We start from the raw sequence: 143,877 nt of genomic DNA on the forward strand, positions 1-143,877 counted from the left end.
ACCTCCGGAGGTGGATGGTGAGTTGAACTGAATGAATATTTGTGCCTGGGGTCCACAGGGGAAGGCACCAGGACGAGTGTCGAGGTTTTATACTGAGTTGCTGCTAATCGAAGCTAGAGCTTTTCCTGAGCTGTCTAGAGCCTGGGTGATCCAATTTGCCGGTGAGTCCAACAATGGAGGAGAAAGAGATGCGAAGGCGCAGGGCAGGTGTAAACCATAGAGGCATGTGGGGGATGAGACCAGTGGATACCATCTGGGACAGGAGGAAAGTGGACAAGACATTGCAAGGAGACCCTGCACTCACCGAGCGGGGGCTTTGGTGGCATGGGCACATGGAGCTGGGGGGTGGGGGAAGTGACCGGAGGGCAGGGAGTGACTCCCACAAACATATGGGCTGGTAGCTGTGAACTAAGGCTCCCTCCCTACCAAAGGTCCCTGGGGTTCCACCTCCTGAGAGTTGTGTGGGGTGGGGGTGGGGGGGTTGGAATTCCTCCCTAGAGCTTGAGGCTGTCTTGACTTGCCTGCCCTCCCCTGCACTGTGGAGCCCCTCCCTCCTTTTGGGGGGGCAGATCTGGGGGAAGCTGTGGTAAGGAGCGCCCCTGGAAGCATGACTGTGCTGACCTGGCCTCGGGGGGCGTCGTCGTCAGTGGATCCAGGTGGCAGAAAAGAGGCAAAGGGCATCTGAGCACATCCTCCGCTCTGTCCTGAAATCTGGGTGGATCAGCAGATAAAGGGGGCGCAGCCCCCAGCTTCTTGGGCAGGGAGATCAAATCCTGGCCCCCCCATGGACGAACTGGAAGGAAACTCCATGCGCTCTGCTCCCCTACCCAGGCTTCTCCTGCAGAGGGGCCTGTGAGTGTGACTCGCAGGAGAGGCAGAGAGGGTGAATCTGACTAGGAACCCGCAGTGTGACTCTGTCGGTAAGAAGCCAGGGCTGCTCTCTGGGAGAAATCACCTGGAACAAACTCGAGGCAGGTAATAGCCCTAGTGCAGCCACACCTGGCATTTCCCACAGCCAGACCGGCTCCCCGTCACCTCGGGCCTATCGGGACCATGCAAAGAAAGGCAGCAGAAGCGATTTGTGGAGGGGAGGGAGAGCTGTGGAGCCATGAAGGCAGCTAAAAATATAGTCGTGTCTCTGCAGGGGAGGTCATGAGAGTCTATAAATACCAAGAAGATAATAATATCAATAACGAGAGGAGGGAATAAGACACAGTCTCAGAGGATGAAAAGCAAAGGAGAGGAAAGCTTAGCCAAGACACCAGAAGGCAGGTCCCTGTAGGAGGAAGTGTTCTCCAAGGGTTAGTGCAGATGACTAACCACAGGAATAGCTCAGTGGTTTGAGCAGTGGCCTGCTAAACCTAGGGTTGTGAGTTCAATCCTTGAGAGGGCCATTTGGGGAACTGGGGTAAAAATCTGGGGATTGGTCCTGCTTTGAGCAGGGGGTTGGACTAGATGACCTCCTGGGGTCCCTTCTAACCCTATGATCTATATTATGGGGGGAGGGACAGCTCAGTGGTTTGAGCATTGGCCTGCTAAACCCAGGGTTGTGAGTTCAATCCTTGAGAAGGCCACTTAGGGATCTGGGGCAAAAATTGGTCCTGCTAGTGAAGGCAGGGGGCTGGACTCAATGACCTTTCAAGGTCCCTTCCAGCTCTAGGAGATTGGTATATCTCCAATTATAATAAAAATTATAATAAAAAAACTGTGCCCCAGGACTCCTGGGTTCTATTCCTGGCTGTGCTACTGACTCACTGGTGACTTGGGCCAAGTTACTTCACTTCCCTGTGCCTAAATTGTTCCATCTGTAATTTTCACTGCACCTGGGGTGGGGAGGGAGGATAGAAGGGGTCAATTCATATTTGTAAAGCAGCCTAGCCAAATCTTCATGAACATCCTTACAGTACTGAGGATGATCATGAAAAAAAAAAAAGCATCATATTCTGCTTGCTTGTTGAGTAAACACAATCATCTGACCACCCTCGGGTTAATGGGACTTTATAGGGCTGCTGTAGAGCCTTTTCCAAGCAGCACTAGTAATGTTTTATTGTTATCACTATTTTCGTATATACAGAAATCTATATTAAGGTTGCATAGTTAGATACACAAAAGTTAGGAAATGCCAATTAAGGTGCCCCACATAACCTTAACTCTGCCCCCTTGTATGTCTCCATTACACTACAGTCTGCAATTATGTGATCACAAACTGGACCAGATCTTCATTCCACCTACTTTGTCCTTCTCCTGTGGCACAAAGCTACCAGAAAACCAGTGGAGTTGGCCAGTTCAGGATTCCCTCCTGCCTCCAGATAGCATAGAGCCAATAGCCAGCTCTATATCCCCACCTCCCTGCCTCCGGCACAGGAGATGTGGCTAGGTGGATGGGGATTGGCCAGCATGAGGGTTTTCTCTGATATAATTGCATCAATGCAGTACAACTGGTGAGAATTTTCCCATTGTAGACAGGAACCATAACTGCTTCCTCCTAGTGCAAAAGCAGATGAGTGGGTAAATGCTGAGGGGACCAGAGAATGAGAAAAATGGCAAAGATAATGGAAAAAAGGAAGGTATGGGGAGAAGCAAAATTAAGCAGAGAGCAAAAGGTAAGGTCCTTGTGGTTAAGGAATTAGACAATGGGGGTTCTATTCTGGGTTCTGCCACAGACTCACTGTGTGACTTTCTGCAAGTTATTTGGAGTGCAGATCCACTCTGAAAAGTGACTCTCTCAAAAGGATGTTGGGGCTCCTGTGTTTATTGTGTCTCCAGAACAAACGCACTGTTCTGGGTAGTTTATTGTTCTTAGCTGCCAGCTCAGCAACCCCCACATGGGATCTGAGACTCAAGCTGGGTTTTAGCTCCTGCGTGCATTATCATTGCAGTTGCTTAGATACTACAGGAAGGCACAACCTGAAGGACCGTGGCAAGATGTGCTAGATGCTGTGACCCCGTCTCATGCCCACACCGGTGCAGAAGCTGGTGCAGAGATGGAGGTGGATGGCCAGGGTCCAGTTTGGCAGACTTACGTGATGCACAGGCCTTCTGCTGGACCTCTGCATGGGGTGGATTCCCGCAGTGACTGGTGTGTGAGTGTCTGGAGGATGGGAGGCCTGAATGTTACCAGCAGCTGGCCCTGAGTGCTAGGAGCAGTTACAAAAATGTTGGGTGGGATTTTCCAAGGTGCTTAGTCTTGACCTAATTCTGCTCCCAAGGGCAAAACTACTTGAGTATGTCTACACCGCAGCTAGGAGCAAGCCGCCCAGCCCTAGTTAACAGACTTGTGCTTGTGTGAATATTGCAGCCCTGGTGGAGGCTGGGGCTAGCCACCCAAACTTACCCCAAAGGGTGGGGTGGGCTTGAGCTCAGATGGCTAGCCCAAGCCTCTGGCTGGTGCTACAATGTCCACACAGGCTTACACAAGCCCTGCTAGCACAAGTCTGTCTATCCAGGCACACTCTAGCTGCAGTGTAGACTTACCCATTAAGACGTCAATGGGAATATCAGCATCTGGAGATGCTGGATGCTGTAGACTTCTCCCAGCTGCTGAAGAGTGTACGGGAATCTTCCCGAGACGACTTGGATTTGACACATACCAAGCCAAGGAAGCTTGGCAAAGCAAACACTGCACAGCAAAGCCAAGCTCTGTGGAGTAGGCAGTAAATGTTTCATGGTGACCACTTTACGGCCGCAACATCACAAGGTATTTTAACAAATCTGTGGTCAAATCTGTGCGCTCCAAGCGCGTGCCTGGGGCAGCAAGCCGTGCGGGGCACCCTGCCGGTCCCTGCGAGGGTGGCAGTCAGGCAGCCTTCGGCGGCTTGCCTGCAGGAGGTCCGTCAGTCCCGTGGATTCAGCAGCAATTCAGCGGTGGGTACGCTGAAGCCATAGGACTGGCGGACCTCCTGCAGGCAAGCCGCCGAATCTGCGGGACTAGGGACCTCCCACAGGCATGCGGCTGAAAGCTGTCTGCCTGCTGTGCTTGGGGTGGCAAAAAAGCTAGAGCTGCCCCTGCATGTGCTGCACACCAGGCCCTCTCAGAGGTCCAGAGAGGCCTGGGCCACTTCCAGCTTTCGAGGTCCCTAGCCATAATAAAAATAAAAAATGACGACACATGAAAACAAAATAAGGCACCAAACAGAGTGAGACATAATTTGATTTTTTTTTATTTAACAAATGCTTTTCTAGCCTTTTTCTGTGCAAATGCACTAATTATTGAGGAAAAATCTAGCTTTTGTGCAGTGTCACAGTTGATATTAAGCATGGCGTTCAAATGCTCTTGTCCACCTGCTTCAGCATGTTGAAGGTGCGTTCACCTGAAGCCACTGATGAGGCAAAGTGACAAAAATACGCAATGCAATTGTGATATTAGGAAACACTCCAGAGAGTCCAAGTTTGAGTATTTCTTGAAGCAGTGCCTTTGGCTTGCAATCCAATTTAAAGATCGTTGAATATATTCGTTTGAGGAAGATGACCTCGTCACTGAGATCTTTTGAGATTTCTTTGTTGTCATGTTGCTGAAATTGTTCAGCTGCAGAAAGTAGATCTTCATTACTCAGTCTGTTGAACTGCCAAAGAAACCCAAAAAGTGTACAATTTAGTCGCAGTGACTCAAATCGACGTGTAAGATCTGATTGAATAGCGTCAACGATGACAAGGAAGACATTGACCCTGTAATGCTGCTCAGCATCATAAGAACATAAGAATGGCCGTACCGGGTCAGACCAAAGGTCCATCTAGCCCAGTATCTGTCTACTGACAGTGGCCAATGCCAGGTGCCCCAGAGGGAGTGAACCTAACAGGCAATGATCAAGTGATCTCTCTCCTGCCATCCATCACCATCCTCTGACGAACAGAGGCTAGGGACACCATTCTTACCCATCCTAGCTAATAGCCATTTATGGACTTAGCCACCATGAATTTATCCAGTCCCCTTTTAAACATTGTTATAGTCCTAGCCTTCACAACCTCCTCAGGTAAGGAGTTCCACAAGTTGACTGTGCGCTGCGTGAAGAAGAACTTCCTTTTATTTGTTTTAAACCTGCTGCCTATTAATTTCATTTGGTGACCCCTAGTTCTTGTATTATGGGAATAAGTAAATAACTTTTCCTTATCCACTTTCTTGACATCACTCATGATTTTATATACCTCTATCATATTCCCCCTTAGTCTTCTCTTTTCCAAGCTGAAGAGTCCTAGCCTCTTTAATCTTTCCTCATATGGGACCCTCTCCAAACCCTTAATCATTTTAGTTGCCCTTTTCTGAACCTTTTCTAGTGCTAGAATATCTTTTTTGAGGTGAGGAGACCACATCTGTACACAGTATTCGAGATGTGGGCGTACCATGGATTTATATAAGGGCAATAATATATTCTCAGTCTTATTTTCTATCCCCTTTTTAATTATTCCTAACATCCTGTTTGCTTTTTTGACCGCCTCTGCACACTGCGTGGACATCTTCAGAGAACTATCCACGATGACTCCAAGATCTTTTTCCTGACTCGTTGTAGCTAAATTAGCCCCCATCATGTTGTATGTATAGTTGGGGTTATTTTTTCCAATGTGCATTACTTTACATTTATCCACATTAAATTTCATTTGCTATTTTGTTGCCCAATCACTTAGTTTTGTGAGATCTTTTTGAAGTTCTTCACAATCTGCTTTGGTCTTAACTATCTTGAGCAGTTTAGTATCATCTGCAAACTTTGCCACCTCACTGTTTACCCCTTTCTCCAGATCATTTATGAATAAATTGAATAGGATTGGTCCTAGGACTGACCCCTGGGGAACACCACTAGTTACCCCTCTCCATTCTGAGAATTTACCATTAATTCCTACCCTTTGTTCCCTGTCCTTTAACCAGTTCTCAATCCATGAAAGGACCTTCCCTTTTATCCCATGACAGCTTAATTTACGTAAGAGCCTTTGGTGAGGAACCTTGTTAAAGGCTTTCTGGAAATCTAAGTACACTATGTCCACCGGATCCCCCTTGTCCACATGTTTGTTGACCCCTTCAAAGAACTCTAATAGATCAGTAAGACACGATTTCCCTTTACAGAAACCATGTTGACTATTGCTCAACAGTTTATGTTTTTCTACGTGTCTGACAATTTTATTCTTAACTATTGTTTCAACTAATTTGCCCAGTACCGATGTTAGACTTACCGGTCTGTAATTGCCGGGATCACCCCTAGAGCCCTTTTTAAATATTGGCGTTACATTAGCTAACTTCCAGTCATTGGGTACCGAAGCCGATTTAAAGGACAGGTTACAAACCTTAGTTAATAGTTCCGCAACTTCACATCGGATTCAGTAGGTAAGTTGCAATTGGTGGAGAACTCAGATGAAATGCCAATATTCTGTGCTACTAATTTGGACTCAGTCAGGATCGCATCCCATTGTTCATGAATCTGTTGAATGTCATTGATAAGACTTTCAGTGTTATCCCTCTCAACATCAAGTGTAGCATTGCGTGCTTCAATTACCGGATTAGTTTGGTGGATCATTGTAAGTAGCTTCATCCACAAAGATGACATTGGAATGCATTCAAATTTGGGCATGTGCTTCTGAATAGACTGACGTTCAGTTCAAGCCTGTGCAGTGAGATTGAGAGATTCAAGCTCATTTAAAGCCTTTCTGACTGAATTCAAATACTGTGCAACTGGTTGAACACCATCAATCCGTGCAGACTATCTAGTTTTGGACATCCCAGGCACTGAAATGGGAAGCTATTGCTTCAGAATTTCCCACCTTTGTGAAATGCTACTGAAGAGATTGTACATTTGCTGAACAATTCCAAAGTAAGTAATTGCCTCCTTGCATGATTCAGCACAGTCAACACCTACAAGCTTTAGTGTGTGGTTTCCACAGCTGGAGAAAATGCAGTTTGAATGATGCTCAAGCAGAACTGCTTGTACACCTTTGTACTTCCCATCCATATTAGATCCATTGTCATAGGCTTGACCAACGCAGACTTGAAAATCTAACTTAAAACCTTCTAGAATTGCTAGTACTCGAGCAGCAATTTCTTTTCCAGTTTTTCTCGTGAAATTATCAAACAAAATAAACCTGTCTTCAGTTGAAAATATCAAATAACTAGAGTAGTCTGTTCCTTGTGAGAACAATCTGGAGTGGCATCAACAATGATTGAAGAATACTTGGCATTTCGAATCTCATCAAGAATTGTGTGTACGAATGACCCACACAGCTCAATAAACTCGTTTTGCATGCGTGTGGAGAGATAATGGACTTGCATGCACTTTTGACTCTCTCACGTTTAACATGCTCTGGTAAAAGTGGGTCATATTTGCTGAGGAGCTCAACTATGCCTAGAAAGTTTCCATTTGCACAATCACCAATACGTTGACTGGAACCGAAGAAAGCTCAGAAAGAAAAAGGATGACATTCAGGATGTGCTCAAGAAGTTTTTTCCAGTTATTAGTTTCTGTAGAGAGTTCAGTCGAGAGTAAATTCTCAACTGAACTTTCAGCTGATGCTGCCCTACTGGCTGATTTCGATGCAACATAGTTTTCTTTGTGTGACGTTGAACTCTCATGGGATGGTATTCGGTCTTTCAACTTCCTCCAACCTCTGTCGATGCTCCATCCTGATTGATCAGAGAGAACTGATGCATTTGCAGCACTTTTGTTTAAAATGAAGCAGGGTGCACAGTACAGAAATTGTTTTTCCGTACTCCAGCATAACCAGTCTCTTGTGCAGGTCTCACCATTTGGAAGAGTTTTTGTCAGCAGATGAGTAGGAAAGGCATGATTATCAGCATCTTGTGGACTGTTACTCGGAATTTCAAAACAACTAATTTGAAGAAAAGATTGCATTTAGGCAGCATTGCTCTTATCAATAATTCCAGTGTCAGTCACAGTCAAACCTTTAGTGCTCATGAATTGCTCTTGCTGAGTAAGATCTACATCTTCCTGTTGCTGTTGAGTTTCTTGATCGTACACAGGATCTTCTGCTGCATCTGTTACTGTTGGCACATCTCCTTCTTGACTACTGTCCTCATGTTCAGGTACTGGCATTGAAATATCACCTGTCGCAGTTGCAGAGTTTTCATTATCTGTAGCATTGTTTGTTGGGTAAGGTGTGTTTTCCAGTGGTTTGAGAAATGAAGTTATTGGCTTTGAGCTCTTAGCTGCTGCTTCACTCAATTGTTTTCGCCGTCTCTTGCTTGCACCACTTTAAAATCTCCTCTTCGTAGTGATCTATCCGGTCATTATGTAGCCTATCCACACTTGAAATATTCTGATGTAAATAAGTAGCTTATCTACACTTGAAATCTTCAACTGTAAACATGCACACAAATGCTGAATGGTTCAGAACTGCTGAAAAGCCTTAAAACGAAGGAATACTAATTAAGAACACAAAATGAAACAGTCAGGTTATTATCCTTATCACTGAATCAAAGCTCAAGAACTCAAGGTATAATATAACAGGCTGAGCTAAAGACAAAGGGATGACATATATATAGTAAACACAGACACGGATACAGACAGAGGGATAATGTCAAAAAATTTCAAACGTATATCCTCACAAAACTCACTGTACAAGATTGTCCTCACCTTGAATGTGGGCCTATAGACTACGAAAGCCTATGATGATGGCCAAGCTACCAAACTGGGGCTCAACCAACCAATCAGTCACCTCTTTTAGCTACCACATGAAGATAGTAATGAGGAATTCTCACACATAAATAATTCCTTAGTCAACCAGACGTAAAACTATAAAGACACTAAAATATAACAATTTTCTGACTTTCAACATGCACTTGATCCAGCACCAGCCACTAGTAGTGGTTTGTTTATATAATCAACTGATCTGAGAGGACACGTTCATCACGATCTAATCTTGTGCCATCAGAACCGATATATTTTTATTAATATTTAGGGACATTTTTAACTCTTTAATATGACAAAATCTATATCAGTTAATAAAAAAATTATGTCTTTTACCAAATCACATCTCTTATTTGCTTAAATTTGCTGCTCTAAGCTGAGAGAGTGTGTCACATTTTGGTCTGATAAGGATGTGCATAAAAACAAGTTACGAAACTTATCAAATGCCAAAAAATTAACAAGTGCCTAAATTTGAGGCTCCCTTTGAGCTTGAGGCCCAGGCCAAATGGCCCTCCTGGCCCCCCCTCTGATTGGCCCTGCTGCACACTACAGACACTCATGCTGTGTCCACACTTAAAAAGCAACAGCTTCAGTTCCGTAGCATGTCAGTGTAATCACTTACTACAGCGATGGAGGGGTTCTCCTGTTGCTGTAGTTAATCCAGGTGGTACCTGGGTTGATGGAAGGTTAGGCCAGGGGGTTTGGTCCTCTTAACTATGTCTCTCGAGGGTGTGGGTTTTTCACATCCCTGAGAGACGCAGTTATGCCCATGTAAAATCAGTGTCGACCAGCCCTCAAAGCTTCACGGCGATGGCTGGAACAGAGCTCTGATCCACCTGCTCTGAAAGTACCAACCCCCGTCACTTGAGTTTGAGGAGAATCTCACTTAGCGATCTAGGACCTCTGAATGCACAGTACCGATTCCATCCAGTAGAAGGTGCATACACACGCTCTGCAGTCTTCATATAGTGTTTACATTTCCATAGTAACTTTTATCCAACGATCTCAACATGTTTTACAAACTTTCATTAACTTAGTCACATAATCCCCTACTCCAGGAGGCAGGTAAGTATTATTAGCTGTATTTTCCAGATGGGTAAACTGAGGCACGGTTAAATTATCAGCCCAAAGTCCATCGCAGAGGTGGGAGTAGAACCTAGGCATTCCAGCCCCCATGTCTTAACTACACAGCCTTTCTTTCCACTTTGGCATATTAGCCAGAATGTTATTAATTTTGCAGTAGAGTCAATTGGAGAAGTTCATTCATTGGTAACATTCGACTCTGCTCTGTGTCCCTGTTCCTGCTCTGCTAACAGCCTGTATATAAAGGGTTGGACAGGCCCAAGAATACATTTCCCAGATCGCAACACTCTAAGGTCACACAAGGTCAAACAGCTGTTTGCTCCCATACGCTGCTCAGTTGTACCTGATTATGAGAGATATCACTCATTCCAGCTGCCCGCTCGGATCGGTGTCCCTTGCACATGGACCCTGCATTACTTCTCTGTAAATTATTGACAGCCGGAAAAGCAGAAACCAGAAACTGAGCTGGTGGAAAATGTGATAAACCTCCTGGAACAACTGCTGAAACCCTGCTATTGGGGCTGCGAGACTCTTCCCCATGTCAGGATGTATATGGAGTCAATAGTGAACTTCTTGTGTGCTGTGAATACAGTGTATATTGACAGTCCAGTCATACCCAGCTTGCAACAAGATACTGCTATATTTATTATGCCTCACAAAACCTGTTTGAGGAAGGTGTGGGTAAAAGTTGATTTTTACAGAAGACTTAGAGACACATTAAATGTTCACAAACCAGGGGTTCAAAAAAAATGGACACCATCAGGCTGAGGGACATAAACAAATATGGGAGTAAAGAGAGTTTGGAAAATTGAAGTTTACAAAAATGGGATCTCCCTGCAGTATCCTCATATTGCAGCTGGGGTATAGAGTGGCGAAGTGACTTGCTCAACAGCAGTCAGCGATGGCACTGGGCGTAGAAGCTGGGAATCTAACTGCCGCACTATCCCACCCTCAGCAGGGAATCCAGGGGCCCATGACTTGTCTCTCACCAAACCCCAGTGCTATCAGCTAAGCAGAACACAAACAAGGGTGGAAACCATGACTGCGTGCAGATGAAATCTAGGCCAGCAGCCGGCTGTCATTGCGCAGACACAAGGTAACATCTTTTATGGGACCAACTTGTCAGTGGGTGAAAGAGACAAAGTTCCAAGCTCCTCTGCAGGTGTCGGAATGTACATGCACCTGGCTACCAAGGAGCTTGCTGGGAAAACCTGGGTCTCACCCGACAATTTTAGGCGGGGGGGACAGGGGCGTTAACACCTGCAAGAGCAGGTGCTGCAGGGAAAGTACTCAGCTCTGTTACAGGGGACAGGAAGGGACAGACCTCGAGCCGGCAGCCTGAAGAAGCCTAAACTGCTTCTAAGTCGCTGCTCCCCAAGGCTGGGCCACACACTTCTTACGCCTACAGCGCCTTATCCCAGCGCTCAAACGCATCCCCCTCCCGGGGGGAAGAGACTACAACTCCCAGCAGTCCGCGGGGGGCGGCGCGCTCTCCGCGCTCGCGTCACGCGCCGGCCCGCCAATCGGAGCGGGCCTGGGCGGTGAGGTCACTGTGGGTGACGTCAGAGCTCCAGAGAGAGGCTCTCCGGCAGAGGCGAGCGGAGCAGGGATCGGGTCTGAGGGGAGAGCGAGTCGGAGCTGGGGGAGGCAGGAGCGGCCAGGCCCCGCCAGCCCCAGGGCGCAGCAGCAGCAGCAGGAGGAGGAGGGGGCTCGCCAGCGGGTCGGTGCCCGGCGCCCCCCCCCCCCGGGGGCCCCCCCGGCCGGGTCCCCCCCCCCGCCCGGAGGAGCCGGGGCTCTGACAGCCCGAGAGGAGGAGCCGGGCAGCCGGGGGCACCATGTCCTCCCCCAGCCCGGGCAAGAGGCGGATGGACACCGACGTGGTCAAGCTGTATCCTTCCCGCGCGGGGGAGAGCCCCCTACAGCCCCTGTGGAGGGGAGGGGAGAGACCCCCCCGTTGCCCTGTGGGGGGGGGGACTTCCCCCATGTTGCCCTGTGGGGGGGACCCTCCCCCATCCTCCTGGGGGGGGGACAGAGACACCCTCTCCCATCTCATGAGTGTGGAGGGGGATGGGCAGAGAGAGACCCTCCCCCGTTTCATGGGGGGGGGAAGAGAAAGAAAGAAAGATCCTCTCCCATCTCATGTGGGGGGGAGAGACGTCCCCCACCCCCCTGTGTGTGTGTGGGGACCCCACAGGGAGGATGGGGGAGAAAGGCTTCCCCCATTCGACAGTGGGGGGGAGGAGCGAGTCCCCATCCCCCTGGGTGGGGGGGGAGAGAGACCCCCGTGAGGAAAATACCCTGGGGGAGAGACCCTCAGCCCACTGTAGGGTGACCCCCCCCCCAAGTGCTGTGCGATTGCCAGGGTCAGTCCCTCTGATTTCCCATGGTGCAGGGGGGAGAGAGTGCGCCTGTGAAACCAGCTCTGTCCGTGGAGGGAGAGGGTGAAACTCCCCTAGACCAGCCCCACCTCTGGGGGACCCCCTTGCAAACACCTCCCCAACACCAGCCCTTCCCACTCTGCTGAGGAGAGGCCTCCTAGAAAAGCAGACCCCTCTCCCCCAGTCCTGGGGACTCCAGTTCTCTCGCCCAGCCTGAGCTCCCCCCACAAACACCAGATCCCCCAGCCTAAGGACTGAAGGCCCTTTTAAACCACAGAGCCTCAGCCTGGGGGATATAGGCTACCCCAAGCACCTATCCTGGGGGGAGATTAGTACTTTTAAGGAGTGGGGCAATGGGACAGGATCCTTCAGTCCAGCCTAGGGCAACTCCTTTTCCTCCCCCTGGGATTGTGACTCCCCCCAGGGTAAGGGAGAGACTCCCCCTCTCCCCATCAGATATTATGACAGCTGGTGGTCAGCCTCGGAAGGGGTATTCAAAGGACTATACCCCCACTTCCAGATGACACCCCCACCCCTGGCTCCCCTCTTTCCCCCAGACCCCTTCCCTGGAATGTAGTTCTACAGCTTAGGGTGGTGAGGAGTGGGGCTGAGAGAATGCGGAGGTCTTGTCTAATAGCTTCAGCCCAGAGAGAACCTTTTGTGATGTTTATTATCATTTACTCCATGGTTTCAGCCTGCAGTTCCCAAAGCTTCTGGTGCCAGCCTAGGGATTTGTGGTGTTTTTTTTTTTAAATTTTTGGGGTGGGGTGGGGGGAAGAGCCTAGTTTGCAACAAACCAAAAATAAGGTGCCATGGAGTGGGAAGAAGGGGTTTCAGTGCAATTGAAAAGTCTCTCTCCCCCCCTCCCCTTTCTCGCTAGAGGTTTTGTTTATGTAACACTCCAGTTTAGGGTAGGTTTTTTTCTTTCCTAATGGATCTATTTTTATTTTTCTCAGTATTTTTATTCTCATCCCTCATAGGATGGTATATCCCTCTCTTTTGCTGTCTGGAGTGTGGGTGGCTTTTGAAATATCGTTGGGAATTCGATTATAGAATTGTTTTATTAATAGTTTTGTTTACGTGGTGGTGGTGTGGTGGTGGGGAGAATCGACATAACCAACTGAAATGCTTTCAAAGATATTTTCTCCCCCAGGAGAATTTAGGGGTAAGGGATCTGTTTTTTGATTGTGGTAGGAAGGTTGGGGGTGGGTTGATCTGATTTAGTTGCTAGAGGCAGAGATAAACAAAGTTATTTGGTTTTGTTTTTTAAAAGAAGGGATGAAATCAACAACACTGATGTTTATGGCATGAGGACAATTTACCCAAAGAAAACTTGCTAATGTTTTGTGTGTATGTTTTTATACAAAGCTGCTTTATTTATTTTTAATGTTGTTTATAACAAATAGGAAATGACTACCAATCCTGGTAGAATCTGAGCTATTTTTATTCTGGAGTTTAGAGTTACAACATGTCATACCCTCCCAAATGCAAATTTCAATTGATGGTTAATTTCACTAGGAGTAGGGTTGAAAACTCCAGCTGTTTAGTGGAAATAATCTTCATTGTGTATAATTTTTGAAGAGGACTGTGCTGGAGTGTGGATGAGGCCCATTATGGCCTGATGCATTTTCTCCCCCTTTTTTTCCCCCTGCTTGGTAGCCAACGTCTAGAATGACTACAGCATTTTAGGTGGCAAAGAGCAGTTTTTGGTATATTATGGCTTGGTGGTAGATGAAGAGCAGTAAATAGGTTGACAATTCCTCCCAATCTCAGTTAGTTTCCAATCTCCTGCTCTTTTCCCCTGACAAGAATCCAGAGGCTTTTTAAAACTGTAGCTTTTATTACTGTTACCCCAATGTTCTTGGTATTTGAGGCAGAGGGGTAGAGCGGTTTGTTTCTTGTGGACAGCAAAGTTAGGAAGTTGTGTATGTCAGATGACTCGCCTCTCTACCTTCCTCCTTCCCCAGTCTTTTTGTTTGTCTGGCCTTCCTTCATATCTCTGGGCCTACACTCTGATTCATCCTAAACTACTGAGCCACTTCATTTTTCTGGGTAATCCTATCTGTAAACCGATCTGCACGTTATCTGAAATAAGTGTGTGTTTGAGGGGTGCGGGTGGGGTGGGGATTGAAGCTGGTTATGGTGGCGAGTAAATGAGAGAGAACTGTACTGAAGGAATGTACTTGAATGTGGCTTGAATTTTTTTTGTTTGCTGCCATTTTCATTACAATCTCCCGTTTCAGCCTCTCTTTATTGTCTCTAGTATATAATCATGGCTCAGATTTACAGCCTGCCAAGAGCTACCTTGTCTAGGAAGGAACTAGAGAGCAAGTTACAAGTCTGCTGCCTTTTACTGCTCTGACAGGTTTAGGAGAGGAGTGGAGTCCTTCTTTATTATTCCTATTTTCAATCCCAACACGTCCATGTCCTTTTGTAGATGTTTCTTTGTGACCAGAGAACAGGAGCGGTTGGTTGCTTGTGCATGCTCTCTCTCTCTCTCTAAATTGCAAGGGGGAGTGTTTTTTTAACTGATGTTTAATAATCAGCTGGATGATTATGTTCTGACACTGAGTCATTCATTGTTTCTCTTCTGATCCCTTCTCTAAACGCTGGAAAGAGCCTAGAAGCAGGGATTTGCGTTGCATTTTGACCCTGTTGGATTGATTGTCTCCTTCCCCACACCGCTCTCTTGAGTGTCCTCACTGCCTAAATATCAGACCCAGTAGAGTTGTTCTATTACATGCAGTGCTGTGCACAAAAGATCAGAAACTTCCTGTGCCCCCCCACAGGAGAATGACTTTCAAGGAAGTTTTATACCCAGAATATAGGGAATTACTCAGATTACCTGAGATCTGATACTGGTGACCGTAAAAAAAAAAAAAAAAAAAAAAAAAAAAATTTGATCAGCCTAGAGATGTGCATAAGTTTCCTCCTCCCTTCCACCCCCATACTTCTCCAGGTGGGGGGGGGGGGGGGGGGTTGTGCAGCTCACTATGTCCTCGAGGCTTGTGGGACTTGCTCCCTCCCCTGTTGCATGGCAGTTGCAATCCCCTCTCGCCCTGGATGAGCCAGTGCCCCCTGTGAAATGACGAGCTGCTTGTTTTGGAAAAGTGTTTGCAGGCAAAAGGCCTCAGGCAGAGCTTGCAACTCAGCCGATTGGTTGCTCTGTTACTACCCGGAAACTGAGGCCTGGGCGGAGCAACACGAACAGCTGATAGAGTGTGTGACAAGAGTGTGTTTATATACTGGCGAGTGGGGGCTGGGGAAAGAGAAGGAGGCCCAGTGGAAGCCTTTGAAAACAAGCACAGGGCAATCTTTGGAGGAATGGGGTTTTTTTGGTGTGTGTGGGAAATTTCTTATATAGGCAAATACGTACAACGGGTATTGGGTATCCCTGAAATGTTAATCTGTGTGATTTTTGGAGTCTTGCAATTACATTTCTTGGAGGTGATTCTGGTAGGATTACAATAGTATTGAGGTTGGGAGTTTATTCTGCACCAGAATAGCAGTGTACATATGAATGCAGTTTATTTGCAGACTCTATTTGAACTCAGTTTTTCAGAATTTTACTTTATTTTCCTTTTATATAGAGAGTCTTATGACTTGATCACACTGTCTAAACTTTTAAGTGTCAGAGCTGAAGTTAGAAAATAATGTCACACACTGTCCATGAAAGGAATTATAAATACAGCCACATTTAGCTTGGTGAATCTTGTCTTTTTGGCTATTGGGACACAAATAGCTGCTGCAGCAGCAAAAATTTTAAACTGCTGAAACTTTGTGAAGAACAGATATACTACACTAGTTGACAGAGTGATGACTTTGTTAGAATGAGATCATTTTAAAGTTATTCCAAAATTATCTGAGGCTAAAAATGAAAAATAAATGCTAAGATACGTTTACCTGTGTATTGATGAATGATTTGTAATTGCAAAAGACAGTACTGTTGGGTTAAATCAGTTGTTAGATTAGCTGAATCAGAGGACAGAAAATACCTTATGTTCAGGATAAATTTAATTTTAAGCTAAAACTTTCACAAGGTAGAATGTAAATCCTGAAAACATCATGGGGAAGTTTTTAAATCTTTTGGTCTCCATTTTAATTGACTCTGAAGGAATGGGAGAAGTCATGATACTTTTTCAAACTGATGAAGACTTGGAAACAAAATGCTTAGAGTTAGGGCTTGGGAATATGTGGGATTTTTTTTGTTTTTGTTTTTTTGGCATTAGTAGCTTGGGCTGTGGTAGCAAACAAGATATTGTTACTTATCTCAGTTGAACAGTGACCAGTATGCCTCATATTCACGGTCTGAGTGCATGTTCTCCTACCTGCCATTTTAAGAACTTAACCCCATGTATCATTTTGCTAAAACAAAAAAATTCTCTCAGCCTCAGTGGCAATCTTCAAAAGTATCATCTTGTTCGGTTCAGAGCGGAATTTACCTCTACTAGCTAATGAACCTCCCCCATCACCCATAAGTTCCATTGTTGCTTTGTCAGTCTGATTGCAGAGGTCACTGAAGCTTAGACTTGCAACACAAACCTGAAAGGGTGCTGCACCTGCATCATAATATAGTCCATAGTTTTATGTCAATAACCATTGTACAATATGAATTTGGTTAAAACTTTAGATTGTAAAGATAGAGCAGACATTTTAATCTGACCCTATTTAAAACAAAGACTTTGTGGATTTTTCAGCATTTGAGTCATGTTAACTACTTGTGCCTACCTTACTACTTGGTTTCAGAACAATGATTTTAGTGGACTGTATGTCATTGCAGTCTTTTTGGGGATTACGTTTATGGTTCTCAGAAGCAATTATTGGTAAAACTAAACTGGAATTAGATTGCCGAGAATTCAGTAAAGTATACTTTACTAAACACTTACTGATTAAACAAATCTTGGAAGCAGTTACTTGATAGTAACAGTAAAATACGCATGTGTGCTTTTTAGAAAAGCTAAGTGGCTTGCTTTGTAAAATCGTGTCTTTATTCTTATTCCTTATATTGCCATGTTTAGAAAGGCCTACTTTTAACACCGGTTAAAATGCTTTTATGTAATGTGAGGGCATTCTTCTGTAAATTGGTAAAGATTCAAAGTCAGTTGTGGATGATTTTGTAGTATAGTCACTAACTCTTAAAAGGGAAGCTCTTGCTATGATGAGAACCCCAAAATGTGTTAAAAATCATTTCTTGGCAGAAAGCAAATAACCTCCTACATCTGTCATGGCAGTGAATCACTCTCACACTGGTAAATTTCAACATGTAGGAGTAGCCATAAGATGCCCCCTGTTGAATCGTTGCCGTCTCCTCTCTGGGTTCTTTGAGTTATGTTTCCATTTGCCTCTGAGACCTTTGATGTAATGTCCTAAGTAAAAGAATGGACTGCAAAACACTGTTTTCTGTTATCAGTGCTACAGTAGACTCAAAAATAGCTGTGCTCTCTAAAAATCTTCTGAAAGGCATATGCATAAAATTGAAGCCTTGAATCTTCTGTGTTCCTGCACTGTTGCTATTGAGGTGCCCAGCAGAATGGTGTTGGAGTAGTGTTAATGCTCTTGCTACAGAGTGCTGTTGGTATATTACCTTGCCAAACATAGTCTAAATCAGTTCAAAGTAACCTGGGTTTCTGCTCAACAACACAATGTGAGGCCTTGTGATTTATTTCCATCCTATAGAGGGGAAAAAGTCCATCCGTTCTAGTAGACGTAGATCAGCATACAAGTTGAGCTTTGTAGGATAACATCCTCAAGCATTACAATTTGGGTTTTTTAAAGCAATTTAAAGCAGCAGGAGTGGGCAACAGCAGACAATTAAGAGGTGAGCAGCACAGCAGGAAGGGAACACATGAGCACTGCAGTGGTACAGAATGATCACTCACAATTGCTACATAACTTGTCATTCTTAGCACCTGTTGCTATTTTGTGCACTTTTAAAACCATGTAATTGACCACCATAACCAGGCTATATAAACAGATTACTATTAAAAGTAGAAAAGTGCCCACGGTTAAAGGGCCATGGGACAGTATGGAACTTTCTACTGGCAAAACAGCTATCCTGAATATAGCCATTGTTAAGGTGTAAATTTGAAGATGGTAAGAGACATTTCTGAGTACTCAGTAGTTTTTTCCCCTTTCCTGGAGTCCTGCCCATGCTCCTGGCAAGAAAGATGAAAGGTAACTGCTGAATAGCACATTTTTGAATGTTAGATGAGGCTATATATGTGGGTACATGTGTAAGTATTTAGCAGTTCATTATTTTCCTTCTCTTATTGTGTGTGCTCAATCAACTCCCCTGCTTTCATCACATTTTTCAGTGGCCTCTGTCCATATGTTTCTGGAATAGCCCATGTACACAGGGTATTGCTGTTTGCTTCTCCCCACCAAATAGTGCAGGGATGACTAAAGAATCATGCGATCTTACTGTCTCTAGTTCTAATAGGTCATCCAGTGTGTCTGTGTGCCAGCACCCTGTTGATCCCTACAGAACACTTGAAATTGAACTGCAGAAAACACTAGAAAATATCCCAAGTGATGGCTCTTCCTTAACATCACTTGGGTGACTATTCTATAGTCTAATAGATCTTGCTGTTAGGAAGTGTCTCTATTTTTGTCTGAAATTTTCACTTCTTTAATTTAATCCAGTTTCTCCTTGTTCTACCCTCTTACAGCACCCAAAATTCCTCTGTCCTTGATTTTGACACACTTCAAATACTACTAGGCTATAATTTTCTCTACCCCCAGGTTATTCATCACTAAGCCAAACTGTCCATAGAGATTCCTCACAAATCAGTCTCTGTAGCATTCTGATCAATTTTATTTATATACCTAGGTGTTATATTTAGCAATATTTTTCTGGTAATGAGGTGCCTGGAACTGAAGAGGGGATTGCATGCAGTGTCTGGAAGGAGATATATATGATTGCGTGGCCTTTAGGCCCTGTGTTCCCATTCGTGTTTGCAGCTGCGACTGATGCCAGCTTCAAAACTAGTGTGGTTTTAACTGATGCTGCTTTCCAGGCACTATTTCTCATGGTGGTCTTGACGTTCTAATGACCCTAAATCACTTGCCTTGTTCTCCGTAGCAATATGAACGCCTGGAATAACAAGTTGACTTAGTCTCCAGAAAGACGCCAGGTTAATCATGCTCTTCACACACTGCTGTTTTTGGTTTGGGATACCATAGCTCACCCATTGCTGAATGGAAGCATCTTTGTCAGCAGTATCATTATAATTGCCATGTTGACTGACAGATCTACTATAACTATAGATTACAGGGCACGTTTTGCACACAACATGAAAGGAATGAACTCTAATTAAAGTGCAGTGGGATCCTTTAGAATAAGGGGAAGAGTATGGGTGTAAAAATAACTTCCATTACAGTATTAATACAAATCATTAGTTACTATATTGGTCATTCTAAAACATTCTATAATACCTATGAAAATTTGAGTCTGCAAATTTGGGTTCTTTCTGTGACATCAGCATTTTTATATTTTTATATCAAATTTTTGCTAACACCTTGTTGTTAAAATTAAGTAAAATTCATTGATAGTAACTGCTTTTTAGAGGCTTTCCATCCTCTGTGAAAGTCTGAGGTGTGAGGCTCTAGTTTAGTTTAGTCTAGAAGCTACCAAGTCAGCCTCTGCAAGTGTGTCAAGGCCCTGTCTACATTGGTGCTAGATATGTGAGCTCTTTTGTTTGAGCACTTTCCTTGCTAATGACAACTCATTGCAAAATTTACTTAACATTATTCCTAAATTCCAGTGTGTTTTATATGTGGCCTTGAACATTCATAATACATGTTGAGGGTGAGACCTGGAATCAAAGTTACAAATTTGCAAATCATTGCTGCCTTCTTAAATGCAAGATAACCTTGGTATAACAGCTGGTTGTTTCTAGTCAATTATTTGTGGAGCTCTGATAGACTGGTTATATTAGAGAGACGGTATCCATAATAATGAGTGGTGTTGGGGAGCAGATTGGTCACTGCTATTCATCCTGTCTCATAATATAACAAGGGAACCGTCAAATGGAAATACGTTACATTTAAAACTGATTAAAAAATACTTTTTCACACAACACATCATGTATAGAACTTGCTGCCACAAGATGCCATTGAGGCTAAGAATTTAGCAGGGTTTAAAATAGGATTGGGCATTTATGAGTAACAAGAGTATCCAGAGTTGTTATTGAAAAGGTGGAAAAAACCCAAAGGGATGTCTACACAGCCCGTGTCAGCGAGCCTCACAGACCGGGGTTGGTAGATTTGGGCTAGCAGGGCACTTGCTGTGTAGACAGCCTTTGAAGTTGCTGCTCAGACTCTGAAGCCCACCCCCTGCTCCCTAGGCTTCAGAGACTGAGCTCCGGCCTGAACTGCAAGTTCGAAGTGCTGTCTACACAGCTGTTTTTAGAGTCCTAGTGTATGCCCTGTTAGCTCTCCCCAAGCCCTGAACCTGCCACGGCGCACTCCCCAGTCCAACCCTGGCCGGGGGGGGGAGAAGGGAGAAGGACAGGTGCCCCTCCCCCCGGACCTGCTGCGGCTGGGGGAGAGGCGCCTCTCCCCCCCCAGCCCAGGTGCTGCTGCAGGGACAGAGAGTGGGGGGGGGGATTCCTCTCTTCCCACTGTAGCCCGAGTGAGCCCCATTGCACCCAAACCCCTCATCCACAGCCCCACCCCTGAGCCAAGCCCCACCCCGCACCTCAACCCTCTGCTGCCCCAGGCCAGAGCCCCCTCCCACACTCCAAACCCCTTAGTCCCACCCCACCACATGAATTTTATGTGCACCAATATGGAGGTCTTGTGTCACATATCACCTCTATATTGGTGCACATAACAAAATTCAATCCCCACATGGGTGGGAAAAATTAGAGGGAACACTGGCTGTGGGATATACCTTAAGCATTCTGGAAGGGGGAACCATCCCTTTTCAGGGCATGAGCTGACTTCTAACTAATGGGGGGTAGGAGGGAAGCTTTCCAGGGGCATATACTGCTAGGTTTCTTGCACTATTTTGTAAAACAGCTGGTACTCCCCAGTGTTGGAGGACAGGATATTGCATCCGCTGGACCCGATCTGATCCAGTACAGCAGCTCTTATGATGGTTCTTGGCTGCTCCAGTCCAGAATAGAATAGAAGAGAATTCTAGACTTTTCTGTATAAAGGAGCAACTAAAAGTTGCAAAGTATCTGAAATATTAATTCTGGATGTCCTTGATTTACCTTCTGTGCACTGGATTAATAGAGGCAAAATTGAAATTATTTATAAAATATTAACATAACCTCTTTGGCATCTTAGGAGACTAAGTGTTGCTTCATCTGTCCTCACAGTGGCAAAGTCATGTGCCCTAAAACTGTTAAGGGAAAAACCTGGAAACATGGGAGAATGTCATCAACAAATCCACTGATTTGCAGCGGAATAACTATGGATAATGAACCTAGATCATCTGCAATGTATTGTCTGCAAAGACTTGACTGAGCTTTAGAGCATTTCTAATCTTAAACAAGGCTGTCTGCAGAGCTGAGAAGTTCTATTTTTAAACTGTGCAGTGAATAAAGACTGAAACTTTGAGGCTCTAGTTTAGTTATTAGTCTAAAAGCTACAAGGCCCTGTCTACACGCTGCTGAATCTGTTATCTCACTTCTGTTCAAGTATGTTCCTTGCTAATGGGGTTTCCTTGCGATGTTGAGCTGCAAAAGGCTTGAGTAACTTTGACTTCTACTGTGTGAACAACTTAAATTGAAAGATCTCTTTAAAAAAAAATAGGGTTGGGGTTTTTTGGTTTAAAATGTGCTGTTTTGTTGTCTAGGTTAAAAAATGAAGACCAGCCTTTAGGATCTGCAATAGTGGGACCCTAGGTGTTGGCTACTCTTTTAAATAGTCTCTAGTCCTCTTTGCTGTAGAGAGCGTAACATAAGCAGATTGCTGGTATCTTCTATACATTTCATTCATTATTTACAGCCACCTAGAGCTAGCCAGCCTTGGAGCTCATAGCTGTTGGGTCCTGGTTTGGTGGGGAGCTTGCCAGTTCTTGGCTGCTTGGGTTTCTTGTGACAGCACTAAGACTACTGTATGCTCCCTCCTAGCAGGCTGCTGTAACTGCGGCGGCTCCTTTGAGCTCCCACTCTGGCCTCCCTCAATGGTGTAGGGGCAGTTCCTCCATGTAAGATGCTATCAGCTGAACCAGCTCCTACATGGAAGTGTGGACCTCTCTCCATCCTTCAAAGCCACAGTGCTTGGATACCGTTGTGACGGGCACAGTGTAAGACCCTAGATGGCTAATAATAGCACCCCTTAGGGAGCAGGGAAGGGGAAAGGAGGCAAGATAGGGAGGGTCTCAAGACGGGGCATTGCAAAGACCACTGATAATGAGGGGGGGTGGGGAAAAGGTGGGAAGAGCAAGAAGAATGGGACAGAAGGGGAGAGCAAAGGGGAAGAGAAACACGAGCGAGCAAGGAAGCGAATGATGGAGAACGGGGACAACCACAAGGAAATGGGATTCTAGGTTTTCAAAGAGAAGAAGACAGAAATAGGAATGGTAGGGAGGGGGTGCGGTGGGGTGCCCACCCCACACAAGGCCTGGAGGAGTTTCAGTGGCTGGGCAGGCCAACTAACTGTCCAAGCTGCACCTGCAGGAGACAAGGAGCAGGCCACTAATTGGAAATGTGCCCGGCTGGGCATGAACAGGAGGGGCCTGTGTAAAGCCCGGGAGCTATGGGCAGCAAAAGGCTGCAAGGAAGTAATCTACAGTCACTCCCTGGAGGAGGGAGCTTGGGCTGGCAAACCCAGAAAGAGGGAAGCTGGGGGGAGGGATAGCTCAGTGGTTTGAGCATTGGCCTGCTAAACCCAGGGTTGTGAGTTCAGTCCTTGAGGAGGCCACTTAGGGATCTGGGGCAAAAATTAGTCCGGCTAGTGAAGGCAGGGGGCTGGACTCAATGACTTTTCAGGGTCCCTTCCAGTTCTAGGAGATTGGTATATCTCCAGTTATTACCTAAATGGATAAGTAGGAGGAAATGCAGGGAATCAGCAGCAAGGGGTAGGGCTGGACAGGCCTTGGCTGCTTGTGGTCCCTGGGCTGTTGGGAGGAGGGCTGAGATTTGTAATTTTAAGCACTTTGAGACATCTACTGAATCCTGAGTAACCAGCATTAATTAACTGTTGCAAGACTAATTTAAAACTCCCCACAATGTCCTAGTTGCTTCCAGCTTGGGAAATGCTTCTGGGGTGTTTGTATGGAATCTCAAGTATTGGCAACTGTGCCTGGGACAGCTTGTGCTTCTGTATCAGAGGAGGCTGGCGGAGGCCCAAATGTTACCCTCCCCCTTTTTAAATTAAGCGTGTGGGGGTGGGGGACTAAGGTCAAATGAAACAGGTTAAGTTTGAGACACGAGGGCAGAGAAGAGAAATAATCTTGCTGACATTCCCAAAACCTTTAAAGCTGGCCCTACGAAAAACCACCATGTGCTGTTGGGTATTGGTTACATGTAGCAGTAATGCAAGTATTAAACCTTACAATAACTTGGCAGCTTCCATGCTGTGCTACTGCCCTGGGAGAGTGATACATCCGTATCAGTGGTACCTAGGAATAGTTTTGCTTGTGTTTTTCTACTATACTTAGTCAATTTGCATAAAGTTATTTTGTGTTTGGTTTACAGTAGTTGCAAATTTGAAAAGGAAGGACAATGTACTACAGGTGAGTGCTTACTAAGGTCTGAGTGGCGTATTCATCCTTCATAATCTCTTAAATCAAATGCCAGTATTGTAAATTAAATAAAGGAAGAGTAAAAACTCCAAAAAAAAAATTAATCTCTTTGCGTCTTGGAAAATGTCATATCCACACTGATGTGACTCAGCGTAGAGTTGTATTGACTTAGTCCTGAACTCCGTTTAAAACATATCACACGTTTGTCATTTAGGCTATAGTTTTCAACATGCCAGTGTGTTACCTTTGAAATAAGGGATGCTGTGAAAACAAAAGGAAACTAGAAATGATGTGGCATTAATAAATTTAACATGCCTGACATCATAGAAAACTTAGGTTAGTCCTTCTGATTTGAATAACTACCACAGTTAGTTACAGAAAGCCCATGTGTGACAGCGGTGAGATGAACGTGGATCCAAAATGAAGAACGTGGCATTTAGATTTGGTGGTCTCTTCAGTTGAAAAGTTAGTGGAGATCAGATCGTTGTAATTTAGCACCAGTGTCCAAGTACTTTCCCTGGGCTCCTTGAAAGGAAAGGTATTTGAGGAGAGAGGAGTACTAGCTCAGTCTCTATTGTAGTAGCAACTATATCAAACAAGTAAAGTTGGTCTTTCATCACTGCTCAAGATAGAAGTTTCAAAGCAGTGGTGAGGGTTGTGGCCTGGCACCCACCTTCTATCTGCCCCCCCCCCCCGGACTCCTTCCCCATCCAACCCCCCCATTCCCTGATGGCACCCCGGGACCCTTGCCCCATCCACCCCCAGCTCCCTGCCCCAGACCCTCGCTGCCCCCATCAAACCCCTCCTCTCATTCCTGACAGCCCCGGGAGCCCTGTCCAGCCACCCCTTCTCCCCATCCCCTGACTACCCCCGGAACCGCTGACCCTGACTGCCCCCGTCTGCCCCATCCCACCCCCTCCTTCCTGACTCCCTCCCGCGGGACCCCTGTCCCCATTCAACCTCCTGTTCCCCCCCAACCATCCTGACTCCTATCCACATCCCCGCCCCCTGACCACCACCCCGAATTCCCCTGCCCTCTATCCAGCCCCCCCCTGCTCCCTGCCCCCTTACCGCGCTGCCTGGAGCACTAGTGGCTGGCAGTGCTACAGCCGCACCGCCCGGCTAGAGCCAGGCCACGCAGCTCAGTGCACCGGGTCAGGCTGGGATCTGCAGCTGCGCTGCCCCAGAGCATTGCGCTGGTGGTGGAGCAAGCTGAGGCTGCAGGGGAGTGGGGACAGCAGGGGAGGGGCCAGGGGAGAGCCTCCTGGGCCAGGAGCTTGGGGGCCAGGCAGGATGGGCCCGCGGGCTATAGTTTCCCACCTCTGGTCTGGTAAGTGTTTCTCTGTAGAAGTGCTGGTTTTTTACGAAGAATAATTCATTTGAAGCTAAACTTTTGACAGTGGTACCATTCTTGGATTGCTTCATTCACAAAGCAGGCACATGGCTCAAAATAAGAATCAGATGCTTACATTTTATTACTAATTTTTTGTTGAACAGAATTGAGTTCAATTTTTTAATCACTAAAAGGATGTCAGATTTCTGATTAAATCTGACTTTCTATAGAATGTTAAATTCATGTTTATGGCTTAGTTTTGCCAGCCATTATGATTTTTATTGTGGTTGCCACAATATTTAGTGGTTTATTTTTTTTTCTTAAAGCTGCAGCTCTTGGAGTCATGGGAGTATGTGAGAATCTCAGCTTTTATTTAAAAATAAATTTTGGGGGCCCGACCTGTGATTCTCTAGTGCTTGGAATTGGCAATATTGATATCTTCATACCTAAATCGACTGATTATGAGTTTCAACATTTGCTGTGTTTGGTGGGGTAAGCAGCGAGAGACTTAACGGTAAATATTTAAGCCCTACTATACATAGAGTAAGTGCAGTGCTCTGAGCATAAATTGAGAGCAGCAGCACCAGTAATGGCTGGAAAAATGCCCACAAACGAGGGTTGTGGTTAAATGTGAGACTGAAACGTGAGGGTGTATTTCTTAAAGCAATCACTTAAACTAGAAGCCCTATTTATATTACTAATTTATTGATATATAATTTTTCTCAACAGGGACATTGAGAATTTTTACGCTTTTATTGACAAGATGTAAAATTGCAATGATTAGTTATAGGAGAGGATATCAATGTTAGTGATCCTCACATTCAAAAAAGAGGAACCATATTTCCCCATTTAAAAACCTTCAACAAATAAATAAATGCACACATCTCCTTTCGAGGAAATAAGATACTTTAACTAAATTTAAGCATTTCATGTTCAGTCTCCTAGATTTCAAGGCCAGAAGGAACAATTAAGTAATCTAGTTTGACCATCTTTCTCATTTAGCTCATGCTACTTTTTAGAGTGTAAAAGTGAGTTTTTTAGGAGACAAATATTGATGGCCTAACTCATGTCAAGATTAAAAACAGACCATTATAGATTATAACAATAACCCAGTGTTACATAAATGAGTCAATTTGTATTTAACATCTGTGCTGCTTTCTCAGCTTTGTCCAGATCAGGTTTCGTAGAAAACAGATGAAGACTTGGGGCCAGATCCTCAGCTGTTGAAAATCAGCATAGTTCTTTTGACTTCATTGGAGCTACACTGGTTTATATTGCCTGAAAATCTGCCCCTTAAACTGCATTGTGTCAGTTCTTCAAATGTCAGTTGATCTGCACAGGAGGGAAAAAGTATTTTTGTCAGTTTACCCGGGCACTTTGGAGGAAATCAAAGAGGAAAAATCGCAGTTAAGCAAGACACATTGGATCATATTAATATTCACTCATGGCACAATTTGAGACTGGGCTCTTTAGGTGACTTCACAAGTAACATAATTAAATACAAAATTTATCAGTGTTCCTCTCGAGAACATCTTGAATATTTGTGGGGGGGAGGAGGCAGAATGAGGGAGTCTTTCTAGAAACTCACTTGAGGCCTTGGTCCTGTCACCTTTTCCTGTCATTTGGGGTTACTCACTTGAGTAACAGTCATGTCTGAGGACAGTCTGGTTGGGTTAGACCTTTAAACAGCCCTTATTGGCATCTCTACATTGTTACTCCCCAAAAATTAAAGATACAGGTGGTAACTTTCCATAAACTGCTTAAACAAGACCTACGCCTTCACTGGAAGGTTGAAGTTTCCTTTAACAAATCTAAATGTCCTATATGTGCAAGGATCTTCCCAGTATATTTAGGGACTAGTCAGGGTTCTCAGGCTTTTGTACTTGTATTCAAAAACATTTTGTCAAAATATAAATATTCTAAGTGTCTTATCAGTGGTTTCAAATTCTCCCATGTAACTCTACAGGCTTCCCAAGACATCGACTTCTCAGCTGTTACTACCAGAGGTACTAATAGTCCTGCAAAGTGTCCATTTTCTAAGTGTCCTATCTTGCATCCTCTTTATGCAGAGTTCTGCATAAAGTTTGTGATCTGTAGAAGCCTCAGCATAATCACCAGTAGATAATATGTTCTCTTTCAAACTGCTGTGGTACTAATCACCTGCCGCCATGGTAGTAATCATTGGGAATCTGTTGTGTCCAGGCAGTTGCACATAAAATGATCACCAGTCCAGGGCTTTGATGCCAGCATATTAAAGGTTTGTTGTCTTGCTGCTTGTAACTTCTTGTAGAGATGATCTCCTCCAAGGAGGAAGGCAACAAGGTGGTGTGGTGCCAGAGCCCAGTCTGATCCAGGCAGTACAGTAATAGGGCTGCGTATTTTGGCTGTTATGGCTTTGTACTTTTAGCCAACTTCCCACCAATACACACTCTTTATTCTCCATGGCACCTTACATGAACACCAAATTAAGTCTTCTTTATCCACAGGCTAGGTATTGGATGGAAATGATGATAGACAAGTTTGCATTGCTGACTCAGAGAGGTGCTATCTAGGCATACGCCGGTCATCAGTGTCCATGCCCTCTTCAGTTCTTGCTACCGTCTGAGACTACTGACAGGTTCACCAACTGGTATGGTAAATATGGAATATAGACACTCTGAATGAGATCCACCAATTTCTTCCACGTTACTAACTGATAGTTCTGTGGATTAAGAGCTCACTTTTGATCTGGGCTAAAGTCAAATAGACAAGCTAGAGGTGTGAGGCTTCATATTCCAGTCCCTCAGCTCTCCAGTCCCCCATTTCTAATTTTTTTTTTGGCCAGGGCTGGTCTAATATTTGCATGCGTAAGACAACAGCTTGCGTATGCATTGAACTCACTGAGATGTGAGAGTTTGCAAGTACTTCTTGATTTCCATATAGTGCAAGTATGTTGCATATTAACACACCCTGTAAAAGCACTAAAATAACACTTTATACAAGATGGGTGGGGGGGCAGAATGGTTCAGTGAATTAGTAATAATGACCTTTTCCACCTCTTTAATTACTGGCTTGAATCCAGCGCAGGTTAGTAGTGACTGAGAAGGGCCTGGTGTCTTATGAAATGAATTGATCTGTCCAGTTTCTAAATCACAGGATATTTGTTGGCAATCTCTGCAGAGGCCAGAAAGAGAACCCCTTGCACCCTAGAGGTGACCCTTTTTGAAACCTGCTGGTTATTTGTGGAAACATTTCTTTCTCACTTCGGGGAAATTGGGGAGAACCATTATTTTCTTATTATGTGAAATCATTTTAAGGAGAAAAGGATTTCTGCCTCCTTGCTTTCTAATTCTTTTTCCCTCACCTAGCTGCCATCCTGATGGCTTTAATGGAGAGGTATATAGGTAGGGAAGCTGAATGAAAGATTTCAGTAAATGCAAATGTGCTTGTGGATCATGCGGCTTGGATTGTTTGATCAACTCTATTCCTTAACTATTTTATGATTAGGAGATTGAAACAACTTCAAATTGGGGGTGTGTGAGCACTGGCTTAATAGCTACTTCCTGTTTAAACTTAGTTGACTGTTGGAGGGATCTTGTTTATTTGCATCAGCACAATGGTTAAGTTTCTGTACTTGATTAGTAGATATTCTGTAATCAAAGATTGTTAAAGGTGTCAGGTTTGTTTATAATTTTGATTGATTACTGAAGGCTGTGACAAATGCTTGTCTTTGAAATTGTTACCGATCTATGTGAGTCACCTGTAATTCATAGGATCTGCTCTAAGTTCAGCAGTAGGTCTCTTACTTTGATGCTGTCGTGTAAATTTCTGCTTTCGGTTTACCTCTGAAAGTAGAGAAATTCAAACTCATTGATAGGAAGCCACTTACAATGAAAGCAACTGTGCTGTAGAGAACAGCGGTTCTCAAACTTCCTTGTACCGTGATCCCCCTTCTGACAACAAAAATTACTACACACCTCAAGGAGCGGGGACCGAAGCCTGAACCCCTCTCCGCCCCAGGCGGCGGTGGGGGGCAAGGTCGAAACCCAAGGGCTTATGCCCTGGGCAGGGGGCGTGAAACCTTAGCTCTCCTTCCCCTTGGGCTTCAGTCCCGGGTGGTGGTGCTTGGGCTTTGGCTTCAGCCTAGGCCCCAGCAAGTCTAACACCAGCCTTGGTGTCGTGACCCATTTTGGGGTCCCGACCCACAGTTTGAGTTCCCCTGCTGTTGAGGATTTAAATTCACTCTAATTAGATTTCAGAGCAACTACAATAGTGTCATTTGTCCCTGGTCTAGCATTGACCCAAAGATAAAATGTCAAGGAATACTCTTCCTATCATTTTTCATCAACTAATTGTAATTAAGCAGTATTTCTTTTCCTCATCCCCTGAAAGAGTTAGAGTACAAAGCTCAAACAGAGTACCTGGGGGTCCAAGTAATGAAATTCCTTTATGTTAGCATTACTGTTGATAGCGGAGATTAGATTACCTTGATGTATGCAAAATTTAGTTACAAAGATAAGTTATTAAACTGAGGCTGTTCTTTTGATGATGTGTAGAACAGAAATGTAGCGTATTGTTGCATTTCGGGAAACCTTAGGGTGAACTCTTTCCCTCTGGCTATTGGAAATGGGTGGACATACATTTAAATTGTTAATTTATAAAAATCCCTAGAACTCTTATCTTCAAGCAAATTATATGATTCTCACTAGGATTGGGAGGGAGGAGAAGGAGAAAAAGTAAAGCCTGATCTGATATACCAGGAGCAAGGTCTGGTAGCTGAAGCACAGGATTGGGAGTCAAGAGGGCAGCCTGGCTTCTGTCCTTTGGGCAAGTCACTTAAATCCTTTCTCCCTGTTTCCCCACCTTTGAAATGTGCACAGTGATACTTCCTGCCTAATAGAGTTGAAGCTTAATTCATCAGTATTTGTAAAGCACGTTATTTCCTCAGTTGGAAGGTATCGTTGTTATTATTCCAATAACTTGTCCAGCTACAGTGAACTCCTGAAACTTTCTCCATGGCAGTCTCGAGACTGTCATCAATTTATCCCCCCTCAGTTCATTCACAAGGCCCAGTGTGTGATGTCTTTCAGATGGAACAGCAGCAAACAACCAAATGAGGTTATGGGATTCCCTTTCAGAACGCTCAGTACTACTTCACTAATGGTTGAAGATCATATTGAATGATGTGATATACTACATTTCTATAGCTTTCCTCATCCACTGCCCACGTGGCGGCGTGCTGCCTCCGTCATGCCAAGTTTAGTTTTTAAAGGGAGTCTCTGCCTTGCTGTGAGATGTGGTCAGATCTCAAACTTAGTATCATTTGTGGAGGCTGTGTCAAGGCTAAAGGGAAAGCCGCAGTGTTTGTGCCATACACAAAACATCTTGCTCACTTTGTTCTGGATGCAGCTGTTTAATTATTGGCTTGTGGTGATCTGCTAGGCAAGTAAAATGCCATTGTGTGAATTAGAGGTTGAATACTCACAGTACTGCTTTCATTCTGGTGCTAGGACACACTACATACGGGAAAGCATTCGACAATGCTGTGAATGATGTTTAGATTTGACTAGGCATTGTTAATGATTTGTGAAATTTCTGCACTGGCATATTAACTTGTAAAAACAAAGTCCAAAATACTTTTTAGCTTTCTTCTTTGGCAACATTATTTTAATCTCTGAAGCTTGTATTTCTGTTGCAGTATGGGACCATTGTTACTGAAGGAATCACACTTTGAGACTGAGTCAGCATTTGTTTAAAATCCCTACCTCTTGAACACAGCAGTAGACCTTTTGTCATAATGAAACTTCTTTAAGAAAAGCCTTGTAGTGTTCAACCCCTCTGGATTTGTTTTAATTTTATTTTTCCAAGAGGCTGGTTAGGTATTTTTTTAAACACTTGCCTTTAGCAGGTATCCTGATATTTAACTTTTTGCTACTAAATCTGTCAGCATGGGTTGGTTAAAAGATGAATAGCTAATGGAAAAAATAGTCAAAGCACCAGACTGAGTTACTAAAACCTCATGGGAGAATAAACAAGTGAACTCTTTTCTTGCAGGTGGTTTGACTATTAGCTGAAAATATGGCATAGCTTTCTTGGGTACATATTTAGCTCCGTGGATAGGAAATGATATGTAACTACCGTGTATGACCCTGAAAACTTGCATCTATTAGTGTTTGCTCAGGAGTGATATTGTAAACGGAAGCCAGTCTGACTTTTGACCTAAGGTTTCAAACCAGATGTTGGTGTAACAAACCAATCTGAATGAGAGAAGCGTCCTTATAAATGAAACCCTTAAATGCTGATGGTTGAGTTGATTGAGAAAATGAGGCAAGGGCAAAAATTCTTATCTTGTGAATCTTGTCTGTCTACAGCTAGCAGCAGCTGAGCCTTCCCATCTCGAAAGTTATTTAAGAATGTCTATTGGAAAGGTATTGAATATGTTTCAGTGGTGAGTATAGTTACTGTATAGAATGATAGCAGACAAGAGCAGTTTGTTTGTAATAAGTGTCTGCATTTGCTTGGTTTTAAAAACTGAGATGTCTATCTGCAAAGGGTACCAAGCAAACGTATGTATAATTTTTAAAGCAAAATCAAAATACAGTCACTTGTTGGATTATAAAATCATATAACTCTTCAGAACTCTTATCAGGTTTCGGGTTAAAGGTGACCAAACAGAAGAAAAATTGGGCTTGTGCCCTCTTGCATCTGTGATGTGTAAAGAAGGCCTGATATCTTTTTACCCCCAAATCTGTTTTTCTCGTTCTGTTTCTGTATTAGAAATTCGTGTTGTCTACTGAGGAAGTCTCTGGTGACTGGAGAGAGCTTACAATATTGTGACGTAAGAGGCTGTTAAGATGAGCAATTAAATGTGTTGGGGATGTTATTTGAAGTTTTGTGAAACACCTGTTTAGCTTTGATGCCAAATGACTGCTTTGAAGAAAGGACATCTTTGTTAAAGATTGGAAAACTCTAGTTCAGATTTGTGAGTTTCCAATAAATATTTAACACATCCCAAGATGTTCTTCAACAGTATCAAGGGAAAGACCATACTTTTAAGATAAAGAGCAAGCAGGAAAATCTCTTCAGCCTTTTAGGACTTCTTTATACATCATAAAGAAGCAAAAAAGAGTCTAAATTAATATCTAAAAATCTTTTTGCAAGACACAGTAAATATCAGGGGAGGGATGTAGTCCCCTCTTAAATCCTGAACATAAAGTTCATAAAGGCTCTTAGTTACTGTGTAGTTGCTACATCAAATAGGCACTTTGCCAATTAACAAATGACTTTGTTAGTCAGCTGTATAAGCCACAGGTGTTGGCAGTGGGGAGAAGAGAGACAGACATCCCTAAACCAGCATTTGTTATAATTTTCCTCTTTATTACCAGTCAGTGAACCAGTTAAAATGGGGTGCAGTTTTGCTCAACTTTAAACAAAAAATTAACTGAGTATCATCTTAGAAATTCAAGGAGAAGCAGAAATGTATTTGCTTTGAAAGAATGTAGTTCAACCAAAGTGGCTTGAAAGGAACTGAAATTAGCAGGTGCCTGGAATATGACCCACCCTGAAACTAACATCCGTATTAGTGCGTCATGCGTTACTTCAAATTTGGCATTAATGGCCACAATGGGAAAAGCTAATTTCAACCAGGCACTGACTTTTCAACAGGTTACTTAAGGTCAAGGGAACTTTTTTTAATCACTGACTTAATTCTTTGTAATGCAACTTGTTGCCTTCCGTCTCCTACAATCATGCTATAGAAAAAAATCTAATGGGTTCTTAAAGATTTTTGTTAAAGTTGCTTCCGAGTGAGGCTGATAAACCAAGGTCTGGGCTTTGGCTAGCACATCCAGGAATTCTGAATCAAGCAGTGAAGCATTTTGTTGCAGCACAAACACATGCAGACCATATCCTATCCTCACACCGAGACGGACCAGGGACTCCAAAAAGTCTGCTTGACAATAGCAAGGTCCCTGTCTGTTTTATATGGAAAGTGCACAGATATGGTTTTGTATTACTGCTCATCATCGAGGTAAATTACATCTTACATAGAGCAGTAAGGCATTTCTGAAGCAGAGCTTCCTTATCTCTCCCATGATGCACCACAAGAAGTCATGAAGAGGGCAGGTTGTGATGCGTCTTGGGAGATCATGTAACCAGAGAGCCTGGCTCATAGGGAAGAATGGGAGCATGAGGCACCTGGACTGAAACTCCCATGAGGCAACATAGGTGGATGCTATTTAATGCCACGCTGCCCTGAAATGCAAGGTTTTGATTTGGTTCAACAAACTGAACTATTTTATTCAGATTATCTCTACTTGAAACAAAGTATTTTTTCGACTTTCCTGACAAACTTTCAGTTTTCAGCCAAAATTTTTTACTTTGTCGAAATCCCAACACTTTCTATGGAGAAATATTAGTCAAAATGACTTTTTTGGGTTTTCCACTGGGGGAAATTCCCATTGTTCCCTGATTTCTGGTCATAGTTCAACCGTTAGTTGTTTAGGGTAGTGCTGTGGATTACTTGTGGACACAGATTATCCTTGCCCCAAAGAGTTCACAATCCAAGAATTAATCTCAGCTCTTGTTCAGCTGTCGTCATAGTTGAGGTTGTTAGGCTCGATCACAATTCCTGAATGGTTGTGTAGGTTACTTAGGACAGAACACATTAATGGACTCTCATAGAATTTGAAAAACCTCTTGGCAGAAAGAGGCCACATTTTAAAAATATATGCGTCTTAGGCAGTCTAAAAATTGTTTCCAGTCTCTTCCTTAGAGAGAGGCTTTTTTTCTAAAACAAAAAAACACACACACACACACATACACCCCTGTCTGATCAAAAAACTAAACTGGTGACCCTTTTTTGCAAACTTTGACTAGATTTCAAATCGGCAATGACCCATAACAATTTAAAAAATAGTCTCAGGTACCACATCTTCTCTTGGGTTGTCTGGCTACATTTTGCAGTTTTACAATCACATGTTCATTTCTCCTCTAATGTCTGTCTTCTGGGTTGGTGTGGGAAGGGCCTCATGAGCAGAGACAATGGCAAAAATAAAATTGAAAGACCATTTTTTTCTGTAGTCTTTCAGTTAGCTTCAGTTCAGTTATCTAAAAAGTTTGACCTACTGTTTTACAAGTGTGAATTTTAAAGACCATCAATCACTTTATTGGAAAGATTGAAATGTGTAAAATCACTTTGGTAAAGATGTTGTGTTTAACTTGCTAAATGCTTTAACACCACAAATTGAGTTTAACCATCCAGTTTGGAGACAGCTTATATGGCCCTTTAAACTCAGTTTACTGTTGGGGGTAGTCTATAATAATTTCAGATCCACCTTCGGTTTCTTCTAGGTGTAAATTCTGTTTCCTTCAAATTAACTTTCAACATTATAAGTAACAAACTCAAGTACAGTGTGTGGTGTGACTTCATGGTTCTTGTGGCTGTCATGAGTTGGTCTGGCAATGCAATCTGACCGAGGTGGAAGGACTAAGATGGCCTGTATGAACAGCATAGCAAAACTGTAGCTCTGGTATGTCCCATAATAGTTCAAATGTTTTTGCCTACTCCCAGAGCCATACCCAGTCCTGACCCCCCCTCCCAGAGCCAGCATGCCATACCCTCTCCTGCATGCCAACACTCTGCCCCAGCCCCCTCCTGCACCCAAACTCCCTCCCAGAGCCCGCACCCCCTCCTGCACCCCAACACTGTGCCCCAGCTCGAAGCCCCCTCCTGCACCCAAACTCCCTCTCAGAGCTTGTCCCCCAACCTCCTGCCCCAGGCTCAGCCCAGAGCCCCCTCCCACACTGTAAACCCCTTGGCCCCAGCCCAGAGCCTGCACCTGAATCCCTACCCTAGCCAGTGAAAGTGAGTGAGGGTGCGGGAGAGGGAGCAACAGAGAGAGGGGGGAATGGAGTGAGTGAGGCACGGCCTTGGGGAAGAGGCGGGGTAGATCCTGGATTGCCCTTAAATTCAAAAAGTGATCTTGGGCGTAAAAAGGTTGGAGACCACTGCTGTAACACAAATGGGTCAAATGAAAATCAGTTACGACTCCCAAACCAGCTCCTCAAAGAATGCCAGATAGGGGAGAGTTTGAGTAGAGAAGAGATCCCTTCCTTTAGAAGACCCTGGCCACACCAACAGGGTCATGATTGATACCTGTTCACTTCCATAGTGTAATCATACTTATCTGTTTGGCTGTTAACCCTATGACAGGGGTTCTGGTTGCTCTGTGCTTCACTCTCTTGGGATGATATTTCCCATTTTAAGGTTGTCATTCAAAAGGTGCATATGGAAGGATTATTCTGTAGTTCAGAATGAGCTGTAGTCTCAATAAAACAGTCCTTGCCTGATTTCCAAACTAATTAGGCTGAAGTCTGGCGTAGAAGTGGTCAACGCAGGGACCTTGTCCAATGGAAAGAGGAACAATTTATGATTAAACTTCACCCTTCACTCCTGATCTCGGTGATCCTCCTTTCCTGGCTTGGCAATAGAGTATAGGAATGTTTGCTAGATCTGTTGCTTTGCTCATATAGTATTTAATGGACTTGCCCAGTTCTGTTCAGTTGTCTCCAAACCTTGCCCCCCCCCCTTAACCTTCCATGAAACAGATACTGTATGGAAGGAAATGTACATATGGAAATGATTCTCCCTTGAAACTGAAACACAATTCTTTATATAAATGTCACCACTTCTCCTTTCATAGCTGATGCCTTGGAGGGAGGGATAGCTCAGTGGTTTGAGCATTGGCCTGCTAAACCCAGGGTGGTGAGTTCAATCCTTGAGGGGCCACTTAGGGATCTGGGGAGAAATCAGTACTTGGTCCTGCTAGTAAAGGCAGGGGGCTGGACTCAGTGACCTTTCAGGGTCCCTTCCAGTTCTGTGAGATAGGTATATCTCTGGTTAAAGTAGATATGAGTTGGGTCATCAATTGTTATGCTTTTTAAAAATCTGTCCTTGTTCAAACAGGAATTTTGGGGAAGTTGAATGGCCTGTGTTATACAGGAGGTCAGACTTCACTAGAAGATCACAGTGGTCCCTTGTGGCCTTGGAATCTATGAATATAAGCGGTGTGTGAATCTTTTTAGAGTGAACTATTGATTAAGGTTTCTAACAGGAGAATGTGTAGATGCTTAAACAAAAAACTACTTTAGATTACTATGTATTAGAGCTGCAGTATCCACTGACTGGCATTTGACTTTCCCTGCTCCAGGAGATCATGATACAGTCCACAGAGTTGAAGAAAATAAATAACTAGATAGTGATAAACCCTGCTATAATAGTTATCTTGCTTTTAGGATGAAGCCATCCCTAAATATGGAGTCAGAAGGAACTTTCATTGTGTCATGTTGGCAGGAGCTATGTGTGGTAGGAATTGGGGTCTTTTCCTTTTAGCATTGAGCAGGGATCAAATGGGCATATTGTACACACTTCTGTCATTGCAGTGGGAGGTGGTCACTGATGGACTGCAGTCCTTACTGTCTTTTATTTGTTTCTACCTTAAGTTACTATGAGTTCCTGATTTAAGTTTTTAAATCCTATTTACTAGTACAGCTGCCAAAATAAAGTTGGAAGTCTGCTAGTAAACCAACCCCCCTCCCCCCAAACAAAACAAAACTCGTTGTTGTTGGTACATCAAGTCACCTTAGCAATGTTCTGGTAGATCCTTCCACCACTTCTGTGGATTGGTACAGAACAGATGACTAAGTGGGTAGGTCAGGAGTTGTGCTAGTTAGGGCTCAGAGTACTTGGCAAATGTTTGGCATATTTGTAGTGTCAGAAAGTTCTTCGATTTAGTTTCAAGAAACAAAATGCTGAAAACTGGAGACCGTGAGTCATTAGATGCAGGGAAAAACCTGTCAATCTTAATTTTTAGCCTAGATTTTGGGGAATTTGTCTAGAATGGAAATTTAAAGATGACTTGCAAAAGAAACGTGTTGTCCGTTGCTGCTATGTGAAATGGTAAAAAGCATAAGGGAAAAAAAACTTTACAGTCAGAAGCTCACATTCTGATCTGGTTTGTTTTTTGTTTTGGGGTTTTTTCTGGAGCACTAATAAGATTTTAACTTCACAACCATAAAGGAAATGAAACATGATTGATTAAAGGGAAAATATTTTAGTAAGAAAGGGTAAGACTTAATATTCTTGATATTTAGGGTTTAAAAACAAACTTTTTTAGACAAAACCTTTCGGCATGTATCCCTCGGAGCAAAACTCAATTGGTTTTTCTTTGTAGGTCACTTCAAAAAAAGTGAGAACAGTAATCATGTTGCAAAATTTTGTGTGCATACTCCTAATGGCATCAAGAGAGGTGTGAATTCCTGTTTTACTGAGATGAGTACTGGTTCCTGCAGCAGAAACAGTGAGTGTGACTGGCTTTTCATGAGGTACCTGGCCTTTCACAGTGCTTATCACTTGCAATGCTCTTTGCAAATGCAAAGTACCATATAAACACTAATCATACCTGAAAATATCCTCCATTGTTAAATATGCAGATAGTGAGATGCAATGTTGACTTATCCCTTAAATAGCTGAGGTGTCCTACTGATCTCTTTAAAAAGTAAGCGGAGTCGTATGTTCATTGCTGTCCTCCAAAATGTAAATAGCTGTCATCCATCCAGCTGTCTTCCACTGGAACAACAGCAGTTGCACAAAGGTTCTTGAAAATATATACAGTAACTCTTCACTTAACATAAGAACATAGAAATGGCCATACTGGGTCAGACCAAAGGTCCATCTAGCCCAGTATCCTGTCTACCGACAGTGGCCAATGCCAGGTGCCCCAGAGGGAGTGAACCTAACAAGTAATGATCAAGTGATCTCTCTCCTATCCTCCATCTCCACCTCTCTGACAGACAGAGGCTAGGGAAACCATTCCTTACCCATCCTGGCTAATAGCCATTAATGGACTTAACCTCCATGAATTTATCCAGTTCTCTTTTAAATGCTGTTATAGTCCTAGCCTTCACAACCACTTCAGGCAAGGAGTTCCACAAGTTGATTGTGCGCTGTGTGAAGAAGAACTTCCTTTTATTTGTTTTAAACCTGCTGCCCATTAATTTCATTTGGTGGCCCCTAGTTCTTGTATTATGGGAATAAGTAAATAACTTTTCCTTATCTACTTTCTCCACACCACTCATGATTTTATATACCTCTATCATATCCCCCCTTAGTCTCCTCTTTTCCAAGCTGAAGAGTCCTAGCCTCTTTAATCTCTCCTCATACGGGACCCGTTCCAAACCCCTAATCATTTTAGTTGCCCTTCTCTGAAACTTTTCTAGTGCCAGTATATCTTTTTTGAGATGAGGAGACCACATCTGTATGCAGTATTCAAGCTGTGGGCGTACCACCGATTTATATAAGGGCAAGAATATATTCTCCATCTTATTCTCTATCCCCTTTTTAATGATTCCTAACATCCTGTTCGCTTTTTTGACTGCCTCTGCACACTGCGTGGACGTCTTCAGAGAATTATCCACGATGACTCCAAGATCTTTTTCCTGATTCGTTGTAGCTAAATTAGCCCCCATCATATTGTATTTTTTCCAATGTGCATTACTTTACATTTATCCACATTAAATTTCATTTGCCATTTTGTTGCCCAATCACTTAGTTTTGTGAGATCTTTTTGAAGTTCTTCACAGTCTGCTTTGGTGTTAACTATCTTGAGTAGTTTAGTATCATCTGCAAACTTTGCCATCTCACTGTTTACCCCTTTCTCCAGATCACTTATGAATAAGTTGAATAGGATTGGTCCTAGGACTGACCCCTGGGGAACACCACTAGTTACCGGTACCCCTCTCCATTCTGAGAATTTACCATTAATTCCTACCCTTTGTTCCCTGTCTTTTAACCAGTTCTCAATCCATGAAAGGACCTTCCCTTTTATCCCATGACAACTTAATTTAAGTAAGAGCCTTTGGTGAGGGACCTTGTCAAAGGCTTTCTGGAAATCTAAGTATACTATGTCCACTGGATCCCCCTTGTCCACATGTTTGTTGAAATGTCCTCCTGCTTAACATTGTTTCGAAGATACGTCACTGCTCCATTAGGGAACATACTTGTTTAAAGTTGTGCAATGCTCCCTTATACCGTTGTTTGGCTGACTTTACAAGGGAGCATTGCACAAGTTCCTCTTCTCCACCTCCTCCCCCTCGCTCCCCAGCGCTTCCGCCGCTGCCAAACAGCTGTTTGGCAGCACTTAGGACTTTCTGGGAGGGAGGGAGCGAGCAGGGAAGTTGCCCCCTTCCCCCCCACCCCCCCGGCAGGCAGGGCCACCCGGAACTTAGGGGCTGCAGGGCCCTGGTCTGCAGCTCTAAAGCCCCTTTTGGAATGCAGCCCTGCGAGCACGGGCCAGAGGACTCAGGAGGAGCAGGGGCAGTGCACAGCCAGCGGCCGGAGAGAAACGGCGCTTTCCCCTTCAAAGCCGGCCGGAGAGAAGCAGCGCTTTGAAGGAGAAAGCGCTGCTTCTCTCTGGCCGCATGGCTGCCCCTGCTCCTCCTGAGTCCTCTGGCCTGTGCTCGCAGGGCTGCATTTTGAAAGGGGCTTTAGAGCTGCAGGCCAGGGCCCCGGGGCCCCCTTAGCCCAGGGCCCCCGGGCCCCTCAAGTCCCTGTGTTCCGGGTGGCCTTGCCTGGCGGGAGGAGGGGGGGCGCAGCTCCCAGAATTGCGGCTCCCAGAATCACAGCCATGGGGATGGTGCCGCGCTGCACAGAGCTACCTGCACACCCCCTGCACCAAACAGGAGCTGCCCCAGGTAAGTGCTCTGCACCTCCTGCCTGCCCCAGCCCTGAGCCTCCTCCCACACCCCTACCCTGAGCACCCTCCTGCATCCTAACTCCCTCCCAGACCTTAGACACCACCCTGAGTGCCCTCCCACACCCTAACTCCTTCCCAGACCCTGCACCCCAGCCCTGAGCCCCAGGGGTAAGCTAGGGGCACTTCCCCACCACAGTACAGTACTGTATATAATGCCTTTTGTCTGCCCCCCAAAAATTTCCTTTGAACCTAACCCCCCGCATTTACAATAAATCTTACGGGAAAATTGGATTAATTTAACATCGTTTCACTTAAAGTTGCATTTTTCAGGAACATAACTACAATGTTAAGTGAGGAATTACTGTATAAAAAATGGGGGAGGGGGAGTGATCATTAAAGTTCCAATAGTAATGAGGTGGACTGCCAGGAAGAGACTGGAACCCCAAAACTGAATTCAGACTTTTGCCAATTTTGAGATGTTTCAGCATTCTGAATGTATTGCCTCTTCAGGGCAGGAGCTGTCTTTGGCTGTTTGTACAGCACACATGTGTCTCTGTGTGTGTGTGTGTGTGTGTGTGTGTGTGTGTGTGTTTGTCTCTCTCTCTCTCTAATTAAAAAAACAAAAAACAAAGTCAGTTGGCCCTGGCACTTATGGCATGCTCTGACTCACTGTACAGGAGTTTGTAACCAGTTGCAACAAAAATCCGCTCCCTGTTTCCCTCTTTAGCAATCTCTTCATAGCTGATATTTCTAAATGAGGTTTGTTTTCCAGATTGTCAATTAAAATTTTTCAACGCTTCAAATTGTTAAAATTCTCAAGGGTCTCAGATAAGGCTAATTATCTTCGGAACTTAGTCTCCTCTCCCCTTTTTTTGGTCTTGAACTAAAACTTTTGAGCCTCTTATCCATTACAAACAGAAACCTGAACTGCATCTAGGCTTTTGGTACTTTCTGCTGACTTTTTACTAACTGAATGTGACATAAAGTCAAATTCTCATCTTTAGATAAGACACCGAAACCAGCAAGGGCAAAAAGATCTCTGAGGCTAATGGAAACAAAATGAAAACTGTTCAAGAGACCTGGGTTTATTTTTAAGCCTTGTAGGATGTCTAATGTGTTACAAGTTAGGTACTTAGTGAAATAGGAGACTCATGACACTTTCTTTGCAGATCCCCATTGTAGGAGTTGTGTGCCCTGCTATACAAGCCAAAAAAGCATTTCAAAGTAGTATAACCCTTAGTCAGTATTCTGGAACAAAGACTGTAAAAGGCCTCTGTCCTCTAATGATTTATTTCTCTTTCTGGTGCTCTGAGTCCTCCCCCTGGGTCTGACTGTTGTTAGGATTTGGCAAGCTTTAGCTATATAGTGACTAAATCAGTGTTGATTCTTTGTAGTTCTAGGAGAACTTGTCTGTTCAGATGGATATGGAGCCAGAAATTAGGTCTAAGTCAGTGGTTTTGCCCCATAAAGTGTCCACTTTCAGACACGAGTCCTCCGTGGTCAATGGTGTGGAGAATATGAATAAGAAAGTGTTGTTTATCCTTCACATAACACAACCACCAGGGGTCACCCAATGAAATTAATAGGCAGCAGGTTTAAAACAAACAAAAGGAAGTACTTCTTCACACTATGCACAGTCAACCTGTGGAACTCATTGCCAGGGGATTTTGTATAAGTCAAAACTATGAGGCTCAGAAAAGAATGAGACTCGTTCATGGAGGATAGGTCTGTCAATGGCTATTAGCCAAGATGATCAGGGACACAACCCCATGCTGTGGGTCTCCATAGACTGACTGTCAGAAGCTGGGAGTGGACGACGGGTTGGATCACTCAGTAATTGCCTGTTCTGTTTGTTCCCTCTGAACCACCTGGGATTGGCCACTGTGAGAGAAGGCAGGATACTGGGCTTTAGAGACCAGTGGTCTGACACAGCATGACTATTTTTATGTTCTTATGTGCTTGAAAAATTTGGGTGAGAGGCACTCAACAAGACTGCTTTCTGTGCAGATTTTATACCCAGTGTCTGATGAAAATGTAGTTGAACTCAAGGTCTGTTTACAGAGTAAGCCTTGAGTATTCCTGGACACATGCAGCTCTCCAGAAAGAGTTTTCACAGGTTTGATTCAAAGTATATGGCATCACAAGACTCTTAGAAATCCTTGAATTAATATCTTAGATCCTTCACTGACAGATATGAGGACAGATTTGCCTCGAGATGGATCCAAAGTCATAGGATCCTATTTCTGTAGGTTGAGCTGGTCAGTCTTCGAGAGGCTCAAAACATTCCTTCAGTGCCTCTGAAAATGAGGCAGCATAGGCAGGCATGCTGAGTGTCCAGCAGCAGGAACTACTCTCCATCAGGCTAGCTCTTGGACCAGCGGGTTGGTTCTGATTGTGCCTCGGCACAGGTAGACTCCTTGGGATCCTACAGGCCCCAAAAGTGGCAGGATGTTCTTGAATCTGAGGCAGCCATTCACTTGTTGGAGCCTTTGGAACTGTCTTCTCATTTAAAATTTGGTTTTAAGGCCATGGAAAGATGTCTGAAAGCAAATACACCTCTACCTCGATATAACGCTATCCTTGGGAGCCAAAAAATCTTACCATGTTCTAGGTGAAATTGTGTTATATTGAACTTGCTTTGATCCACCGGAGTGTGCAGCCCTGCCCCCCCGGAGCACTGCTTTACCCTTTATATCCAAATTCATGTTATATCAGGTGGCGTTCTATCAAGATAGCGGTGTAATTAGGTAGAGTCTGAATTCTTCACTCCTCAGATCTGGTACGTTAGCGATGGATGAATTTTCTCTGGAACGATCACCCCTTAGGGACAAAGTCCTGTCTGGTACAGTACTGTCTGGTCCTCAACATGATTTATGTTTTGTTCTTTATCTGAATAGATTTCTCCCTAGTGATTCTACACCTGAGGCGATTTTGGCTTATGGCTTCACCTTGACAGCGTAGTAAGATCTTTTTTGAAGCAAGAGGCCCTAGTGAGGTCTATCCAGATTGGTAGGGACCACTTCCTGTCTCTTGTAGTCATCTCCAGGACCATGTGTACAAAGGGATGACTTTTGAGACTCTTTAAGGATGGGAAGAAACAAGCGGGACAGTTATTGGAGGTCCTCAGTCTTCCATTGGTGATTGTTCTTGACCTCTCTTTCCCTGGGTGATGACAAGGCTTGTCAAGATCTGATAGGCAAAATGGTTGAAATCTTTGGCATCTATGTAGCTTATGTTTAAAATGAAATCGAAAACCCATACAATTAGAGTTGAGGGAAAGGCAGAAGGTTATATACTTCAAGTGAGTGACAGACTCCTGGAGCCATGCTGAAATGTGGAGTCACTTTGTGTCTGTCCCATGTGTGTCCTGAAAGCCCGATTACTACAAAATTTCTTGTCTTATGTGTGATAATACTTCCAATGAGAATGTCTTAATGCTAAAAATTCATCTTATTACTTTCCACTAGATTTCAAATGTTCATTTAGTCACATTTGTTGCAGTTTTGTATACCAAGATAAACGGTATAAAATTATGCATAAAAACAAAGAGCATAACAGGTCTGTTGCCTGAATTCTGTTCAGCTGTCTTTGTTTTTTGGAGATGGGAGTTTTATCTATAATGACACTTGGCAAGCAGGTACAGTAATTAGGCATTGCACCATGCAACTCATTTTGCTTACTAATAGCTTGTGAGCATCACAACTATTGCATACCTGTGCTCAAACAACAGGCTTGCATTTATGGTCAGTGTGGACTTGCAAAGTGTACAAGTTTGTGTACAACAGATGCTTCAAAAGTTTTGTTCCTTAAGTCAGACTCATGGGACATTTAAGTGATGTTTGATTAGTCTTAACTAGATCCACTTGTATGTAAATGGACTCGCAAAGTTGAATAAATGTTAATAAGCTCTTTTAATATGAACATTTTACTCTTTTATGCTTCACTCTGACAGATTCATGGAAAGGCCCAAACTTCCACACCTGTAGTTCATGTTTATGCTGTGGGAGCCCTTCTTGCCCTGTGAAACTTAACCTCAGTGTGTCAGTGCTGAGCAGCAGCAGCCATTTTTCTGGAAGGTGGTGGAGGAATCTCTCTCCCTGTACACACACAGACCCAAAATAAAAATAAGCTGACAGTTGTCCCTTAATATGAATTCCCGTTAGCTTGCTGTCAGAACTTTGCATGCCAACCTTTCTGAGCTGGCGAGACAGCAATATTAGCTACCCAAAGTGAGAGTCTTCCTGCTACTTTATCACAGGACCTATTACAGGATTTGCCCTGTGTTGGTTACCACTCTGACTTTTCAGGTGCCATCTGAAAACAATGTTTCTCTCCTCCCTAACAATCCTTTTAAGATTTTGACTTAACACTTCCGGTTACAAGATCAGCTCGTAATGGAATATTTTTGATGCTGAGGGTGACTGTTCTGAAGTAAATAGACCAGGGGTCTCAAACTCAATTTACCTTAGGGTCAGTGCCAGTCCTCAGATCTTCCCAGTGGGCCAATAATGTCACTCATGATGCCCAGAACCTGCCTCCCAAAACTCCACCCACCCAAATTCCACCCACCACCTGCCTACGGTTCTGGGAGGGAGTTTGGGTGGGGGAGGAGGTCTGGGGTGTAGGCTCTGGGCTGGGGGTGCAGGAGGAGGGGTTGGGGTTGCAGACTGGGAGGGAAGAGGGGGAGGGATGCAGGCTCTGGGATGGAGTTTGGGTGCTAGGTGCAGGCTGGAACGGGGTGGGGGTGCAGGAGGAGGGGTTGGGGTTGCAGGCTCTGGGAGGGAGTTTGGGGTTGGAGGGGGTGTGTGGGAAGGGGAGGGGGCAGGCTCTGGGAGTGTGTAGGAAGGAGGAGGGGGTGCAGGCTATGGGAGGGGTCGGGGTGTGTGGCACTTACCCGGGGCTCCAAAGCGGGGTGGGCTGGGGGGCCTTCGTGCACTGCTGCCCCCAGGTACCGCCCCTGCAGCTTCCATTGGCTGCGGGGGCACTCAGGGTGGGGACAGTGTGCAGAGGCACAGCCCCGCCCCAGGGCCACAGGGAGGGGCTGGCAGCCATGTGGAGCAAGCGTGCAGGAAGCAGCTCAGCTCTGCTGCACTGCCAGTGGTGGGCGGAGCCCTGGGCCATTTTAAATTGTCCAGGGGACATGTGGGGGGGGGGAGCCCCCGGGGATGGCAGGCGAGGCCAAGGGAGAGACTCGGCCCCAAAATTGCTGGAGCGCCACGGGCCACATTGGGGAGGTTCTTAGGCCGGGACTTTGAGACCCCTGAAATAGACTTCACAGCATGTGGTCTGGTGGATAGAGCAGTGAGCTGGGAGCTTGGGAAGTCCCTAATTCTAGTTCTAATTCACTCTCTCTCTCTCTCTCTCAGTACCTGTTAGTAGGTTTTCTAACTTGATTTAAACCAATCAATCAAATGGGTTTACTTATGTCACCGGGATGAATGGAGGATTGTTTGCACAGTGCCTTGAGATGAAAAGTTGCCAGCATAAATATTTATATTTTAACATACTGTTGAGTAGAAAAGCTTCCTGAGTATTGTGGGTGCTGGGAGCTCTTGGAGGACAGCCTGAAGCATCTCGCTTATAAAAATGGAAATTCGCTGCATGTCGTGCATTCCTTTTAGTCTGAAGAAATGTTTTTACCCTTATAGTGCTCAGCTCCTCTCATCAGAAGCTTTCAAAGTGATTTGCAATGAAGGTTCCCCATTTGTAAAATAGGGGCGATACTTAAGGTACATAAGTAACTAACTGAAGTTCATATGGGAGTAGAAGCTGGATTCCCTGACTGTTAATTCTCCTGATGCCTCCCTCAGAACTCACATATTAAAATTATTGATTAAAAGCAATTGCTGTTGGGTCATATTCACAATCGATTAACACTGCTTTATATTGGAATATTTCAGCAGACTAGGAGACTGAAACATCACTGTTAATTGTTTTAACTTGTTACTGAATCCAAACCTTTTTGCCTTTCAGTGCTGTATTCCCTTCTTCACAAAGCACTGGCTGCTTTGATTTTTTTGTAAGTTACTATAACTTAATGTTTAAAAATAGTTCTCTTCTAGTGTTCTACCAGCACATCATCATCGGCCCCTCTGCCTTCTCTCTAGAGACCTCTTGTGTTTTTTGGCATTGCAAATCAAATTAACTTTAGATTGCCATAATTTGCATTCTTTCAGTGGGAGGCCATCTGACAGCACTAGGCAGCCAAGTAGAAGTGAATGCACCAGGGCTTGCCATTGTCATAGAAGAGACATGCGGAAAAACTCTGCTTAAAAGTATAAACAGTTAATACCAACTTAGAAACTAAAATGTGATTGGCAAGAAAAGTTGCACTCTTCCTGTTTAGTGGATGTTGCCCCAATGCATTTGAGTAGGGAAGAGGGTTGTCTTTAAACCATGGCCTTGCCCCATTGAAGATGGTGCTCCTATGGTTCAGACTTCAGTGTGGGCAAGTGCAATCAAGGTTTCATCCTTTCATATCTGAGCTACCATTGTTTCTAAATTTAATTCCCCTGCTCAGCTGCATACCAGTCACTAAGGTGGTGCTGACAAAGAGTTCAGTTTTTAATGAAAGCGTAGATTCTGCAGAAACAGATAGCAACGGTCCCTCTCCTCCCCACCTCATCAGAGAGCGCTTCCTGGAATTTTCAAGTTCTGAACACTGTTACTCCCCCAGTGTTAAAGAGAAAAGTATGAGAAGGTTACTTTGTTCTACTTAACATGGGGGTGGAGGTAGGGAACTCCCTCTAACACTTGTGGAACTAATGTCCATTAATAATTGGAATATTCAAATATATTTCAAGGCTTTTAAATTTCATGTCTGTAAGGATCAGTGGTTCTCAACCTAGTTATCATTGTGGGCCGAATCCCATACTACCTGTGTGGCCCTGAGGATGTTACATGGGCCGCAGCTGTTTGCTGATTGGGCTGCGAGTTGAGAACCAATGGTAAAGATATTCTGAATATTAAGTTTTAGACTGTTCAGTGTGCCATGTTTCCAGTAAGGGTCATGACTGTTTGAGTTAATATGTTGTCATCTAGACTTAACGTTTTCCTTTACTTAATACATCAGTATTGAGAGCAAACATGAAGTCACAATCCTAGGAGGACTCAATGAATTTGTAGTGAAGTTTTATGGACCACAAGGAAGTAAGTATATGTCCTGTGCTATTATGATGCCTGGAAACTGGAAGTTGGAGCAAGAGGTCAAGGGATGTCATTGCACTTAGGTTGCATCTTGACCACAACCTGTCCGATTTCTCCCAGCTGACAATAGGGGAAGATGGGGATGAGAGCTGAATTTCAAACCTTAATATTGGGTGAAAATCATCCTCTCTCATAGCTGAATGGCAGGTTAGTAGTTTTGACTGCTGTGCAAAGCCACAGCATTACCTTAAAATAGAGCTTAAATTTCAAAGGACTTGAGCGGCACCACTCCTGGGGCTCGGCACTTTGGAAAATCTGGCCTGTCAGTCGAATTTTGTAAAGTGCTTGTTTACAAGATTGAAGGCAAAGAGATTTTTCCGAAAGAATTAGCTCTCTTGCTGGATCTCTGTGTTTTAAATTAGTAATGTCTCTCTGGGTAAGTAGATTATTCTAACTTTTTTTGTGGTCTGAATAAGACTCTTGGGCCTTTGTGCTGAAAACTAATGTAGTATCAGTTAAAATCAGAGCCTTAATAGAGACCAATGCCCTTCACATCTTGGGAGAATGGCCAATACTATGGTCTTTCTATCTGTGCTCTCTGCCAAAGGAAGGAGGTTTGACATGAGGGCTTATTCTAAGTGGTGGTTATTTTTCCAGGTCTTTTTTTACTTAATGCCATTGTGCTTTTATTCTAGGCAGCGTTCTGCAGTATGTCTAATACCTGCATTTTTCTCTGATTGCAGCACCATATGAAGGTGGAGTGTGGAAAGTTAGAGTGGACCTTCCTGATAAATACCCTTTCAAATCCCCATCTATAGGTAACCAATCATCACTTCCAATCTAAATCTATCTTGTTGCTCATGTAGTAGAGACGCTAACTACTATTTTATAGCATTTTCACAAATTAAGATATACCAACAATTACTGTAATTACTTTTTCACTGATTTTTTATGTAGCGACTTTACTGAAGTCAGAGGCCTTCTGCAGGTTTCTGATAACCTTAACATTAAAGCATAATATTAACATTAAGGTATAGAAGGATGGTCTTGTACTTAAATTACTGGACTGGGATTTAGGAAGTCTGGATTCAGTCCCTGACTGAGCTACAGACTTTCCTGTGACATTGGGCATGTTACCGTCTCAGTTCCCCACCTGTAAAAATGGGGATACTTTCCTATCTCAAAGGATTGTAAAGATAAATTCATTAATGTTTGAGAAGCGCGGATGCTTACAGTGACTGCAGTGGGGTGCACTCACAGGTATCTGGATAGCATTATTCATTAACGTGCCGTGCGGTCTGTGTGCTCTTTATGCTGTAATGTGCCTTCTTGGATTGACCTCGGATTCAGAAGTAGGCTGTCAGTGACCACCTTTCCAGCAGCATGATTTGGAGGCCTGAAATGCAGAAGCTGAAACCCGGTTTTACTAATCACCTTGGTTTTACTAATAACAATGTTCTTGTCGTCTGTGAAACAATGTAGGGCTCTGTTGCTATGGTCAGAATTAGCAGCAACGCTATAAAATTGGGTCGTGCCCATTTGGCTGAAGTAGTAATTATCCTTGTTCACATTGAACAAATCAATATCTTGGCAAGCCAAAGTTCTTATTTTAGGGCATGTCCATTGTGTCTTTCAGTCTTGAATAGCGGTGATCTAATTTCAGTATTTTTAAACTTCTCCAGTTTGAAAATGAATAAAAAATAGCTAGTATGGTTTTGAAAAACTGAATCAAATACAGCTACATGATTAGGTTTCAACATCGCTTTCTTGGATTATGAAATAGGTGCTGCTAACTCATGGAGTGACATGATAGTTGCCCGTTGAAAGGGCAAACTTGTAGTTCAATCCACTGAAGTATTTTGAGGAGTCTTCCATCTAAAGAACTGAGAACAGCTTGAGGAAAATTGATATGGAAATTTGACAAAGTGGGTTGGAGTAGATGCTTCCCTTCCAATCCCAACATCCTGATGTGAAGACCGTGGGTATTTGCTGATGGCTTAATACTCTTACGTGGAGACTGTTTTGTTTAAAATCTTCGCCTCTTGCGTGCGAACTAATCTTTCTGGTCCTTCATATTAGCTATGCCCATTGTGTTGTTATTCCCCATCTTGTATCTTTATCTTACTTTTATATAAAAATTCTTGTATGCACGTCTAATCTGAATAACCACATGATCTTCTGCTACCACCATTTGGCCTTCCTCTCACTATCGGTCTGTCACACGGACAGACCCCGGTTGTCAGCAGGTGGGATGGAACCTGGGATCTCTGAAGCTTAGTGTATGAATCTCTACTGCATGAGCTAAAGTCACATGGCTCCTAGCCAAGGCTGTGACAGATTTATCAATCGCTCAGTGGTTCTCAACCTATTTACCATTGTGGGCCACATATGTAGCTCTGTGTTAGATGGGCTGCATCCACACAGTATTTATACTACCTGTACATCTTCAAAAAAAAATGTTTACTATTTGTTCTATGACAGCAATATGATTCAAATTGATACAATACCTTTCATTTCAACACTGGCAAATGTCTATAAAGAGCTTTTTAAATTAGCAAAATAAGTCAAAACATTAACTGTTCAAATTAATTTATGTAAGGACGACATGGCCTGGTGTGTTTGCCATCCTCGCTGCTTCTGGGCTGAGTGCTCAGAGTGCAGCTGCGGAGCCTGCGGGGAGCCCTGGCCAGGGCTGGGTGCCCCCCGGCTAGGGAATGCCCCTCATCACCCAACTCCCTTGGGACTGTCCTCCCCGCCCCTTTCAAACACAGGCAGGGTGCCCTGTCCAGGAAAGACTGGCTCTCCCAGGGACAGCCCTCTCCAGCTTTTAGTTCCCCACCCAGGGACTGCTCCCCATCATCTCCCAGCCCCCCCCGTCCTGGACTGCCCCCCATCCAGGGATTGTGCCCCAGTATCTAGCCCTCCAACCAGGGACTGCCTCCAGTCCCCCCACCTAGTCTGTCCCCCATGCACCACCCTCCCCACGCCCACTGGTCTCTTACTCAGTTGCAGGTAGCTCAGTCACCCTGCCTGCCACTGCAGTTCTAGTGCTGGGGAGCCTGCTCAAGCCAGGGTCCCTCGACCTGCGGGATCGGGGGGAATGCTGAGCATCCTAACTTCCGGATGATGATGCTGGGCCCAATCCTGCCAGGAGGGGGCTGAGGCTGAGCCTGATCCTGTGCTCCCCCATTTTTGCAACCAGCTCTGTGCCTAGCTTTGTGCCCAGGGCAGGTACCCCTCCCACCCTGTCCTAGTTATGGCCCTGAGGATGTCACATGGGCCGCAGGTGTGTGCTGATTGGGCTGCAGGTTGAGAACCACTGCTCTACATGGTGTAGGTGCCACTGGGGGCAGGATGGTGCCACACCAAGCAGACATAGGTTATATGTCCACCCTGGAGTCGTCATGTCTCTTCAATTGTAAACTCTTCAGGTTGGGGCCTGTCTCTCTGAGAAGTGTAAAACACTCCAAAGGGTGCTATAAAATGATTCTCCCATCAAATCAGACTCCCACCCCCAAAACTCCCCATAAATGTCTGTATCAGTTTGCAGACTATAGGTATAGTGCATTGCCATGCCAGCAATCTTAGATGGGAGTGAGAGGCTGCCCTTGACAAATTGCACTAAGCGCACAGCCTCTGCCTATCTTATTTAATTTAACACATTGATAAAAAGTAATTCTACTCTGAAAACTCTCTCTCAATGGATCTTCTCCTTGTGTGTATTGGAGTCATGCTGCTGACTTAGCTGCAAAAATAAATTTTGCTCCCATAAGCCCTGCAGAGCCTACACAGCTAAAAGTAAGCCAGATTCTATTCCTTGTACATCAGTTGTTTGCTAGGTTCTAGTCAATTACATGGAAGATAGTGACATTGCACTGGTGGTGTTGAGGAGAACCTTTAGTACTGGTTGTGCTCTGCAAGGTAGAAAACAACCTGGGATCAGAGACTGAAGTAAACTGAATTAGCAGAGCTGACAATTAAAGAGAACATCTTTTTTTTTTGCTTGCAAATTGAGCATGTTTGATTGTAAGTTAATTGTCTTGCTGAGTCTCAGTACCCCATTCTTACCTCACCAGATACCCTCTTGCACTCGTACTCTGCCTCACAAATACCCACTTGTGGCTGTCAAAGGACTTCATCCCACATTGACATGTCTGCTGCTCTGGGGTCCATCCTCTCCTCTTCTTGAGAGAAGGCTGCTAGCAGCCCAGGTTACCAGCTGGGTGGAATGGCATTGAGCGGAGTCTCCAGGCTGAATACATCAGAGAATTTTAGGGCTGAAAGGGACCTTGATAAGTCAACTAGTCAAGTTCCCTACACTTAGGCAGGACTAAGTATTGTCCAGACCGTCCCTGAGAGGTGTCTAACCTGCTCTTAAAAAACCTCCTATGTTGGAGATTCAACAGCCTCCCTACATAATTGATGAATGCTAATAGCTCTGTTTGGTTTAGTCTCAGACCTGGCACAGTGAGCTGAATTCCTATCAGCTGCTCAGCACAGGAACTTCTGGGAGGAGGGAGCTTCAGCTGGGAGTGGAATTGGGCAATCACTGCCAGGGGGATAGGACAGAAGACACTAGTATCCAGAGGAGGCAATGAAGCAGCTGCAACAGGGAAGAGGTTTGTATTTTCTTTGGGTTACATTTCTGCCACCTTTTACTCCTGCACCTCAGTCTGGCATATAGGCTAGAGCCAAAGCTGAGTGAACGTTGGGCCTTCTCTCCAGGGACAGCAAGATTTCACTCTAATGTTCTTGTGGAGAGGGGGAGAAAGTACCTCATGCCATTCTCTAGTAACCAATCTAACTGATGCCAGAGTGATGGAAGTTTTGGAGGAGCTCTGTCCAGTCATCCTCAACTAGAAGCTGTGCCAGGTTTGAAGGAGGCTTGTGAGTAAGTCAGAGGAAACACAGCAGTAATCTGCGACTGGGTTGTGTGCTGTTCGGCCAATGGGACTCTCTTCAGTTCCCATGAGGCAAGAGGTTGAAGACACTGTTTGCCCTACCCCAAGCCTGGGATCACTAGAATTCGGGGAAATTAATGAATATGGTTTAACTGGCAAGATTCTTCTCTGATTTGGTCTAACTAGTTTACTGATCTGTAACAAAAGGAGAAAAGGCAAGATCATTTCAGTGTGATGGAGTTTCCTATAAACAGATGACATGACTGCCTCTGGCAGGCACAAGAAGTTTAGTCCCTGCACTCACTAGAGCACTAAGGATATGGATTACGCTATGCCAGTTGCATGCAGAAGGCAGTGTAAATTGTCTGTGTACATCAGTGGATCATATAAAATAGAACCAGTTCCCTTTTCTCCTTAATTATATCTTGTATGTTGAAACTTTTAAAACGAGTGCTCTTTTCGCAGCTTTCCATGTTTCTCTCTAGCGCTCTGGAAGAAGTTGGGTATATTCCATTCAAGTTTTAGAAACCGTTAATGTGAACTGGAATGTAACACTTTTTCCCAACAAAGTAGCATAGTGGCTTGGGGAAGTGTATTGCATATTCAAGGTGCTCTTGAAGTGTTTAGTCCTTCCTGTGCTTAAAGTGGACTCCAGTAGACAGTTTCCAACCTTTTAGAAACCAACTTTTATTCCAACATGGCACAGAGTAAGGTGCACAAGAATTTGACTCACCACACTATTGGGAGCTTCAGTGTATTCTCCTTAGAGAAGTGTAACTAAAATAACTTTGTTCAGTTTGTTAAACAGGGGTTGGGCCGGGTTAGTACCCAGAAGGTGAACCTCAATGGAAAATCCAGATGCTTCAAGAAGTGGCGTAGATAATTCATATGTTGCTCTTCTTGATTTTAATATTAAACCAGTGCTCCAGGCAAGTATTAGTGACTCTGTGCTGCTGGAGAATCTCTTTCAGAATAGATTTAAAACTGAAATCCTGCCTGCTTGTCTTTGAAGATCATATGGCACTTCTTTCAGGAGAAGTATTAGCCCTGGTGTGGTGGCTGCTTTCCAGTTTTGGTCATTGTTTGCCTTATATAACTGAATGTGTGTAAGGAATTACTTCCTTTCCTACTCAGCTTTGTAATATTGTTGTGCTGTATTAAATAATTCCTCACCACAGAGGTGGCACTCTCCCAAGTGCTTCCCATTTATAGCTTATAAAGCATCCTGGGCTCTTCCTGCATGAAAGGAGCAATAGAAATGGAAGTTGTCATCACTAATGCATTTGCAGCTTTCATTACCTTGGCCTGTGGGTACCTGCCACTTACTTCTGACTATGCATATTCATGTTATCTTTGTGCCTGTCATATAACTCACTGAAGCTACCAGGCTCAAAATAGTCTTGATGCAAGATCTGATTTTTCTTTCAAAGCAAGTGCATTTTTATCAGAAACTGGCATTTCCTTTTAGAATGCATGCATATAAGCCCAACATCCTTGTGTCCGGCTCTGACTCTGATCTTGAGGCTTCAAGTGTGGAAAAACTGAGCAAATTTATACGCTGCCACTAAAATCCTGGCCCTTGAGAGTTGAATTGAATCCACCCTATTCAGACAACTCTAAAACTTGTAATATTTAAGTATTTGTAGAGTTGGCTTTTGACATTGGTTTAAGCTGCTTTTCATGGTGCCCTCAGCAGTTGGTTTCATTATTCCACCCCTGCACATTTTATTTAAAAAAAAAAAAAAAAAAAAAGCTCTGTTAGACTTAGAAGTTCCTTCTCTTTCTCCGCTGGGTGATCTGGTTTGAGCTGTTTACTATTTCAAATACCCTGTTGGCCTTTCATTTTTCCTTTAGGTTTTGATATCTTCAGGAGAACATGCTTTTTAGCTTCTTCCTGTTTTTTAAAAGGAAAATTGAGATGTTTTTAAATGTACTGTTTCAAGATCCCAAATCATGAGAATACTTGGTGTAAATGTAAAAATATAATTATCTCTTCATAAACTTCCAAAGGCTGAGATTAGGATTTAATGCAGGCCTGCACAACATGCGGCCCGCGGAGGCTCACTGTGCGGCCCGTGGGGGGATTCTAAATCCCGCGCACACGGCGCTCAGCGGGCAGCCCAGAGCCCTTTGAATCCTGGCGGCGGCTGAGATTTAAAGGCTCAGGGCTCCCCGCCGCTGCGGGCAGCCCAGAGCCCTTTGAATCCCAGCCACTGCTCCAGCAGCTGGGCTGGGGCTGGGATTTAAAGGGGTCGGGCTCCCCTCAGTGGCAGGAGTGGGCCCTTTAAATCCCTGCCCCAGCCCCGCAAAGCTCCGGGTTCCCCCAGCCGCCGGAGCCCCGGGCCCTTTAATTTGCCCCTGAGGGCTCCCAGCCACCTCTTCAGCTGGGAGCCCCTGGTTGATTTAAAATCAAGTATCACCTCCCCACCCCCAACCTTCCTTTTTGGCCCACAGCTGTTTTGGTGGGGTGGCGCTGGGGAAGGAGGGTTTGTTTCTGCAGGGCTGGGCGCCGCTGGGGCGGGCTGTTTCCACAGGGCCGGGGGGTTTCGGCCCTCAGCTGTTTTCTTTGGAGTAATGTGGCCCTTGCTGCTTTGAGTTGTGCAGGCCTGATTTAATGGGTCTCTGTCCTGGATGCCACAAACACACAAACCCAAGACAAGTATTTCCTGCCCTACTCAGATGTTAGGTGATGTTGCCAATGGCTTGTAAGAAGAAATGGAAACCTAGGAGCCTGAATTCCTGTTTTGGCATCTAAAAGCTGCTGTGTATTGCTGGAATCACTTTGGTTCCTTATTGCTATCTTTTCTCTGCAGCGTTTTGGCTATAAGTGCTTATAATATTCCAAAAGACCACAATTATATCTCAAAATAACTTCCATATATTCATATATCAAGTCCTTGTTTCTCCTCCAATTCTGTGGCTTGTCTAATTTAGCCACAGTATCTTGCATTTATATAGCACCTTTCATCCCAAAGTAAACTACCTGCTATATATAGGGATCAGTGCAGCCACTTCTGGTGTGAAACATGGTAGCTACTTAATAGTACTTGGCAATGCTATACAAGATCACCAGATATCTCCTCGGCTGTACTCAATTTTTATTTTTTATTGCAAGTTCTATTTTTACTTCCAGCTCCTAGCTGGATTGCCTTACAATTTGCTACTTAAAATTTCATGAGTCACTTATCACCCCTGATCATTATGAATTGCTCTTGCACGTATATACCAGTTCTTACTCTAACCTATAAGAAACTTGAAAATGCCCATTCCTCCAAATATAGAGGGAAGGCTGAAACACCAGAAGGCAGTATGTATCCACTCCTCCATTCTGTTCTGTTGACACATACTGAATACTCAATACAGCTTCCCTGCCACAGTCAGGGAATGGTGGAAACTGGCTGACAAAATGTAGAAGCTGCTTTCAGCATGACTTGGCACAGTTTCACAGTGTCTCTTGTGCCAGTCACCGAAGCCTGTGTGTCATGTGACAGTTTACCTAAACAATAAGGTGAATTGACTCTTGGAACAATTCCCACTGTGGCAGTTCTGCAGGTTTTGCTAGATTTTCTAGAATCTGCTCTTTAACCTTGATTTTAGTTAAATTGGTGAATAGTGTCTTCCTAGTTAGGAAAGGGATTATCTAATGATTAACCCAAGACTAGGAGGCCTGAGATCTCAGGTCTGCCACTGTTTTGCTGTGACTAAAGACAAGTCATTTAACCTCTCTGGCTGAGTTTCCCCATCTATTTATACATCAGAGCTTGGAGGTATAATGTTGCAGAAGTATCTAAGATACTGTATTAAAAATGCTACAGACGTGAAAAGTACTGTAATAAAAATAGCTGTGGGACAGTTTACATTACTTGTGATGTTTGCAATGTAAACTGTCCCAAGCTGTGTTGTTAGTGATTTGGTGTTATAAAGCACATTTCACACTTAGCTTAAAATGCTTAGAGGTAAACAAACAGCCAAATCCTGTACTAAAATAGGCTCTGTGGTCCAGAGCTGGAGTACCAGATTCCAGGACCTCTACCGTTGTGTAATGAATGTCTCTGTGCTAAGGTGGTGCAGTGCAAATAGCACTATTTGTCTGATATTACCAGTTAATATGCTGAATAATCTCTTAACCTGAGACTCCTTAAAAAACCTTTATCCGTAACTTTTACTGGCAAGGAGAAGAGGTTACCTAATGCAGAGCTGTGCACAAGGTAGTAATCCGCCATCCCCTGTGAGGTGGGTAGTTATGCCCGCTTTACAGCCAGGGAAACTGACACATTAAATGACTTGCCGCAGTCCACAGAGAGAGTCTGTGCTGAGCAGGGATTAGAATTGAGGTCTTGGCTTCTAGCCCTGTGCTTGGTCCCCTCTAGATCACACTACACAGTTTTTGAGAGCTCTTCTGGAAGGTGGCACCTATAAACACTGGTATTCCTCCCTCCCGTTCTTTGTGTCTGCATTACATATGACCCTAACTCCATTAGTATTTGTATTCTGATAGCATCCACCACCCTGTTGTGCTAGGTGCTGTACAAACACAGCACAGAAAGATGGTCCCTATCCCCAGGCGCTTGCACTCCTGAGTATCAGACAAGACGACAGAAAGATACAGACAACAGATGGGGGAATACAAGGAAACAATGATACAGTGTTGGTCAGCATGATAGGCAGCAGTCCCAGCACACCAGAAGCTTAACCACTGTATGGTTTGAAGCAAGTACATCTCGGTTCAGAGGCAAGAGCACAACCGCAGAGTTGTGCTATAGTCTGACTGAACCTTTACATCACTCTAACAGGATGCTAAAATCACAGCTTCCTTGTGGCGGTTTGCATGTTAACTACTGCGCTGAGACAATGGGTCAGGAATGGCCAGCTTATACTGAAGCTGGTTACGGTATTTGGCTGTCCATGTGGCAGTAACTGAGGCACATTACATAAGAGAGATGAGACTCTGCTGCCATGATGGGTCAGGCAGGAACGAGGTTAAAAAGTCCAACTGGCCTTGACTTACGAGATGAATACCCTCATGAGGACTTCGGGGGGAGGTATAAGGTTGAAACCAAAAACAAGTGGATATAAACTGTTTACACTTCTGCTAGGTTCCACTGAAATGGTCTGAACTCCTTTTAAAGGTGACGTTGCTTTATTCCTGGTGCAGTTCAGTCCCATAAGGTTGTTTCCTTGTCAAGAGGGAAGAGACAACTCTGAAAGTTGAAACTTGCTATGTTCGTGCCCTTTTCTTGTCTTGTTTGTGTCAGCAAGGCTACCCCTCCCTGCTCTTGTTAGAGGGCTGTACTATGCATCAGAAAAAAAATCTTCATGGGACCTCTCACAACCCACCGGCTAACTGGCCGTACTTTGAGCACAGATAAGTAATGGGCTGCCCTTTGAGGCAATGCCTGACATGGAGAGGAAGTAGCAACTGGTGTAAGAATGTCCCAGCTGCTACAGGCCAGCACTGCAGGTAGTTTGTGCAGTGGCAGTGGTGGAAGGGATAGTGAGACAGCTTCCAGTCGATGTTCCCATAGATTCTTCCTCCTGCACTATCATATTTCCAGTACCAAAGCAGTCATTCTGCCTGAAGAGGTGGACAGGAGGCCCTGATGCAGGCAGGACAGTCTGTCTCAAACAATCCGTGGTGTTAAACTCCAAAGGCATGTCTACACTGGAACGAAGAACCCAGGATACAGAGTCTCAGAGCCTGGGGTCAATTGACTCTGGCTTGTGAGGCTTACACTGTGGGGCTAAAAATAGCAGTGTAGAGGTTCCCGCTCGGACTGGAGCCTGGGCTCTGAGACCTGAAGAGGGGGGTGGTTCTTGGAGTCCTGCTCCAGCCTGAGTAGGAATATCTAAACTGCTATTTTTAGCCGCACAGCCCAAGCCTAGGTCAGTTGACATCGGTTCTGAGGCTTGGCACCACAGTGTTTCTTTCCAGTGTAGATATACCCTAAAGTTTGAATGACCTAAAGAGCAATTAAAATATGAAATATGCCTTCAATGGAAAGAGCTTTTGGCTCCAGTTCATCAGGTAGGACCAGGTCAGTTGCCTTTCGAGATAGCAACTAGTCATTTTGGTAATCTTGCTCTGCCTCTAAGGAAAAGTATATCCGAGAGAAGGTAGTTTGTGATGGTGGGCAAGCACTGCCGGTACTTTAAACCCTATCTTTGGGCTATTCATAGCCCCATCTTACTTGGCTGACCACTGTCTCCAGAAACCATCCTGGATGTCTGCTTAAAGAAGTCTTAAAGAAGAGACCATGGACAGGGTAGGCCTGTTACTCAGTGAGGGCGGAAAAACAATAACAGAAAATGTGGAAATGGCAGAGGTGCTTAATGACTTTGTTTCAGTTTTCATCAAGAAAGTTGGTGGTGATTGGACGTCTAACATAGTGAATACCAATGAAAATGAGGTAGGATCAGAAGATCCTAAAATAGGGAAAGAACAAGTTAAAAATTACTTAGACAAATTAGATATCTTCAAGTCACCAGAGCCTGATGAAATGCATCCTAGAATACTCAAGGAGCTGACCGAGGAGCTATCTGAGCCATTAGCGATTATCTTTGAAAAGTCATGGAAGACGGGAGAGATTCCAGGAGACTGGAAAGAGGCAAATATAGTGCCAATCTACAAAAGGGGGAAATAAGGACAACCCAGTGAATTACAGACAAGTCAGCTTAACTTCAGTACCCGGAAAGATAATAGAGCAAATAATTAAGCAATCAATTTGCAAACATCTAGAAGATAATGTGATAAGTAACAGTCAGCATGGATTTGTCAAGAACAAATCATGTCAAACAAACCTGATAGCTTTCTTTGACAGGGTAACCAGCCTTATGGATAGGCGGGAAGCGGTAGAAGTGGTATATCTTGACTTCAGTAAAGCTTTTGATGCTGTCTCACATGACTGTCTCATAAACAAACTAGGGAAATGCAACCTAGATGGAGCTACTATAAGGCGGATGCAAAACTGATTAGAAAACCATTCCTAGAGAAGAGTTATCAGTGGTTCACAGTCATGCTGGAAGGATGTAATGAGTGGGGTCCCGCAGGGATCAGTTTTCAGTCCAGTTCTGTTCAATATCTTTATCAATGATTTAGATAATGGCATAGAGAGAGTACACTTATAAAGTTGGCGGATGATACCAAGCCGGGAGCGGTTCCAAATGCTTTGGGGAGGATAGGATTAAAATTCAAAATGATCTGGACAAACTGAAGAAATGGTCTAAAGTAAATAGGATGAAATTCGGTAAGGACAAATGCAAAAGTACTCCACTTAAGAAGGAACAATCAGTTGCGCACACATAAAATGGGAAATGACTACCTAGGAAGGAGTATTGTGGAAAGGGATCTAGGTGTCATAGCAGACCACAAGCTAAATATGAATCAATAGTGTAATGCTGTTGCAAAAAAAGCAAACATTATTCTGGGATGTATTAGCAGGAGTGTTGTAAGCAAGACATGAGAAGTAATTCTTCCATTCTACTCTGCACTGATTAGGCCTCAACTGGAATATTGTGTCCAGTTCTGGGCACCACATTTCAGGAAGGATGTGGACAAGAGAATCCAGAGAAGAGCAACAAAAATGATTAAAGGTCTAGAAAACATGACCTATGAGGGAAGATTGAAAGAATTGGGTTTGTTTAGTCTGGAAAAGAAAAGACAGAGGGGACATAACCGTTTTCAAGTACATGAAAGGTTGTTACAAGGAGGAGGGAGAGAAATTGTTTTTCTTAACCTCTGAGTATAGGACAAGAAGCAATGGGCTTAAATTGCAGCAAGGGAGGTTTAGGTTGGACATTAGGAAAAACTTCCTAACTGTCAGGGTGGTTAAGCACTGGAATAAATTGCCTAGGGAGGTTGTGGAATCTCCATCATTGGAGTTTTTTTAAGAGCAGGTTAGACAAACACCTCTCAGGTATGGTCTATATAATACTTAGTCCTGCCATGAGTGCAGGGGACTGGACTAGATGACCTCTCAAGGTCTCTTCCAGTCCTGTGATTCGTTGTGGCACATTGCTGTGAATACTCCATTCAGAGGGCCATCTTTGCAAGGTGTCTGAGATCTATGGTATGCTACCATTGTGCATGTTTTTAGTGAAGGTTTTGACAAAATGAGAAGCCAGTACCCTGAATGCACAGATCTGTCCATAGAAGCCATCTGAAGTAGATGACAGAATTTGGGAGTCTGTCCTCAGATACAGAAGTCTGTAGCTTCTCATACCAGAGAGGTTAACTGGTTTCTGTAGAAGTCATCCCTTGTGAACTTCAATTTATTTTGACTATCAAGATAGCTTCTTACTATAGCCGCTTAGTCTGTAAGACACGAGTTCACTTATGTCTCTTTCAGTGAAGGACAAACTTTTGTAGGTTCAAAAGTATAAGATGACTCTGAGAATAGTTCACAGGTTTAGACTCTTATTTCTAAATTTCAGACATCAGAATGCCACTTCACTGTCATTCTGCCCAGAGAGCCAAAATCTCAGAGGAAATTTCATTAAGGTGCCAGGAGCCCACTGAAATCTGTCCAGTTCTTGAAATTTTACAGACCTGTTAACTTATTTTGTTTAGCGAAGCCAAGAAAAGACTGGCAGCCTCAAAGCTGTGTATATAAAGGTCTGTGCAAGAATAAATGTATGTATGGTTGGGCTCTGTCAGCCAAAGAAATGGCTGCTTCAGTGCTTTCAGGGAAGTATCAAGAAGACTTTTTTGCAAGGAGCATGTTGGGCACTCAGTACATACATGTGCCTTTTATCAAGGGAGGGCACCTTACTCTCCTCTTCTAATTCTCACCTGGCTTCCTCCCATCACGATACAAGCCTATTCTGGTCTCGTCCAGCCTAAAAAAGCAAAAGTCCTTGACCCCATCTGCCTCTCTGACTTACACCTCATCTTCCTTTCACCTTGAGACTCAAATACAGTCTACAACTATTGCCTTCCAGTTCCTCCATCTCCACCCTTGATCCTGTCCTGTGAAACTGTTCTCTCACCCAGATATCTAATGGCATCTTCCTGGCCAAATCTCTACTCCAGGGGTCGGCAGCCTTTCAGAAGTGGTGTGCCGAGTCTTCATTTATTCACTCTAATTTAAGGTTTCGCGTGCCAGTCATACATTTTAGCATTTTTAGAAGGTCTCTTTCTATAAGTCTATGATATATAACTAAACTATTGTTGTATGTAAAGGAAATAAGGTTTTAAAAATGTTTAAGAAGCTTCATTTAAAGTTAAATTAAAATGCAGAGCCCCCCAGACTAGTGGCCTGGACTCAGGCAGTGTGAGTGCCACTGAAAATCAGCTCGTGTGTCGCCTTTTGGCACGCGTGCCATAGGTTGCCTACCCCTGCTGTATTATATTTAAAAATATGGTTATGGAGAACATGCCAAAGATCTTAGCCAACTGGAAAACAGCTTTATATTTAAGACGGATAGCTTCCAGTTCACTGAAATCTTATGCTCCAATACGTCTGTTAGTCTTTAAGGTGCCACAGGACTCTTTGTTGCTTTTTATATATGTATGTCATTTCAACCATGCCTAGTCTTTATTTGGAAATATAGACGACATTCATTATGCTAACTCATACGGTAACACATCTCTACCTGTAATATTGCAGGACTAAGTGACTGCACAATTTCAAGTAATGTGTGGGACTTGAAGGGCCATTCATAATCAAGGACAAAATGAGGAGGGCATGGGATGGAAGTATCCTAGAATGCAGATCCTCTTGGCCTAGAGGAAAAGATGTCTGAGATGGAGGACAAGTCCTGTGGAGAATCTTGAAGATTTGGAATGAGATGTCAAAGTGGATTAGGAAGCTGATTAGGAATGTGGGCAAGGGGAATGAGCGTTTTGTATTCCTTCTTGCAGATGAGACACTCAAAATTTGGAGAACTTGAGCCTTAGGACATCATATAAGGGAGGGAGTAGCAATTTTCCAGTCAAGAAGCAATGAAGAAATGAATAAGTTCTGGGAGAAGAGTGATCAAGATGTCAAGTGTGGGTGGTGCTTAGATAGAAAAACGTGCCTCTTCACCTCTACAATTTTGGAGTTAGTCTGGCCATCTAGGCATATAATGAGCAGAGTGAGTTTGGTAGAGATTTCAGATACTCTTGGATGTGGGATCTCTCCTGTTAAGGAGTGAGTATATAGATTTGCAGGCTGCTATAGTAGTGCTAGGAACTGACTAGTCAGAAGAGGAGTAAAGGGCTAAAGTGTGAAGGAAATATAGATATAGGCGGGGAGGGATAGCTCAGTGGTTTGAGCATTGGCCTGCTAAACCCAGGGTTGTGAGCTCAATCCTTGAGGAAGCCACTTAGGGAACTGGGGTAAAAATCTGTCTGGGGATTGGTCCTGCTTTGAGCAGGGGGTTGGACTAGATGACCTCCTGAGGTCCCTTCCAAGCCTAATCTTCTATGATTCGATATGGGTGCCTTTTGGGATGGATGGAATACTACAGCCTAACCCGAATTAGAGGGGAGCCAAATTCTGAATCTAGGAGAGTTACAGGCCGCAGAATGGATAAATGTCATTCTAGCAGCACAGCTAGTCTGTGCTTCAGTATCCTGTTTTTGTTACCTTATACTTTCCACCTACCCTTGTGTGTTCCTTCCACCTGATAAAAGTCTAGTCTTTTTTTAGATTTTAAGATCCTTAAGGCAAGGACTGTCACTATATATGTCTAGTACCTAGCACAAGGAGACCCACAACCTGGTTCAGTCCTCTAGATGCCACTGCTATATGAATATTTGATGATGGAAGAACATCCATTCCAGGCTTGCTTCAGTTTCTCAAAGTGAAATATGGAAAGGCTTTTAATAGAGGTTTGTGTATCTGACACTAGTTACTTAAAGTGGAGGCATTAAAATATAAAGAATCAAAGAATATTTTAGATGAACAGGGATATCTGTTTGCAGAGAAGTTTCATGTGGTTAGGTAATATTTGTGTCTCTGGAACAGTCTGGGATGATTTCAGCATAATTTTAGGCTTGCATTGTATGTGTGCGAGTTTTGAGCAGGTCAAGTAAATATTACATTATACTTGTGTTATAAGAAGAAACAACAGTTAATTCCGTATGTCAACTCCAGCTGGGATCCATTCTGTCTCTCACAAATTGAGATCACTTCCTCCTTTGTCTGGAGATGGTATCAAAATATTTCTTCAGTTTTCTGCGTAGAATAGCCAAATATAACATTGTAGCGGCACAAGTTTGAACTCAAACACCTTGTTTACTACAGAGCAATATTAGGAATGTAAAACTGATAAAGTCTTGATTGAAACAGCAAAAATATTATTGGATACCTACTGTATCATTACAGGATATGTAATCTCCTTAAAGGGTCAAAATAAAACTTGTGCCCAAGATTTAACCATCAAAGTTATTTGGTAAAGCTTCTTCCTATTTTTTATACATGTCACTAGGAAATTAACTAGACGAGACAAATCAATGCTTATTGCAGAAAGTTCAGATTACTTACCTATCAAGCAGTGTTCCCTCAGGTATTCTGGCCTCCAGGGTTATGTTGTTGCACAAAGTGAAGAAGGCTGTATTTTAAACTCTGGAAAACAGCAGTGTTAAGATCTTGAAAAGCTTTTGATGGAAATTATATGAAGGTGACAGCAGCCCTGATGGGGATTTATAAGGAGCTAAACTTATTCAGTGGCAAGTTAGTAGATGCATGTATAAATATCAATTTAGCTAGAAGGGAAATAATCTTTAAGAGCATCACCTTGTATCCCCTCAACAGTCTTTGTTATGCATCTGTTAAAGTCCCTTCACCAAAGAATCTAGGCGTTTATCGCAGAAACTACAAAATCTAGTCTGTAAACGGAAGCCTAACTCTGCGTCTGTTACCAGCGGGAAGAGTATATGAAACACTTAGACTAATGAGCTTTTGGGGGCAGAGATTGTGTTCCTCTGTGTGTACAATATACATCACCTAATGCAGCACATATTATTATAACAAAAATAAGAATACTATGCTGAGTATAGGCTTATAAGAAAAAGTAGTCTCTTCTATTGCAGGGCGTGGGGAATCTGAGGTGCCATCTACACTTTACTCTCAGATGAGGTCCAGCCTCTCATCTCACAGCTGGATTACTGCAACATTCCCTCTGACCTTGACAAATGCAGTCTTGTCCTGCTTGTATCCATCCAGAATGCTGCTGCAAAGATCATTTTCTTAGCCTGTCACTTTGACCATGTCATCCCTCTTTTCACATCCCTCCACTGGCTGCTCCTCTCACATCAAACAAAAGCTACGCCTTCACTTTCAAGGCCCTTCATGTTAGGGTTGCCAACTTTCTATTTGCAGAAAACCAAACACCCTTGCCCCCACTCACTTCATTCCCTCTCCCTCTGTCGCTTGCTCTCCCCCACCTTTGCTCACTCACTCATTTTCACCAGGCTGGGGCAGGGGTTTGGGGTGCGAGAAGGGGCGAGGGCTCCGGCTGGGGCCAGAGATGAGGGGTTTGGGTGCAGGAGGGTGCTCTGGGCTGGGCCGGGGGAGAGGGCTCTTGTTGGGCTGCAGGCTCTGGTGTGGGTCTGGGGATGAGAGGTTTGGAGTGAAGGAGGGGGCTCAGGGCTGGGGCAGGGGGTTGGGGTGCGAGCTCCAGGAAGGAGTGTGGGTGCAGAAGGAGGTGGGGGATGTGGGCTCTGGATGGTGCTCACCTCAGGCAGCTCCCGGAAGCTGACGACATCTCCCTCTGGTTCCTAGGTGGAGGGAAGCATGGCCAGGCAGCTCCGCGTGCCGCCCCTGCCTGCGGGTGCCACCCCCACAGCTCCCATTGGCCGCAGTTCCTGGTCAATGGGAACTGCGGTGCTGGAACTTGGGTCAAGGGCAGCGCATGGAGCCACTGGGGCTGCCCCTATACCTAGAAGCCAGAGGGAGATGCTGCCAGCTTCCTGGGAGCTGGGCGGAGCCAGGCAGGCACCATGCCTGCCCCGTTGCAGGAGGCCAACCGGACTCTTTAACGGCCCGGTCAGCAGTGCTGACTGGAGCCACCAGGGTGCCTTTTCTACTGGGCATTCTGGTTGTAAACCGGACACCTGGCAACCCTATCATGTCATAACCCCACCCTATATCTCATTCACTATTGAGGTGTTGATTCCTGACTAAGATCAACACATGTCACTTCCATTGCCCACTTGTTTAGTTTTCAGTCAGTCACTTCTGTGTTTTCTCCCATGCTGCCCTCTGTGCTCGGGAAGAGCTCCCTGTGAACATCCACAAAAGTAGCTCATTATTCACCATCAAAACTCTACTTACCGCACTTCTTTTCCATGATACCTACAAAAACTTGACAACAGCTAGGTTGCTGGTGTGCGGAGACCAGTGCCTAACATGCTGACCAATATTCTCATTTTCTTTCCCTGCCTGTATCCATCTCTTCTCTTTTACTTATATTGGAAGCTCTTTGGGGGAGGGGCAGGCTTTTTGGCCTGGATTTGTACAGCACCTAGCATAATGGGGCCCAGTCCATGACTAGAGATCATAGGTGCTACAGTAATACAAACAATGAGGTTAATTTAACATTAGTTAGCTAACTGCTGAAAAATGTGCCCCTGGGTGCTGTTTAGCAGATGTAATCTTAAAGTGCAAAGCAAGTTAGTTTATTGTGACATTCTTGTCGCTGTCAAACCATAGAATTTTTCATTTCTGTAAACTAGAAGTCAGAACAAAAAGCATTATCAAAATAGTAACTAATTTTAGTTCAGACCACACTTCTTAGTCTTGAAATTGAAACATTTCTGTTGCTGTGTTTTCTAAAGATCCTGAGGTATCAATTGTTCTCTTGCTATATTGCTACAGAATGTTGACAAGTGTTAACTGTATGTTTCTGCAGTACCAGATGCCTCTAAATGCCTTACAAAAGCTGCTTAATATTGAGATTGAAAGTTTCTTTTGTTGAAAAGACCATTTTAGAAAGAGAGTTTAATCCTAGAGCAAATGTTAAGCTTAGATCTTTTTGTTTGTTCCAAAAACCCTACAGTTTTGTAAAGCATTTTATCTAAAAAAAAATCACGTGCTTAATGGTTCTGATGGGCAATATTTTTCAAGATAATACTGGATGCAAAACCTTGAAATACAGCTGTCAATATACAGGGGCTTTGGTAAGCTTGAAGTGAACAGCAGAGACCCTAGGGTCAAATATGACTTGTATATTTGAAAGGTCACATAGCTATATATAGCTAAGCCAAGGTTTCCATTGAAATTATTCAAATGAGGGCTCACTTCTTTTCTGTAAACTGCTTACCAAGCGTGCTGATTTTTTGTGGCTACTTTCTGCTGTTAACCACTGTCTCTCTTTACAGGATTCATGAATAAAATTTTCCATCCCAATATTGACGAAGCGTAAGTAAATCCTTAGTATATGGTATTTCTGATTAGTGGTACTATTTAATTCTAGCTGTTGTTTTGCTTTCATAAGAAAGCCAAAGCAGCTTTTTCATAGTGTGCTAATAGGGCTGGATAAAGCTGTCGTCTAATCTAACACTAACAGTCCAGGGTAAGAATTTGATCTGAGAGGATCGTGTTTCATAAAACTACCCCACAGGTAACTTTTCCCGTAGAGTTCAGGCTGTATGAAGTACTGGGCAGGAAACATACTGCAGGAGTTTTCCTCGTGTGATCTATGCATAGGCAACATTGGGTGCTTTCATAAATAAATGAGGCACATGTTGTGGCATAGAAGGGTTGCTAGTTCCTCTTTTCAAAGATACCTTCTCAAGACAGTAACTCTAGCTGGACTCACCAGCCCCTGGTGAGCATTAGTTCATAAAGTATGTAAAATACACACTAGAAAACCCTTCTTAAAGGAAACCATAAAAATCTGGTCACTTTATAGTCAGTTTGTTGAGAGAGCTGTTGATTCAGGGGTTCTCAGCCTTTTTCTTTGAGACCCTCCCCACAACACGCAATAAAAACTTCAGGGCCCAGCTGGGGGAGGGGCAGGGGGACTCTGGGCTGGGAGGGGGCTTGGGCATAGGTGTAGTTTGACTTCTGTTTGTGGGGGGCAGGGGCCAGGAGGGCTCGAGCCAGCTCTGCACAGCGGGGTCCAGGGGGGCAGCGCCACCTCCACCCCCAACTCACCTCAGCAGGCCACCCAGCCTGTTTGGGTTGGGGGGGGGCAACTAAAAATTATAACTCAAAGGTGCGGGGCTCAGCTCAAAAAGTTTGAAAAGAGCTCAGAGTGCAGGGAGGGGGGGTGGCTAGGGGCTGTGTGTGGGCAGGGGGGTAGCTCAGGGTGCAGGGAGAGAGGTAGCTAGGAGCGGTGGGGGCCGGGGGGTAGCTCAGGGTGAAGGGAGAGGGGTAGCTAGGGGCTGTGTGCAGACAGGCAGGGGGGTAGCTCAGGGTGCAGGAAGAGGGGTAGCTAGGGGCTGTGTGCAGACAGGGAGGGGGTAGCTCGGTGCACGGAGAGGGATAGCTAGGGGCTGTGTGGGCAGGGGAGTAGCTCAGGGTGCAGGGAGAGGGATAGCTAGGGGCTGTGTGCAGACAGGCAGGGGGGTAGCTCAGGGTGCACGGAGAGGGATAGCTAGGGGCTGTGTGCAGGCAGGGGGGTAGCTCAGGGTGCAGGAAGAGGGGTAGCTAGGGGCTGTGTGCAGACAGGCAGGGGGGTAGCTCAGGGTGCACGGAGAGGGATAGCTAGGGGCTGTGTGCAGGCAGGGGGGTAGCTCAGGGTGAAGGGAGAGGGGCTGTGCAGGGGGGTAGCTCAGGGTGCACGGAGAGGGATAGCTAGGAGCTGTGTGCAGGCAGAGGGATAACTCTGGGAGAGGGATAGCTAGGGGCTGTGTGGGCAGGGGAGTAGCTCAGGGTGCAGGGAGAGGGGTAGCTAGGGGCTGTGTGCAGACAGGCAGGGGGGTAGCTCAGGGTGCACGGAGAGGGATAGCTAGGGGCTGTGTGCAGGCAGGGGGGTAGCTCAGGGTGCAGGGAAGGGGGTAGCTCGGGGCTGTGTGCTGGGAGGGCTCCCCTACCGGCCCTGTCCCCTGAGGGCTCTGCTAGCCATGGAGCCGGGTCCACCCCACCCCGGTGGCTCTTACCAGTTGCGTGAACAAAGCAGTTCTGAGAGCTGAGGAGCAGCTTTGACCCCCAGCAGCATTAGGAGACGAGGAACGCCGTGGCGGCCTGCTCCATGGCACCAGCCAGAGCAGCAGCTGTACTGCACTGCCTGGCTGTGGCTTCCCGCCTCCGACCTGGCTGGGGGTTGGGGAGAGGAGGAGGTGGAGAGGGGGCTGGAGCTGCCTCAAGACTGCCCTTCTCCCCGCAACTCTGCCCATGGGCTCAGGGCTTCTGCCCCGTGGGGAGCACCGGGGCTCGGGGCTCCAGAATTCAGCCCTGCGGCTCCCAGCTTCAGTCCCGTGGGAAGTGCCTGGGCTCAGGCTCTAGGTTTTAGCCGTGGGGCTCCGCAGCCCCCCCCCAAAGGGTTCGCAGACCCCCTGTTGAGAACTGCTGTGTTAAATGAAGCCCCTCCTTCCTTTCCAGTCTCTTAGTCTCACAAGTGAGATCCCCCCATGTAAATACTGGCTCCAAGTTACTGTGCCCTTTCTCTTCATCCCTTGCTTGGAAAAATCTCGTTTCTGTACCTAGTATGGAAGCTCTCCTAGTCACTATGGCTGCCCTATATTTTGCTCTAACCAACGTGTACATAATTGGTCCCCGCTTGGTGTGGTGAGGAGTGTGGGGGGGGGGTTAAAACTGTTAAATCCTACAAGTATTTGCTAACTTGTACATGTTTTAATTCCATTCTCTCCATCTGTTTCAGGTCAGGAACTGTATGTCTAGATGTAATTAATCAAACTTGGACAGCTCTCTATGGTGAGTTTGGCAATCCACTGAGTGGTGACACATTTCATCATTTATTTGGTTTTAATACCCTAATATAGCTTGTTGGAGGTAAGTGCTCTAAGGTCTATTTTGGAAAGTGTGAGCCAAATTGTAGGGTTTTTTTCACTGAACCAAGTTCAGTTTAGTAACAAAAGCTTAATATGAAAGTATTGCTTACGCAGCTTCTTTCATCCCAAAGATGCTGAAGGATTCTGTAAACATTGTACTGGAATCACTCAACCCACCACTAAAGTGCAGCCGTCTCTGAGGTGGAATGTGGCAACTGCTTAACAGTAACGCAGCAACATTTCAGGATAGGAAGTGAGAATGCTACAGTATCCAGATGAAAATAGGGGGGAAATTTTTAAGTAACCATACTGCAGTAATCCAAATTGAAATTTAGATAGGAAGGGTGAAAGCATTCTTTGACTCTGGTTGGGTCCTTGATCGATTTTTCTTTAGAAGGTAGCATCAGAAACACTTACTCCCCTTCACCATCAAATTGAGGCATTGTTTCAAAACAACTTAGGAGAAGTGATACCATCCACTAATTTGTCTACACCACTTCCTGCAGAACTTGTTTTCCTGGGAGGTCTCCGATCCAATTACTGGCCAGACATGATTCTGTTTTGCTTTAGAGGTCTAACGAGATCAATTTATAGTGACAAGGACTCAGGAAAAGAATAATTCTTATGTAAGTCTGAAACTGTTAAACAGAACAGATATTTAATAGCTCATTCTCTTGCATGGCGGGCTGCATCGAACTTCTCAGGGTGTAGTAAATGGACACTATTCACTCTTCGATGTATAGTGTTAAGCAGTATGCACACAATATAAACGCTTTACCTTTGACTTTTCACCTTGAAAAGTTGTCTCATCTATTTCTAGTTTCCCTGGTTTCTTGACTCAATGTTCTGAACCTATTGCCAAAGTAACAAATTGCTACTTTAAAGCAGTTTGGTCTTTAGTTTTCTTACAAATATGCAATGGAAACAGTGGATCCAAGTACTGGACCTGCTACATACCTGTAGTAAAAATGCCAAAGTACTTATGTTGGGACTGCACAATGAAAAACTCACGCTGTTATGTTGCAACTGCAGCTAGGGGTCAGGTTTTCTATTATATGTATTTTTTTGCTGAGGAATGCAGGAAAGACGAGTGGTAGTTTATAAGGTGAGGAGAGTTTTCTTTTACTTCTACACTGATCGTACCAGGAATGTTCATTCTCAACAGTGGACTTTACCCTGAGAAAACCGAACAGTGGGATAAGTAGCCAGAGTACTAAATGAGCAATGTGCAGTTTTGTTCAACAGTCTTAAAGCAGCTGCAGATGACGTGTCTGACTGAGAAATTAGAGTTGCTTCCCTGTGTTTGCTATTCTGATGTTGTACACTAGCAATCTGGGTACTGGTTTGTAAGCTGTGCAAAAATCGCTTCCTGTTTTGAGAGATGCTACTGTGGACTGTTGCAGCAGGGTTTCTACAGTATTTACGAACAAAATGTCATATGAACACTTTCTGTAATTGATTTCCTAAGAATGCTTCTGTATTCTTGGCATTTTTGTGGACTGTAAAGGGAGGGAAAACAACTGCAGTACTTACTGCTCTTCTATGATGTGTAAAGGTGATCTCAGAGCTTTCAAAAATCTATAACTAGTATACGTTATAGACAAAATCAGGATGGACTGTTGGTATGTTCCATCACAGGGGTGCTACGTAAGTGGTGTTCTACACCAACCAACAACTTGTCAAATAATGCACTTGTTTAATGCCTTTCATCTTATTCCAAACGTCGTTATTTATTCTGGAGGGTGCTTTGGAACACTGAAGAGGTAACTCCTTTTTGTTCATTGATTGTGTTGCTGGTGTCGTAGTCTGCATTAGACCTACCTTTTTTTGCCCCTCCAGTATAAGTCATCAGTCACCTTGACTTTTAGAGAGACAGCCGTATACTCCATGAACACAAGAAATTTCTCTCTGCAGCAGAAACAGAAGGATCTAATTTTGGAGGGTGAAAGCAATCTTGGGAAAAAATCTTCCTATATAAAATAATACAACTATTTTGTTATGCATTTGACCTTTAAAACAACCAATCCTGTATCCATAGAGACGGTACGGACTAGCTGACCCAATAGAAATTAGATGGAAACTTATGATTGCTACCAATAAATCCACTAGATTTAAGACCATAGTTTAGTAGATTCCTTTTATTTAACTAGTAAAGCACCAAACCCTTCTTAGCACAACAGTGCCTTCATTTTAGACATACTGTGCACGTCCAAGCAATACTAAAAATGAAGCATTGGTTTAGTTGGTCCTTGGAAAAAAGAGACCTGGAGAAGGCAGGCATTTAAAGGGAACAGGGGCTATTTTGAGCTGTCTTTCATTTGGGCTTTGTTGCTCTGTCGCTAACTAAACTCCTCTTTCCATTTAATCGTAAACTGGGAAGCATTAAGTATTTCTAGTTTTCCCAATGGAAGGAGTTGAAACTGGCAGCTGGGTTATAAAATAAGTCCACATAAACTGAAGCCATGTCTACACTTACCAGGAATCCACACTGCTGCAATCAATGCAGCGGGGGTTGATTTAGTGGATCTAGTGAAGACCCGCTAAATCGACCGCAGAGCACCCTCTGGTTGACTCTGGTACTCTACTGGAATGAGAAGAGTAAGGTAAGTCGATGGGAGAGCATCTCCCGTCAATGCAGCGCGGTGTAGACACCGCAGTAAATCCACGTAAGCAGTGTCGACTCCAGCTACGTTATTCACATAGCCGGAGTAGTGTAACTTAAGTCGACTTGCCTCAGTAGTGTAGACAAGGCCTAAAAACAAACCTGTTGCTAATAATGGCTTAAGTGCTAGAGTAGACAGAAGGAACTAGTTACAATACCATCAGAAAACAGTCTCGTCTTCGCTTGTGCCGCGCTGTTTTTCTGATCCCTTTTGAGAGTAGGACTACACTTTGAGAACCTGTTGCACTTCAGCCCACAAGTAGCTGACGGTGACAGCTGGCATCTCAATGCACCAGCCTTGGCAAACTTGGCCCAGAGACACTTGTGTACTTCTTAAGAGTGTTTCTTGTAGCCTTCCTTTCTCTATGTGCCTGCCCTTGAAAAGGGCAGTGGCTTTTCTGTTCAATAGGAAAATTTTATGTTTTAAAAAAACTGGCATTTTAGAGACTCTCTTGTATAGCTTAGCTGCAAATAACTAAGGGCTTGTCTATGCACAAAGTTGCATTGGTTTAACTCAGGGGTAGGCAACCTATGGCACGTGTGCCGAAGGGGGCACGCGAGCTGATTTTTCAGTACCACTCACACTGCCGGGGTCCTGGCCACTGGTCCAGGGGGCTCTGCATTTTAATTTAATTTTAAATGAAGCTTCTTAAACATTTTAAAAACCGTATTTACTTTACATACAACAATAGTTTAGTTACATTTTAATGTTTTTAGAAAGTCTCTTTCTATAAGTCTATAATATGTATTACTGGCACACAAACCCTTAAATTAGTGAATAAATGAAGACTCCGCACACCACTTCTGAAAGGTTGCTGACCCCTTGTTTAACTAAAGGTGTGGTGTTGCACTTACTTAAAACTGTGCAACTCCTGTGTGTAGGCAAACCCTAATTTCCGTCCCTGCTATGCCACGTTCACACTGAAGTGACTCAGCTAGTCAATACCCTGGAGTTTCTACATATGCAGGATGTGTTAATGCAGGAAGGAAGATTTGACAATAATTGAGTAGTCTCTTCCTCAGGGCCATGTCCAGGCCAGAGGTTCCCACCGTGCGTTCTGTAGGAGCACTTGCAGGTGGTCTGCAGAGAGCTAGCAGTTCACATGGTGCTAGTTCTCCTAGGTTATGTCTACACTGCAGCTAGACACACGCAGCTGGCCTGTGCCAGATAACTCAGCCTGAACCCCACGAGCCTAACGGGCTGGTTTAATTGGGGTGTAGCTGTTCAGGCTCCAGCTGCCCAAGCTCTGGGACCCTGCCACCTCACTGGGTCCTAGAGCCTGGGCTCCAGCCTGAGCTTGAATGTCTCCACAACAACTAAACAGCCCCTTAGCCTGAGCCCCACGAGCCCAAGTCAGCTGGCACAGGCCAGCTGTGAGTCCTTAATTGCAGTGTAGACCTACAATGTAAACCAATAGGGGTAAGATCCAGGTGCAGGATAAGTTTAATCTTGACCTATTTAATAAAGGCCTGAGAGGTACAGATCAGATCCTAGTGCTGTCTCCATCAGGATCTGATGTGCTGAGAAACTGTGGGTGGGGTCTCTTCCTGCCCTCTCCCCCCCCCCAAAAAAAAACCAACCCTCTTTTTTGATTAGCAGCAGTAAGAGACATTTTTGTTGTTATTTGTGCTGTAGCTACTCCATCAGGTTTTCTTTGCCACCAGAAAGGAGGTGAAGGACGAAGCGAGCCTACGTACTACCCAGATGAAAAGAAGATGCTAATAAAATAAAAAGATTGAGTATTTGAAAGGGTGAACCTGCTTTTTATTTAAAAAAAATATATATCTACATGCACCTGCTAGTCTTTAACCGCTGAAGTTAAACATTGTAAAATCACCCTCCTAACCACACACTGAGGGCTTACTCTTCCATCTGTGTGGGCGAATACAGCCCTTCTGGCACCTGCCTGAAACATCCAAGAAGGGATAGCACAGTCCATTGCTTCACACCGGCATCTTTGAAATATGGTGCATATGTCTCTTTTGGAGGTGGGGTGTGGAGGATGATTTTGTGTGTTCACAATTACTCACCAGCACCAGAAACATGTTTCCTGTCATGGATTATTAGTGGTAAATGCCAACTCGCAGTAAGGCATTAATGTGGATCTCTTCGCATGCTGTTAATTGTTTTGAAATGGGAGAATGAACTTGTTGGGTTGCTCTTTTTATTATCACAAGTGTCAAAGCTCTGTAGAAATTGTATTATGCTGAGATGTGTCACTTTTAAGTCTAGGAACCAACTTATTTAAAGACAGTAATGTGAGAGGAAGCATGGGGAATTTGGTGTGGGGCAATTGGGAGGGAAAAGTGTCCAAAGTTTAAAGCATAAAAGAATGGTCTGGGTCTAATTCCTGCTATACTTGCTGCATGACCTTGGGTATATCATTTAACCTCTGCCTCCATTTCCTTAAGGAACAGTGTTTCACAAATCTCCATAGGGATGCTGAAGAAGTTATTTGTGTTTGTAAAGTGCGTTGAGATCTTCAGATCAAAGATGCTGTAGAAGTGTAAAATACTTTGGGCATAAAGTATTGGAAGCTCCATTATCACCCAAATTCTCAACTATATGAGCAGTCTAGGATAGGAAAATGTGTATGAATTTAAGCTTCCATGAGCTTTACACCATCTTAATATCTGACTATGGCAATACGCAGTCTCACTGACATTTAACTAGGTTGTCTGTGGGTCTGAGATGTGGATGTGCAATGTGATTTTGTGTTAATTTGTCTTGCAGATCTTACCAATATATTTGAGTCGTTCCTGCCCCAGTTGCTGGCCTATCCTAACCCCATAGATCCTCTAAATGGTGACGCTGCAGCCATGTATCTCCACCGACCGGAAGAATACAAACAGAAAATTAAAGGTAAGGGAGTCAATGGAATGTTGAAAAATTAATGGTATTGCTTTGATCTATTGCTGTTTGGGAGAAACATGTCCTCTTCACTTTACATCTTAAATACCTTTTCTCTGATGACCACTGTTGCTCTAAAATAAATCTATTTAATTTTAGAGCAGGATAGTCTTCTGGGAAGAGTGGATGAACCATTTTAAATTTAAAGCTGGTCTGTAGAATACAGTGTTGGGAATGGTTCTGCTTAGCTTGGATGTGGGGAATGTCTTGGCAAACTATTAGAAGTTAGAGACAGAAAGGAACTAAGTTAAGGGCTGTTTCCCAAGGTCCCCAACTTTAAAAGCAAACTTCAGAAGTTTGGAGGAGTTAGGAATATTTTTGTAGCTAAAGTAGAACAGAAATTTTTCTGGCTGTTTTTTCCCTGGGGTATTTTATTTAAAAGTAATCAAAAAATAAGGATATTCAAAGCTGTGCACCAGTCATGCCATTAGCTCACCCCATTTTGTGTGTGTTGGAGCATGCATGTGCCTGTCTGGCTGCCTTTAAAATAATGTAGGAATTGTCATGCTGGATCAGTGCCAGATACCTCAGAGGAGGTATAGGAACCCTTCAATAGAAAGATGTTGGATAATCTAATCCCATATAGGTCTCATCTGGGCCCTGGTCTACACACAGCCCTGGGTCTAAAACTAGTTCAGCAGCCAGCTAGCGTGAATACTGAAACTTCAAATCCCAACTAATTATCATCCATGCCGGCGGGCATGCGGCTGCCGGCTCCAAGGGTGCGACCTCCTCCTCCTCCTCTCCCGGTGGAGCGAGTAGTGGAGTACGGGAGTTCGAACTACGGTCGGCGTCGATTCGCGTCTCAGCGAGGCGATAGTTCGGCGAACTCCGGAGAAGCTCGGGAGTCGAGTGGCGGGTAATAAGGCGGTAAAAGTCTCTAATAGTAAGAGATTGGCATAAACCATGAAGCACACAGACAGGGAAGACCTATTACTCAACAAGGAGGAAACGAGAGAAAATGCAGCAAAGGCTGAAATAAATGACTTTTTTGTTTCAGTTTTCACCAAAAAAGTTAGCAATGATTGGACTGCTAACATAGTGAACATCAGTGTAAATGAGGTAGGATCTGAGGTTCAAATAGGAAAAGAACAAGTTAAGAATTACTTAGACAAGACAGATGTCCTCAAATTGGCAGGGCCCGATGAAATACATCCTAGAATACTTAAGGAACTGTCTGAAGAGGTGGCAGAGGACTGGAAAAGGGCAAATAGAGCACTTGTCTATAAAAAGTGGAATAAGGGCAACCCAGGCAATTATAAACCAGTCAACTTAACTTCAATACCTGGAAAGATAATGGAGTAAATAATCAATCAATTTGTAAGCACCTAGAAAAAAATAAGGTGACAAACGTCAAGAACAAATCCTGCCAAACCAGTCAAACCTAATCTCCTTCTTTGAGATGATAAGTCTTGTGGACAGGGTGAAAATAATAGATGTGATATAGCTCAACTTTAGCAAGGCTTTTGATACTGTCCCACATGACCTTCTCAGGAGGAAACTAGAGAAATACAGCCTAGATGAACCAAGATGGTTCTACAACTGGTTGGAAAACCATACTCAAAGAGGAGTTATCAGTGGCTCACATCAAGCTGGAAGGGCGTACCATGGGGCACCCCGCAGCGGCCGGAGCCCAGAGCATTTTAAATCACCGCTGCAGCCCTGCCACCGCTACCCCGATAAAATGGCGTTTCACCTATAACGCAGTAGGGATTTTTGGCTCCCCACGACTGCGTTATATCGGGGTAGAGGTGTATCTTCATAAATGATTTGGATAATGACAGCTTTTGAGGACAGGATTAGAATTCAAAATGATCTTGACAAACTGGAGATACGGTCTGAAATAAATAGGATGAATTCAGTAAGGACAAATGCAAAGTACTCCACTTAAGAAGTAATCAGTTTCACAAATACAAAATGGGAAATGGCTGCCTAGGAAGGATCTCGGGGTTATAGTGGATAACAAACTAAATATGAGTCAAGAAGATAATACTGTCACAAAAAGGGAAACATCATTCTGGGGTGTTTTAGCAGGAGAGCTGTAAGCAAAACACGAGAAGTAATTCCTCTACTCTATTCAGCTCTGATAAGGCCTCAATGGGACTATTTTGTCCTGTTCTGGGCACCTCACTTTGAGAAAGATGTGCACAAATTGGAGAAAGTCCAGAGAAGAGTATTTTGCTGATACAGACTAACACGGCTCCCACTCTGAAAAATGATTAAAGGTCTACAAGGAAAGATTGGGGGGAAAAAGGGGTTTGTTTCGTCTGGAGAGGAGAAGACTGAAGGGGAACATAACAGTCTTCAAGTATGTAAAAGGTTATTAAAAAAAAGAGGGTGATAAATTGTTTAAGTTTAACCACTGAGGACAGGACAAGAAGAAATAGACTTAAATTGCAGCAAGGGAGATTTAGGTTAGACGTTAGGAAAAACTTCCTCACTGTAAGGGTAGTTGAGCACTGGGACAAATTACTTAAGAAGGTTGTGGAATCTCCATCAATGGAGGTTTTTAAGAACAGGTTAGACAAATACCTTTCAGGGGTGATGTAGATAATACTTAGTCCTGCCTCAGTGCAGCGGACTGGACTAGATGACTTATCGAGGTCCCTTCCAGTCCTACATTCTGTGATTTACTGTGCCTTCCAAACATTGTAATCAATTCATCTTACAGACCGTATGCGTAAGAGTCATGCGTCCACTTTGAATACTCTGGCTTCTTACCGGTTTTGCATGACTACCATAAGATAGAACTGAACGCTGCCATTCTGTGAAATCCCTCTTTGTAACGGTAGTATTTTAAAAAAGTCTTGGACATGCTGGAGTTGATGCAATGGATTCTAGCAACTTCTTTGCTCTGGAAAATTAAGCATTGTGAATACATAATTTATCTCCTCTTCCCTTTACCTTCTCATTTTTTTTTAGTTATGAAAGTATAAAATATCTGCTTGTTGTGTGTGTTGGGGATTGCTCCTAGGACTGACACCTGGTACAAAGTTCTCAGCCTGCCATAATCCTTATGAAGTGCAAAACCCTTAAATAAAGATTCATAATGGAACCTATAGGAACCAACTACACTGCTACCTCGATATAACATGAATTTGGATATAATGCGGTAAAGCAGTGCTCCGGGGGGGCAGGGCTGCACACTCCGGTGGATCAAAGCAAGTTCAATATAATACGGTTTCACCTATAATGCGGTAAGATTTTTTGGCTCCCAGGACAGTGTTCTATCGAGGTAGAGGTGCATTGTGTATACAGCTGGAAAGATTTTTGTTTAACACTAGTACAGCTTTTCACTCTTCAGCTATAAAACTTGTTAATGGGCACAGAGGTAAGAGAACCTTTTTAGTCTTTCCATCCTAGAAGAGAAGAAATTGGGGGGATATTTTTTTCCCAAAGGCACAAAGAGCCAGTTAAGCAATCAACTTCTATTGAAGGTCAGTGGGATTTGAGTGCTTAACTCCCATTTGTGCCTTTAAAAAGAAAAAAAAAAATCAGGGCTTGCACTTGATATAGGTGCGTAATTTTAGTAAATGGTTAAATACTAATAGAGCTGTGAATGGGGTATAGATATCGCAGTTTTGCATTCCTTTGGGGCTAAAATATGTGAAGCAATGTTGGTTCTTTCTTGGTGTGAAATCTTCATTTCAAACCTTTGTGCTAGACACTTGAAAATATACTTCCCGTGGTATCTACAAGGCCAGCAGAATGTACACTGCAGTGTCATCTTGCCTTAATGGATTGAAAAATGACTAGATCCTCCAGTGTAACATGAGTTTAACCCAAAAAGAGGGTTAATTGTTTAGACATGAAAGTTCCCTGGAAGTTGGGAATTTCCAGAGGTTAAAATGAATGGCCATCCTGCTAATGGCTAGGCAGCCTCTACCCAGTTTTCTAGTAGTGCCTAGGGAACAAGTGTCAAGGGTTGAAATGTGTTGATGGGTGGTAAGTATCTATTTGAGCTAAAGGTGCCTCTGTGCTTTATAAGCTGTGGGCCTTGGGTCTTTTGGGCGGTTTCTGAGAGTCAGTGAAGTGCCGGGTGGTCACATGGCTCCCGTCCTTGTTTTTACCTGCTAAATGTCAGGATGACAGCTAGCTGCTGTATCTAATTGCTTTCCTAGTAGTATTCTCCCACATAAGCAGGAGTGGTAGTGAACTTGGGGATATTGTGTGGTTGCGAATGGGAAGAGGTGTTCACAAGACCATCTGAGGTGGTGTGTGTGATCTGAAATTTCTGGAGAAGAGGAAGGGTGGGACCCTGTTGCTGGGGTGTGCTGAAATGTTTATCTGGGCCAATACCACAATTTTTTTACTAGAATTTCAATTGATAAGCAAGACACACACCAAAACTGGCACCCAAGAAGTGAAATGCTGCCTTTGAGCAGATCATTCTTGTTAGTATACAAGATCCAGTTGCACGGGACCAGGGCACTTTCCTTTATCACATTATTGTATTCATGGTATGGTTTCCAAAAGGGTAGGGAGCCTGACCATCTGAATGTCTTCACGCTGCATGCAGCATCACTGCAAATGTTCTACACTTCCTGGTGTTTACAGAATGATCGTTATTGAGCCATTCGGGCAAATTCTCACGACACAAACTTCAGCAACCTCTCACAGGTGAACAATGCAAATTAAACCATTAGAGAGAAGCTGCTTGTCATTAGAAATCAGCATGTGCCTCCATATGAGTTTGAAAGCCCCTTTTAGCCATTTGGCTCAAGTACTTTAAATGCAGAGGGTCCCTGCAGTTCAGCAGCACTTCAGAGTCTATTCTTGTAGCAGATATTAAAGCATCTAGTGGCCTAATTCCGTAGCCTCAATTCCAGAAACCTTGGCTTCTTGCAACTTAGCCAGCTGGTGCCTGTATAGACAATTAACTGTTTGAAGATTCTGATGTACTGTGGGTAGCTGTACGTCATGCTAGAAATAAGCACCGCAGAAATTTGGAGGCAGTGGGAAGAAAGATGTTGCCAAAGATTTAACATCCAGCTCAACATCCTCTTCTACTGAACTGAAAGATGCAAGTAGATTATTGATGTTACTTAAACAAAACTAGCTTTTCAAATGCAAGTTTCTATGGTCATGTGTGTCTGGCATCTCTTATTACAAGTGACATCCCACAGTTTCATAAGCACATCTGTCTCTTGGCATGACATGAAACAAAGGATTGCCAATTAGCAATGTTTTAGGCCGGTGGAAGGGAAAATACATTGTGCAAGACTGATCCTCCCTCCTTTCTGCCCCATGAAACTGAATTAAGGAAAAGAGCAACACTTTCAAGTCCTTTAGGCTGGGATTTCTTGATATTGAATTCCAGTTCATAACATCTCCCATTGTGGGAGCTAGACATCATTAAGCATAAAGGAATGGCTGCTGCTTTAAAAAAATCTGTTTTGGGGCGTAGAAGCAAGCCATCTGGCCTTCTGCTCATGTCCATCCTGTGAAAACTGCCAGATTAGCAACTGAAATCTAACCACGGAGCAGGTACCGCATAAGAAATGCTCACCTCACCTTGCTCATGTACCTCAGTCCCAAACTAGAGGGATGTACCAGACTTGGTTAGCTCGGTTTACATAATCTGTTCACCTAGATGGTGTGGCTTGTTTTCCCAGTGCCTAGTTGGGAGTAGGATTTGAGAGCAAGCTGGCTGAAGTTCAATCCAGACAAGACATAGTCTGTTAATACTGCAAAGAAAAACCCACCACACCAGGTCTCAGAGCGTGGGTCAATTGACTCGGGTTTGTGAGGTCAGGCTGCAGGGCTAAAAATAGCAGTGTGGGCAGTCATGCTCAGGTGGGAGGCTGGGTTCCAGGACCTTACCCCCTTGCCAGGCTTCAGAGCCCCGGCTCCAGCCCAAGCGGGAACATCTCCGCTGCTATTTTTAGCCCTGCTGCCTGAGACTCGGTGCCACAGGTTTTTCTTTGCAGTGAAGATCTACCCAAAGATAGTGGGTTGGAGGAATGATCTGGTTTTACTTTCATCCCCGCATGTACACCCTTCTTCAAGAGGTTTGCAAATTCAGGACATGGCTGCTCTTAGAATGTCATGTAGTGTCGGCCAAGAGCCTCCTCTGTAGGCACATGTAGTAAGGTGATTGTGACCCTCAGATTTGGACATAGTCTCAATAATCCTGCTCCCAAACTGGATTACTACTGTGCATTCTGCATGGAGCTATACTAGAAAATCTCTCATGCCACAGCTTGCACAAAATGCATTTGCCTTCCAGAATCCTATTAAACGAGTTTTGTGACCTGTGCTGGCTCCTTAATTGCTTTTGGTTGTAATTCAAGGTGTTGATCTAGATAACTACAGCCCTGCATGGTTTGGGTCTTGGCTTTGAAACCTCATCTCTTTCTAGGAACCACGGCAGTAGCTGAGATTGGCTGGGGTGCTTGTGTTTAGAGCTCCTAGGATTAAATGTCTGGAAATTGATGTCTGGGAGTTCCTGGGGAGAACCCTCTAGAATTTTTTCTCTGCTACTCAGACTGCCCTTGTCTGATACTAAAGCATAGTGCAAGGCCTGTCTCTTGGGGAATAGAGAGGTGGGTTGTTGTGGTTTTATCTAGGGAACACAGGTTTGCACTAGGTTAAAAGCAGTAAATCTGTATTCCAGCTTTTTCTCCAACCTTCTTCATCTCCTCTCATCTCTTTCCTTTTCTGGAAGTTATGGCAGTATCATCAGTCTCTAATTCTATAAAGCAGTGTTCTTTAACTTTTCCATCATGTGGATTGTGCCTTGAGAGGGTCTCCAATTCTCCTTTCCCCTTGATACTGCGCGCACTGCATTGCCTCCCGTACACAATGGCATAGCCATACCATGGTACTAATAGCAATTGCTGATACATAATATGAAAACACAGTATTCAAGATACTGTATTATAGGTCAGCAGGACAGACCAGTACAGTAGCTCTCAGCCTTCCTGCCCGATGACCAAGTATGGCCTTTGTAGAATGTCCCAGATTTTTCTTCTTTTCCAGGAGACCTGGATTCACTATGACCGTGAATTTTCACAGCCTAACCCGTTGTGCCCCTAACGGCATTGTGGGCCAGCTCTTATCTCAAGTTTCATGACAATGTTTTTTTGGGTTTTTTTTGGCTGACCTCTAGGTTGGATTTTCTCATTTGATCACCTTAATATGGGATGAGTTTCCATTTTTATAGCAAATGGGTTCTCAGCATGAGGCTTTTAAACTGGTGCATGTGCAGAAGTAGAAAGGGCACTGGCTGTTTCTAACTCCAGGTCTAGTGTTCAGTATCCTAACAATGTGTGCGTTATCAACATGTATGCCTCAGGACTTCATGCATTATCCAAGGGTCTCGTACCTCCCTTTGATTTCTCTAATATGGCTGTTGTCAGATGAGATTGACCTTTGGTCTAAACCAATATGGCAATCCCTATGTTAATTTATATAATCATGTTTTATTATCCACATATGGCACTATCCCACCCGCTGTTATATTAATTTCTTATTCAGCCATGCTCAGTACCAACCCATTTTTATAAATGGCTGTGGGAGTTGAACATATGCTGATTATACCCTTTTCTTTCCTCACATACAGAATACATTCAGAAATATGCAACAGAAGAAGCACTAAAAGAACAGGAAGAAGGTACCGGGGACAGCTCATCAGAGAGCTCCATGTCTGACTTCTCGGAAGATGAGGCCCAGGATATGGAATTGTAGTAGAAGAAGCAACCTGCTTTTCAGAGAGACTATTATTTCCTAACCATGAGAAGCAGACTATAATATTCATATTTAAACAAAGCAATTTTTTTTATTACTAAACAAGGTTTTTATGAATAATAGCATTGATATATATATATCACCCTTTAGATCTTGATTTCTTGGTCATTTCTCAAACCCAAGGTATATAGCATATTCCCACATTCCATTTTGGTAGCAATATGCAGCCCAAATGCATGCATTCATAATTCCATTTGGTCAAGTCAACTTGTGTGCTACTGAACTGTCAGCTCAAACAGCTGCTCTGATAGGTAGGGACTTAGAGATTTCCTTTTTATCAGTGGTTCCGCAGCTACCACCTTGGATGATAAGATGGAACAGAGCTTTCGCAAAGTAAAAAGTCTAGGGGATAATGTAAGAACACTTTTAGATCAGACATTGAAATAAAAAGTGCTCCTTCAGGTCAAACTCGCTATCATAGTTTATGTGGAGTTGCATTTAAAAAGTGCACAGAGTTATTCAGAGCATCGAAGCTTAAAAAAAAAATGACTTGGATTTTAAGTACACTTTTATATTGGACTTCTGCCCACCCTCTGAACTATAGGGACCTACAACCACTCATCTATTTGCTTTTGGGACTTTGGAAAGCCTTCATCTGGACTTTACTCATTTTCTTGGTCTGGATTATGAGCTGTTCCCTTTTTTCAGGGGGAAAAAACACAATGCTACATGAACAGTGCTTTAATTTACCTGGAGCACATACAAAGGCAAACTCTTTGTCATAGTGAAACTGCTACCCTGTAATAGCTTCAAGCTTTCCTTCTTGCTTGAAGTATGATCAAACACCTTGCAAACTCTCTCTCCATCTCCTAAAAGAGGGTTCTCTGACCAGATGGACTAGCCTTGCTGAGAGCTTCAGACCCATGAAGATTGACCCATTGGCCATAGTTCATGAATCCGTTGGCACATTCTCTCTCCCATTTGTTTTCCTGTTTTCCCTTCTGCAGCAGCTTGGTAGCCATCTGCTTGTGTGTACAACAGACCAAACTAAAGTTTAACAAAGAAATGCTCTAGGAATATTTGATTGATAAAAATAAAAACCATAAATTGGGGAAACAATTGAATAATATTTTCAAGAATTCTTCTGAATGAAAAATTTGATTTCGTCTGGTGTATTTCAACATACTAAGTTTTTTTTATTATTTTTATTTAATGGTAAGAGAACCTAATACAGTAAATGCCTACCTGGGTTGCCAGTGATACTTGAATTTGGATAATTGTGCATTTGAAATCCTAACTAAAATGGATTTTAAATCTGAATGTTACTTGCTGTATTCTTAGGGTTTTCTGAGGGGTTTGGATAGACAGACAGATACTTTAATTTTTTTGGTGAAACCTTCAGGACAGTATGTGGAATTCAACCCACGCTGAGTGACTCTTGAACAGAGAATTTTGAATGACAGACTGGATTGAGTAAACACTTTTTTCATTGTCCCACAAATGTTTTTCTTTTAGGAATGCCACCAAGTTTTGAGTTGATGGGGTTGAAAGATACAATCCTTTTTTAATCCATAAAGCACAATCAGTTTCTCTCCCCCCCCCTTTTTTTTTTTTGGAAAAAGCTATATGAAGTACAATTTTGCTTTAGCATGATTATTTTCCTTAATAAAAATAACATACAAAGGGTTTACTTATTTTATGTTAATTACGGGCATGAAGCAAAAGGTTTCTCTCTTTTTTTTTTTTTAATAAAACAGTAATGTAGGACTGTGGTTAGTTACTGTGCTGAAGCTCTTTATCTAGCATTTGTGGCTTGTTGGAAGGGTAGTAGTAACTATTTAACATGTAATGGTGTAGTTTAACTCTTACCTAGCACGCTGGTTTCTCATTACTTTGGGCAGGGGGGCAGAACTGTGTTGGCACTGTTTAACTTGCTTACCCGCTGAACTAGCAGTTTGCTTGTGCTATAACCTTTAACTGTAGGTGCTATTTAGGGGTAGTCTTAAGTGCTGGGTGGTGATATCAGTTTAAAAACAACAAAACAATAAAAATTTGTATTTTTTCAATATTGTATAAAAAATAGTGTTCTAATTACCTCTAATTTTTTTTCCAGGTAACTGTATTACTCTTCCCCCAGTCTATTCAATGACCAGGTTTAACACAGTGAACACTTTCATGCATCTCTCATTTGAAGAAGCCAGTTTTCTAATAAAAAGGTGTCCTGTCCTAAGCTTCCAAAAGAATTACAATTAGAGCTGAAAATCTAAGGTAGACTCCTGGAAAAGTAAGCACATGTTTTACTGCATTGATTTTCTAGGTTGTGAAGATGCAGTTTGGCTTCTATTAGTTGTCCAAGTTGCTCTGATTCCTCTGCACGTTACTTTGTGCATACAGGCAGCCGAAGCAAGGTATTTGTGGGTATAGATCTGGAACTTCTCCAGCAAGATGTTTCCTTGGATATTAATGGAGCTTTACACATGAAACCTATAGCATTGCCTGCAGCATGACGAAAAGATCATCTTCTTGGTAAATTTCATGTTTGATCATTCTCCCCTGTAGTGATTGCAGCAGGAAAGGAAGCCTACAGTAAATTGTCAAAACACCTGCAGTTCAAAGGAATATGGCCTAGTGTAAAACTCTTGTAGGGAATAAATTCAAATGGATTTCCCTTCTTTCTAGACTGGAACAGCTGCTTATTGCCTCATTCTGCCCTTTCCCATCTTTCACCTCCCTCCCCATCTCAAACAAGAACCGTCTGTAAATAAACTACACACCCCTAGTCTGGAAGAGAAAAGTGGAATCGTTTTGAAGCAGGATGACCAGTTTTTTTCAGTTCAGGTTTCTTTTGAAATGCTAATGTCTTTTTCTGAAAGAACCACTGCCATTCTCTTCCCTGTTCAGATGACTGAATCTCAAAGCATCAGCCCAGGTGGAACTTAACAAGCCTACTCCAACATGACTACGTTTGATCCACTGTATGTAGATTCGTGCTTTCAGTGAATCCCTGAATATGAAAGCTTGTTAGTAACCTATTCTAGTTGTTATGGAAGTAGGCTCTTGGCTTCACGTCTGATAGCTTGTCACCCTGTTCTTGAGCTTTGTGTGACTTATACAAATTGAGAAATATCAAAGCTGCCCCAGATCCGCAGAAGCGTCTCAAGAAGCTACCTACATTGCCAACTAGGTTAAACTTGAATTTCATCAGGCGTGTTTTCAACTCTCCTTGAGGTTTCCAAGTGTATTTTCTTGGTTCATTTGACTTTCCATAATAATTTTAGACTTTAAAAATAAAAATTAAGGAAGGGAGTCTTGGCGAAAGCAAATCTTAAGGGAGTGGCATCTTGATATGAACTGAGTGGAATAATAATGCTTTGTAAATTAACTGGGAATGTGTAAACCCTCAGTCAGAGGGGGGAAAATGGAAGTTAAATGCTATTTCCGTTACCCCTAACGTTCAGACTGACCACTTAGGTTTATGGGAATATTACGTACATAGTCACTTCTGTAATCTCCCATATCCGTGTTTGATCGCCACCCCGTGTTTGATCTGCCTGCAGTGCACACAAACCAGGGAGATGGAGTCCCTTTTCCCCATAAGGGATGAGAAATGCTGTAACCTGTGCTGCAGTTGGATTGCCCTGGCTTTTTTCCCCCCTCCCAGCAAGACTAATCACAGGGCATTCTGATGTAAGTGGTAGCTCTCAGGTATGCAAGGACACCCCCCACCCCACACCTTTGATGTCAGTTCTATACCACAACATGCAGGGGGCATTGAGGAGAGGGCAGGGCTGTTGGTTGGTTTTTCTTTTGCTTCTTTTTGCTCATCTGAATTCCGCTGGCACTTTAGCAGGAGCGTGTGCAGCATGAGAAATGGCCATTATTTTACTGACTGTATTTGATACCTGTTGTGTGATACTTGAAGAGATAAAGGGTGTTTTCCCTTCATTTGAGTCTAAGCTTTTTTCTTTTCTTTTTTTCCCTTTTTTCTTGCATTGTGATGATGTAGTGGGCATGCCTGTCACCATGACAAATGCCTCTTCTCTAAGAATATAACCTCTCAAATAGTTGTGTATAATTAAAGAACTGTAAACTTTTTTAAATAAAAGATGTATATACCTTGACACTTGACTGGTACTTGATCAGTAAGGTCTCGCTCTCATAGGCAGCATCCCCAGTGCCTCCCGTCTTTTAAACCTCCAGCCCCCGAGATTCAACAGCAGCTGTTAACCAGACTGCCCAAGATTCTGCCTTCAAAACCAGTCCAGGTTTTTTCGATAGGAGATGCTCTGGTGGAAGTGTGTCTGACTGCATTGTTTGGTGTAACTAGGTTATTAAGTCAGGAAGTTTGTTAAAAATAGCTGCACTGTACCATTGTGATGGGTGCAGTAAAAGAACCTAATTAGACTAGTATAAATTGGTTTCTTTGGTTTGAGGCCCATTGACAGATAAGGTTTGTGAAACTTGCCTCTGGCCAACACTAGATGGCACTATTTGCCACATTCTCCACAAAGTGGTCTGGCAGATTTTAGTAAAGGGTGTTTCAACCAAAACTGCTGTAAATTCGAATTATGCTGTAAATTTGAATTATGCCCTAAATGTGTTGGTAATGTGAGCAAGCAAATGAGCAGGTTTCTTCATCTTATTAGAATGGATGTTAAGTGAGCTCTTCTAGGAAAATACCTAATGCATTATATGTACATAGATCATGCCAAGTACTTTATAAAATGTGAAGGGGGGGAGGTTCCAAGGTGTTTGCAGTTTAAATTGGCCAAGGACAATGTGGAGACAACGGTGCCAACGTTAGAAAGCTGAGACCTCAACAGTGAGATCTATGCAGGAAGGCTTTGGGGAAAGTGGATTTGAAGGGTGGGTGGATATAAAAGTATTGACTTACAAGCACAGTGTGTGTCAGTCATTCCGATTTTACACCTAAAGGACATAACCAGTGCTCTTTCAATAAGTTCCTCTAAATGTAAGAAGAAATGAAGAGGTCTGTACATTTTTCCTGAAAACTGAATCTGAAATGTATTAAACATAAAAGCAAATGGCCTCAATTCAGAAGCTAGCTCAGCCATTCAGTAACAAGTACTAAGGGATTCCAATTGCTTGGTCAGCAGGTGAAACAAAGTTTTTTTAGCTTCAAAATACATACTTGTCCTTGGAGTTTCGGTCTTTTTACGAAGCCAGTGCCCTATTAAATATGCCTCACAGTAGTTATGTTGGATGTGCCAATGTAATCTGGGCTTTGTACAGGGCAGGAGAGCCCTATGTCAAATGTGTGTGTATTAAACATTTCCACCTGGGTTGGCATGCCTGTTCATCACAATCTGTTAATGTACCCCCTTCATCTAGTCTGTTACCCATTGTTGTGTCATGTCTGAACTAGATTGTAAGTTCGTTGGGGCAGAGACATGCATCTAGTGCATATGGCATTGTACAATGCTCGAGACACAATATTTGCAAAGATTTTTCATAGCCTTCCCCTTGCAGATCTGCTTCTTGTGGTTTCATTAGCTAAATTCACATCTACCAGGGGACTTGCTTATTCTAAAAAAGCGAGTGGAACTACTTTGAGCTCTCCAGAGAAATATGCCCGTGATTGAATTCTGGAGAAAATCCTTTACATTTTCCAATAGTTGTGGTTGTCTTCGTTTGCCTAGTGTTTTGATAAGGTATGTGTGTGCTGGGTTTATTCCACTTACAGGTCTACCTGAATTCCCACCTCTATTTTCAATGGGAAACACTATTTATTTCAGCCCTATCCTAAGCAGCCATCGCAGTTGAAATGCATGGTTTAGCAGCTGCCTTGCTATACTCAGTATTTGTATTACAGTAGGGCTGGCCAGGTTGTCCCACCAAGAGGTCTCATTGTGCTAGGGGTATACAAACATGCTAGGACAGTCGCTCCACTAAAGAGCTTAGTCAAAACAAGATGCAACAAGTGTTTGTAATGGGGGAGAAAGGACCAGTGTAAATGTGATAGGAGCATGTGGTCACATAAACCACCAATGGCTGAGTCCATTTCTTAAACTGTGGTGCACCTCTCAGGATTACACTACAGATCTATGTACCAAGAGAAAATTAAAATCCTTATCACGTCTACAATGCAGTGCACTCTATTATCCAGTTCAGTCCTTTTCTTGCTCCTACCGCCATATATTTCTTGTATGATCTGATAACACAAATGTGATGATGAATATATATTTACTGAAAAATAATTTGAAAGTTAATTCACTGCGGTTTCTTCAGCTGGTAAATGGGTAAGAGACACAAGACGTAGCTTTAAATTCAGAAGAAAAATAACTGCTGTTATGAAGTACTTTTTAAAGAGTTTTGTTTGTATTTTATTTCTGAAATCATGGAACACAATACAGTATAAATAGATAAAACGTTGATAGCTATTTCATTTCTCTTCCTAGCTGTGGTTTAATTGTTATGGCGAACAAGAACTTTTATTCATGAATGAAGTTTTCCCTTTTCCAAACCCCTCAGGTCTGGCTTGTTTTAGAGGGAAGATGCTTATTTTACAGCAAGGCAAGCTATTACAGATAATTCTTTAGACATCTATTACAACTGCTGCAACAATTAGTGTCTTGGGTCTATATTTCTCATTTGAGTTGGTCATTTCATTGTAATTTAATTGTTTCTGGTTGATCGTAAAGGTATTGAATTTTTTTGACATATTAAATTTACTTGTTCATGACCCAGAAGTGGAGTTTTTGGTAACGTCTGTAGAAAAACAACTGAGCTCTTATTATGAGCTGGAACTAAACTGGTTTCTGACTGAGGCCTTTGGAAGCTACTGCAATGTGAGGGTTTGAGAGGAGCAGGGTGAGATTAGTAACAGCTTCCAAGTCCTAAATCCACATTTCCGTCATGTGACTTGTGGAATTCCTGAATCTAAATAAATTAAATTGCACTTGATAGTACCATCGCTTGTTGGGGGTGTAGTAAGATGAGGGCCTGACATATAAACTCTTGTCAGAGGCCTAGTCTGAGGCCTGAAGCCTGAACCAAAATACTTTCAGGCACAGCTAAGCAAAAGCTGGCCTGTGAGCCAGAGGCAGGCCTCACTCACAGAAATTGACGAGAAGAGGTTTGTTAGAAGCAGGTGCGTTCACACACAAGGGCTAATAAGAGGAACTTGTGCCAAGATGGCACCTGGACAGCCTGATACAAGGACACTCCATAGACATAACAAGGAACAGGCAGGTGCATCTTAAAGACAGGACAGCATGATGGATAGATCTGTATGCCTGGAACAACATGATCAAAGGGGAGACAGCACCCTAATGAACCAAGAGGCTGTACCTTAATACGTCAAGAGGGATGAGTGATCTGTCCTGTAACTGTATAAAAGTAGGTCCCGGAGTGCGCATCTTTGGCCAGCCTAGGGGGCAATGGAAAGTCCTGCCACTGACTGAGCCGGTCCATTGCCAGGGGGGCACAAATTCGTAGCATGTCTTGTAGAGTCTATAGGAAACTATTACTGTGCTTCGGTTGACAATAAACCTGGCTCGGGTTCCTTCGTACCTTACTAGAGTCTGTGGTCTTTGGGGGATCTCTCGGGGTTTGCTGGGTCAGCGACCTGCGCAGAGCCGGGGCAGCACACAGAGGGAACACGCACGCAACCGACTGTTATCGTCGAACAAGAGCAGAGCACCACACGGGTAGCTACTGACAGGGGGATGTCAAATGAAGGTAGAGCTCATTGTAAACTCCTTATAACTGATCAAATAGAGTGCCACCTATGGGTGAAGTGAGTAGGCCTGTGAGTGTATAGACCTAAAATGACTTCCTAGAGAAGTTAGGAATGGGGTCAGGAAGACAATGAGAATCCAATTTGCCATGCAGTTCTCCTGCCTCTCTCGTGTGGGAGGGGAAGTGTGTTGCATTGCAAAAACCATCTGTTATATTAGATGCAGAAGCAGGAAGCAGCAAGACGATCTCCATAGATCTGAAGGGGATGTAGCTGCAATGACTGCACTTCCTTCTGGGAATCTCAGTTGCAGGAAGTGCCAGATACACTAAAAAAGAGTTTAGAAACCCAACAAATTTTATGGGGCTGGAGTGATTAGTCTTTATAATGAAAGAGATACATAGAGCTCAGATTTCTGATCCCGGGTGGTATTTAATCTGCCTGGAGTGGGGTTGCACCTCCAATCTTCACTCATCCTGGCAGTGCCAGAGCCGGACAGCGCAGGCCTGCGATACCTCTGGTGACAAGAATCCGGTGGACTTCGAGCTGGGATTATAAAGCCACCATCCTCACCCATATGCCCTGAGGTTGCAGTGGTACTGCCTCTGTAAATGCACCCTGGGTGCTTTGATTATAAGCATCTATAAATACAAGGAGCATGAACAGTGATTGAGAGGAATGTGGGATGATGCAAAGGGGGTTACAACTAGGAGTAAAGGAAATATCAGGAAGCATTTCCTTGCAGAGACCTGTAGGCCTCTCACTGCTCGTGATGTCTTTTACTGAAGACTGGATAACAAATGTACTGTTGGGAAAGCCTCTACGCTGGCCAGGTGGATGGATTACTTGAGCTAAATAGCTGCTTGCAGTCCTTCAATTGTATGAATGATGGTTTGTTTGCCCACTGGTTCCTCTTGACTGTTACCACTTGACAGAGCTAGCTGCATTCTCTCCTAGAGCAAGGTTTGCCTTCTGCACCTGCCTCGGCTGTTCTCCTTGTGCCTTTAAAAAAATACAACCCTTGGCTGGAGGCACACCTGGTTTCAAGGTCTCCATGGCTGGCATAGGCCATTCAGAATCGGTGGTGGTGGTGGTCCCTTTTGTGTGTATTTTTGTCCTTCAGGAGTTTCCCTCTTTGCAGCAGATCAGGGAACCAGCCGGTGAGCTTTCCAAAGTTCCCCCAATGCAAGCTGGAGACTGGTCAGAGGGACTCGTGGCTGTGGTCTGCTTGAGCCATTGGGCTTTGGGGAGAACAGGCTGGCTTCTTGGGAAATCCCCTGAATGTAGTTGAAGGTAACAACAAAATGTCCCAGCTGGGAGTCAATGTTCTGCATCAGGTGCTAGATACAGCACCGGCCTGACTCGCTGAGCTCTGAGTGCTGCTCCAGTGTCCTGGAAGCATTTAACTAGCTCCTGTATAGTGGAGTTTTGGGGGCAATGGCTGAACTGGACATGCCTCCATTGATGCTTGACTCTGATTCACCCCTCTAGCTGCATTTGGAGGTAGGCTAGAGGCCTGTGTCATTCAGGCATCGCTTGCCATTCCCTGGCTCTTGGCATACCCTTGACACCTGCCTACCTTCGGATACGCTCAAACATGGCTGGCTGGGATGATTTAGTTGGGAATTGGTCCTGCTTTGAGCAGGGGGTGGGACTAGATACCTCCTGAGGTCCCTCCCAACTCTGATATTCTATGATTCTATGGCAATCAATCCCACTCTTCCTAGCAGCCTGAATGCAGGGTATGTGACCTAGTGAGTAGCTTCTACCTCTGTGCTGGCAGCCTCCCTTCACCATACGTGCTTGAGATGACCAACTTTCCTGGTCCGTAGCCTACTTCAAGTTCCCAGTCCAAAGGTGCGGATCAGACATCTATGCTAACCCTATCCCATAGCTTCTGACGTGGTACATTCAGCACCAGACGTAGGCAGTGGGTTATATGGGCTTGAGGCGCCCCTGCTCCAGCAATATTTAGGAACGTGGGTCCGGCTCCACCAATGTTTGGGCTTATATTTTCAGAGCCATCCCCTTCGTAGGACAGATGAGGCAACTGCCCCGGGCCCTGAGCTTTGGGGGGCCCCATGCTTCAGGGTGACGCAGGGTCCAGGGTGGCCTGGGGGACTAGCGGGGGGCCTGGTGCCGGCAGCAGTGAGCAACCTGGCCCCAGCCTGCTCCACCCCCACTCCTTTCCCCCAAACCCCGGGGCCGGGTCACTCACTGCTGCTGACGCCAGGCTGCCCTGGACCCCATGTCCCCCTGAAGTGGGGCCCCCCAAAGCACGGGGCCTGGGGCGATTGTCCTGGTCTGTCCTATGAACAGGACAACTCTGCTTGGACCCGTTCTGGGCACCACAAAAAATTATTCAAACCTGGCGCCTGTGGCACCAGCTGGCTGCTTTGAGAGAGCTCTACATTCTTGGTGCCAACAACCTCTAACCAGTTGCTATTGATGGCTTCTGGTGCCTGTGACACATCCGCCTCCTTTCCAGCAGCTAAATTGGCCATGCTAGGAAAGAGATGAAGAGAGTCAAGGAGTTCCCCCCTCCAACTCACAGGGGCACTTCCAGCATCCTGCATCATCCATGTGTCTCCACAGACAGAAGAGAGAAGATCTCTCCTCTCTCTGTTCTGTTTGTTAATGGAAAGAATGGAAAGGAAGGATTGCTTATTGTCTGTGTCTGTGCAGCCAGCTCAGCAGCAGCTCACTCACTCTCAGACTTCCTCTTCTCTGATTGGATGGGATTCTGTGTCCTATCTATTGATGATCAGATGCTGGCAGTGCAGGCAGGCCTCACTCCACTCACACAATGGAGCACAAGATCACATCATGCTATGGACGGCTACACAATCCTGCTCTTCCTTCCACCACCATCATTCCCCCACCAGTCTGCCGTTTAGTACAGCGGCTGTGGCTCCAGCCAGTTCTGGGCCTTTTTTGACCTGCAATTCCAACGCACTGAAAGCTGGGGTATTAAGAATGTACCCCCCATCCTGGTAACATCTCGTGGTGCCGTAGTCCCATGTGGGCAAAGGGCTGTTTGGAATGTGGGAAGTGGGCTGAGGGTTGGAAGACTGCTCTAACCTGCAGTGTCTTGTGCTGGCCCAGCAGCTGGGAAAACATCCCGTGTTGCAAGTGATTAGCGAGGGGGATAGCTGCTTCCAGGCTAAGGGCTTGCAGCTGTGTATGGCTGCAGACCTCTGCCACAGGGCCGCCCGGGGGGGGGGGGGGGGGCATTTGCCCCAGGCCCTGGGTCCCACAGGGGCCCCTACGAGAGTTTTTTGGGGGTCCTGGAGCGGGGTCCTTCACTTGCTCTGGGGGCCTCGGAAGACTCTTGCGGGGCCCGGGGCCCCGGAGCTTCTTCTGCTTTGAGTCTTCGACAATTCGGCAGCGGGGGGTCCTTCCACCCCGGGACCCGCAGCCGAAGTGCAGGGTCTTCGGCAATTCAGCAGCAGGGGCCCCCCGCCGAAGACCTCAGTCCCCCCTGAATCCTCTGGGCGGCCCTGCTCTGCCAGCAAAAGCCTCAGCACATGTCCCCTCCGGTCTGTCTGGGCCGATGTAGCACAAGGGCCATCTACTGACCAAACCAGACATAGGCCGTGTTTGCATCAGATATCAAGGGTTTAAGGCCCAACAATGGCTAACTACTTTCACTGAGACCAAGTGCGTTTGTGAACGTTGCCAGATGTGCTTGGCCGTTCTATGGGACACAGCTGGAATGTCAGAAGTTCTTAAAACCTCCAGTTAGCATTGGATCCACCGCACACAGGAAGGTACCGAAATGCGGAGCTTGGAGTTCATTGCCATTTTAAGCGTTCACAGTAGATCACAGGAGAGGAAGCCTGGGGGCTGAGTTTACCTGATGTCTTTCTCTCCCAGCCAGGGAAGCTGATGCATCCCTCCCCTTGAGGAGAACGGATAATGCGTCTGTCTCAAACCGTGCTGCACGGATAGTTCTTGTTTGCCCATCACTGGTGTGGAGACGCCAACAGCGTGAAGAACAATCTCTGGAAAGACAATGCTCCGCCCCTGCGATGCTGTAGGTCTGGGTGAAAGTGTGACACCACAAACTGTAAGAGCTTTTGGGGGCAGTGGCTGTGTCTGTCTTTGTACAGCACCTAACACAATGGGGCCCTGAACCGCTCAACCCCTCTGGCTGTGTTAGCCCTGATACCTTTGAGTGCTTTTGGCCAATATCAGGAATTAACCTGAGGCTTTAAGAACCTCGCTTTCCAGCTGTCTCCCTGAGAACAAGACCGATACTGCCCATACTTAGCTCTTTATATAGCACTTTGTGTTGGGATCCGTCAAAGCGCTTTGCAAAGGGGGTCAGTGGTGGTCTATCCCCATTTTACTCAAGGGGAAACTGGTACAAAGAGAAGTGACTTGCCCAGGTCACCCAGCAGAACTGTCCTGGGCTACCTGCACCCAGGGGCAGCTCCAGGCACCAGCACGCCAAGCACGTGCCTGGGGCGGCAAGCCACGGGGGGGCGCTCTGCCAGTCGCCGCGAGGGCGGCAGGCAGGTTGCCTTCGGCGCATTGCCTGCAGAGCGTCCGCTGGTCCTGCGGCTTCGGCGGACCTCCCGCAGGCATGCTGCCGAATCCACAGGACCGGGGACCTCCCGCAGGCGTGCCGCCGAATCCGCGGGACCGGGCACCTCCCACAGGCGTGCCGCTGAATCCGCGGGACCGGGCACCTCCCGCAGGCATGCCACCGAATCCGCGGGACCGGGCACCTCCCGCAGGCGTGCCGCCGAATCCGCGGGACCGGGCACCTCCCGCAGGCGTGCCGCCGAAGGCAGCCTGCCTGCCGTGCTTGGGGCGGCAAAATACCTAGAGCTGCCCCTGCCTGCACAGGGCCAGGTGACCACCTTCGCTGAGCCACTCTGGTCCCTTGGCTCCTGTTAGAATTGCCAGCCATTCTTTGTCAGTCCACCAGGTGGCCCTTGTGCTTCACGTTCTGAAGAAGGGAGGTTTTTTACCCATGAAAGCTTGTGCCCAAATAAATCTGTTAATCTTTAAGGTGCCACCAGACTCCTCGGTGTTTTTCTGAACACAGCTCGTTCTCACCTGGCCTTGCACGGTGACCTTGCCAGCTGATTTAATGGCATGAACGTGAGCGGCTTTATAGTGAAAACCCTCAGCCATCCTGCCCCCAAATCCTCCTGCACCTTAAGGGGAGTGGGGGCTGGGGTGTTAATAAAGAACTAAAGTAGCTTCAGCATCAAATACTCAATGGGTGGGGTAGTTGTGTGGTTATTGTGGCTCCAAACTGCAGCAGCCGTGTGCAGATTCCAGAACAGCTGCTTGAGAAACTGACAAAAGGCTTCTTGCACTGAGTCCATGTCATCCCTATAGAAACTTTACCTTCTACTGCTTCTCTATAATTCCCCTTTGTGAAAACATCAAGCCCCACACTCCTGCCTGAAAGTTCATCTGAGTCTGTCAAGCCACTGGTGTAGCCCCGACCACGCCTTGCTCTGAAACAAACTGAATTTGTTGACATGGAGGGTCCATGGCAAAGCTCATCTTCAGGGAGATTAGTTGAACAAAAGGAAAAGAGAACCCCTTAAAGGTCCATTTAGTTCCTGGTCGGTGGGGTGGCGCCTGCTGGGTCATTTCTGGGCTTTGGCTGTGCTTTTAAATAATGGTCAAGCACTTGGAGGTTATTAGGCCAACGTAATTACAAGCGAAGGGACGTGCTCTTTATGCTTGTATTCAAGTTCTGACCTGCTTATAGCTCCATAGAGTATTGAAGTGGACATATTTGTTAGTACCTGGCCTAGCAGCTGGACAGACAGAGTCCTTGCCCCAAAGCGCTTACAATCTAAATAAGACACGATGGATGGGGAAACAAAGTGACTTAGCCACAGTCTCACAGCAGGTCAACGGCAGAGTTCGATGTAGGCGGCCAGAGGCTCTTGATCCTCTTCCAGCATTCTGGGCCCCGGCTGCTGCTCTTACAATACCACGTTCCACACAAGAAAGGGAGAGAAAGGTAAAGACTTAGCGACCAGTGGCCCCTCTGCCCCTGAGCCTCATCTCGTTAGGTGTCTGCCTGGGGCCCATGTTTGTTACACACACACACACACCCTCAATTCTTGTGACTTACTTTTGGCTGGTGTCCGTGGCTCAGCTGCATGGGCTGACCTCCTGAGTGCTTTGGGGTAATTAACTGCTCACCTGTTAATGCTGGGAGTTGCCGGCCTATCTCCTGCAACCAATGCTTTGGAGAGGGTGGGGTGGGGCAGCAATATATTTCCTAAGGGATGGATATAGGGGCAGGTGACCCAGGCAACTGCTTGGGGGCCGGTGGGCTTGCAGAGCTGCAGATTCGAGCATGCAAACGTATCCTGTTGTATGACAGGGATAAATCACTCGTGCATCAAAGTTGTGAAATGGGCTACAACTGCAAATAAAAAAGTAGGTGTTCAAAAGTTTAACAAATGGAGCAGGGGGGCAGGTGCCATTTGCTCTAGGGCCAGCCCTGCATTTCCTGCATCTCTCAGGGGCCAAAGAAACAGCCCTTGTTGCTAATAGATGCTCTATCTACTGGCCCAGGCACTCAAAGCCAACCTGTGCTGTACCACTGGATCCATCCTGCCCCCGGGGGCGGGGACACCCGTTCTAAAACATTAGGGGGAGATGTGCCGCCCTCTCCCCTTTCCTGTAACTTCTCCCCTGAGCTGAATAGCAATGGGAGACCCGGAGCAGGTGCAGCTCATAGAACAAGGCCAGAAGGGAGCCACTGGGATTGAGTCTGACCTCCTGTATGCCACAGGCCCTAGGCCTGCCCTGAGTTACTTCCCGTTTGAACTAGAGCTGGAGAGTGTCTCTTAAAAAAAAATCCAATCTTGATTTAAAAGTTGCCAGTGGGGGCGGATCCATTGCAGCCCTGGGGCAGGTGTTGCAATGGCTAATTAACCACTGTTAAAAATGTGCAGCTTTTTGTTTCCAGTCTGAATTTGTTTAGCTTCACTGGGTCTTGTTAATACCTTTGTCTGCTACCCAGAGGAGCCCAGGATCTCGTCCCCTTTTAACCGTCTCGTTCCTAAGCTAAATGGCTCGAGCTCCTTTGAGTGTCACTATCAGGCCTGTTTTCTCATCCTTTACTCGTTCTCGTGGCCCTTCTCTGCACCCTCTCCACTTCATTAACATCCTTCTTGTAGTGGGGACAGCGGAGCTGGACACAGGATCCCAGCAGCAGTCGCACCAGTGCCAAATACTGAGGTAAAATCACCTCCCTGCTCCGACTCAAGATTCCCCCTGTTGATTCATCCAAGGATCACGCTGGCCCATTGGACCGTGCTGTTTCACTGGGAGCTCGTGTTCAGCTGATTATCTGCTGTGATCCCCAGTCTTTTCAGTCACTGCTTCCCAGGATGGAGCCCCCCATCCTATAAGCATGGCCTGCGTTCTTTGTTCCTAAAGATACACTCTTAACATTTGGCCACATAGTGGTTGCTTGTGCCTAGCTTACCAAGTGATGCAGCTTGCGCTGTCTCAGAGACCTGTCCTCTTCAATATTTACCACTCCCCCGGTCAGAGACGACTTGTGCCTGCTGATAGTGTGTCTGTGTGTGTGTGGGGGGGAACACAACCCTGGAACAGCTCAAGTTGTACCCCTGCCTCCTAGAAAGCAGCAGCCCCTCCCTGCAGCTCCTAGCTGTTCCTCCGGCCTCTGCTGGCTCAGCTGCCTTGCAGGGAGGGGGCCCAGCTGCACCTTGTGACCGAGCAATCTGGGAGGGAGGGGCATGTGACCCCACATACCCCCGCCTCTGCCCCCCACTCTCGGTGTCAGCTGCAACCTTTCAGGTCATTGATGAAAATGTTAAATAGTGCAGGGCCACGAACTGCTCCCCGCGGGACCTCACTAGAAACACACCTGCCACCGTGCTGGTTTCCCCATTGATGGTTAGCTGCACGGATAGCGATGAGAGGATCAGTTCTTACCTCTTGGGGGGCCAAACAGGATGAAATGTGCATGGTGCAGGCTTGTGTGGGCTGGGGGTGGGTTTGCAAAACGTGCACATGCTCTTGGGGTGGGCAAGGTGCTCAGAACCCTGCAGCCAGGGGCCCTGATTGCACTAGTTCCGTAAACTTTCCTCCACCTGCGCCCAGCTGATCTACAGGGACTTCAAGGCTGTGCAGCGAGGATGGTGTCCTCTGCTCCTTGAGGGACTGAAGTAATTGACATGAACTGTTGCTGGTGCCATCTTCTGGAGGGGGAGATAATTACGTGCACTGGGCCAGTCTGTCACACCAAGTTGCAGACCGAGCAGAAGAGCGTCACCAAGCCTGGTTCATAGCAGAGAGAGGAGCCTTGCATGCCGCCAGACCGCGCACGCTGGGGCAGCAGCGTCCTATCCAACAGGGCTGAGACATCCCCCGAGTGTTTGCTCCTTAATCTTTCATTCACTAGCTATGCACCAGCAGGGCGTGACGTTTACATACACCAGGGCTGTGCAACCTGTTGCAGTAGGTGCTGGGGGCAGGGCCAGCTCCAGCGTTTTTGCCGCCCCAAGCAGCGGGAGGGGAGGGAAAAAAGCCGCCCCTCTTCGTTGGCCACCCCAAGCGCCTGCTTGCTGCGCTGGTGCCTGGAGCCGACCCTGCAACCTTTTATAACAGAGGGGGATTGGTACTGGCACTTCAGATTTCCCCAGTGCCTGAGTGTGTTAAAGGCAGGGTGTCAACTGCCCTGGGTGGCTGGTAGCTTCTCAGAGTGCTGCCCCACTGGGGAAATGAGGGCAGGTCCGACCCCAGGCCGTGTATATATTACAAAGCTCCCTCGCTGCTTGCTGTGAGTCTGCACTAGCTCTCTCCTCCCTACACCTCGCCGAAGCAGAAGTGGGGAACCGCTCCCTGGGAGGGGCTGATGAAGGCCTGAAGATTGGGCTCTGGCAGCTGTTGCCTGTAGTTCCCCTCCCCCCAGGGGCCGGTAGAAACGCTATTGCATATACCAGGGTTAGGCAACCTATGGCACGGGTGCCGAAGGCAGCGCGCCAGCTGATTTTCAGTGGCACTCACACTGCCCAGGTCCTGGCCACCGCTCCGGGGGGCTCTGCATTTTAATTTAATTTTAAATGAAACTTCTAAACATTTTGAAACCTTATTTACTTTACATACAACTATAGTTTAGTTCTATATTATAGACTTCTAGAAAGAGACCTTCTGAAAAGGTTAAAATGTATGACCGGCACGCGAAGCCTTAAATTAGAGTGAATAGATGAAGACTCGGCACCACTTCTGAAAGGTTGCCGACCCCTGGCGTATACTAAGACCATATTGCTTTACAAAAGGAGTTGTTTTTTGTCTAAAACCACCAGTGCTGGTCCTAAAATCCTCCAGCATTCAGCCTTAGCCCACCAGCCTGGAGCTTGCACCCTGGTCGTGGACTGCAGCTGCAGGGTGTGTTTAAGGAGATGACCAGCCTCTGCAGCAATGGCTGGGGGGGAGCTCTGGTGCGCTACAGTTTCAGCAAAAGTGACGGCGTTGGGATTGGCCCGGAGGGCTGCAAAACTCAGGCGCGAGAGAGACTCCGAGTCTGGGAGCTCGGGTTCGGTTTGACTAGACGCCTACGGTCACTCTAACCCCCTGCATCGGTGCCTCATTTCCTGGGAGCGCCTCCCAGTGGAGTGTCTCGAAGCACTTCCCCTGTGATCATCCTCACCGGGTGCAGGAGCGAGGTGAGTGCCGGGATCCAGGTTTAGATAGGGTTAGGGTGACCAGGTGTCCTGATTTTATAGGGACAGTCCTGGTTTTTGGGTCTTTTTCTTATGTAGGCTCCTATTACCCCCCACCCCTGTCCTGATTTTTCACACTTGCTGTCCGGTCACCCTAGGGAGGGTGGAAATGGCGGCATAGACAGGTGCGGTGCCTTACTCAGAGCCAACCGGGGGAGGGGGGCATTTGGCCTGGGCCTCAAGCTCCAAGGGGGCCCTCACATTTAGACACTTGTTAATTTTTTGGCATTTGATACATTTCACAACTTGTTTTTATGCGCATCCCTAGCAGACCAACATGTGACCCACGCTCAGCTCAGAGCTGCAAGTCGAAGCGAATAAGAGAAGTGATTTGGTAAAAGACTTAATTTGTTATTTTTATTATGGCTGGGCCCTCAAGCTGGAAGTGGGCCGGACCTCTCTGGACCCCTTCCTCTGAGGGAGGCCCGAGCCCGGGGGAGGAGGGCACCTCTCTCTCCTCCCCCTGTGCCATCTTCCTGGGCTGAAGAGAGCCAAGCCCCCATCTCCACAGGGCTCTGGAGCCTAGCAGCGGGGGCTCCGGGTGGATCCTAGCCCCAGCTGGAAGCCAGCGTGTGCAGGGATTGGATGCAGGCTGGGACATGCACCCGGGTCTCTGTTAGCTGAAGGGTCCCTGGGACTTTCAGGTGATCCAGCCGGGGGCTAGCCAAGGCCCTGATAACTATGGCCGCTCCACCGCCGCAAGGTCACCTCCCGCCCAACCGTGAAATCCTGCTTGGCCGTGGCTGCTTTCTGGGCATCCTACAGTAGCCGAGCACACGGGGTCTCTGGGGTGCGGTCTGGCCCACCTCCCATCTGTTTGGCCCCTGGGAAGGGCTCTGCTATCCTTCCCCAGCCTGCAGGAGCACAGACAGGCAGGGATGGGTGTAGCCCTTTCTCCTGCTCCCACTAAGATGACCACGTCCCAGAGGGCCAGGATGGAACTTCCAGTTCCCAGGGCCCGACGCCCAGGCTTGCAGGGAGGTTGGCAATGAGTTGCCTTCATCTCTGGCTCCCCTGTAGCGGCAGGGAGGTGGGGGGGGGGGAGTTACCCTTCCACTCCTGTCCATGACCTGATCTGCTGGTTGCAAAGGAGCCGACAGCCTGCGAGAGGCCTGCAGCGGTGTGGTTAAAGCCGGCTGGCACCAAAGGGCAGAGAAAGGCCGTTGTAACTGTCTGACTTTCTCTCCCTGACCCACCGAGCGTGAGACGCTGTCACAGAGCCTGGCTTAGGAGCTCAAGCGGTTGAGATGGGGGAGTTGCTCCAGAGAGCCTGGGCTCAAATGCCAATGGTGACCATTGCCCCCCCCAAACTGCTGGCTGGGCCAGGAGTAAGCGTGCAGGAATCCTGGAGCTGTACGGGGTGGCTGATGCCTCCCCGGCCGGGGCAGGAAGGTGCAGCTGGCTGGGGCCGCTGTGCAGTCCAGGCCCTGCTGCTGCCGCCGCACAGTGGAGCTGAGTGACTGGGCTGAGTAAAGCTCAGGGGTTCCTGAGCAGCTCCAGGCCCTGGGGCTTGGCGAAGCAGGGCCCAGGGAAGGGGGCACAAAGGGAGGGGAGGGGCTGCTGCAGCAGCAGCACCGCGGCTGAGGTCGAAGCAGTAACTCCAGCTCGTACTAAATAATTCAGGCGCTGCGGCTCTGCGGTGCTGGAGGCGCGGGCCAGGCACCGGGCTCCAGCGGGGATGATGTCATCTAGGCTTGCTAGGCCTGAGCCAAGATACCGGGTCATGTGACATCCCCCCCAGCTTTGACATGAGCCAGCTGCAGATGCCTCTTGCTGATGGTGACTAAGGCACAAGCTGGCCTTGGTCTCCCTGGCCCCAATGGGGGACCCCCCCACTCCAGGTAGGGTGACCAGTGTCCCGTTTTTATAGGGACAGTCCCGTTTTTTGGCACTTTTTCTTATATAGGCGCCTATTACCCACGTCCCATTTTTTCACAGTCGCTATCTGGTCACCTTAACTCCAGGGCCTCTCTCCTGCGAGGTGTGGGAGTCGGCCTGATCTAAAAGCCGTTCTTCTCTCTGCGGAAGGCAGCCCTGGAGCTGCCATTGGCATATGAGCTCTGCTTGCCTGCAGGCCGGGGCAGCGCAAATGTCCCCCAGCCCCAACCCGGAGGTATCGCTGGGGCTCGCTCTCAATGGCCCATTCAGTCCTTGGCCTCTGGGTCAACCTCCAGCCGCGAGGCCACGGAACGTGATCGGCCCCTGTTCGCTGCAAGCTGGCCACAGCTCCCCCGCCCCAGCTCGTTTCAGATAAGGGCCCCGCGCAGCCAGCCGCAGGGTCTAGCTTTCCCCACAGCCGGCCCGGGCTGGATCCGACCCGGTAACGCGCTGCAGTGCGGCTGCCGGGCGTGTCTCCGATCACCTGCCCCATCCCGCCCGCCTTGAAACGCCTTCACAGAGACGCTGTGCGAGACTCTGTTTCTTCCTAGGGGATCAGATGAGCTGCTCCGGTCCTGTCGGGCCTCAAACTCCATGATGTGCTGGGCAAAGTCACCTCTGGTGGGCCTCCAGCCTGACCCCCACGCTGGGGCTCTGGCATTTCCCGTTCCCCCGGGTTTGTGTCAGAGCTGCCCTGAGGTCGGGGCCAGGCTGAGGTCCCTGCAGGGTCCGGTGTTGTGTCTGTGCCAGGAGGGGGTGTGCGTGGGTGTGGAGGGGCCTAATGGGAGGAAACGTGCTTCCCCGTGAGCAGCACGAGCGTGATCCCTGATAGCTGCAGCCTCCGTCTTCGGGGGGCAGGGAGGACGTCTTGCTGTGCCCAGTGACTGGCGCCCTCCCCAGCCGGGCCGTTCTGGCAGGGCAGGCGGGGTCTCCGGGGGCGTCTCCTCCCCGGATTGCCTCAAGCCTGGCTGAAAAGGACACGCACAGCAGGCTTACGGCAGTTACTTTGGCCAGGTCTGACACCTAACGAACAGCAGGGGACAAGCCGGCGGCTTAGCAGCTTAACGCGGCGAAGCGAGGTCAGCCCGACCGGGCCGGGCCCGGGCAGCTGATGCCGACAGACGGTTCCGGTGCCTGATGTCGGGGGAACATTCCCACTCAGGGGAAAACCCCGGCGCCGGGGAGCAAAGAGCCCATTGGCACCCAACCGGCAGCTGTGTGGGGGCATCTGGCTGCACAAAGCCACTCCCTTTAAGAGGCCACTGGTTTTAGTTTTAAGGCACTCGATTAAGATCCTGCCCCTGCAGCTAATAAACCCCGAGCCACTCACACAGCTGGGTTTATGGACTGGGAGATCCTGGCTTCTCCCCGGGTTGTAGCTGGCCTGGCTTCTACCACTGGTCCCCGTTCTGTGATCGTGGGCATGTTGTCTCCCCTCTCTGTGCGTCTAGCTCCCCTCCATCCTTCACCTGTCCTGCCGGTTAGCCTCTCAGCTCTTCGGGGCCGGGCTGTCTTGCTGTGTGTGTTTGTGCAGCACCTAGCACCCACTGGCCCTGGGCTCAACTGGGGCTTCCATAATACACATCATAAATCCTCAGCATCAAAGGAACCCAACCAGCAGCAGCAGGAGCTGCAGCCTTTGCTGGCTGCCTGCTGAGGACTCCTCCGTCCAGCCTTCCTCTGGCGCTGCCCGACGCCCGGAGACTTTGGAGGCAGAGCTGAGCTCCCCACCCAGCCTGCGTCCCAGCCGAGTGGTTCAGCTCGGTGCCTTTGATCCCTGGCTGGAGACGGCTGCAGGAGGCTTTGGGAGAAGGCCCTGCTGGTGGATCGAGGCCGCCTCAGGCCAGCCCTGGGTGTACATGGCTGTAGGTGTCGTGGCTTGCTGACCCGTCCTGCACACGGGAAATCGAGAGCCTGGATGACACCTGAGCCTGCTCCACTCAGCCCAGCGCCGCAGGCTCTGGTTACTTCCTGCAGCTCCCACCCGGAGCTGGAAAAAAGGCCGTCAGCTCAGGGCAGATTGGTGGCCATTACTAATGCATGACGAGCTGAGGGAGAAAGGAACTCAGCCTGGGCGCTGAGGCCTGGGCGCTGACTGAGGCCTGGGGACAGGCTGCTTTCCGGCGAGCCGAACCAATGGCACGTAGCTGCATTGCTTGGGCGTAAAGCGCTGCCTCTCTCTGCCCCGCGGCAGCTCTATGAATGCAGGCCGGGCTCTCTGCGGAGCTGTGATCCCATCCGTTAAATACTCACCCTTCGCCCGGTCACCAACCCTCCCACTCGCCCAAGGAGTTCAAAGCCCCTGAGGTTACGTCTACGCTGCCACGGCCACAAGCCTTAAAACCCCCTCAAGTGACCCGGGCGTCTGCTGCGGGGCTAAAAATCCCTGTGTCGATGTTCCCACTTGGGTGGGTGACCAGCCAGCAAGTGTGAACCATCGGGACGGGGGTGGGGAGGTGATAGGCGCCTGTATAAGACAAAGCCCCAAAGATCAGGACTGCCCCTATAAAAGCAGGACAGCTGGTCACTCTCCCCCTTGGGCTCTGACACCCAGCAGTGGGCAGGGAGTGGCTCTCAGCGCCGGAGCTCCAGCCCAAGCGGGAACGTCTACACTTGGCTCCGAGTTCTCAGCTGTAACCACTAGGCCACATTGCCACAATGTGTGCCCCTTGGAGCAGTGGCTTCAGCGCATGGCCTGTGTGCGACGCAGCATGGACTGGGCAGGACGGGGTACCCAGACCTGGCCGCTCTCCCAGGCAGCATCCACGGTCCGGCGGGCGGCTACAGCTCACGTTCCCTCTCCCGTCAAGGTCATGAGTGCTGCTGTGACAACCTCCTCCTGCCCAGGCATCCAGCAATCTGCCACCAAAATCACCTTACCGGCCCGTTGTGACCACATCATTCCCTTGCCTCAAGTGCCCCAGCCGGTTCCCCACTGTTCATGCTCTTTGGCCTGGCCTTCACAGGCCAACCTCGCTCATCCCACGCCCATAGCTCTGACCCTGGCTGCTTCATGGTCTCCCCCGTCCCCATCCTCCCTTGTCCTTAGCTCATGGTGCCAGTCCTAAAGTTCTGTCTCCCACTCCTGTCGTATTCCATGCTCCACATTATGCTTCAGACACCCTCCTGCTATGCATGCGCTGAGCTGCCTCCATTGCCTGAAATTCCTCATCCCTAAGACTCCTTCCTGCCTTCCTCTCGATGAGAAGGGTGTTAATTCAAGTATCTTACAGAGCCATTGAGTTGTGCCTGTGCCTTACCTAGCAATTGTGTGTCACAGACTTGTTTGAAGCACCCGGTCCCATTCGCTGGTGGCAGGGGCGGCTCTAGGAATTTTGCCGCCCCAAGCACGGCGGCACGCCGTGTGGGGCACTCTGGCGGTCGCTGGTCCCGCGGCTCCGGTGGACCTCCCGCAGGCACACCTGCAGGAGGTCCACACCTGCAGGAGGTCCACCGGAGCCATCTGCCGCCCTTCTGGCGACAGGCAGAGAGCCCTCCGCGGCATGCCGCCCCAAGCATGTGCTTGGCGCGCTGGCGTCTGGAGCCGGCCCTGGCTGGTGGTCATTCTGCTGGGAAAGGGTTGAGTAGGTTCTCCTGACTCACTGGCATGAGTGACTCTGTCCCACCTGGTTATAAGGGAGGTGGGTGTGGCTTTCTAGCAGGAGAGTATCTAGGGTGTGGGCTGAGCAGTCTGCCAGGAGGAACCTTAGGAAAAGTCAAGCCAGGGGAGAAGGTTAGAGCTCAACTTTCTTGTCACTTATCTCATCATTGATTTCTTGGTTGATAAATCCAGACTCCAGGAGAGGGGTGAGTCTGGGCTGGGTTTGCAGAGCAGGTTGGGAAATAAATTGTCCTTGCAGCCCTTGTCCCTCCTGCCCCTTCCCCACCTGTTTTGTTACTTTATGGCCATCACTTGTCTCCTGTCTGTATTTCTTTTGGGGCAGGGCCTCTGGTTGTGTGGTTGTGTGAAGCACCCAGCATGCCAGTGGATGCTTGTAGGAGTAACCATTTAGCAGCTCCCAGGTACAGGCTGAGAGCCCTCACCCCGCTTTTCCCATTCCATCCTGCAGCATATGGGCTTCTCCCAGAGTTGCCATGTGCTTTCACTTCTCTCCGAATTAGCTAGTGGCTACTTCACCCACCTTCCCCAAATGGGCTTCTCTTGTTCTGTGCTCTCTCTGGGGTTGGGGGGCAGTAGAAGTCTATTTCCCACTCCCACAGAAAGCTGCCATTCCCGCCCATCCCCTCAGTGGTGGAAGCAGGGTAGATAGACCTGCTCGGTAAGGTAGCCGACCTTGGTGTGCCTCACTAGCCAGCTCCAGGAGCAGGAAGTCTGGAGCCAATCTTCAATGCTGACCTTTCTCACCACAATCTGCTCTGCAATTTGCTTTCCCAACAAGAAAATATGACGCTGGCAACTGTTTCTCCTGTAGCCAAAATGAGTCAACTCATGTGGGGTTTCCTACCCTTGAGGATGAGCTGATCAGATTTGGCTACAGCTGGGCAAATCGCTTGTAATGACCATCATATTGGTTGTCACTGGGGATTGAGTCTGGGAATCTCTGAGACTAAATCAGGAGCCTCTTGGGTTTGAGCTGAAGATCTGAGTACCCTAGCAGAGAGCTACCATGAGTAGTGCTGGGCAGGAAATGGGTTTCTCACCCTGCCAGAATTGTCAAGGTTTTGAAAAATGTTCCTGTCTTGAATCAGGATGGAACATCCATCTTGAACGCTTTTGCAAACTGATGAGCCAAACATTTTTTTTTGGTTCAAGTCAATTAAAAATATCTTGTTCTGATTTTCACCTTTTTTAATGTAAATTAAGTTAAATTTTGAAAGAAAAAATTGTTTGAAAATTAAAAACCAAACTTTTCATTTTGTGAATGTCAGATGGAACATGTGATCATTTTTGAAAAAAAAATTCAAAAATTTTTTGAGTTGGGAAATTTGTTGAAACTGACCCATTCCGTGAACAGTTTAGATTTTGACAAATTGGCATTTTTTTGACAAAAAAAAAGTTTAATCCAAAAATGTCCAACCAGCGTTAGCAGAGATGTTTACTTGCAGTTACATCACGCAGCCACTAGATGTCTCTATGTTGTATAGAGTTCAAGCAGGGTTTTGTTCCTGGTAAACAAGCTAGATCAAGCTGGAATGGGAGCTGTGTGGAAGGCTGTTAATTTGTGTCTGTAATGTCTAATTGTTTATTAAATGTCTCCTGTTTTAGAGGGACTGTGATTCCTTGAATCAAGACAGGAGTCACCGCTAACGTGTATCCTGTGTAGGTCACGTGTAAATGGGGGAGAAGCATTTGGTTGCATGTTCACAGCCAGCAACGTTGTCATTGAATTTACCCTGGGTTTTCAGTTCACAATCATCTGCCACCAGATACTGATATTTTTTTAAAACAAATTTGTTCATTATTCTAACGTGAGGCTTGGCGGTGGGTGAAGCAATCAAATGGTGCGTCCAGGCTGGCTGTGTTGGTAAAGAGGAGGAGGTCAATGTGCTAAGAAATGAAGGCAGAGGGATGAGGAGGGGCAGACTAATGAGAAGAAGATGCTTGCACTTGATATGGTGGAGGAGGAGGACCCAGTAGTGAGACATCAGAGAAATACACTGGGATGGGAGACTGGAGCAGGGAACCATTGATGTGAAGATGGCCTTGAACATAAGAATGGCCACACTGGGTCAGACCAGTGGCCCATCTTGTCCAGTATCCTGTCTTCTGACAGTGGCCAGTGCCAGGTGCCCCAGAGGGAATGAACAAAACAGGTAATCAGCAAGTGATCCATCCCCTATTGCCCATTCCCAGCTTCTGGAAAACAGAGGCTAGGGACACCATCCTGGCTAATAGCCATTGATGGACCTATCCTCCATGAATTTATCTAGTTCTTTTTTTAACTCTTTTATAATCTTGGCCTTCACAACATCCTCTGGCAAGGAGTTCCATAGGTTGACTGTGTGTTGTGTGAAGAAATACTTCCTTTTGTTTGCTTTAAACCTGCTGCCTATTAATTTCATATGGTAACGCCTAGTTCTTGTGTTATGAGAAGGAGTAAATAACACTTCCTTATTTACTTTCCCCATGATTTTATAGACCTCAATCATATCCCCCCTTAGCTGTCTCTTTTCCAAGCTGAAAAGTCTCAGTCTTATTAATCTCTCCTCATACGGAAGCTGTTCAATGCCCCCAATAATTTTTGTTGTCCTTTTCTGAACCTTTTCCAATTCCAATTTTTTTTTTGAGATGGAGCGACCACAACCGCACACAGTATTCAAGATGTGGGCGTACTGACTGAACTGATTAGATCACCCAGAGAGAGGGTTTGGAGAGAGAAAGGGAGGGTGCCAAGGACAAGAGCCCCAGGGGGAAGTGAGCGAGGGGAGGAGGACCCAGCAAAAGAGATGCTGAAAGCGAGGCTAGAGGCAGGAGGTGAACCAGGAGAAGGCTGTGCTGTGAAAGCCAAGGGTGGGCAATATTAGAGAGAATGGGGGAGATGATGCGGGATGGAACAGAGAAACCAGAGACCATAACAAGAGCAGAGGAGAAGGGAGAAGCTGGAATCTTGAGTGGACCAAGGATGGAGAAACTAAGCCCTGGTCTACACTGGTGGGGGGTTGGTCTAAGTTACACAACTTCAGCTACGTGAATAACGGAGCTGAAGTCGACATACTTAGATCAACTTACCGTGGTGTCTTCACTTCGGTGAGTCGATTGCTGCCGCTCCCCCGTAGACTCTGCCTGCGCCTCTCACGGCGCTGGAGTACAGGAGTCAACGGGAGAGCACTCGGGGGTCAATTTATCGCAGCTAAACTAGACACGATAAATCGACCCCTGCTGGATTGATTGCTGGCCACTGATCCGGCGGGTAGTGTGGACATACCTTAAGGCTATGGGAATGGATTCCACTTGCTGCTGTCCTGTGCCTGATTTGAACCCGTGATTCATCAGGGCAAGCAACCCAACCATCTTCCTAGCCCCTGGCTTATAGCATCCACCCCCTCTGTCTAGGTATGGAAAGTGTCACTCCTTATATTGGCTTACCCTGGTCTCCAGTATTCCCGCTAGTCCTCTGCCTCCCAGTAATGAACACCTTCAGCATTGCAGAGCCAGCTCCCAGACGGGAGCCCAGCAGAGCGGCGTGTCGTGGTGGGTTTTGTAACTTGGGAGAACAAAGTTCTTTCCTGAAGGCTACAGAGGTAGGACGCTTTGGTGCCTGCCCACCCCCAGCTCCCACCCCCTTCCCGCCAGGGTAGGAGTAAGGTCCTGCGCACGAGGGCAGAGGCACCGGAACAGTTTGTATCATTGGGGTGCTGAGAGTCAATGAACCAAGCTCCAAACCCTGGATATAATGGAAACCGCTTCAAGCCGGGGGGTGCAGCAGCACCCCCAGTTCCAGCATTTATGCACGAGGGGAAGATGATAGGATTTTCAGCCCTGCTGATGCTGCTGTTTATTAATTAGGGGACTTGTCTAGCATGACAGCCTCTGTTCATCATTATCGGAGGCCATCTCTCGCGCCGGCTGTGTTACAGCGAGGGATACGTGATACTGAAATATTTATGGTGGCCCAGACACAGAGAAGGAATGAAGTCACCTTGTGGGGGGAGCGGTAGAGCAGAAGCAGCTCCCTGTGACTTCTCGGTATCGGTCTCAGGCTGCGGGGAGCGAGGGCTGGTTCTAGCTGCGGGATTTGCACAGCTGTGGGCAACGTCCAGGCATCACCCTTCGCCACTCGTCTCTGTATTTGGGAAACAAAGCGCGCAACCCGTCCGGCTTCTGAAATGCTGCGATGATGAGTTGGTACTTACGGAATGTTACTCCCTTCCACTGTTACTGGAGTATTAGCCAAATGCGCTGGGATAGGTGGGAGTAGCAAGTGTCTGTCTCGCTTTCCTATCTTTTCCCATCAACGTTTGTTGGTACAGGTTATTGTGACACCCTAGGAACTTACACTCGCTTTTCAGTCACACTCACCATGTGTAGGCCCAGTTCTCACAAGAGGCCCCCCCGGGGGCGAGCCCCCCTCTGCTTCCTGTACTCATCGGAGTCACTTCCAGTCCTCATCTCCCTTCGCTGGTGAGAACGCTACCCAAGAGCCGGCAGGCTGCGGATCGCAATGCGCTGGGCAAACACTAAGGAAGTGAGCTTTCAACCAACGCTTTTACCCTTGCGAAAGGCCACGCGCACCGCCACTCACACCAGCATCCAGGGCAATGGATCCTGCTAGCAAGCTAAGGACGTAAAGGCCCCATCCAAAGCCCTTTGAAGTGTTTCCTCTGCTTTCGATAGGCTTTGGATCAGGCGTCCAAGTACCTAGCCCTCCCTGTAGATTTCCTAGTGTCTGCTGGAGCCGGGGTCTTTTCCTACAGACAAAGGGGTGAGAATAAAGGGCCTATGGGAGAGGAAATTGATCCCTTCCCTGGGCCTTGCAGGAGGGGAGAAGCTCCGCCGGGAGGGGGAGGTTCTTCCCACTGACCAGCCACCCTATCAGTGAGGTGACTCTCTGAGCAAGGCCAAGAGCTGGGCTCTTCGTGGTTCATTGTTACTGAGGGACTTCAGGGCTCGCATTGGTAACCCAGGCACACTGTTCCCAGACCTCATCTCTACCCCTCCTACCACGGGATTCAACCCGAAGGGGGCCGGCCACACCCTATATTTGGTCTTGGTGTTGGGGGCCTCGGAGTTGTGCTCCCTCTGGTCAAACAACTACCGCCTCGCTGTAGGGAATATGGCCCACCCGTGCTAGTGGGCCCCTCACGGCTCTCCCTTCTCGGAGAGGGTCGAACCCAGCCAAGGGACCAAGCTGCTTTGACTGTGTGGGGTCCTGACAGCTGCCTGCAGTCCATGACCACTGATCTACTGCCCCCGACATACCCCGTCCCCCCGCCCTGCACCCCATGTAGAACAGCACAGCTCAGAGAGACCTGCATGAGGAGCATCAAAACCCCAGCCAGACCGAGGAGATGCTGGCAGGAAAGAGAAAACAGTGACTCTAAATTCATCCCATCTCTCTGGACCAAAGGCTCCCGCCCCCGATGAGCAAGGCAGTTCACCGTCTCTGGGCCTGCCGGACGCAGCTGATCCACATGGCATCAGTAGTTAGAAATACTGGCCAAGGGCGACGCCCCTTCCTGTTGAATGAAGACCACAGTGCAGCATGCGCGTTCCCCCCCACCCCCCGCTGTGTTCAATTACAGCTCTGGAGAAGCACCAAGTGCCCCCACGCGCAGCAGCCCCTTTCCCAAGCAACACAGTTCACCCAGCACATCACCCATGTGCTCCAGGGAGCCTCGCACGCAGGCTGCAGGCAGCTGGGATCAGAGCCAGCTGGGATCTGGGTTTTGCTTCCCGTGAAACGAAAAAGGTTTGGGTTCTGTAGAAGGCACCGTTCAAAATCCCAAAATGTTTTGGTCTGGGGCTGAAACTTTTCCGCTTTTGGTTGCTGAAAACTGGGACGTTTCCCACAGAAATTTCCATTGTGGCAAAAAAAACCAAACAAACAAACAAAAACCTAGTTGATTTAAAAAAAAAACAACAGCAGCACTTGATATGAGACTCTTCCCTCTGATTCAGTCCCTCAGTGTGCACGAGGGGGCGCTGTGCTGCAGGAAGTGCCCTCACTCTGAGACTTCTTACAGCGCTGGTCCAGGCCACCTGTGATCATTCAAGATCCAGTGACTTGTCTTGCAAGCGTAGGACAGTTTGATCTGGTCTCCTGGAAGAATTCCAGTCTGGGTGATTTACATTCTGTCTCCCCTAAGCCCATCTGGCAGTTCCAGTTGGTGGCCATATCCACTTCCTGTCCTAAATTCATCTATTGAGCTGCTCTGTGCCAATAAGCAGCTGCCACGGTGCATGTCAGGGGCGGCTACATTCCAGTGAAGTGGGAGGTGACCCTCTGGACAGTGTGTAATTCGGTTGCTCTCTACTTGTCCTCCATAGAGATCTCTCAATCTTCCTCTCCCCCGCCCGTGAGTCCCTGCCCATCGCTGTGGGGGCTGAATGCTGCAGCTTTGGGATAACAGAAGCAGCAATAGAAATATCAGATCATCACCATGTTTCAGTCATTTAAGGGTTACATGGCTGGTGTTTCACTAAGGGGAGAAGCAAAATATTCACGGCCCTCTGACACGCAAAGAAAATCGCACCCCTGCCTAGAACTGTTTAGGACAGGAAGTGAAGATGAACTGGCTCTGTCTCCCCCACACCCAATCAGTCCTGGGGCTGAGTGCTGGTTGCACCCAGCTGACCCCTAGCCAGGCTTGTGTAATCCCATCTAATCTGGCAGGAGAAGCAGCTAGTTTCAGAGCCGGGCAGTAAAATCCGAAGGCTAAAAGCCCAGTTACAGAGCACTCGCCGGGTCCCGTCTCTCTGACGCACTGGAAAATGCTTTTCAAGCACTGTGGCCTTTGGAATCCATGCCCAGCAGTAACAGCAGTGAGCCGCCCACGGCAGGAGCCTGCTAGGCTGTTAGTCTAATGCACAGTCGCCTGGTCTTCTGATGGGAATTCTTAGGTTTCCATTGAGCATCGCCTCACATATGTGCTGATTGTTTTATCTCTGTCTGGAGCCAGCTGTGTTGTGGAACGGGCTGGACGAACCTCATGGACTTTGGAGGGCTGGCAACTTCTTTCTTCTGGGTGCACAAGCCCCCTTTCCTGTAACTTAAACCTGTTTGGGGTCGTCTCCCCCTGCCCCGCCTCAAAGCTGATTCAGTTTTGCATTCAAGCTTCCCTGCGTTGTCTAGCTAAAGGAAGCCTGTGCTGTATGTTATTACTACTAATAATATTAGCATTAGAAGAACCATTCTTCAGAATCTCAGCAGGTGTAACAACATGCTGGCAAAGTAAGCATCACGTTCCCCTTGTGTGGCTAGTCTGCTAAAGGATAACAACCTACTACTGCTATCAGTGAATGCAATTACTCCTGTAGCTCAAGTCGGAGAGCCCTGCGCAGCGATGCTAAAGTTCAAGATTCAAACTCTGCTCTGGTGCTTCTGGAGTGACCCCCAGTGTAACTCAAGAGGATCCCCTTTATTCTATTCAGGCTGCAGCTAGGTTCACTTTGCTGCTGAATTTCTCACCTATTTTTTTAATTCTCTCGGCATTTGATTTTTCGTACCCACTCCCTGCTCCATTTTTCACCGTATTTTTTCAGCTGGATTTTCTCTTCTCTGCTCCTCTCCTGCAGTCTGATTGTTTTTCATTCTTCTTGTTCCCTTGTGTTTTTCCAGCCTATTTTTTTCCGTTTGATTTTTTTTCTCTCTCCAGCCCAGAGCTTCCTTATTTTCTCCCACGCGCTCTCCTAAAACCAACACACTCCCCGTTAACTTCCACCTGTCAATACAGGACAGGAGAATGGGGTTGAAATCAGCAAACTGGGTTTGTTTGTCGCCCTTAAAAGGGATTGTTGAAAAATCCTGTTCTCTGCTACTGTGTGAGAGTCCGGTTGAACCGGCACAAGAGAGCGGAACAGTCATTGTGCATCTCACCTCAGTGCGTTAGTTACAAGCCCTCACTACCAAGGGGCAAAGGAAGGGGGCACATATGTGACGCCACTTAGAGGGAGAAGGCCCCACACAGAACCCTCTGTGCTCCATACCGAGGATTGCCAATTCAGAGGCACAAAAAACAGGACATCCAAACTGTTTCAGCCAGGACAGCTACCTCAAAAAAAGGAACAATCCTGAGAAACCCTACCCAGGTGACAACCCCACCCATACGCTCAGTCGATTCAGGGAACCAGGAAGTGAATGTACTGATATGCCATGGAGGTGGGCAGAGAAGCGGCCATTTTGTCCCTGGGCAACCCTGAAAGCAGCCATTTTGCCATGCTCCTGCCATGGTGGCACTGGGCAGTGCCCAGTCCTTGGGAGGGGTGGGGGTGGGTGGGATGAACAGCAGGGTCATATGTTACATTTCTAGCCCTTGCATGCGATCTGGACCACAAATCAGAATCCTAGTGCACCCAGGCCGTGTGTGTGTGTGTGTGTGTGTGTGTGTGTACACACACATATATATATATATAGGTGACTTCATATAATCCCTGCTAATGGAAGCTCAGGGTAAGACGGGGGCAGGGCTAGGGAGTTCAGAAATGAAGCCGATCGATAGAGAGGCTTTGTGGGAAGGTGAGGTCCGGTAAGGGTCTGAACAGGGAGCTTTTTCTCAGCAGTGGAGAGGGCAGCCGAGATTAAATGGGCCTGCACTAGCCTGCGCTCCCTGGCTAATGCAGAGCATCCGCCGAGCTTGCTAAGCCTTTTGCATCAACATTACATCAGCCCCCTTCTCATCCCATCTGGGCCCAGCACCCAGGCTGGCGCTGCAGCGTAATCCTCTCGCAAAAGGAGACCGGGCCTGGGGTTTTTTTAACTCATCTTCTCCATAGCAGCATCTGCCGGCTGCTGGGCCCTCGCCGTAGCAAACCTAGTCAGATGGCCACTGCTGCTGCAATGCGATATTATTGCCCGGCGAAAAGAATCGCTGGCAAAAAATGGACAAAATATATTGGAGAAGTCCTGCTTCCTTCCCCGTAATAAAGGGATGTTATTTGAGAGGCCCGGCTATTTCCTCCGGTGCTCAGCAGGGTCAGATCCAGAGTGCTAGTTACTCCAGTGCAGTTACTCTGGATTGCATCTGGCTAAAAGAGGTTGGAATCAGGTTCGTAAGGATAAATCTCTGAGCCCTCAAATGCTTGCTCACGAGTCACTTTATGCACGAGAGACGTTCCATTGAACTCAATGGGAACATGCACGGCCCCGATCCCGCCAACGCTTAAGCGTGTGCTTAACTTTAAGCACACAAGGCAGGTACTGGCTGAAAGCTATTAAATCAACTTTACCTGTTCTTCTCAGGCAGGGCTTTACCCTGCTCTCTGGGAAGGCAATGGGAGTTTTGCCACAACTTCAGGCTTGTCGAGCTCATTAAGAACATAAAAGCGGCCAGACTGGGTCAGACCAAAGGCCCATCCAGCCCAGTATCTTGTCTCCCGACAGTGGCCAATGCCAGGTGTCCCAGAGGGAATGAACAGACGGGGAATCATCAAGTGATCCATCCCCTGTCGCCCACTCCCAGCTTCTGGCTAACAGAGGCTAGGGACACGTTCTTATTATTTGTATTATGGTAAGACCTCATTGCGGTAGGTGCTGTACAAACGTATAACGACGAATCCAGCCGCTGTCCCAAATTGCTTATGATCCAATTTATCCCAGCGGCCTTTGATGCTGGGACGTGCATAACACACCTCATGTCCACACACAGGAAAGCGTGTGCAACGGTGCACACCGGCTGACAGCCCCTTTGCATGCGCGTCCCTTTGCTCCGAATAAGGCGAAGCTCTGTGAGTCCGCTGCAGAAAGGGCAACGGGGCAACGCCGTAGTGCAGATAGGCCCTCAGGTGCAACATTTTTTCCTTAAATGACACGATTATTTTTTTTCTTAACTGGGTTCCCGTCTCAACAACCAGTCATGGGGGAAGGATGGTTTTGTGCTAAGAGCCTTGCAGTGGGACTCAGGAGACCTGCCCTCAGCTCCTGGCTCTCCCCCACACTTCCTGGGTCACCGGGGGCAAATCACTCCCGGTACGTCTACGTTTGAGCTGGGAGGCGTGCGTGAGTCCTGCTGCTTGAGCTAGTGCCTTAAAATAGCCCTGGCAGCTCGGGTTAGATGCCCTGAGTACAATCCTGCCTGACCCCCTATTCCAACAGCTAGGTTGGCCCTTGGCTGGAGTCTCGAAAAGTGCCATGGTAATCAGGGGCGGCTCCAGGCCCCAGCACGCCAAGCGCATGCTTGGGGCGGCAAACCGCGGGGGGCGCTCTGCCGGCGCCGCGAGGGCGGCAGGCAGGCTGCCCTCGGCAGCTTGCCTGTGGGAGGTCCGCCGAAGCCGCGGGACCAGTGGACCCTCCGCAGGCAAGCCGCAGAAGGCAACCTGCCTGCCGTGCTTTGGGTGGCAGAATTCCTAGAGCTGCCCCTGATGGTAATACACACAATAATTTTCTACTGCTTGCTGCATAGTTCTGGGCCCGATTCTGTGTGAGAAAGGGGGTGGGTTTGGAGTTGGCACTCTCAGCTAGGGTGACCAGACAGCAAGTGTGAAAAATCGGGATGGGGGTGGGGGGTAGTAGGAGCCTATATAAGAAAAAGACCCAAAAATCAGGACTGTCCCTATAAAACACAAGTCTCAGCTCTGTGCTTTGAGTCAGTTCCGGTCACAGTTAGCGACACGGAGAGCTGTAAATGCTTCTTTGCACGCACAAATCAGCCAGTTAGCCATTTATAGACTAGATCCCTTGTATTTGCAGTTAATTGTGCAAACCGAGATGCCCAGGGCGAGGCCCCTTTAAAAATGTTGCCCTGATTCTCTAGGGATTAGCCCCTGCTGACAAGCCTGTTTGCAGCCCTATAAATAGCTCTCCTGACAGCTCTCCCATGCAGGCTGCAAACAGTCCAAGTCGCCCATACAGCTGGCTCGCAATGGACGTGGAAAGGGACTTGCATCCCTGGACTTGGCAGCGTGTGGCTGCATTGCTGTTTGCTAAATTAAAGTTGTGGGTGTTGATTTTGGATCCTCGGGGTTTGGGGGGCTTTATCAGCCTGTTAGGTTCAAACCCTGCTCTGCCAAGGGTTCTGAAACTGATCCCCAATTCCCTTCCAGCTGCATGACTGCAGGTCATTCCAGGCCTCTGTTAGAGGTGAACTGCAAAGCGAAAGAGAAAATGGAGAACTCCCGGCCCCCACCTGTATCCAGCCATTTCCTCAGCATAATTAATTACTTGAAATTAATTACTTGCAGTTATTCAATTATTCAAATATGTTTGGCGCTGGGCCCACAAAAGGTTAACCCGGCCCTGTAGCGCTGTCAACATCTTCAGAAATTATCTGGAAAAAGGGGTAAACAGGGAGATGGCAAAGTTTGCAAACTTGCAAAATTACTCAAGATAGTAAAGTCCAAAGCTGGTCACAAAAAGCTACAGAGGGATCTCACTAAACTGGGTGACTGGGCAACAAAATGGCAAATGAAATTCAATGCTGATACGTGCAAAGTAATTCACATTGGAAAACATAAGCCCGACTATAAATACAAGATGATGGGGTCTAAATTACCCCACACCTTGAATACTGCATGTAATTCTGGTCACCCCATCCCAAAAAAGATATATTAGAATTGGAAAAAGTACAAAGAAGGGCAACAAAAATGATTAGGAGTACGGAACAGCTTCCCTATGTGGAGAGTTTAGAAAGACTGGATCTATTCAGTTTAGAAGAGATGACTGAGGGGGGATATGATAGAGGTCTATAAAATCATGACAGGTTGAATAGGGAAGTGTTATTCACCCCTTCACATAACACAGGGATCAGGCATCATCCAATGAAATTAATAGGCAGCAGTTTTAAAACAAACAGGAAATACATCTTCATACAACACACAGGAAATGCAGCCCCAGAGGCCCAGATCCACAAAGTTTCCATTGAGATCAGTTGAACTTAGGAGCCTAAATACCCCTGCGGATCTGAGCCAGGGAGGGTAAGTGCTTTGCCCCAGGCACAGAAGAAGACTTGAATCCAGCTCTCTTCAGCCCCAGGCCAAACTTTAAAACAGCACCTAAGCACGTGCTTCAGTCCCATTGACATCAATGCTTAATGCGCAAGTGTTGTCCTGCACTGGGGTCTTTTGAAAACTAAATCAAGAGCTTGCAGTATTCCCCTAGTGGCACGTCTAGCATCTGGAATGGCACATCTGGGGACCTCTTTCAGTGAAGCAGGAACTGGTAAGAGGATTCCATGGAGACCCAAAAGACGTGTAAAAAGGCTGGGTTGTTGCAAAGTATTTTCGTGCTGCATTTTCTCCACGTAGCTGGGCATTCGGCACAGCAATCTGGGGGTGGGACCGTTTTCCCTTTTGCCTTTTCATAGATGAATAGATTCCAAGGCCAGGCGGGATCATTGCGATCTTCTAGTCTGACCCCCTGTATAACACAGGCCGGGCACAGCCCCACAATAATCCCTAGAGCAGAGCTTTTAGAAAAACATCCCGTCTTGATTTAAAAATGGTCAGCGATGGAGAATCCACCACGATCCTGGTAAATTTTTCCCAGTGGTTAATTACTCAGGGCTTGTCTACATTACCCGCTGGATCGACTGGCAGCGATCGATCCAGCGGGGGTTGATTTATCGCGTCTAGTCTAGACATGATAAATCGACCACCGAGCGCTCTCCCGTCAACTCCTGTACTCTGCCAGGGCGAGAGGCACAGTCGACGGGAGAGCGTCAGCCACGACACAGCGCAGTGAAGACACCACGGTGAGTAGATCTAAGTACGTCGACTTCAACTGCGTTATTCACGTAGCTTAACTTAAATCGATCCTCCCCCCCCAGTGTAGACCAGGCCTCACTGTTAAAAATTTACACCTTATTTCCAGTCTGAATTTGTCTAGCTTCAGCTTCCAGCAATTGGATTGTGTTAGACTTTTCTCTGCGAGACAGAAGAGCCCATTGTTAAATATTTCTTCCCCATGTAGATACTTATAGATTGTGATCAAGTCACCCCTTTATCTTCTTTTTGTTAAACAGATTGAGCTCCTTGGGTCTATTGCTACAAGGCATGTTTCCTAATCGGTTAGTCATTCTGGTGGTTCTTCTCTGAACCCTCTCCAATTTATCCACAGCCTTCTTGAATTGCGGGCACCGGAACTGGGCGCTGTATTTCAGCAGCAGTTGCACCAGTGCCAAATTTTGGAAACAAAACCAAACCAAACCATGTGAATATTTCAATACCACTTGCTCTGCTTTATCCATGTGTGTTGGGGTTTTTACAAACTAGTGAACCATTCTCCTCTGTCTGAACCTCCTCCTTCCAAAATATCAGTGCCACCCTTGCATGATGTATGCATGCTAAGAGAGAGGCACTTTCTAATGTCTATTGCCTCCCAGTTACTCAGGAAAAACTCAGCGGGAGTCAACGGGGATTTTGCCTGAAAAAGGTGGGCGGTAGCTGACCCTCAGTTTTCCCCTTTGTGAAATGGGTGCAATAACACTGCCCTTCCTAATGGGGGCAGTGAGGGTTATAAAAAGCTTTGCAAAGCCCAGTGAGTGCCTCAGAGAAGTTGCTCCATCCAGTCCAGCCTCGTGTCTCCAACGGCATTACCAGATGCTTCAGCGAAAGGTACAAGAAATCCTGCAATAGGCAGTTATGCAATAACCTGCTGCAGGGTAAATGCTTCCTAATCACTAGAGGTTGATTTAAACCTGAAATAGGCGAGTTTATAACCCTTCCAAGACTCATGGGTTTTTTTATATTTACCATTATACATCTGGATAATTTAGTCATATAAATGCCCAATCCGTTTTTTTTAATCCTGCTGAACTCTTGGCCTCAATGACATCTTGTGGTGGTGAGTTCCACCGGCTAACCAGGCATTGTTTGAAAACATATTTCGGCTTTATCTATGCTGAGTTGGTCACTCTTCAGCTCCATCCCCTGGTGAAAGAAGTGCAAAGCGAAACTGCAATCAGGTATGCTGGCGCCAGTGCTTCAAGTGTGTTCAGCCAGAAGGAGCATTTTTTCATTCGGGAGTAGGTGACAATTTACACTCTAACTGTACACACAATTTATAGGCTCAATTCTGCAGGCACTGCTGACCTGAGTAAGGGCTGCGGGATCTGTTTGATCCTTAGCAGACTAATAAACCATGTCTGAGACGTATAGCAGGACTGATGAGTGCAGTGTAATGAGTAGAAACGCTGAAGGTGTGCATGAATTTCATAGAGGCACTGACAAGTAGCTTTAGTCCAAGATGTAGCTAGATTTTTTTGTCTAAAAAAGTGCGGGGCGGGGGAGGGGAGAAAGAGGCCATTCTAAATCACACTGGCTTGCAAGCATATCACAGACTGCCTTTTTGCTCTGTATTTGTACAGCACCTTGCACAACTGGGCCCGGATCCCTGATTGGGGCCTGTACATGCGATGGCAATACCGAGAATGCAATTAATTATGAACAGACATGATGTCATACACTGATTTTTACTCACTGAAAAACAAAGGTGGGGGGGGAGTTAAATAAATTGAAACTTTCTTTTACTCTCTATTTGTACAAAGCACAATGCAGGGCTAGTCCTTGGGTGCTGTTAAAATGAAGAACAATACAGCACGTGCAACTGCCCAGTCTGTTTTCATTGTCCCAAGCAGAGTGCAGCTGAGAAGTCAACAAACAGCATCAGTGGTGAAAAGTAAATTGTGTGCTACTATAGGGTAAAGGGTTGTTACTCTGAGGGGCTGACAATGACCTAGCTAGAGAAGCATGTCTCCAAAATATTAAAGAGTCCTGTGGCACCTTATAGACTAACAGACGTTTTGGAGCATGAGCTTTCGTGGGTGAATACCCACTTCGTCGGATACATGTAGTGGAAATTTCCAGGGGCAGGTATATATATGCCCCTCTGATACTCCATAATATTGGCCTACATCCCTTTTAAGGGAGTGGTGATCTGGATGCCTTGATTTGGGGGTGAGCTTGAGATGCTTTAAAGGGGCCTGATTTTTTAGAGGGCGGGTGCTCAGCACTTTCTGAAATTCAGGCCCTTGAACGCATCTTGGGTGGGCACCCAAAAACGGCTGCCTCTCCGATTGCTAGTCACTTCCGAAAACCAGCCCTGTGTTCCGTTAACCTTGACGGTGCCCTTTTAGCTGTCTCCCTACCCAGCTCTCCGTGTGCGGGGTCAGCTCTAGTTCTGTGGCTCTCCTCTGGCTGCCCGGCCGTCGGCTGCACCCTCAAGCGTGCAACAAAATCACAAGTCCAAAAATCCTTCAGCCGGGTGCTAGCGGAGACAGACCTCAGCGGAAGAGATGCTCCCAAAGGAGCAGTGGAGACTAGAATCATTTTCTCATCCTGACAATTAGCTCTTAAGGGAATTGGTTTTACTCTCCTGAGTTACAAAGTCCCACTCTCATTCAGCCAGGGTGTGATCCAAAGCCCAGTGAACAGGGGACTTTCTATTAACCATCATGGGCTTTGCCTCCAGCCCTATCGATGAAGATACAGGAGCCAATTCTGCCACCTTTAATCAACTGAGCATGGGACTACTTGCTGGAGTGAGGAATGCTCCTGTGAGTACGAATTGCAAGATATAGCCTCTTACTCCCACCAGGGTGCCTAGAGTAGGTGTGTGTATGAATTAAATCATGGGTGACCAGACAGCAAGTGTGAAAAATCAGGACAGGGGATGGGCGGTAATAGGAGCCCATATTAAAAAAAAAGCCCCAAATATCGGGACTGTCTCTATAAAATTGGGACATCTGGTCACCCTAGTTCTCAACCTGGCAGTTCCACCCACCCTACCCATGGTACTAAATGAAATGGAGATGCTGCTAGATGGGAGGCGGGTGCTGGTGTGGAAAAGGATGAGAACCACTGAATTAGACTGTAAGCTAGTCAGGGCCTGGTCCGTGTCTTCTCTGTGTTCTCTAAAGCCCTGTAGAAATGCCAGATCACAAAGTTGGGAAACAGCTACTAAGAAAACAACAAGGAGTCCGGTGGCACCTTAAAGCCTAACAGATTTATTTGGGCATAAGCTTTCATGGGTAAAAAACCCACTTCTTCAGATGCAATGTGGAGATAGTCTTACTATGCTCTGGGCAGAAGAGAGCATCTCTTGAGGGGCTATGGGAAGGGTTTATTTATCCACAGCCATGGCAAAGATCCATTTTTTTTTCTAGGCCAATAGGGAAGGGAAGACAAACACTATGCAAACCAAAAATAAAATATGTGTTTTAAACCCCCTCCTTTTCTCTCTCTTCTGTGCTGGCAGAGAGTCCCTGGGTGCCTTCCCAATTTCCAGCTAGTCCTTTTACCACAAAGAGAAGCAAATACACACACTCATCTCCCTTTAACACCTTCTGCCATAAAGACACCCAATCCCCAAACTCAGAGCTGGAGGAAGCTGAAATCGTAGTGATGAAGACACTCTTTAATAGCCACACTAATAGTCCAGCCAAATACAGAATGAGTCATTTAAGCAATTCTGTGTTTTGTACACATGCACAGCTCTTTTATATACTCATAGCTAATCTACTCTAAATATATACACCACTTTAATACCTCCCACCATTCATTTAATCCCGCTTCACCTCTGCCTCTCATCTTTAAGGGTTAAGACCTCCCCTCCCTCTTCTACTGCGTGGAGGAGTCACACCACTTTATTTTTCATCCCAACCTCAGATATTATTCTTGAAGTGAATTAACATTAACACCTCCCCTCTCAGGTCATTGCCTGTGTTTGGGTCCTTTCCCCACCTTTTCTTTCTTTCTTTTAATCACCTTCTGTCTCGCTGTCCTCGAGAACCTGACTCAAAGCCCAGGGAAATCAATGGGAGGCTTTCCATTGACAGCAGTAGGTTTAGGATCAGGCCCTGAGTCAGTCTGGTTCTTTCTCTCGCTTTCCATATCAATGCAAACAAAAGTAAACACAGGACTTCAGTGCCCCTTCTGTTGGCAGAACACCTGCCATTCAATTCTTCTTCCAAGTTGGTTGCTCAGCCCAGAGCAGTATCAGGGATGCCACCTTAACTGAGCACTCTCCTTAGAGTGTGTATGGTAATACCCATTGTTTCATGGTGTGTGTGTGTGTGTGTGTGTGTGTGTGTGTGTGTGTGTGTGTGTGTGTGTGTGTGTGTGTGTGTGTGTGTGTGTGTCTATAGCTATATCTATATATGTATCTATATCTTCCTCCTGTATTTTCCATTCCATGCATCCGATGAAGTGGGCTGTAGCCCGCGAAAGCTTATGCTCAGATAAATGTGTGAGTCTCTAAGGTGCCACAAGGACTCCTGGTCTTTTTGCGGATACAGACTAACAGGGCTGCGACTCTGAAACCAGTGATGCCATGAGCTCACTTCTCCTGCATCTCAGCAGAGCTCAGTGGCCCTGCTCTAGGAATGGTCCAGTGTGTTTGTGTCTGGGAGCAGCTCCCCCTCTCCTTGCCTTGCCCGTCCATGGCTGAAGTCACCAGACCAGAGCTAAGGGGCAGCCCCGGAAGTCAGACCCAGCCTCCCTGCAGCACTGCAAGGAACCCACCCGGGGAATAACTACGAACCATTCCCTCCTCCTCCTTCAATCATTTCTGCTTCGTCCGGCAAAACCCTGGACTCTGTTAGACGCTCAGTAGCTCGGAAGGACTCCGATCCCCAGCCCCCCCCCCCGCCCCGCCCCGCCCAGCTTTCCTTTCTGATCTGTGCTTTTTCATTGTCAAATTAAATAGACCTTGGGCATGATGGGGGAAAAAAACCGAATATTGCTCCACCATTAATCCAGGGGAAAGGATAATCTGACGTGCTGGCACCAGACTAGATCTAGCTTTTAAAAATCCTTAAATCGTCAGCCCAGATCCAGGTTTGGGGTGGGGGGAGGTGGATATTTTCCTGGCAGGGCGGTTAGTACTTTTGGTGCTGTGTTTAATGAATGAGCTGGTGGCCAACAGAAAATCTGGCCGTGGGAAAGGAGAGATGCGCCGTTGCGCCGCAGAATGCGGACTCCGTTCACACACCCAGCGTCGGGGCAAAGTCAGACAGACAGAAGACCCAGCATCTCCTGTGGGTTGAACACGATCCTGTCCGTTGATACAGACACACAAATCTACTTAAAAACAACCCAACCCCCAGAATATCGCTCCCAGAGTCGGCCGGATTTCTAGCCAATGGACTATAGATGGCAGATCCCGCCGGGGGGAAGCCTGCAGTCAGCGCATTAGTCTTGGGAGGGGCCTTTTCCTGGTCTGCCACAGGCTTTCTGTGTGTCCCTGGGCGTGTCTCCCTGCCTCGGCTGCAACAAGCCTAGCTGTGGCTTGTAACAAAACACACACGGTAGGCGGAGATAATAAGCGCCCAGTCTACATACAGCTATGGAGGGGTCGGATAAGCCACCAGAGCATTTGCTCCGATTTAAAGAAATAATAATACAAAATTTGAATTTTCAACACGGTCGAGACTCATTTTTTTTAATGAATTTAAAACCAGTTCGGCGCGGATTCGTTGGCTTTTCCCTCCCGGCAGCGCGTGGCGTTAATGCCCCAATAGAGGGGATTTAATTCGTGCTTCTGCGCCTTTTCCCAACGAATTCTTGCGGCGTTTTCTTTGCACGGTCCTTTGTTTTAACGGGGTCCTAGGTGGAACCCGGGTGAGTTCCCACGTGGCTCATGGACCTGCAAAGGGCAGCCGGGCAGATGCTTGCACCGAACGGGTTCTATAGACACGACCGAGAACCCATCGCTTGCAATGAACGCAAATCTCTCTCGGGCCCTGTGGTCAATGGGCCTGATCCGCCTCGCGTTTACACGGGGGCAAATCTGGAGCGACTCCACTGACGTCACTCCGGATTTACACTGCTGTAGCTGGCCAGAATCTGGCGCGCTGTTTTCTAGAGACCTGATCTCCTTCCCTCGTGTGTGTCACCTCCCTCCCCACTCCCCCGGATTATCCTCTTTAACAGCGATGTATGAAGTGTAACACGGACACACTCCAAAGGCTGGGCGCTGGGTTTTTTAATGTCTTTTCCAACACCGCATTAGGAGATTCTTCCTCTCCCATGAGCTGCAGCTTTCCTCGCTAATCCTAAACTGCAGGCTTTCAGCAACCTGATCCCATCGCTGGCAGCCCTTTGCCACAGACTGGTCAGACGGGTTTGCTGCTCCTACGTGCCCGATTCCCTTCTGGACACATTTCCATAGAGACGTGCTCTTTTCTCCTCCAGCCGCGCTGTGCTGCGGCTTTCCCCGCCATGTGTTCCGGACAGCGTCCCCAGAAATCTGGTACGCTGCGCGCACACACACACACACACACCCCATCTCCAGAAATCTGGTACACACACACACCATCTCCAGAAATCTGGTACACACACACCCCTCCAGAAATCTGGTGTACACACACATCTCCAGAAATCTGGTACACACACACCATCTCCAGAAATCTGGTACACACACAAACAGACACACAACATCTCCAGAAATCTGGTACACACACACACACACACACACACACACACACACACCATCTCCAGAAATCTGGTACGCTGTGCACACACTCACCCCATCTCCAGAAATCTGGTACACACACACCCCTCCAGAAATCTGGTGTACACACATCTCCAGAAATCTGGTACACACACAAACACACACACATACCATCTTCAGACATCTGGTACACATACACACACACACACACACACACACACACACACACACACACAAACACACACACATACCATCTTCAGACATCTGGTACACATACACACACACACACACACACACACACACACACACAAAGTACAAGGAACATTCAATTGCATGGACGGGATTAAACTAGTTTTTTTTCTCGAGGAATTTAAACACACGTCTCTCCATTTGTGGGTAGTGCTCATTGCAGGAAAGGCAGCTCTCGAACAACACAGTAGCTGGGGGTGGGGAGCAATTCTTAAAAATGCGATGTTTAAAAGCACCTTTCAAAATCATGCAAAATTACACACCGAACAGGCGAGTTTTCTGCCCGTTTCCCCAGCCCTTTTAATAGTTTCACTCGGATACTTACAATGTGAAATACAAACTGCTTTTTTTTTTGCATCAGCTAAAAAAATAAACACAGAAGCAAAGGTAGCGTGGAGGTGGTTCCCCACGTGTGTTTTTAGACGCTTCACGTATTGATCCCAAGGTAAAAACAGGTTCTTTTGAAGGCGATCTCTGGTCAATTTCAACCGAAGACAAAACAGAGGGATTGAATAAACAAATGTGTATGTATATATTTACACACCGACAAATAATAGCATATAAATAGCATATGCAGACATAAGATAGATAGATAGATAATGTGTATGTACATATCTGCATAAAATACGTATATGGTGCTATATATAGTACACATTTGATTTATATAAATACGTATATGCACATATACATATGTATGCGTATGAGTATAACGTGTGTGTGTTTTTATATATTGCATACACACAATATCTATCTATATGTAGATAGATAATGTGTGTGCTATGTGTAATATGTATGTGTGTGTGTGTAATCTGTATTTATGTATGGAATCTATTTGTCGATTGCAGAGGTTATTGGTCTCTTTAAATCGTTTGTATGTAGAATGTTACTGGTAAATCTGCTGCAAATGAATACAAGTCCTATGGAGAAATCTATTGACAGTTTTTTCCCTTCACAAATATCACTCGCATTTAAAGGCGCTACCGCCTACGATCCACCAAAGAAAGCCAGAGAGGATTTGTGCATTTCCTCGTAGTTTGAGCTTCTGGAAGCCTCTGACCTGTCAAACAGCTGCAGCTGAATGGGAAAAGGTGTGTGGCTGAGTCTCCTCTGTGTTGAGACAGGACAAATAACCCTTCTCTGGTGTCTCTACTTGCTTTCTCTGCCCGCAGTGACTTTCCAGGAATGTAAGCTCTATATTTCGCATTTCTTTAAATCGCCTGTAGCTGTGACCTCTCGCCACTCGGAAGGGTTTTCTGGGTGTGCTGCTTTCAGACATCATCGCGCTCACGTTTTCTCTGCTGCCTGGCTCAAAATGCAGGGCGCCCTTCTCTGAGCTCAGCTGGGCTTCCTCACTTTTGAGACCGGGGGACCGCTGCGATGCCGGAGTGTTTCACTTTAGTGCATTCACATCCGGCTGAGTGTGGCAGGGATTGGCGGCATCAATAAGGGATAAGCATTGACGGTAGCCAGCAATAAATGGCCTGTGTTTAGTGCCCCGTCTCTTACTTTGGGGGGATACGGGAGAGGGCAGAGTGGTGACTTATTAAATAGCAATGGCTGTCCTCAATGACTGGATTGTGAGGTTGAGCCCGAAATGCGCATAGGGGTGAATTGAGAAATAACGCGAGGTCTTTGCCCGAGTGAATTTACAATCTCCGATTAGCCCGGAAACAGCAGGGATGTCTTCGGGAATGTGTCCAGGTTGAAATGGAATTTTTCGCTGATCTACAGTCTAATTTTTTTTCTTTTATCTTTTGCGATCTATCAGTTCAAGTAGACAATCCGGAGGGAAGAGCGGACATATTTACACTGTGCGTGTCTATACGAGCTCTGTATCACTTTTGTGCTAGGAAATGTATAGACACAATATTCGTCTACACAAATATACTTGTCTATACCTAATAAGTGTAAGTCTAAAAACTTGACATTTTTAATACATGCGTATAATTAGTATACATCTCAATTAAAGGTATTGTATGTGTATATAGATACCCAGATATATTATTCTATATATCCATCTATAGAGAGTTATATACATATATAATTATGTCTAGATACGTATATATAATTATATGCGTTATATTTTTTTCTTTTTTATGTTTAAATGTGGATATACAAATACCTAGTAAATTATAATATAGATATAGATGATCTCTCTATAAATTATAGATCGAATGATGGATGATATATCACCTTATCTATCTGTCGACCGATCTATAATTTATAGAGAGATCATCTATACCTATATTATAATCAGGATAGATAGATGGATGGTATATCATCTAATCTATCTATCGACCTAGAATTTATAGAGAGATCATTTATGTCTATATTATAATCAAGATCGATGGATGGATGGTAAATCATCTAATCTATTTATCTATCTAGATTATAATATGGATATACATGATCTCTATATAAATTATGTAAGGATAGCTAGATCTATCTGTCTAGATTATAATATAGATATAAATGATCTATCTATTTAAATTATAGATAGATATACTATTACAGATAGATAGACTATCTATCTAGATTACAGTATAGATACAAATGATCTCTATATAAATTATGGATGGCTAGATCTATCAATATAGACTATAATTTAGATATAAGTAACCTCTCTATATAAATTATAGATCGATTACAATATAGATACAAATGATCTCTCTATATAAATTATGGATGGCTAGATCTATCAATATAGACTATGATTTAGATATAAATAACCTCTCTATACCATTATAGAGAGATATACTCTTATAGACAGATTACAATATAGCTACCAATGATCTCTCTCTCCGAATTATGGATAGCTAGATCTATCTCTCCGCAGAGAACTAGGTAGGTTCAGTTCACACGCGGAGAACTAGATCCATAGAATTCTATGGGGCTGGATCCTGCTATCCCCCAGTCTCTGGGGCTGGATCCTGCTATCCCCCAGTCTCTGGGGCGGTAGACAGAAATATTCTCTCTGTAACTGAGCGAGGGGCCGGTTCGCTCTCGGATCTGACCTAGGACGTGTCAGGGTGGCTACGGCTCCGCTTTGGGGCCGTGCGATGCCTGGTCAGTGTGTATCCAGCGGCCCGCCCCCGCCGCCTGCACCCCCTCCCCCCAAACCCTGGAGACGGTTCAGTCCCACTCCCAGCCCCTTGTGCGCGCCGGTATCGAGCCCAGCCCCACAAAGGGAGCCGCAGCTCCCCTCCTGCCAGACGACACGCCCGTCAGCTGCACCCGGGCGGGCGGCCATGGGCCCCGCTGAAATATTCATGCGGCGCTTTGCTCCGCTTCTGCCGCCCGCCTCCTTTCACAGCCCGGCTAAGGTTTCCGCGCCTGCCCCGAGCCCATCAGCTGGCAGCGGCAGAGCCAGGGGGCAGAGGCGGGGGTGGGGGGCGCCTCCGTCGCTGATCGCCCCCCTCCCGCCGCTTAAATTTTTAAACGACCCCCGAGGAACAAAGGGGGCGCGGGCGGATCTGCTTTCAACCCCTGCTTTTAAAACGTGGAAACTGGATCCCCCCTCGCCCGGCCCGGCCCCGGGATCAGATGTGACGAGTCCGGTTCTTTTTTCCTCCGAAGGTGTCTAATTATCGACAGCAGGTAAATAGACAGAGAGGAGAGCGGGGGGGAGGGGAGTCGGGTACCTGTATAAATTACCTCTGGAAGGACCCTGAGGGATCAGACCCAGGTAACCTTCCTCTGGGTGCTGGGTAGGACACACGCCTCCTCCCCCCTCTCCCCTCCTGTCTCTGGGAGGCGCAGTGAAAGGCAGGGGAGCGGACGGTGCATTTCACTCCGAGAGGTTGGCACCTGCAGGACAGGCTGCTCGGCTGCCAGGTAGAGTATGGCGCTTCGTTTTCTGCTGGGGGACCGTCACAGCGGGCTGGGGGTACGGAGAGGGGACACGTTTGGGTGCATCCTCCAGACCTGCCAGGTAATATAAACTCCCCCCCCCCTTCCCCCAACCCCCGCCGCTCCAGCTAAACCTCTGCTCCGATTTCATCAGAAATCTGGATCCTGACAGTCAATTCACCGCCCCGGGAATAGGGTGACCAGATGTCCCGATTTTATAGGGACAGTCCCGATTTTGGGGGTCTTTCTTATATAGGCTCCTAGAACCCCTGTCCCGATTTTTCACGTTCGCTGGCTGATCACCCTACCCGGGAAGTTAAAGAAAAGCGCGCAGGATCGGCTCAGGGGGCCGGGCAAGCTCCGGTCCAAAGCGCCCCCCGTTCCCCCCACCGCACAAAGGCGAGAGTGGGGGGTTTGGGGAGAGATTAGTGGCGTCAGGGCGTCTGATTGTTAGGGAGATAATCAGAGACGAGCTGCTTCTGTTGATTCTTTGATTTCCCAAAGGAAGGGTTAGGAGCGTTGGGTTTTTCTCGTTCGTGATCACACGTGGGGTGTCTCTTTTCATTTAACTTCAAAGCGCGAAGGTACAAATCGGGGAGAGGTGATTTTTTTTACCCCTTCAATGGACGAATTTTGAAGTTTGAGGGGGGGGGTGTTGTTTTTTTTTCCCGGCCCTCTCCCCTGCCCTGTCTTGATGGGGGGAAAAAATCCAAATTTCTTTAAAAACGAACCAATGAATAACATTTGTAACCAAAACAATGGTGTCCCCCCCTCCGATTCTAGAACAACGCGCCTTAAGCAGCTGTGTTGTGAATTGTGGTAGTTGCTATTCGCTGTGTTCAAAGTCGAAGCGGTTGTGTATGGAAGGGCGGTTCCGGGGTCCCGGATCCTTCCTCTGTCTCAGAGTCTGGGGCCGCCTCGGGAGGCTGCTTTGGACGGGGGGTTTCCAGGGGAGCGGGGGTTTGAATGATGGTTACAAACACCCCGTTCAAGTGGGATCCGCGGGCTCCTTGGAAGGCTAAATCTGCAGCCGGGGTGGGAGGCTGCGAGCCCTCCAGCGCGGATGGCCAGTCACCCGATCCCCCTACCTTGGTGAGGCGAGGAAATGCCTCTTAAAGAGACAGTTGCCTTCGAGACACCCCCCCCACCCCACGAATAATCAAAGTAATAATTAAGACATAAAAGCAGGCGCGCCCTATTCCTGCCTGTGTAACAGCTGGTACCTCCTCGTGCTCGGGTTAGAGACTCCCAGCTCCACACCTTGGCCGGCTGTTAGCAGTAGTGTCCGTGTTTTCAGCAAAGGGAGGGGGTGAGCTTTATAAAACGATTTCACACCTCTTTCCCCCCCTCCATCCCTGGTAGGAAAATCTGCCAATACGAAATCTAGCTCCCCGGAAATAGACGCGCTTCGGTTCACCGAAGGCGATTCGATGGTCAGTTGCCGATGTCTGTCTGGGTGATTGTTCTCTTGGCTTGGCAATGCCTGTTTCTTTCGCCGCTGCACAGAAAGGAGGTCTCTTTAAGGGCTGGGGGTCGAGGCATTCGCAGGCCAAGGGGGAGAGGAAAACACGCCACGTGCTGTGCAGAAGCAGATTGAGCAGAATTGAAGCCGCTGCTGGGAGGGGCCAGCGTCGGTGGGGCGCCCTAAAAAGATTATGGGATGGGAGGAGAAATAAAAAAAAAATGAGCGATTTTAAAAAAGTGCTGGTGGGAGAAATGCAGGAAGGATTCGTTAGGTTGGGACTGGGGGGGTGGGGGAGAGAAAACCCACCCTCTTCCCACCTCACAAGGGAGAGGGATGAGGGTACATACACCCTGGGTCCGCCAAGGTGAGGAGGGTTTCGGCCAGTTCAAGCCAGTGGGTTTATGGCTCTTGGATTTTTGTGACCAGGCTTCTCAAATCCTGCTGATCCTGGGGGTTGTTGATAATCCCCCCCTCTTTGCCCCCAGAGTAAATCGTGGCTCCTGGGTGAGGCACTGGCCGCAGGCAGAGCGCTGCTGTTCGGGTTTAGATCGGAAAGGATTCTTCTTCCTACTGGTCGCCGTTGTCTCTCCCCAAAGGAGAACAGCTGGGCTGTGCGAGGCAGGCTGCCCAAGACACCTTCACCATTAGAGATCTCCCAGCAAGCACAGCACAAAAGACACAACGGTGGCGGGGTGTGTGCCCGGCCTACAATAGGAGGTGGGTCCCACTTCCTAAGGATACAGCGTAGGGAATTGGGGATGGGGATGGGGATGGGGGGGGGGGCTGGAGTGAAAGTTGGCTATTTGTATGCGGTGGGCGCACGGTTGGGGATCTGGAGGGAGAGCAGCTGGGTGCAGACAAGCTGCCTTTTGTTCGCAGCGGCGGAACACCTGTAGGAGTCCAAATTGCTGGAGCAGAACAGGCCGGCAGCCCGCTTCCCGAGCAGGGCTCTGACCCCCTGCGGGGGGACCTCTCTTCGGGGGCAGTTCGAGCTGCCAGTTTCACCAGGGGCCAGAGCAAACCGAGTGTTTCCTAGATTCGAATTGCAAAAAAAAAATGAAACACGGTTGCAAGTGTGTGTGTTGTGGGGTTTGCATGCAGCCTTTGTGTCGGATTTGAATCCAGCTGATCCGGGGCAAGGGGGTGGCGCTCTGCAGAGGTGGTTAGGGAAATAGCTGCCTGTTCTCTGCCCCCGGCCGGGGGAACGGGCTTGGAAAGGGAGAAGCAGCTAGAGAGGCTGGAGCGAAACCCTCGGTGGGTCAGAGGGGAGGGGACGCCACGAATCCCCGGAGCGAACAGACAACAGGGGCTCCTCAAAGCGGCTTTGGGAATTAGATCGGGCGGGAGGGGCTGGGCTAAAGGCGCTTGGCTCAGCACGAGTCCCCTCCCCAGATCTGCGGGGCAGGACCCCGCTCTCGCCTACAGCCAGAGCTCTCAAGGTGAGTCGGTCGGTCGGTCAGTCCCCCGGCGGCGGCGGCTCCTGCTCCTTCCCCTCCCCCCCCGCGGCTCCACCTTAAAAGGCACCTGGGCCAATGGCGAACCCGCCAGCGGGAGGGAGCCCGGCGATTGGCCCCGCTGCTCGCCGGCGGAGGTAAGATGATTACAAACTAATTATCTTCCTATTTGGCGACATCCCCCGCTTGGCAGCAGGACCCGGGCGGAGGCGACTTTTCTCCCCATCACTGCGGGGAAGCGGCGGCTAGACACAAGCGGCCCGCTGGCAAAGCCCCCCCCCCCGGTCTGTCTGGCTCCCCCCTGGCCCGGCAGCAGGTCTCCAGCCCGGCAGGTACCGCAGCCCCAGGCCAGCCCCGTCACCTGATACCCAGGAAGTTTCCCCCTTTCACCAGGGTAGCTTCGCTCCCTCCCCCCGCCCCAGGTCTTTGTTCCCCTCCGCCCGGTCCGCCTCTGATCGGCTCGGTGGGGCCAGGCTCTCCGGGGCAAGAGGGCGAGGCCATTTGGGCGGGTGTGGGGCGGATGGGCTCGGAAATCCGCCTGGTCTCCGGTGACGGGCTCCCTGCCTCTCCCTCCGGCTGGCCAAAGCACGAACTCCGGGGCGTGCGCATGGGAGGCAGATTTCTCCTTCCATTCTCCTGATCCGCCTCCCCCCCCCCCCGGTCCACCTCCCCTTTATGTGGGTCAGGGCTCAGGACTTCAGGGCGTTGCGTTTTCAGAAGCCTCTTCCCCTTTGATCTGAAACAAAGAAGAGAGAGATTTTTAAAGGGGGGGGATCCCCCCCCCACAGAGCCGTGATCAAAGGTAAGTCGTTTGCAGTTCCCGGTGCACACCTGGGGCTGCTGTCTGTGTGTGTTGGGGGGGGGGGGGTTGTAAAAATGCGGCTAAAATCCCATCGGTGTCAATCCTCATCGGTGCAAGAACCGGCGTCGTTAAAGGGAGAGGGCGAAATCAACCCTGTTTTGATATCCAGGGCAGCGTAGCCGGGACAAATCTGGAGTTGGAAGGGGGTTGGCTTAAACTCCCCCGCCGATATTGCGGGGCAGCGGGATTGCAGTAGATGGTAGTGCAGGGACAGAGGAGGAGATCGGGATGGGACTGATCAGTGAACGCAGACAGGCTGGAGTTGGGTTTGCCGGAGGCTTGTGGGTTTTTTGCGGGGTGGTGTTGGCTGTTTTTCGTCCATCTTGCGCGCCGCCAACATTTCAGACACTTTAGACCAGGAGAAGGAGGTGAAACCAACCCCGCCTTGCGCGCTCTCGGGTTGTTTTAAACCGGAGCGAGACCGAATTTTAAAAATAAACCGGGTCAGGGACCAGATTGGGCGGATCCATCAAATATTCGTTCGTTCTGGGGTCAGGCTTCTTTCGGAGTCCGGCTTCCTACAGCAACCGGCTGGGGGAGGGGCAGGGAGGGACTGTATTAAAATAACGAATGAGGCGGATGAGTCCTGCCTGCCCTTCTCCGGTGAAATCCTTTCCACCATCACCTTGAGCTTTTGATGGCATCTTGAATTTGCTCCAAGAAACCTTGAGAACGGGTCCCCCCTCCCCCCCGCCGCACCCGAATGCCTGGGTTGTGTTGCCAGCGCTAACAAAATCGAATCGGCGAGCAAATATTTCCTTGTTTAAAATCCGGATTGCTCTGGGGGGGGGGGGAATGTTTCCTTCGTTGGGTCCGGTGTATATCGGGACCCTCAAGTCCAGGTCTTTGAACTTGCAAAGTCCCAGCGAAGGAGGGGCGAGATCCGTGGTCTCTGGTGGTTTATTAAGCGGGGGCACTCGGAGCTCGGAGCGGCTCTTTTCCTGCTGCTCACAGAAGCAGGGATCCTTTCCCCACTCTGGAGGGTGGGTTTCCATGGGGGCTCACGCTACCCCCTGGACTAAATCCGTTACAGCCCCTCCCCCGTCCTGGGTTTGGGGGTTCGCTTGCACCGAAATAAACGGCTTGTAATTCAAACCTCCCCCACGGATCGGCTTTCCGAGGCGAACATCTGCTAACGCCGCAGTCTGGCCAGGCAGGGGCAGCCAGGCGAGTCTCCTTGCACCGTTCAGGTGCCTCGGGAAAGCATATTCCCTGCGGCTGACCTGGTTGGTCTTTGCCGAGGTGGCCAGGGGAACTCCACGCCACTGGACCTGGCCAGAGTTAGTCTGGGGTTTCCCAGAGGCGGGCTGTGCGCTCCCACTGCCAAGGCCGGTCACTTTCTCCTCCCCCCGAATCCAATCGCGTCCGGCCCCTGCAGTCCCCGGCCCCGAGCCCCACTCGCGCAGCGGCGCAGGATCCGGCCCGTCAGGCCGGGCGAGTGCTCCGGGCAGTGTGGCCGGATCGATCCCGGCTCCCTCCGTTGGCGGAGGATGCTGCTGCTGCTGCCTCGCTGGAGCTGGGGGCTGGGTCCTCCTCTCGGGGCAGGGCCGGGGGAGCCTGCAGCGAGCTTCGCTGTCACTCCAGCCGGGCCGGGCTTGGTTTTTACCTTCGCCCAAATTTCCCTCGAAATCCCCCTCCCCTTTTTCTGGGGAGGAGCGGGGGGGTCCCCCGGTCCCGGAGCGCACGGACAGGTGAGCAGGGGTTAACCCTTTGCGTGCCAGGCAGCGCATTCTCTGCAGGGCTTGTATTTCGGAAGGGGGCTGTGGGGGGGGGGTGTTTGTGTGTCACGATCTAGCTGCCTTGTGCATTTCAACGGTGCAGCCCCTGAATGGGGCAGCGAGAATCCCGCGTTTGTCCAAAGCGAATGTCCGGTTGGCTGGAAGCGTCTCGCTTCGCTTTACCGTCTCCCATCACTGAGGTTAAACAGGCTTTTTTCCCCCCTAAAACCGGTCTGAGAAACGAATTAAAAAAAAATCCTCCCCCGTCCTGGCTTCCGAGCAGGGATGTTGCAAATGCCCGGGTCGCTCTCGCCACATTTCACTGCAGGCGGCAGGAGAACGGGTTCGTTTCCGGGCCATTCCTGCCAAATGAGTAAGGACAAAAATAAAGACCCCCCCTTTAAATACTAGTCTGCCCCCTCCCCCAGAAACTAACGGAGTCTCTGTTTCAAGACAGTGCTGCGAGGTACAGCCGGTTCCCCGAGACCCCTGGTAACTTGGACAGACTCCGCGAGCAAACCCAAATATCCCTCGCGTGCCCTGTGTATTTAATTCTTATTTGGGTGCTTTAATAATTATTATTTATTTATTGTTAGACCGTGTCCTGCCCTCGCTTTCCAAGCAGACATTCCCGTGGGTATCAATGGGGATTTCTGGGGGGTGGGGGGGATATGACAGATCCGACCCAGTCTCCTTTTCCTTCTTCTTGTTTTAGTCTATTATTAATTAAAGGGTGGGGGTTGATCTGTGATCGAAGCCCAGCATATGCGAGGGTCGCTAGCTGTCAAGTATCATTTCTATATGTACAAGCCCAGCAAACGCCATTCTTCCTTGGTACCTAAACAGCATTACCTGTAAATCAGAAAAGAAACCGATCTGTGTAGACGCGCAGGGAATCTGCACAGACGCTGCAATAGAAAGAGCAAACTGGCAGGGCGAAATATTTCTTTAGAGAGCGGGTCCTCATCGGCATCTTAAATAGGTGTTAAGGAAACGACATCGAAATCAAATATCTCTGGTTTCCCACCAGTTTGTTCAGATGAGTTCTCGATCCCTATTCGTGTTCAAGCCGGTTTAATGTACCGCTGCAGTGAAACCGTTCATGCTAATGGGGTGTATTTAGCAGAGGAGGATGTGATTAGAAATCCCAACCGCGCTATATTGTAACATTGGGCTCCTACTTCACCAAGCCTTGTATCCTTTTACCCTGTGAGAGGTTTGCAAACGCACCTGGAGTATGGAAACCTTCCTACAACAAATAACCCAGGCTGCTGGCTGGTTTGAAACACGGTCACGCCGAAACAGCCGCAGATGAGGGCAAAACTACCCTGGACCAGAATTTCACACACACTTCGAATGTAATAATACAACGTTTCCATGTCTTATTACATCCGAATCACGGCAGCGTTAACCCCCTCGAACGCCCTTCTCCGAGAAACCGATCGGACCTTCGTTCTGATTATTTTTATGGTAATTCATGATTTCAAAAGAGCCCACGGCAAAGGATGACGCTAAACAAACGAATTCTAAATTTCCCAGTCATTTGTTTTAAAATCTCTTTTCCCCTCAGATCATCACTGAATAGAATAATCCACAAACAAACGGAGCTTGGTCATTGCACGAACGGTGATCGCTCCGGAGTCACCTGCTATTTCCGAGGAGCGGGTTTTTGCCCCGCTTCCACTGAATCCGATTTGGGTTAAAACCTAGTAAATACAATACAAAGAGGGGGAAAAAACTGGAAAAGGGTGGGGAATGGGCGGTGGGGGGTTATTTTAAATGGGTGATAATTAGGAGCTTGGCTATAAGGCGGGGGGCGGGGGAGGTCAGCCCCCAAGCAGGATATTGACACGCCAGCAGGGACAGACAAGCTGGCATTTGTCTCTCTATAGGAAGCACATTAGCTCTCTTCTTATGAATCAATGTAAGTGCTTTGAAATCGCTAGTCCCAGCCGGGGAGCTAACCAGCTCAGACTGCTTAGAGATGATTAATATTTTACTATCTTATTAATTGATCCCCCTTCATGCCCTGAGGACAGCAAAGAGAGAGTGTGGGGTGAGGGGAAAAAGGCTGCAGCTTGGTGGAGAGGTTTTCTTCCCTCATCCTTTTGACCCTGGCTACATTTTGTTTTTTTTTTAAAGAGCGATTGATTTCCCTAAGAGATGGTGCCCTGCCCTGAGTGGGGTGTGTAAGATCCGTCTGAGGATCAGCTTATGGACTTTAAATCAACCTTGGTCCTGCTGAGCGTGAGGGAGAGATTCAAAGGAACATGCCCTAGGGGCAGGGACTGTTCCATCGCTCACAATATGGTAGGATTTCTGTAGATGCCCATATGGTCCAGCTGGTGGGAGCGACCCACTCAGGGACGGGATGGGAGGGACACTCTCTTCTCTTCCCTTCTCTTTCTCTGGATTTCTAGGTGAGTTCTCGGCGCCTGGAGCATTCATGAGATTTTACAAGTGGGTTTGTTTGCACACCAAGATGCCACCAAAAGGCAAATGAATGTGATGGTGCTGGGAGCAGAAGGGACAGATGGTGCCACACCCCGGACCCCTAACATGGGAAATATTTTCCAGTGGGGATGGGGAGCGAATCCTGTCACCCTGCTGGGTAGAGAGAAATCTCTCCCTCCCCATTTTCTTAATTCATAGGTTTTAAGGCCAGATGGGACCCCGCCATCCATCCTGCATGGCACAGGCCAGAGACCCTCACCCCGTGATTGCTGCATTGAGTACATTCACTTGCGGATGAGCTAACCCATATCTGTTAGAGCAGGGTCGGCAACCTTTCAGAAGTGCTCTTCTATATTCACTCTAATTTAAGGTTCCGCATGCCAGTCATACATTTTAACCTTTTTAGAAGGTCTCTTTCTATGTCTATAATATAGAACTAAACTATTGTTGTACATAAAGTAAATAAGGTTTTTAAAATGTTTAAGAAGCTTCATTTAAAATTAAATTAAAATGCAGAGCCCCCCGGACCGGTGGCCAGGACCCAGGCAGTGTGAGTGCCACTGAAAATCAGCTTGTGTGCCGCCTTCGGCACATGTGCCAGACGTTCCCTACCCCTGTGTTAGAATCTCTTTTTTAAAGACTTCCAGTGATGGACAGTCCGCCGCACTGACCAGCTGTGGTGACAGGCACATTAGCCAGAGAGACCCATCCAAAATCCCATTTGTTTTCTTCCATGGTACAAATTCTGGACCTAAAGGGTGTATATTCGACAGGTCTTTACAAGCGTGTGGAGTTTGTGCTGGGAATGACCTCATTCCTAGAACATGGCCTGACGTCTCCGGGGCTTTCGGGGATTGTTGGTGAGATGAGATGGAGGGTGAATTCAATCCCTGTGCCCATCCCCCTACCTCCTCTTGGGAAGGGGCAGGAATCCCAGCAACCTGCATCACTGAGGCGATGCTGCTTTCCAGGCTGGCTTATGCTCCTTCATTAGGGAGCCTTTCTGGAATCTGAACACCTGGGGCTGAGATGCGGAATGGAGGGCACAGAGACGTCTGTGGGAGTTCTGGGTGCACCAGGAACACAGGTGGTTATAAACCAGCTGCAGCTCTGACCATTTTCCCCCCATGCAGCCCCTCCATCACCCCCCGTGTTGGGTCCCTGCAGAGCCTGGACAGGCGAAAACCTTTGTCTCGGGTATTCTAGGCACTTAGCATCGATTTAGGAGCCGAAATCTCATTTTCAAAAGGGGTTTAGGCACTCTGGAGTCACAACACCAATGAGATGTAGGCACCTAAATCAGTCAGGCATTGCAATGCTACATACCTTTAAAAATACAGGGCAGAGGCTCTTCCAGCTCCGTCTGCCTAAGGAAGAGAGGAGAGGGCCTTGCTTATTGTTCTCATGTTCACAGCAGAGAGCCTGAGAGCTGGGACTCCTGGGTTCCATCCCCTCCCATGACCTTGGGCCAGGCACAGGCTCTGCGCCTCCACTTACTGGTCCTTAAAATGGCGCCGGTCACGCTCCATGGCGGAGGAGGCGGGTGGGAGACGCTTGTCGGGCTCCGTCAGTCACTGGTTGTGCGGGGCCGTGGGAGCCGTAGAGGATGGATGAAGGGCAGCGGTGTTCCTACGGGAGGGTGCTGCTGGAGGGCAACGTTACCCTTCTTGTAGCCTGAAAGCCAAGCCCCAGTCCCTGAGCACAGCGGCCCTTGTCCAAAGCTCACCGCAGTCAGGAGAAACACGCCTTTGCCTGCAGCGGCTCAGAGCCTGGGACTGGGCTGTGCACAAAGGAGCTGAGAGGGTGGGAACCCTCCATGCTGACATCCAGAGAGCAGAGCAGCCGCCCGGCTCCTCTGCATTGCAGGGAGCTGCTGCGGATTGCTGGGCGTGAGGTCTGGCCTGTAGGTCTGCAGAGTCACAGGCCCGTCCAGTGCAGAAGCCACCAGGGAGCCACACCCTCCCTGTTTGTGGCCTCTCTACACCCGGATACTCTCTGATCTGGAGAACTGGCCCCATTAGAAAATGCGCGTGAGCCGCCTGCCTCCCGACCCGGGGGCTGTCCGCACAGCTCAACAGGCAGAGCTGGAGCGGGAAGCCGGCTCTGGGCTTCACATCCGGCATGAAAAATGACCCCTGGCACCTGTGGCCACAAACTCCTCCTGTTTCGAGGAGCCCTCACCTGCGATCCTGCAGCACTGACAGGCAGCGCCCCAGCCCCGCAGCGTCATGCTGGAGCCAGTGCTCCAGGGTGCTCTGCTGCAGGCGTGGGGCCAGATGCTGCTCTGGGCAGTCAATTGGGTGACTCCATCTTTACGCCAGGTGCCAGGGAGAGGAGAACTGGTGCCCTGGCCTGCTCGCTCCATTGCACCCACCCCAAGAGCTGCGAGTCGTCTCCTCTGTGGCTCTCTCCCCAAATATTCCTCTACCGAGGCTGGAGCCAGAGTGCGCAAGGGAGAACTTGGCAACCTGCCCCACTGGTGCTGCTGCCCTCTAAACTACCCGAGTAAACACGGGGATTAATCAGCAGCCACCACTTCCAAAGGCAGGTCAAGGATTTCACTCATCCCAGACCTGCTGAATTGGCCGCTTCTCCGGGCAGGCTCCTGCCACTGCCCCACTCTGCTGGGGAAACTCCACCCGTGGGCGTAGCACCGAGGCCAGGGGATTTAAGAAATGGGCCTGGCACTAGGGTCTGGTTATGGTGTTTTCATGCTCCCTTAACAGAGCTGCTCCTAATCCCCACCCAACCCCCAGGCTCTCTCACGAGAGGTGGTTCCAAGCAGATGTTCGGCTTGGTTCTAGTGACCGTGTTCCTGGGGCCATGTCTGGGCTGGGGGCCAGTGGGGCTACCCCGATGGGTCTAAGCAGGGTGAGCTCCACCATTGCATGTCTCACCAGTCTCCATCACGTCTGCACTAGGGCTTCTGAAGCTTAAATCCCCCCAGAGTCCACAAGGTCTCAGCTGTCCCATGTCAGGGGTGACATTTATGATGGGAACATCTCGGGAGTTGCCGTGGAATGGTTGGTAAAAGGGCGGGGGGGGGGGGGGGATCAGAACCTGAGCTTTTCCACAGAGTGCAATGGGAGGGGGAGGGAAAGAGAATCTTAGACATAAAAAAATTCCCATTTTTTTTCTCTCTCTCTAGATTATTCGGGTCTTTCTAGTAGCCAAGCACAAGCTGTTGTTGCCAGATGTCCCATCTGTGCAGGCTCTTACAGGGCGCCTGTGACCGGGGTATCTAATGCCACCGGGGCCGTAACAGATCTGGGTTAATTTCTGATGATTTGGGGGTTAGTTAGGTGATGATTCAATTAGGGTGCATGGGACTGGGCACTCATTCCCGAGCCGTGGTCTCCAAGCCGTAGCCTTCTCCCCAGACAACAGGCCGTTGGGAATATGGCTTGGACATTGACTATACTGCATGTGTGTAATGGAGATGAAGGATGCAATGGATTAGCCTGACCCAGTGGAATCGGGTCAGAAGCCCTGGGTTCTATTCCTGTCTCTGCCCTTGGCTTGCTGGGTGACCCTGGACAAGTCCTGTCCCTGTTCTGTAGTTCAGTTTGCTCATCTGCCAAACGGGGATGACGTCACGGAGCTTCCTTTGTTCGAGGGCTTTGAGATCCAGGGATGAAACCTGAGCTGTCAGAGCAGGCCGGTGCTGTGATCTCTGTGTTACGCTCTAGCTCTCACACGGGGGAGGCGTGTTCGTCTGCCCGGCGCAAACACCGTTCTGCAAATGTCCCCTTTTGTCAGAGGGCGTCAGCTGTTCAGGCTGCAGCGCGAAGGTGGAACGTGAAGGGTATTGGATTGGGCGTGGGAAGGCACCGAACAGTCACGGTCAGTGATGAGATTTGCTGGGCATATACAAGCGCAGTGACCACGGATGCACAGAGCAGACAACCAGGCGGAGCGTGAAGGGGAAAATATCCCCGTGTGTTTGCAGTGGTGGTGAAAGGAGCGAGGCTGCCAGCCCTGGAGGCCAAAATCCTCTAGCCAGAGACCAAGCAAAGCCCAGGTCATGGCCCTCACCGCAACATGCTTCAGTACTGACTGCCAGGCCTTGCCACCTCCAGGGCTGAGAGTGCCCATGGCTTCTCTGGTGAGTGGGGATGGTTTTTTAATTAGTATAGGGAGCTGTATCTCTCTCATAGAACTGGAAGGGACCTTGGAAGGTCATCGAGTCCAGCCCCCTGCCTTCACTAGCAGGACCAATTTTTGCCCTAGATCCCTAAGTGGCCTCCTCAAGGATTGAACTCACAACCCTGGGTTTAGCAGGTCAGTGCTCAAACCACTGAGCTATCCCTCCCCCTGTGATGTCCCACCGGCTAACGAGGCCGCGCAGGCCACTGAATGGCTAGGAGAGGGTAACGACGTGCTTGTGTGATTACTACGGGGTTGAGCGGGATTGGAACTGAAGGTGAGAGGCTCCATCTCTCGTTAGGAGCTGCCTATCGCCCACCCCCTCCCCTATTCTCCTGTTTCCCGTGCTGGGTATTCCGGTGTCCCCTGGCCATTAGCAGCCTAGCTCAACAGCTGCTATTGACTAGCAGTGGGCGAAACCTAACTAGATTTGGTTCTGCTAAGTATCCAGAACTCCTGTGCTCTCTCAAGCCTTTTGAACTGGCCAAACCCAGGCTGGAAAACTCAGCAGTGCCGGGTCCTGCAAAGAAAACAGGTGCGAGGGGAACCAGGTGTCAATGTCCTAGGAAGGATGGGGTTGGTGTTAAAGCACAAGGGTGGGAGTGGAGACACGCAGTCCTGACTCCCAGCTCCACCCTAGATGGCTTGTGGTTCCTGGAGTGAGCAAACAGGCTCCGCGTTTCAAATGTGCTCACTGGTTTTTGGATACAGCAGGGCTTGCGACACTGCAGGTTTGCCTTGCTTTTCTTTCCGGAAATGCAGGTGCCCAGCACATCTGAAAATCAGACCCAAGGGGGATCGTTGGATCCGTGGCCACTTTGGAAAATATTGGCCTGAACCTCCCTGCCTCAGTTTCCCCATCTATTGTTGTTCCCATTGGACAATACCTACATCACTGGGGCGGTGGGAGGCTGCGCGTTATTCTCTGCAAAGTGTGTTGAGATCCTCAGATGGAAAGGGCTGTAGAAAGGGGAATTGGGATCAAAGGTTCACTTGAGGTTCAGTTCTGACAGTGAGCGAAGGTTTGGGGGTAGATGGTGTGTGTGATTTGCCTGTATTGAATACCTGTTGTAACTGCATTTTGTAGGATGCGCAGGGTAAACAGGAATGCTGGAAAAAGGCCGTCTCTTGAGTTGAAATCCAGCTGGAAAGGTGATCGAGCAAACACCCTGTTCAACTCGATGCCAATTAGTGAGGAGGCGTCTGGCTCAGCTCTGGTTTGGGAGCAACAGCTGATTTGTGTCGTGTCAAGAATTGACTGGGAATCTAACTAAATATCAAATGCTGCATAGGCCTTTTTATGTCTCTGATCATTCCTGGAACTGCCATTCACTTAAAAAAAATATATGTAATGTGATCTTCGCCTTCAATGCTGTGTTCAATTCTGGCCACCCCATCTCAAGGAGAATATAGCAGAGGCAGAAATGTGGCACGACTGTTAGCCATGAAGGGGCTGAGGGTGATTTGGTTTAGCAAGTAGAGGAATGAGGAGGGACACGAGGGGGGAGGTGTATAAAATAAGAGAGGAGGTCAGCCAGGAACTCCTTTCCCAGATGGAAATGGAGACAACCTGTTAGTTTAAAAGTCAAGATGTTTAAAACCGATTGAAGGAAATAGTCACATAAAGCATAATTAGCATGTGGAACTCGCTGCCACAAGAAATTACGGATGCCAAAAGGCTTTACCATTCCTGTGAACAACAAGAACATTGTAAGTGAGGCCTAATTACTGGGTATGGGAGGGAGAGAATTCTCTTTAGTATAAGAGAACATTAGAATTTGTGACACACGGCGGCGGGGGATGCTGAGGTATTGGGACAACTAAAAATGCAGATAGGTGCCCTGTGGGACAGGGAATTAGATGCCTTTAAACATCTGGCCCTAAGGCCCTGATTCAACAAGGCTTTAAACTTGTGCCCTGATTAAACGTGTGCCTTAATTGACGTTAATGAGCCTGCTAGCAGGCTAGAAGTATCCTGCTGAAATGGCCTCTCAGATGCTATGCTGATGAGCGCAGTGTGGTTACCTAGGCCGATTCGCACCGGCAGTAGCTGGAATACAATCCTAAAGCTCCCTACTCTTGTGTGTGTCAGGACGTGTGCTGACAACGTGCCGGGGGTTGGTTAGAAACTTCTCTCGCCTGCTCCTAAATCCAGCCCTCGGTCTTATGGGCCGTCAGGATTGGGGCTGCAGGTTCATTTGTCTGGGAGGGATGCGTGGAAGGGGAGGATCCCCCCCCGTGTCTATATCGCCATCCGTTTAGCCCGGCGTATGCAGAGGGGTTCTGGGGATTGAGGCCCAGAGGAGAAGGAATAAGCTTTATCCAGTTGCTGCTCCAGTAGATACCACCTTCTCCAGACACATCCCCTGCTTTGGAGGGGCAGGGGGTGGGGTGATGCCCGCTCTCCTGGGCTGCAGAGTTAGGTAGGTGTGGGTGAGTGACAGAAGACAGCAGAGTGGCCCAAAACAGGCTGCCCGAGGCGCTTTGGCCGGGTTACCAGAAGCCGTTAGCTTTTGGTTTTGCATCCGCAGATGTAGCGTGCACCCCAGTTCGTAGCTTTTCTCAAAAGTCCACTGAGCCCAAGGCCGGGAGCCCATTGTCTTTAATGGGATACCATGTGCTTTTTGGCATGTTTGCTGTCCCTTGGGGAAGGAATTTAAAAGCCGTGGATTTCTATGAGCTAATCAAACCCACTCTCATTTCCCCAGGCCATTTAAATAGACTTTAAAACCCCCAGTCTGACACTGTCATTTATATAAGGCTGGCAAATAAAAATATAATTGGAATCAAACTCTATTAATTATTCTTATTAGAGAGGAGGCTGAGTCTAATGGCTAAGGAGATCAGGACTCCTGGGTTCTATTCCTGGCTCTGTCACAGACTTACTGAGCAAGCCGTGTACCAGTCATTTAACCTTCTCATGCCTCAAGTTTTCCCCAGCTGTAAAATGGGCACAATAATTTGTCTCTGAAGTAAAGCAGTATGAATTGCTTTGTTTGTAAAATGCTTTGAGATTCTCAGATGGGAGATGTTATAGATATGTGAAGTGCAAAATGAAAGTGGGTCTCATAGCCAAAGCTGAACGTCGCAAGTGCCAATCCTGCCCATGGGAGGTTTGCCTGCGAAAGGACTCCAGGCCAGGAGCTTTCTCTGACAGGTGCTGAGAACTACCTGAGCCTGGGTGAAAGTTTTATTCCCCCACCCATCTTCTCCAGAAATGTTTTCACTTTCAACCCTTCTGAGCCGGAAGCACCAAAGAGAATACGTGTGGGGAAGGTGTGGACAAGGGGTTAGATCACACCACTGGGAATCGGGAGATTG

At 47.0% G+C, this 143,877-nt stretch overlaps 1 protein-coding gene and 1 long non-coding RNA gene across 3 annotated transcripts; both read left to right on the forward strand.

Annotated features, from left to right (window-relative positions):
* Nucleotides 1-11,281: 11,281 nt before the first annotated feature.
* Nucleotides 11,282-87,342, forward strand: UBE2H (ubiquitin conjugating enzyme E2 H). Of its 2 annotated transcripts, XR_005592631.1 has the most exons (8): nucleotides 11,282-11,595; nucleotides 46,921-46,997; nucleotides 47,738-47,812; nucleotides 66,201-66,240; nucleotides 68,648-68,700; nucleotides 74,174-74,302; nucleotides 81,915-83,254; nucleotides 84,153-87,342. XR_005592631.1 is itself a non-coding variant. In XM_039519883.1 (7 exons), the coding sequence occupies exons 1-7, from the start codon at nucleotides 11,543-11,545 to the stop codon at nucleotides 82,037-82,039; spliced, it is 552 nt and encodes a 183-aa protein (XP_039375817.1). In that variant the 5' UTR covers nucleotides 11,282-11,542; the 3' UTR covers nucleotides 82,040-87,342. The 2 variants fall into 2 exon arrangements, 1 of the variants encoding a protein (XP_039375817.1); XM_039519883.1 differs by having other exon boundaries at nucleotides 81,915-87,342.
* On the forward strand, nucleotides 26,121-27,772 carry LOC120395449. The gene is made up of 3 exons (XR_005592632.1): nucleotides 26,121-26,589; nucleotides 27,083-27,122; nucleotides 27,603-27,772. It is a non-coding gene; the product is annotated as an uncharacterized LOC120395449 (long non-coding RNA).
* Nucleotides 87,343-143,877: the final 56,535 nt, after the last annotated feature.

This window comes from Mauremys reevesii, linkage group 1 (assembly GCF_016161935.1).
Source record: "Mauremys reevesii isolate NIE-2019 linkage group 1, ASM1616193v1, whole genome shotgun sequence".
Classification (NCBI taxonomy): Eukaryota; Metazoa; Chordata; order Testudines; family Geoemydidae; genus Mauremys; species Mauremys reevesii.

Excerpts from the sequence above, each read along its gene's own strand:
- UBE2H (XM_039519883.1), top strand. The coding sequence starts at position 11,543 with ATGTCCTCCCCCAGCCCGGGCAAGAGGCGGATGGACACCGACGTGGTC. Across the intron at positions 46,998-47,737 it reads GTTTTATGGACCACAAGGAA|CACCATATGAAGGTGGAGTG; the intron begins GTAAGTATATGT and ends CTCTGATTGCAG. Across the intron at positions 74,303-81,914 it reads ATACAAACAGAAAATTAAAG|AATACATTCAGAAATATGCA; the intron begins GTAAGGGAGTCA and ends CCTCACATACAG.